The sequence below is a fragment of the Pinus tabuliformis genome, chromosome 8 (genome assembly GCF_031772625.1).
Source record: "Pinus tabuliformis cultivar Carrire ecotype Pingquan chromosome 8, CPIR1, whole genome shotgun sequence".
In the NCBI taxonomy this organism is placed as follows: Eukaryota; Viridiplantae; Streptophyta; class Pinopsida; order Pinales; family Pinaceae; genus Pinus; species Pinus tabuliformis.
This window is the reverse complement of record NC_142294.1, coordinates 1,833,489,484-1,833,633,662: the sequence shown is the minus strand read 5'-3', so window position 1 is coordinate 1,833,633,662 and position 144,179 is coordinate 1,833,489,484. Positions and strand designations below refer to the sequence as shown.

The 144,179-nt window shown below is 38.5% G+C and overlaps 2 protein-coding genes across 3 annotated transcripts; both read left to right on the top strand.

Moving 5' to 3' along the window:
• Positions 1-62,488: 62,488 nt before the first annotated feature.
• On the top strand, positions 62,489-64,045 carry LOC149243602 (uncharacterized). 2 transcript variants are annotated; one of them, XM_089367836.1, is made up of 3 exons: positions 62,489-62,713; positions 62,802-62,846; positions 63,724-64,045. In XM_089367836.1, exons 1-3 carry the CDS (start codon positions 62,514-62,516, stop codon positions 63,785-63,787), a joined length of 309 nt encoding a protein of 102 aa, XP_089223962.1. In that variant the 5' UTR covers positions 62,489-62,513; the 3' UTR covers positions 63,788-64,045. The 2 variants fall into 2 exon arrangements, with proteins under 2 accessions (XP_089223962.1, XP_089223963.1); XM_089367837.1 differs by lacking the exon at positions 63,724-64,045 and adding an exon at positions 62,937-62,966.
• Positions 64,046-64,065: 20 nt separating this feature from the next.
• LOC149243601 (putative pectinesterase 68) lies at positions 64,066-65,642 on the top strand. The gene is made up of 2 exons (XM_089367838.1): positions 64,066-64,344; positions 65,469-65,642. Exons 1-2 carry the CDS (start codon positions 64,136-64,138, stop codon positions 65,560-65,562), a joined length of 303 nt encoding a protein of 100 aa, XP_089223964.1. The 5' UTR covers positions 64,066-64,135; the 3' UTR covers positions 65,563-65,642.
• The last annotated feature ends 78,537 nt before the right edge of the window (positions 65,643-144,179 follow it).

The following is a 144,179-nucleotide window of genomic DNA, read 5'->3' as shown; positions in this document are numbered from 1 at the left end:
GGTTTTTTGGCACCTAAGGCGGCATTTAAAGTATTTTCTCTCTAGATTGGCTTCTATCCAAGTGGCGAAGGAAGGCAAACGGTCACCCAAGCCATTTGTCATGTTTGTAACGCTGCACCTGTAGCTGATGGTTGGCTCTTCATCTCCATTTTGTAATGATTCGAGTAACTCCCCAACCCTTGGGCATTCTATCTCTTCATGGCACATTCTATATATTGTATGCAAGCTATTTGCAAAGGGTTGGTTGGCTTGTAACTTCTGGGAGACTGTGGGAAAGAAACTCTATTTCTTCACTGTATATTTTTGACAAAGAATTAATGAAAGGCAGCAACTCTGTTTCATGAGATTCATGTGGTTGTGAGTGTAGCAAATGTGTCTCTTATGTTTTCATATGTATTTCGTTATGTTTCATAATTCAATTCATGTTCATTTCTAGTGAAAATTTCTGAGTGAGATAAGGTAGAATTCAATTTTATTTCTCTGCCTGTGGGAAAATTTCATGTTCGGTGTTCTTCTTCTGTTGAAAAGGATTCATGTTCCTATGCCCTTTTCACTCTCCTAAAACATCTCTCCATTCCGCGTTATTTCAAACTAAATTGCTACACTTTCCGCTTGCCTTGCCTCACGAAGTAATCTGTGCCTTTGTATTAAATTCCCTGTTCTTTGCTGACCGTTGGTCCCATACCATCCCAGAAGCTCAGTCATTTATAAAAATTGTTTCTTGTATCCATATTCACTTACTAGCCTAAGTTCAATATTCCACTATAAGTCATCTCAGACCATTTTTGCTTATTTATTCACTGAGCGTGACTCGAAGAGAGCCCTCTCCTGCTCTGGTAGGGCTAGCTACCAGACTGAGCATGGTTTGTGGTTACCCTGAATTTTGCCTTCCTTTAGCCTAGGGCAGATTTAGGTGCTAACATATATGTTATACGTCCCTTTTTTTTGTTAACCTGCGTGTATATGCTACTTGGACAAAGTGAACCTGTGTATACCTCTCTTTCTTCATTCTTTGGAGTCTGATTTGTAATCCTTTGCTGTTAACCTGCTGTACTGTGAACTGTTATCTGAGTGAGTTGCCATCAAGGACAACACCTGTATCATAATGCCAACAATCTCCCCCTTTGGACTTCATGGCAACAACAACACCAAGACACTCTCCCCCTTTGACATCAAGGGAAAAGGGCGGACCAAGATATTCTCCCCTTTTGATATACATTATGTTGTCCATGCTACCCCTGAGTACATGCTGAATTCTCTGATTGAGCTCCCCCTTTGTGCATGTTGAGATGCATTAGACCGTCCATGCTCCCCCTAAGCATATGTAGATTCTGGAAAAATATTTTTCAAAAGAATAACATGTCTCTATAACTCAACTAAGTGAGTATGATCTTCCTATCACCAATGACTCATACATACATCAATCTCCCAACCAAGTGGGGATACACCAATTTTGACTCATCCACCCAACCAAGTAGGGATATACCAAATGTTTGTACATGACTAAAATAGAAATTATTACATCATCCTTCCCATGCATAGTGGGGTTACAAATTAGGTCTTTTCTTGACCTTTACATCAAATGTTATACATGGAATTTATAAAAAAAATCAACAATCTAAACAAGACCATGATAGTCGTCAGCAACTATCATACACCATATAAGATCTACACCATCAGCATCTGTCAGCAACATCAAGATCAATAACATGTGTGTGTAAAGAATCATCAAAAACAACTATGTGGATCAAGCAATCTAAGCATCTTCAAGTACCAAGATCTTCTAACATAATGCCAACAATGCATTATTAGAAGCATATGCTCCCCCTGAACTTGTGTCAACTGTTCATTGCCAGATTTGATCATTGCAAATATCAGTGAGAGTCATCAAGGCATCATCGTTAATAAGATATACATACCCTTTTTAATACCTTACGAGAACCAACACATTTCCACATATCATCAGCAGATTGTAAGCATCATCAAACAGAACAGGTAAGTGACTGAACCATATCAGACTCCCTTTCCTGAGTCTGTCCCACTGCTTTTTCTTCAGAACACCATATACGCGACTGTGTAGCTTCTAACTTGCATATATACGTGAATTCTCTTCATAATATTTGCGTATGAAAATTGGAATACTGAAGTTTTACACTTTCAGCTTCACCTGGGTCTGTTATGTTTGTAAACTAAGTTACATCTTTCTGACAACAATTCTGTCTTCTTCAATACATGGATTGTGATGATGTATGCTCCTATTGGTATGGTGTTCGAAATTTTCTCTTGCATTCCTTTACTTTATGTCCAAACTTGTTACACGCATAGCATCTTACATGTTTCATATTCCTTCTATTGCAATCAATAGCTTTGTGACCAAACATATTGCAAGCAAAACAATATCCCTTAAAGTACCTGGAACCTGATGATCTTTTTGTGTGATGGTCATGAACCATTCTACTTCTGCATCTGGATACAACATGTCCAAAATTATGACATATAAAAATTCAACATTATTCATCGAAGGAAATAACTGATTATCACTTCCACAGATAGGAGTAAAAGGTTTTCTTTAAATAATTTCTTTCCTTGGTTGTTGGTGGGGTTGACTTTTTATCTCCTTGTTGAGCATTTCAGATTTTTCATTGGAGTTCCTTACCTCATCTTTTGAGCTAGATTCACCTTCATGAAAACCAAGATAATCTTTATAATGGGCGAACGTTGAACTTTGATGATTTCATCTAACATTTCTGATCGTTTAGCAAATCTAAGATTTAGAGTCTTTGTCTTTTCAAGTTCTTTTCTTAGACTTACTACTTCACATTCTAATACTTCATTGTGTTTGTCTTTTTCAGTGAGTTGATGTGTCACTGTGCTTATGACTGTATCCTTTTCTACCAAACTGATTTTAAGTTGACTGATTTCTTTAAGGAAATATTCCTTTTCTAAGGCATTATTTTCATATGCCATGAGTGGTTTAATTTCTTGATCATCTTCATCACTATTGGACAAGCCATCACTATCATCATGAGTATAATAACTTCTATTACCTTCTGCAAACATCTTTCCTTTGACATGAGGGAATCTAGCAGTGTAATGACCAACTCTACCACAAGAAAATAATTTGAAAGGTAGCTTACCTTTGAACCTTCCAAAACCCCGTTGAAGCTTCTTGACAAAATTTACCTCATCTTCTTCTTCTGAAATGTATCCTGATTCACTGTGTTTTTCTTTTTCTTTTCCATTTGCTGATGCTTTAAGTGTGGCTTCTCTCATATTTGATGGACCTCCTTTTCTCATTTCAAAAGCAGTTAGGATTCCGTGAAGTTGCGTCACAGTGATATTCTGAAGATCTTGTTTTTCTTCTATGGCAGACACTTTTGACTCAAATTTAGCAGACAAAGATCTCAAAATTTTCTCAACTAGAGTGGCTTCCTTTATCTCTTCACCTAGATTCTTCATACAATTAACCACCTCATCTATACGTAAGAAGTAACTAGATATACTATCATCACTATGCGTTTTAAGAGTTTCATATTGAATTCTGAGAGTTTGAAGCTTAGCAGATTTTACCTGAGAGTCTCCTTCATAGCTCTGAATGATTTTGTCCCATATATCTTTGGCTTATTTGAGTTGCATGGCTTTGAAAAACTCTGATTGTGACAAACTTCCCAATAAAATAGTGACAGCTTTGGCATTGGTTTCATATTGCTTTCTACGTGCCGTGTCTATAGGAATTGCTGTTGGAAACTTATATCCTCCTTCCACAATTTCCCAGACATCTGTTCCAAGATATTGTAGATAGGTTGTGGTTCTTATTTTCCAATAAATAAAGTTGCTCCCATCGAAGATTGGCACTCTGATGGATCCCATGATTTCGTGATTATTCATCTTGATGGATCTTCCTTCAAGCAATCAAGCTTCTTCTGAAGGACATGCTCTGATACCAATCGTTGGAAATAATACTGAGAGTGGGGGTGAATTAGTATTAGTCAAATCAATAATCATTTTGCTTTCATACTCAAATTTATATACACTACTTTAATGAAGGTAACTCACGTGTACACGCAACTGTATTTAAGGCAACCAGTGTATATCCAACAAACTTATGATTAAGTTAATTCATCATATGTTGATATTTAATCAGTGCATCATTACTTCATTAACCATATAAACAGTAATCATGTTCAGTAGTACCAGAACAAGCCATCACACATAAGAAATACACATGAACACTAAGATTTAAGGTGGAAACCTAATGCGGGACAAAAACCAACTGCTGCTGTCTTCTTTTAATATAAGAAAAACCTGTTTACAATCTTGTACTGGTGGAGACTCATATCAGTACGCAGGCACCCACCTGCAGAAGGTTACAACCTTCTCTCATTATCTAGCTTCTTTTGGAAAGGAGCTACAACCCCCTAGCTCTTGTACTAGCTGATATGTTTACTAGTATGTAGGCGCCGACCTACAGAAGGCTATGACCTTCTTTCTTCCTCCAGGGACCACGTTTCATAAATTTTCAGACTGGATACTCCTGGAACACAACACCACAATCTGAAGGCCATGTTTCATCCAATTTTCATACTGGGCCCATCAACAAAATTGAAGCTCAAAATCATTTACCACTGCAATACAATTATCAAATACATCTGCATCAACCAATCACTGAAACTCAATCATAAATCTCTGAATCACTCACAACTGAATCACTGAAATCCCATCGTCATTGAAGCAATTCACAATCAATCAATCTGAACATTCAGAATACTGTCATCAAAACACAGTCACCAGAACACAGAGCAGAACCCAAAACTTTGCAACAACATCCAAATCCAACCGCAACTTCAAATATCATATTTCATAATGTATACGCTACTTAGATGTGTCGAACTAGTGTGTATACTTGCTTTTGTCAAAGCGAACCAGTGTACATATTTGCAAATATTAACTCATAACTTTGCAGCTATTCTAGACTTCAGTCATACCCAGATCATAACATTTACAGAATAAAACATGCATCAGTATTCAGATCTAGACTATACATGATCAAACCACATAATGATAATTCATTTCAAGCCTTAAGATCCCAATCCATGATTAGATCTTATCCCTCATCAACTGCTAAGGTTCATCCTTAGTTCAGATCAAGAAAAGCACCATAAGCCCTTAACCTACATACTTCATAAGATATTCAACCTGCACACCTGGCCTAATGATATTCTCCTCCTTATATACTCTTAGGCCTTTCTCAATACCTTGGACAAAAACTACTTAGGACTAATACCTTGGACCAAATACCTAGGGTCAATACCTTCGACCAAATAACTCGGACCAAATACCTTGGACCAATACCTTGGATCAAAATACCTTAGAGCAAATACCTCGGACCAAAAACTTGGTTTTCCAACATGTACACACTTTTCCTCCTATGAAAGTGTGTGTATACGTTATACGCCCCTTTTGTTTTGTTAACCTGTGTGTATATGCTACTTGGACAAAGTGAACCTGCGTATACCTCTCTTTCTTCATTGTTTGGAGTCTGATTTGTAATCCTTTGCTGTTAACCTGCTGTACTGTGAACTGTTATCTGAGTGAGTTGCCATCAAGGACAACACCTGTATCATAATGCCAACAATCTCCCCCTTTGGACTTGATGGCAACAACAACACCAAGACACTCTCCCCCTTTGACATAAAGGGAAAAGGGCAGACCAAGATATTCTCCCCTTTTGATATACATTATGCTGTCCATGCTCCCCTTGAGTACATGCTGAATTCTCTGATTGAGCTCCCCCTTTGTGCATGCTGAGATGCACTAGACCGTCCATGCTCCCCCTGAGCATATGCAGATTCTAGAATAATATTTTTCAAAAGAATAACATGACTCTATAACTCAACTAAGTGAGTATGATCTTCCTATCACCAATGACTCATACATACATCAATCTCCCAACCAAGTGGGTATACACCAATTTTGACTCATCCACCCAACCAAGTAGGGATATACCAAATGTTTATACATGACTAAAATAGAAATGATTACATCATCCTTCCCATGCATAGTGGGGTTACAAATTAGGTCTTTTCTTGACCTTTACATCAAATGTTATACATGGCATTTATAAAAAGGACCAACAATCTAAACAAGACCATGATAGTCATCAGCAACTATCATACACCATATAAGATCTACACCATCAGCGTCTGTCAGCAGCATCAAGATCAACAACATGTGTGTGTAAAGAATCATCAAAAACAACTATGTGGATCAAGAAATATAAGCATCTTCAAGTACCAAGATCTTCTAACATAATGCCAACAATGCATTATTGGAAGCATATGCTCCCCCTGAACCTGTGTCAACTGTACATTGTCAGATTTGATCATTGCAAATATCAGTGAGAGTCATCAAGGCATCATCATTAATAAGATATACATCAACTTTTTAACACCTTATGAGAACCAACACATTTCCACATATCATCAACAGATAGTAACCATCATCAAACAAAATAGATAAGTGATTGAATCATATCAGACTCCTTTTCCTGAGTTTGTCCCACTGCTTTTTCTTCAGAACACCATATACGCGACTGTGTAGCTTCTAACTTGCATATATACGTGACTTCTCTTCATAATAGCTGCGTATGAAAATTGGAATACTAAAGTTTTGCACTTTCAGCTTCCCTTGGGTCTATTATGTCTGTAAACTGAGTTACATCTTTCTGACAACAATTCTGTCTTCTTCAATACCTTGGATTGTGATGATGTATGCTCCTTTTGGTATGATGTTCGAAAGTTTCTCCTGCATTCCTTTACTTTATGTCCAAACTTCTTACACGCATAGCATCTTACATGTTTCATATTCCTTCTATTGCAATCAATAGTTTTGTGACCAAACATATTGCAAGCAAAACAATATCCCGTAAAGTACCTCGAACCTGATGATCTTTTTGTGTGACGGTCATGAACCATTCTACTTTTGCATCTAGCTACAACATGTCCAAAATTATGACATATAAAACATTCAACATTATTCATCGAAGGAAATAACCGACTATCACTTCCACAGATAGGAGTAAAAGGTTTTCTTTGAAGAATTTCTTTCCTTGGTTGTTGGTGGGGTTGACTTTTTATCTCCTTGTTGAGCATTTTAGATTTTTCATTGGAGTTCCTTACCTCATCTTGTGAGCTATTCACCTTCATGAAAACCAAGATCAGTCTTTATAATGGGCAAACGCTGAACTTTGATGATTTCATCTAACATTTTTGATCCTTTAGCAAATCTAAGATTTAGAGTCTTTGTCTTTTCAAGTTCTTTTCTTAGACTTACTACTTCACATTCTAATACTTCATTGTGTTTGTCTTTTTCAGTGAGTTGATGTGTCACTGTGCTTATGACAGTATCCTTTTCTACCAAACTGATTTTAAGTTGACTGATTTCTTTAAGGAAATCTTCCTTTTCTAAGGCATTATTTTCATATGCCATGAGTGGTTTAATTTCTTGATCATCTTCATCACTATTGGACAAGCCATCACTATCATCATGAGTATAATAACTTCTATTACCTTCTTCAAACATCTTTCATTTGACATGAGGGAATCTAGCAGTGTAATGACCAACTCTACCACAAGAAAAACATTTGAAAGGTAGCTTACCTTTGAACCTTCCAGAACCCCATTGAAGCTTCTTGAAAAAATTTACCTCATCATCTTCTTCTTAAATGTATCCTTATTCATTGTGTTTTTCTTTTTATTTTCCCTTTGCTGATGCTTTAAATGTGGCTTCTCTCATATTTGATGGACCTGCTTTTCTCATTTCAAAAGCAGTTAGGATTTCGTGAAGTTGTGTCAAAGTGATATTCTGAAGATCTTGTTTTTCTTATATGGCAGACACTTTTGACTCAAATTTAGCAGACAAAGATCTCAAAATTTTCTCAACTAGAGTGGCTTCCTTTATCTCTTCACCTAGATTCTTCATACAATTAACCACCTCATCTATACGTAAGAAGTAACTAGATATACTCTCATCACTATGCATTTTAAGAGTTTCATATTGAATTCTGAGAGTTTGAAGCTTAGCACATTTTACCTGAGAGTCTCCTTCATAGCTCTAAAAGATTTTGTCCCATATCTCTTTGGCGGATTTGAGTTGCATGACTTTCACAAACTTTGATTGTGACAAACTTCCCAATAAAATAGTGACAGCTTTGGCATTGGTTTCATATTGCTTTTTACCTGCCGTGTCTATAGGAATTGCTGTTGGAAAGTTATATCCTCCTTCCACAATTTCCCAGACATCTGTTCCAAGATATTGTAGATAGGTTGTGGTTCTTATTTTCCAATAAATAAAGTTGCTCCCATCGAAGATTGGCGGTCTGATGGATCCCATTATTTCGTGATTATTCATCTTGATGGATCTTCCTTCAAGCAATCAAGCTTCTTCTGAAGGACATGCTCTGATACCAATTGTTAGAAATAATACTGAGAGTGGGGGTGAATTAGTATTAGTCAAATCAATAATCATTTTCCTTTCATACTCAAATTTATATACACTACTTTAATGAAGGTAACTTGCGTGTACATGCAACTGTATTTAAGGCAACCAGTGTATATCCAACAAACTTATGATTCAGTTAATTCATCATATGTTGATCTTTAATCAGTGCATCAGTACTTCATTAACCATATAAACAGTAATCATGTTCAGTAATACCAGAACAAGCCATCACACATAAGAAATACACATGAACACCAAGATTTAAGGTGGAAACCCAATGCGGGACAAAAACCACCTGTTGTTGTCTTCTTTTAATATAATAAAAACCTGTTTACATTCTTGTACTGGTGCAGACTCATACCAGTACGCAGGCACCCACCTGCAGAAGGTTACAACCTTCTCTCATTATCTAGCTTCTTTTGGAAGGGAGCTACAACTCCCTAGCTCTTGTACTAGCCGATATGTTTACTAGTATGTAGGCGCTAACCTACAGAAGGCTATGACCTTCTTTCTTCCTCCAGGGACCACGTTTCATAAATTTTCAGACTGGATACTCCTGGAACACAACACCACAATCTAAAGGCCATGTTTCATCCAATTTTCATACTGGGCCCGTCAACAACATTGAATCTCAAAATCAATTACCACTACAATACAATTATCAAATACATCTGCATCAACCAATCACTGAAACTCAATCATCAATCTTTGAATCACCCACAACTGAATCACTGAAAGCCCATCATCACTGAAGCAACTCACAATCAATCAATATGAACATTCAGAATATTGCCATCAAAACACAGTCACCAGAAAACAGAGCAGAACCCAGAACTCTGCAACAATAGCCAAATCCAATTGCAACTTAAAATATCATATTTCATAATGTATACGCTACTTAGATGTGTCGAACCAGTGTGTATACGCGCTTTTATCAAAGCCAACCAGCGTACATATCTGCAAATATTAACTCATAACTTTGCAACTATTCCAGACTTCAGTCATACCCAGATCATAACATTTACAGAATAAAACATGCATCAATATTCAGATATAGAATATACATGATCAAACCTCATAATGATAATTCATTTCAAGCCTTAAGATCCCTATCCATGATTAGATCTTATCCCTCATCAACCGCTAAGGTTCATCCTTAGTTCAGATCAAGCAAAGCACCATAAGCCCATAACCTGCATACTTCATAAGATATTCAACTTGCACACCTGGTTTAATGATCTTCTCCTCCTTATATACTCTTAGGCCTTTCTCAATACCTTGGACCAAAAATACTTAGGACTAATACCTTGGACCAAATACCTAGGGTCAATACCTTGGATCAAAATACCTTAGAGCAAATACCACGGACCAAAAACTTGGTTTTCCAACATGTACGCACTTTTCCTCCTGTGAAAGTGCGTGTATACGTTATACGCTCCTTTTGTTTTGTTAACCTGCGTGTATACGCTACTTGGACAAAGTGAACCTGCGTATACCTCTCTTTCTTCATTCTTTGGAGTCTGATTTGTAATCCTTTGCTGTTAACCTGCTGTACTGTGAACTGTTATCTGAGTGAGTTTCCATTAAGGACAACACCTGTATCATAATGCCAACAATCTCCCCCTTTGGACTTGATGGCAACAACAACACCAAGACACTCTCCCCCTTTGAAATCAAGGGAAAAGGGCGGACCAAGATATTCTCCCCTTTTGCTATACATTATGCTGTCCATGCTCCCCCTGAGTACATGCTAAATTCTCTGATTGAGCTCCCCCTTTGTGCATGCTAAGATGCGCTAGACCGTCCATGCTCCCCCTGAGCATATGCAGATTCTAGAAAAATATTTTTCAAAAGAATAGCATGACTCTATAACTCAACTAAGTGAGTATGATCTTCCTATCACCAATGACTCATACATACATCAATCTCCCAACCAAGTGGGGATACACCAATTTTGACTCATCCACCCAACCAAGTAGGGATATACAAATGTTTATACATGATTGAAATAGAAATTATTACATCATCCTTCCCATGCATAGTGGGGTTACAAATTAGGTCTTTTCTTGACATTTACATCAAATATTATACATGGCATTTATAAAAAGGACCAACAATCTAAACAAGACTATGATAGTCATCAACAAATATCATACACCATATAATATCTACACCATCAGCGTCTGTCAGCAGCATCAAGATCAACAACATGTGTGTGTAAAGAATCATAGAAAACAACTATGTGGATCAAGAAATATAAGCATCTTCAAGTACCAAGATCTTCTAACATAATGCCAACAATGCATTATTAGAAGCATATGCTCCCCCTGAACCTGGGTCAACTATTCATTGTCAGATTTGATCATTGCAAATATCAGTGAGAGTCATCAAGGCATCATCATTAATAAGATATACATCAAGTTTTTAACACCTTACGAGAACCAACACATTTCCACATATCATCAGCAGATTGTAAGCATCATCAAATAGAACAGATAAGTGACTGAACCATATTAGACTCCTTTTCTTGAGTTTGTCCCACTACTTTTTCTTCAGAACACCATATACGCGACTGTGTAGCTTCTAACTTGCATATATACGTGACTTCTCTTCATAATAGCTGCGTATGAAAATTGGAATACTGAAGTTTTACACTTTCAGCTTCCCCTGGGTCTGTTATGTTTGTAAAATGAGTTACATCTTTCTGACAACAATTCCGTCTTCTTCAATACCTTGGATTGTGATGATGTATGCTCCTTTTGGTATGGTGTTCAAAATTTTCTCCTGCATTCCTTTACTTTATGTCCAAACTTGTTACACGCATAGCATCTTACATGTTTCATATTCCTTCTATTTTAATCAATAGCTTTGTGACCAAACATATTGCAAGCAAAACAATATCCCTTAAAGTACTTGGAACCTGATGATCTTTTTGTGTGACGGTCATGAACCATTCTACTTCTGCATTTAGCTACAACATGTCCAAAATTATGACATATAAAACATTCAACATTATTCATCGAAGGAAATAACCGACTATCACTTCCACAGATAGGAGTAAAAGGTTTTCTTTGAATAATTTCTTTCCTTGGTTGTTGGTGGGGTTGACTTTTTATCTCCTTGTTTGAGCATTTCAGATTTTTCATTGGAGTTCCTTACCTCATCTTGTGAGATAGATTCACCTTCATGAAAACCAAGATCAGTCTTTATAATGGGCGAACGCTGAACTTTGATGATTTCATCTAACATTTCTGATCGTTTAGCAAATCTAAGATTTAGAGTCTTTGTATTTTCAAGTTCTTTTCTTAGACTTACTACTTCACATTCTAATACTTCATTGTGTTTGTCTTTTTCAGTGAGTTGATGTTTCACTGTGCTTATGACTGTATCCTTTTCTACCAAACTGATTTTAAGTTGATTGATTTCTTTAAGGAAATCTTCCTTTTCTAAGGCATTATTTTCATATGCCATGTGTGGTTTAATTTCTTGATCATCTTCATCACTATTGGACAAGCCATCACTATCATCATGAGTATAATATCTTCTATTACCTTCTGCAAACATCCTTCCTTTGACATGAGGGAATCTAGCAGTGTAATGAGCAACTCTACCACAAGAAAAGAATTTGAAAGGTAGCTTACCTTTGAACCTTCCAAAACCCCGTTGAAGCTTCTTGACAAAATTTACCTCATCTTCTTCTTCTGAAATGTATCTTGATTCACTATGTTTTTCTTTTTCTTTTCCCTTTGCTGATGCTTTAAATGCAGCTTCTCTCATATTTGATGGACCTCCTTTTCTCATTTCAAAAGCAGTTAGGATTCTGTGAAGTTGCGTCACAGTGATATTATGAATATCTTGTTTTTCTTCTATGGCAGACACTTTTGACTCAAATTTAGCAGACAAAGATCTCAAAATTTTCTCAACTAGAGTGACTTCCTTTATCTCTTCACCTAGATTCTTCATACAATTAGCCACCTCATCTATACGTAAGAAGTAACTAGATATACTCTCATCACTATGCATTTTAAGAGTTTCATATTGAATTCTGAGAGTTTGAAGCTTAGCAGATTTTACCTGAGAGTCTCCTTCGTAGCTTTGAACGATTTTGTCCCATATCTCTTTGGCTGATTTGAGTTGCATGGCTTTGAAAAACTCTGATTGTGACAAAACTTCCCAATAAAATAGTGACAACGTTGGCATTGGTTTCATATTGCTTTTTACGTGCCGTGTCTGTAGGAATTGCTGTTGGAAACTTATATCCTCCTTCCACAATTTCCCAAACATCTATTCCAAGATATTGTAGATAGGTTGTGGTTCTTATTTTCCAATAAATAAAGTTGCTCCCATCGAAGATTGGCAGTCTAATGGATCCCATGATTTCGTGATTATTCATCTTGATGGATCTTCCTTCAAGAAATCAAGCTTCTTCTGAAGGACATGCCCTGATACCAATTGTTGGAAATAATACTGAGAGTGGGGGTGAATTAGTATTAGTCAAATAATAATAATTTTTCTTTCATACTCAAATTTATATACACTACTTTAATGAAGGTAACTCGCGTGTACACGCAATTGTATCTAAGGCAACCAGTGTATATCCAACAAACTTATGATTCAGTTAATTCATCATATGTTGATATTTAATCAGTGCATTAGTACTTCATTAACCACATAAACAGTAATCATGTTCAGTAATACCAGAACAAGCCATCACACATAAGAAATACACATGAACACTAAGATTTAAGGTGGAAACCCAATGCAGGACAAAAACCACCTGCTGCTGTCTTCTTTTAATATAAGAAAAACCTGTTTACAATCTTGTATTGGTGCAGACTCATATCAGTACGTAGGCACCCACCTGCAGAAGGTTACAACCTTCTCTCATTATCTAGCTTCTTCTGGAAGGGAGCTACAACCCCCTAGCTCTTGTACTAGCTGATATGTTTACTAGTATGTAGGTGCTGAACTACAGAAGGCTACGACCTTCTTTCTTCCTCCAGGGACCACGTTTCATAAATTTTCAGACTGGATACTCCTGGAACACAACACCACAATCTGAAGGCCATGTTTCATCCAATTTTCATACTGGACCCATCAACAACATTGAAGCTCAAAATCAATTACCACTGCAATACAATTATCAAATACATCTGCATCAACCAATCATTGAAACTCAATCATCAATCTCTGAATCACCCACAAATGAATCACTAAAAGCCCATTGTCACTGAAGCAACTCACAATCAATCAATATGAACATTCAGAATACTGTCATCAAAACACAGTCACCAAAACACAGAGCAGAACCCAGAACTCTGCAACAAAAGCCAAATTGAATTGCAACTTCAAATATCATATTTCATAATGTATACGCTACTTAGATGTGTTGAACCAGTGTGTATACGCGCTTTTATCAAAGCCAACCAGCGTACAGATCTGCAAATATTAACTCATAACTTTGCAACTATTCCAAACTTCAGTCATACCCAGATCATAACATTTACAGAATAAAACATGCGTCAGTATTCAAATCTAGACTATACATGATCAAAGCACATAATGATAATTCATTTCAAGCCTTAAGATCCTAATCCATGATTAGATCTTATCCCTCATCAACCGCTGGGGTTCATCCTTAGTTCAGATCAAGCAAAGCACCATAAGCCCATAACCTACATACTTCATAAGATATTCAACTTGCACACTTGGCCTAATGATGTTCTCCTCCTTATATACTCTTAAGCCTTTTTCAATACCTTGGTTCAAAACTACTTAGGACCAATACCTTGGACCAAATACCTAGGGTCAATACCTTGGACCAAATAGCTCGGACCAAATACCTTGGACCAATACCTTGGATCAAAATACCATGGACCAAATACCTCGGACCAAAAAATTTGTTTTCCAACATGTACGCGCTTTTCCTCCTGTGAAAGTGCATGTATACGTTATACACCCTTTTGTTGTGTTAACCCGCGTGTATATGCTACTTGGACAAAGTGAACCTGCGTATACCTCTCTTTCTTCATTCTTTGGAGTTTGATCTATAATCCTTTGTTGTTAACCTGTTGTACTGTGCATTGTTATCTGAGTGAGTTGCCATCAATGATAACACCTATATCATAATGCCAACAAGGTTTCTAAGGATCAGTTGGTAACTTTTTGTCAGTTGAGTTTTGGAGCTCTCTCATTATTCTCTCTCTCTCTCTCTCTCTCTCTCACTCTTGGACACAAAGTTTTCTTGGAGCAATAAAGCAAAAGGAGGCAAGAGGAAGCAAAGATCAAGCAGGGAAAGGCAAGATCAAGCATCTACAACAAGATTCATTGCAAGTATTGATTTTCATGTGTATTTTCCTTGCTAGATTTGGCATGCAGGGTATTGCATGTGGTTATTTTCTATCATGGCATGGGTTTTTCTAGGTGCAGCAACGTTTTCAGCCTAGCTTTGCAATTTTCGGATAACCATGGTGTGAAGGGGTTCTCGTGTTTTAGTTGAGCTGGACTGTGGATCATGGTAAAGCCATTGTCCTAGTGATCCCTGAGCTAGACTATGGGTTGCGGTAAATCCATGATTGTGTTGCCTCGGTGGGCCTAGGAATCCTTGCTCGTGAATGACAGGATATACGGTAAATCCTAGAGGTGGTTTGCTCTCTATTGGGCCTAGTAATCCTGAGTTTTGGACATGCGGTCAAGTTTGGAGAGTGGATCTCAGTTTAGGGCCTAGTGATTCAGGTTTTGATTGTGGTAAAGCTCGAGAGACTAGGAGACATGAAAATTCCTCACTATGTAGGTGGATAAATATAATGGCATCCATGCTTGTTTGTCCTAGTGATTGGGTAGAGATCACGATAAATCTTGTTATGATGTGTTCACTGCGTTGGCTTAGTGATCTGGGATGAATTATGATAAAGCCTGGTTTCTATTGATGAGGGTGAGGTGGTTTAGCCTTGGTATGCCCTGGTTGGTTATTTTTGTTTGAGTCCCACATTCATGCTTGGAATATGGCACGAGGGTGAATGGATGAAGAGAGATTTGGCTCAGCCATTCTATGGTCGGGTGGAACATGGAAGTCCCATTTTGAGTTTGGTTTTTGCATCATTAATGAAAGGTTATTTCTCCTTGTATTTCAATGAGCATTTTGATGGATTATTTGTGGTTTATATGGCTGTAATTTCATGAGTATTTCTGTTGTTATTATGATGGTTATTTGTGTGTTTTATGACAAAAACTATGTATGGATCTTAACATGTTTTAACTTGTAAATGAATGGATAACGTATCTATGGCCTAATAGATGATAATGCAGTAAATGACATGATGGAACAATGGTTCATAGCAATTCTCAGATAAGTATGAGATCCCTACACTTAATTCTGTTGTTTACACCTTTAGGTTACATGTTGCATTAGGGGAATTTTGAGGTCTGAAATGGGTCTCCTAAGGAAATTATAAAAGAATAGTGGAAATAATAAAATAAGTTTAGATTACATCATCAAATTTTAGAGGGAAAAATTAAAAAACTATTTTTTCAACTTATATCGTTATGGGTTTACTGAAATCTCAAGTGGAAACACTTGTTGGATGAAGAATTTTATTCCTCATCCAAGGAGTACCCATGTTGCATACTCTCGATGGATCTTTTGTTGTCATGCTAAGATCCCTGCAATCACATTCTTTCATGTATTTCTCACTTTTCGTGTAGTAGGGTCCATTGAAAGTATGCAACATGGGTACTCCTTGGATGAGGAATTAAATTTTGCATCGAATGAGTACTCCCCTCAAAATTTTAGTAAAACCTTAAGGAGATAAGTTTAAAATATGAGTTGAGAAAGTAGTTTTATTATTTTATTATTATTTTTTTTAGTTTTTTACTCCAAAAATGGTGAATCATCCCCCATGGTTGACATCATCATTTTTAATCCTATTGGTTCTTATAAAGTTTATTTTGGTTTACTTTTTTCTCAGGAGGCCCATTTTAGACCTCAAAATTCCCCTAATGATGAAATGTTTGATGAAATGCCTGGCATGGCTAGTAGGGTTCTCATTAAGGTCTTGTTAACTTATTACTTTTGCATCATTGTTTCCCTATTCTTTAATTGATCTTAAGCTATCATTCCATTATGGGAAGTGACCTGGGCTTTGGGCCTACAAAAGTGGCTCAAATCCCAGGGTCGCTGGCATAGCATTGACAAATTTAGTCTCTAATCGTTGGCAGGAAAGCTAGTGAGAGCGACTTTGGGTTTCTGGACGCTCTCTTGCCTATAGTATGAGAGCGATTGAGGCTTAAAGATGTCTAGAATATTAGTGGGACCCAGGAATGGGAGGTATGAGTGGCTAACATGTCTCTTGAGGTAGGTTGGTTGATGTGTTCTGTCGATTCCACTTCCTTAAGGCCACATATGAGGTCGAATCCAATCATAGTAGCCTCTCGTTGCATGTTTACCCTGGTTGGATGGTTACTTGGGTAGATGTGTGAGGAGAGTGTTATAGAGTGGTATCAAAGCAAGGTTCACCCCTGAGACTAGATGGGCAGTGTGTGTTGGTCATGCATGCATGTAATTTTCATGTGTGTCTCTTACATTTGCATTCCATGTGCTTGTTACATTTGCTTGATGATTGATTATGGTTTAAGTAAGGTTGTGATGGAGAATTTGATGTTGAGTTTATGGAATGCATCGTCATGAGTATATGACTTGTTACATATTGTTACATGTCACTTACATGTTGATTTTATGTCACCTACTTACATCCTTGTATGTTAGGCTAGATTATTATAGGTTTGATTACATGTATCAAAGTTGTAGGTTGATTACAATAATTTATCGCTTATGCTCGATGACATGCGTCTATGTGTATGTGTAGTTGATTTGGCATTGCTTATGCATGTTGATGGTTGCATGTGGCAATGTGTACAATGGAGTAATAGTTGTTGTCATGCATGAGGTCATAACATGCATTGTTAATATGGCCTTGCATTGATGACTGGACCCTAGCTAGAATGATGTTTATGCGCTGATGGACTTACTTGTTATATGTCTATATGCTATTATGATTATGTTATACATGCATCACACTGATTTGATGATCTTGCAAATGAGGTATGCTCCCCAAATTATACTAAGGTACATTGACTTATTGTGATTTGGTTTATCTAACATATTATACATTGCAGGAAAGAGACCAAATGGCTAGCAAGGTGGTAGACTACATAGAATCTCCATATGAATCAGATGGGTAGTGTGGTGTGGGGAACTCTTATGATTTGGTAGACACATTGAGAAGATTGAAGGAAGAGATAAGGAGTTGTAAAGTAGATAATGACTGGATCATACAAGCACAAGAGAAACAAGCAGAGGTTAATGCTATACTCCTTCAGAGTTTGTCAGACTTGCAGCGACAAGGGACACTTCGGATCAGCCATGGACATGAGGATAGAAATAATGGGGCATATGGTAGTAGGTCTCCTGGTAGACACAGGTCGGATAGATCTGACACAGTGAGAGATGGCAGGTTCTTGGACACTCTGGATAGGAGGGGTGATGAACACATGTACTATTCTAGTTCTCGTTCTGATAGACATCATGATCATCATAGCTATCATCCTTACAAGAGGAATAATAGGAGATACTTGCCAGATGATTTTAAGAAAGAGAAGACACATAATTTTGATGGAGATGCGAAGAAGCTAGAATATGCAGAGGCTTGGATACTTGGGATGAACAAATTCTTTGAGTTGCATGAGTACACAGATAACATGAAGGATATAGTAGCGATCTTCAGCTTGAAAGGTAAAGAAGACAATTGGTGGGAAGATGTTAAGCAGGTCAGAGACATCAGAACATATGATTTGAGTTGGTGGTAGTTCAAGAGGCTTTTCAGGAAGAAGTACTTGTCAGAAAGGTACAATGACAGTAAGGCCAAAGAATTCTATGAGCTAAAGATGGGAGCAATGACAGATGAAGAATACACGACCAATTTTCTGGAGCTATTGAGGTATGTATTGTATCTTACTGATGAGAAGGCTAAAGTTCAACGATTTGTCAGTGGTTTTCCATTAGCATTTAGATATCAGATTGAGTATGATGAGCCTCAGTAACTTGAGGAAGTTATTGGGAAACTGAAGCATTACTATGAACAATTAAAGCGTAAGAATTAATATTAGCAAGGATGGAAGGGAAAAGAAAAAGGTAAAGGTAAATGTCATCCTAAGAGGACAAGGCCTAAACATGCATATGAGAAAGACAATGTGGCAAAGAAAACTTTAAGAGATATTGTCCACAGAATCAAGGTGGTAGGACTAAGATATATGGCGCACAGGAGGCTCAAACTATTGGGAATGTTGGTCAGAGCATTCCTCGTATCTATGCAACAATGCACAACAGACAGGAATAACACTAGGCATCTATCGTGGAGATGGATGGTAAGATTTGTGATCAAGTTATTTCTATTTTTATTGACCTAGATATAATTATAACTATGTTAGTCCCGAATTGGTGGATAAGTGTGGTTTGAGTAAGGAATTGCATGAAAAATCTTGGTTAGTGTAGTTGGATATAGGTACAAAAAGCGAGTTCATCATTGGGTAAGAGCTTGTGCATTTGATTTGAATGGTATGCCTATTGCAACACATCTAAATGTATTATCGTTGGGATCATACAATATGTTGTTGGGAATGGATTGGTTGTATCTTCATAGAACCAAAGTAGATTGTTATGACAAAGCCATTGAGTGTGTTGATGGCAATGGGGAAACAAGAGTCTTACGAGGTAAGAAGAAAGCCACATTAGTTATGATGGTGAATGTTATGCAAGCAAAGCACAATTGCAGGAAAGGGTGTGTGTTATTTGTAGTGCACATTTCTAGTGACAAGGGAAATGAAGTTGAGGATGTAGATGTTTTGAGAAGGTACCCAACTCTACAATAGTTCAAGGAAGTATTTCCTGAGGATATTTCAGGGTTTCCACCTCACAGGGAGGTAGTCTTTTCTACTGAGTTAGTGCCAGGGGCAGCTCCAACATCAAAATCACCTTATAGGATGAGCACACCTGAGTTGGTTGAGTTGAAGTTGTAGTTGAAGGAAATTTTGGACAAGGGATACATTAGGCCAAGTGTATCACCTTAGGGCGAATCGGTCTTGTTTGTGAAGAATAAAGATGGAACTCTCAGATTATGCATTGACTAAGTGAATAAAGTGACCATCAAGAATAGGTATCCGTTACCGAGGATTGATGACTTATTCGATTAGCTGAAGGGAACAATGGGTTCTCAAAGATCAATATGAGATCTGGATACCATTAGGTACACATCAAAGAGGATGACTTTTACAAGACAACTTTCTAGACCAGGTATGGGCATTATGAGTTGGTTATTGTTCCATTTGGCTTAACTAATTCTCCAACTACATTTATGTGCTTGATGAATAGTGTGTTTAGTCCGTATTTGGATAATTTTGTTATTATGTTCATTGATTATATATTTTTATATTCTAAAAATGAGGAAGAGCATGCCGAACATTTAGCAGCAGTGTTGAGGTTGTTGAGAGAGCATCAGTTGTATGCTAAGCTCAGCAAATGTAGCTTCTTTAAGATTAAGGTACATCACTTGGGACACGTAGTCTCCAAGGAGGGAATTGCAGTAGATCTAAAGAAGATAAGAGCCATCATGGAGTGGGTAGCTCCTAAGAGTGTGGATGAGGTGAAATACTTCATGGGTTTGGAAAGCTATTATCGGAGGTTCATTAGGAACTTCTCGCAGATTTCTTATCCTATTACATCATTGTAGAGGAAAGGTAAGAAGTTCAAATGGACATAGGAGTGTGAGGCTAGTTTTGAGCAGCTTAACTAGTTGTTAACACATGCACCAACACTACAGATTGCAAATTTGGACAGGGAGTTTGTAGTATGTACAAATGCTTGCAATAGAGGGCTTGGTGGAGTTCTTATGCATGATGGATAGGTGGTATGCTATGAGTCACGAAAACTAAACGAGCATGACCAGAACTACCTGACACATGATATTGAGTTAGTAGCCATCATACATGCATTAAAGATATGGAGACACTATCTTCTTGGTAGGGGGTTTGTACTTATGAGTGATCATATTGGGTTGAGATGTTTGTTGACCAACCGAATCTAAATGCCAGGCAGGCTAGATGGTTGTCCACGATTAGTGAGTTTGTTTTCGAGATCAAATACATAAAAGATAAGGAGATTAGGGTGGCAGATTCTCTCAGCAGGCGAGTGTGCGTAAATCACTTGGAAGCTATGAGCTCCTATGGGACTGATCTATAGGATAGGATCTTGCAGACAGGTCAATAGGATGTCAGGTATATGGAGATTGTGCACAGGTTGTAGCAAGGTAGTGGTACAGGTACTAGTGGTAGTACAAGTACATGTACAGGTGCAAGTACATATATAGGGAGTGGTACAAGTAAGGTGGTAGTGCAGTTACAGGTGCAGGTGCACAAGGTATGGATTATTGTCTTACATCAAACGGATTGGTCAGATTCAGAGATAGGATATATGTGCTAGATAGTAGTGAGCTTAAGAAGGTGATCTTGAGAGAGTTTCATGCAAAACTTATTCAAGTCACCCAAGTTATCAGAAGACACTAAAAATAGTGAAGAGATATTATTATTGGACGAATTTGAAGAGGGATGTAGCAAAGTTTGTGGCTATATGTTTTGATTGTCAGTGAGTGAAGGTAGAGTGAAAACATCTAGGTGGAATGCTACAGTGGATCACGATTCCAGAGTGGAAATGGAAGGTCATTTGCATGGACTTCATTACAGGGTTTCCGAAGATGGTGAGACAACATGATTCCATCATGGTTGTGTGGATAGGTTGACAAAGGTTGCACACTTCATTCCAGTGAAATCTACATTCTTAGCTAGCGATGTGGCACATGTATTCATTATATATGTGGTTAGATTGCATGGTGTCCCAAAGAAGATTGTGTTAGACATGGATGTGAAGTTCACTTCCAAGTTTTGGAAGGAGTTATTTGCAGGTTTAGGCATAGAGTTGGCCTTCATCACAACTTATCATCCGCAGACAGATGGAAAAATAGAAAGGGTCAACCTGATATTGGAGGACATGTTGAGGATGTATGTGATGCATCAACAACGTAAGTGAGAAGAGGATCTCCCATCGGTAGAGTTCACATACAACAATGGTTATCAAGAATCATTGAGGATGAGTCCTTTTGAGGCACTATATGGGTGGAGTTGCAATACTCCGATCAGTTGGAGTGATCTGGTTAGCAGGGCGTTTATTGGACCAGAGATGTTGGCAGAAATGGAACATGAAAATTAGGTGATCAAGAAAAATCTAAAGGAAACACATGATAGCCATAAAAGTTATGTAGATCGGAACAGGTTATTCAAGTAGTTCTAGGTTGGGGAACATGTGTACTTGCACATCAAACCAAAGAAGAACTCCTTGTGGATTGGATCATGTGCCAAGCTGGCACCATGGTTTTGTGGACCCTTCAGTATCATTGAGAGGATTGGTCTAGTAACCTATCGACTTGCATTGCCTCTGACAGTGAAAGTCCATGATGTTTTCCATGTATCATTGCTTAAGAAGTATGTTAAGGATGTTGATCATGTGATTGACTGGTCTGTATTGCAGGTGGAACCAGATGGATAATTCCAGTAGGAGCCTCAGTGTATATTGCAGAAAAGGTGCTCATGCTCTGAAACCAAGCAATCGAGCAAGTTAAACTGTAGTGGAAGCAGTTTGGGCCCGATGAAGTTATATGGGAGATGGCGGATCAGATGTGAGCTATGTATCCTTCCTTGTTTGCCAATTGAGGCAAAGTAGTTTTGACTTGGTGTTTTGGTGCGATTTTGGTATATGCTTTGGTCTATGTTTTGGTATATGTTTTGGTGATGGCTATATGTACATATGTATATAGATGTAAATATCACCTTGAGCTAAGTTATAAAGCTCCAATAAGCAGTATGGGTGTCATGTCATTAGGACGTCATGTTATTGTATTGTTATGATGTTGGTTTTCTTTTCAGTAAGGTGATAATTGTAAATACTACATCGAGCTACATTATAAAGGTCCATGGGAAATATGTTTGCTTTTCAGTGGTTTTGCTGAGATCTTGGTGTGGTATAACACCGAGGACAATGTTCCCCAGGGGGGGGGGGGTTCTTTAACAACCCTAGTGAAAATTCCATGTAATAAAATTTAATAAAGGCAAAAATAATAACCACGGCTGATGGGACAGTTATTCCAAGCTAAATATTGGGCAAGACATCCTAGGGGGTGTTCCTTTGGTTGTTTATGGCTAAAGAAATTGGAAAAGGAAATGGCTAAGGCTTTGGAAAGGCCAAATGATATTTTTGGCACATTTATTCATGAAAATAATGTAAATTAGGAGAAAAGGGAGGTGAAAGGTCACATGTTGCATGTGAGGAGGAAATCGAAGGAAAATAATGGAAAATGAAGAAAATAGAGGCCTCATTCATAAAAAGGATTCTGAGGATCAGTTGGTAAATTTTTGTCAATTAAGTTTTGGAGCTCTCTCATTATTATCTCTCTCTCTCTCACTCTTGGACACTTAGAGTTTTGTTGGAGCAATTTTGGCATTGGAGCAAGAAAGGAAAAGAAGGAAAGAGGAAGCAAAGATCAAGTAGGGAAAGGCAGGATCCGGCAACTACAACATGATTCATTGCAGATATTGATTTGCATGTGTATTTGTCTTGCTATATTTGGCATGCCTAGTATTGCATGTGGTTCTTTTCTATCATGTCATGGGTTTTTCCATGTGTAACATTGTTTTCAACATACCCTTGCCATTCATGGATAACCATGGTGTGATAGGGTTCTCATGTTTTAGTTGTGGTGGATTATCAGATGGATTCGAAGCTGAGTGGGGTGGATCTCCAAATTATAGAGCACATGGCCTAGTGGGCCTTGAACCAGATTGTGGATCACGGTAAAGCCACTGGCCTAGTGACCCCTGAGCTAGGCTGTGGGTTGTGGTAAAGCTAGGATTGTGTTGCCTTGGTGGGCCTAAGAATCCTTGCCTATGAATGGCAGGATATACAATAAAGCCAAGAGGTGCTTTGGTCTCTGTTGGGCCTAGTAATCCTGGGTTTGGGATATGTGGTAAAGCCTAGAGAGTGGGTCTCGGTTTAGGGCCTAGCGATCCGGGTTTGGATTGCGGTAAAGCTTGAGAGACTAGGAGACAAGAAAATTCCTCACGCTATAAGTGGAGAAATCTGGTGGCATCGATGTTTGTTTGGCCTAGTGGTCAAGTGGAGATCATGATAAATCCTGTTATGATATGTTCATTGTGTTGGCTTAGTGATCTGGGATGGATTACGATAAAGCTTGGTTTCTATTGATGAGGGTGAGGTGGTTTAGCCTCAGTATGCCCTGGTTGGTTCTTTTGGTTTGAGTCCCACATTCATGCTTGGAATATGGCATGAGGGTGAATGGATGAAGAGAGATTTGGGTCAGCCATTCTATGGTCGGGGGAACGTGGAAGTCCTGTCCTGGGTTTGGTTTTTTCATCATTAATGAAAGGTTATTTTTCCTTGTATTTCTATGAGCATTTTGATGGATTATATCTGGTTTATATGGATGTACTTTCATGAGTATTTCTGTTGTTATTATGCTGGTTATATGTGTATTTTATGACAAAAACTAAGTATGTCTCTCTGCATGTTTGTTCTTGTAGATGAATGGATAGCATATATATGTCCTAATAGATGATAATGCAACAAATGACATGAGGGAACAATGGTTCATAGCGATTCTCAGATAAGTATGAGATCCCTACACTTAATTCTGTTGTTAACACCTGTAGGTTACATGTTAATGATATGTTTGAAGAAATGCCTGGGATGGCTAGTAGGGTTCTGATTAAGGTCTTGTTGAATTTATTTATTTTTCATCATTTTTTCCCTATTTTTTGACTGATATTAAGCTATCATTCCATTCTGGGTAGTGCCCTGGCTCTGGGCCTGAAAATTGGCTCAAATCCTAGGGTCATTGGCATAACACTGACAAATTTAGTCTCTGGTCATTGGTAGGCAAGCCTGTGAGAGCGACTTTGGGTTTCTGGACTATCTCTTTCCTATAGCATGAGAGTGAATGAGGCTTAAAGATGTCTAGAACATCAGTGGGACCCAGGGACAAGAGGTCTGAGTGGCTAACATGTCTCCTGAGGTTTCGGTTGCTGATGTGGATAGGTTGGTTGATGTGTTCCATCGATTCCACTTGCTTAAGACCACATAAGAGGTCGAATCCAATCATAGTAGCCTCTCATCACATGTTTACCTCGGTTGGCTAGTTACTTGGGTAGATGTGTGAGGAGCATGTTACATTCGCGACTTTCAAGTTCTTAATCTCGTACATTCCAATTTGCATATGAAGAGTTGGCCAAGGCGCTTTCTTCTTCCTATGCAAAGCTGCTGACAACCCCATGGAAAGATGATATGGCACTTATTGCATGACAATCTTGTCGGTGGCATACCTTGGAAAAACATGCAGCAAATTCTCTCCGTCGAACACTCTAAGGAAGGTGCCACTTGGTGTGGAAAACCAATCTTTGATCTCTGCTATTGCCTACATTTCTCCTCATGACATGCAAGGCAGTTCTTCTTCAAAGATGAGCTTGTAAAGAGGGACGATGAAATGGTTAGTTAGCTATTCCATTACTCCTTGATGAATGCAATCCAAAAGAAACTTGCAATAGATATGCATGACATTTTCTCATGGTCTCCATGTCCAATTCATTCCAAGAAACTACTATTGTGCACATATTGCATCTAGTAAATATGCAAACATATAAAGTCTTTCTTGCTCACCCTTGGGAGGACTCTGAGCCTATGCTACATAGGCTCTCAAATATCGAGCCAACATATTTGACTAGTTGAGTGAATCCCTTCATTCACAACCTGGTTCAATAAGACTTCCCATCCTTCAGGAAAGGTCTCTGTGCTCTGCTGACCATGGAACCTGCAAGCTATGATAACCAAGAGCTGGTAGGCCTTCCTAAGATAATTTGTCTTGTGTGAATGGGTGGGTGTTTGTCGAAACTTTGATGGAACTTTCACTCAACCTTTGACAATATCTCTTGTGTCCACATAACTATTGGTGGCATAAAAATGTGAGTCCATGAGCTTCAATGGCTTGGGAAAGTGATACATGTGCTGATAATATTCTACCAGAAAGGTATCAAGCTTTTGTGCGCTGATATTTATCAATGTCATGGTCTTCTAATCAATGTGTGAAACAATCTAGTTGATGACATCTACACATGGGAAGGTTGTATATCTGCATGCAAACCTGTGTAGTCCCGACTTTTGGATATTGAGATATACGTACCCATCCTCTAGATCTGCCTCAAGGTTCTTTGCTAAAAGAGTTTCATTAACTTGCTTCCATGTCAGTGTTGATCCCTTTTCTATAAAAAGTTGAGTGTTCGCATAAGTGTACTGGTGTTTTCTCAACTACTTCCCTAGTACTAATTTCAGTGGTCTCTTTTGAAGCAAATCTTTTTGGTGCCATGGTAACAATGATTGTTGGAGAGAAGCGCTCAACAACTGTGGTACCCGTGGGACAAAAATGACACTCATGGCAAGCAAACATTAGCCTTTTGATAATCTAACATCAAAGCATGATCAAGCAGCAAACTGAACAACTAATGAGAGGGATTGCATAATTTTCATCAACAAGAAAGGGGGACTGACTATGAGAACTACACATTATGTCATCCTACAATTCAAGGATGTAGCCTGAGGCATGAGACTGTGCAATACACAGTTAAGCTTGGACAGAGACTGCGGTGGCCAAGGTGACATGCTGATCCCTGGAAATGTGAATGGCATTTGGGGTAGCCTGTACAATTCATTGCATAGTTCTAGAGGCCAAGCTCTCGACTTGAGCCTTAGGATTGCGCAGTGCCCAACTGGGTAAGGCAAAATTTGGCGAAGGAAAGTGCAAAACTACCTGGTGGAAGTGTGGAAACTAATAGAACTAAGTGATGATGTGAGCTTGGGTTCATATCTTACCAAGTATGAATAAATAAATTTAGACCAAGTGTATAAAATGAACAAACATAAGGAAAGTCAAGTATGTGAGGAGAGTCGCTGCAATGACGACCATCGGTGCAAAAACAAGGAAACTGATGTGACACTTGTAAAAGGAAAATGATAAATTTGACCAATACTTCTACAAGCTAAAATAAGTGGAAACACCAACAATTATGAAGAGAAATAAGGAAAAAAACACTCACACAAGCGAAACAACAAAAAATGATAGAATAAGCGACAAAAGATGATAAAAGCGGTACTCACCCGGAAAAGAGACGACGACCATACCGAAGGTTCCTTGATCTCCTCGGGAATTCTAGAGCTCCAAGATCAAATGTGCAAATGATCTCTAGAGGTGTCGATTAAATGGATTTGAGCGAATTAGGGTTTATGACATGCATGACTAAAATCAAAGAAAAAATGACACTTGGTGAAAGTTTATAAGAATAGGGAGTCTGCCTCCTTTGGGATACTAATAATGGATCCCTATTTTTAGGGATGGTTTTTTAATTTTTAGGTTTTTTTCTTTTTCGGGGAAACTTTCCATGCATGCTGCTGGGAAAGATTGCACAATTCTGGGGAACTGGGCAACTTTACAGCTTAGTGCACTATGCAGTTTCTGAGCTCAATGAGGGATTGCATAGTTTATGGACTTAGTGATGGGATGTCTTCCATTATTGCATAGTTTCTGAGATCAATAATGATAGCCATCCTGAACTACACAATTCCAATAATCAAGGTTGCTTGCCCTCAAGGATTGCACAGTTTTTGGAGGCAAGCCCATAACTGTTGTAAGACCAAGTTGGGAGATTAGCTTGTGACTTAGAAAGATTAGTTAAGTGTGAATACAAGCAAACACAAGCACACACTAAAAGATAAGTCCTAATCGAAGCATGAATACTTGGAAACAAAGCAAGATAATCCCCCGTGGATAGGAAGGAAGGCTCCAAAATCAAAGCATAGGCAAAATTTTGGAGGGTGGTTGTAGCCGCTACAACACTAGCGACACATTGGTAGAACTATAACTATCTGTATGGATCTTTTCCCATGCAAAGAAGGTCTAACTCTTCCAGAATTATTGTTTAGTTCATTGATTGTCACAACTTCTTCACTTAGTTTGAGTTAAAGATATAGTCCCTATCATTCACTTCATCGACAACACACATACCAATCCAAGTCAGACTGAGTTGTTTCGACAGAGTCACTTCAAGAACACAAACATTGCTCCATTGCTAGCGTGTATAAAATCCCGTAGATTCACAAGCTCATGCAATGTACTAAAGCACAGGACAAGAATCTACTTCTAGTTTGAACCAGCAGAAGACAATAGATCGATGAAAACAATATGAACGAGAAGAAGACAAATCAATGGCACATAGCACAAGATGTATCTGGGGAAAGTCACTACTCAAAACCTTGCTATTTGTATTGAATATATAAAAAATACGAGTGAAGATACAAAGCTTGTTCTAACTAGAACAATTTTGCACAAGTATGCTCAACTCTTTTAGCTCACAAGATAGCTCTTGGCCAACACTTTGCCAATTCTGCAGCTATCTAAGCCCTTAATCTATTGCGTGATTTGAAGGATGAATAGCTGGTATTTAAAGGGAATTCATGCTTCCAAAACTACGCAACCCAAACATAGGATCAATCTCTGATGCATGCATGATATTTACACTCCAGTAAATAATACAACTGATACTACATTGTCCCTACACTCTTGTCTCAATTGGGTCTTTCTCATAATCGACATGCATGAGTTTCTGATGAGGGAATCTTCAGTTAAATAGAGTGAAACTTGTGGATGCACTAGTGCACCAACTCACTGTTAACTCTCTATTAGTTCCTCAAACAGTTTGGAGCTAATTTAACTAAACTTAACTCCGTAAACTGAGTGATCTAATTTCCAACTCAATTTAAACTCATACTAGACCCCTACAACTTAGGGAGAACATACACATGACTTCAGAAAGACTTCAAACTCGAAATTCCTAAGCTAATTAAGTTAATTAATCTTAATTAACTATTTACAATTTGCTATGAGAATAGAATTCAATTTTAATTCTCAGTTTAATTCAAGGACAAATTAAATTGGAATTTCTTGTTGCCATTTCTCAACACTCCCTTCTTAGAAAATTATATATTACAGAGTAATGGAACACATAAAATATTGCAGAAATATAAACATAGAAAACACATAAAACAAGGGAGACACAGATATACGTGGTTCATCCAATTTGCGCTACATCCATGAAGAAACAACCATTCCTTCCTTTTATATTATCTAGCAAACTGAAGAGATACAACCTACAACAGATCGCTGTAATTCCCTCTTCGCTCTCACACAATCTCCTCTCTCTTTCTCACTCAGAATACAAATCCACATGGACGCAATACAATTCTCTCATATATAGCGAGGGGTTTCCTTCTAGGGAAAAAACCCTAAATTAAACATAACTTCTATCGTTAGATCCCCGCCTAATGAACAACCCAAATTGACTATGAAATTACAACATTTTACAAGGCAATTTTACATCTATTTTTAGCTTCAGGGGCGCTACCCCTGATCCCTTGCCAGGGGGTGGGGGGGCTCCCAAAGATCGTGCCCCCCCGGACCCCCCTTGCAGCGTACATTTTACCGGCGGCATTGCTGCCACATTACGAACTGGGGTCCAATGTGGCGATACCTCTAAATAAAGAAGATAATCAGGCTCCACACCCAAAAATCTTCCACTTGGAGACTAATTATAGCAACTCCACCATTGCTTCATTTGCTCGACAATGACTCCACTTTGGACCTAGATGTTTCTCATATTCTTCATCATAACTTAAGACCAATTGAAACTGAGCAGAATCTCAGTTTCTCCCTGGTTACAACTTTTGTTAACATATCTGCAGGATTCTGGCTAGTGTGTATCTTTTCCAGCTTCAACTGTCCATCTTCCAATGCTGACTGTATGAAATGGTACTTGAACTGAATATGTTTAGTCTTGGAATGAAATGCAGAGTTCTTTGCAAGATGTATGGCACTCAGGTTGTCACTGTATAACCTGCCCAACTCCTGATTCTTACCAAATTCTTCAAGAAACATTTGTAACCAAATCATTTCTTTACTAGCCTCTGTAGCAACAACATACTCTGCTTTCGTTGTTAAGAGTGCAACAACACTTTGCAGTTTTGAGACCCAACTGACAACTGTTCCACCTACAGTAAACACATACCCTATGGTGCTCCTCATGTTATCTCTATCACCTGCCATATCTGCATCAACATATCCCTGTAGAGCAATGTTTGAACCACCAAAGCATAATTCTTGACTTGTGGTACCTCTCAAATACCTGAGAATCCACTTCACTTCCATCCAATGTTCTTTTCCTGGATTGTCCATGTACTTGTTTACAACTCGCACTGCATGTGCAATATCAGGCCTTGTGCAGACCATTGCATACATTAAGCTTCCAATTGCTGATGCATATGGAACTTTAGACATATAATCCATTTCTTCCTAAGTCTTGGGACACATTTCCTTAGTTTGAAATGGCTAGCCAAAGGTATTCTAACTGGTTTTGCATTCTGCATATTAAATCTTTTCAACACCTTTTCCATGTACTCACTCTGAGATAATGTTAATTTTCGATTCTTCCTGTCTCTAGTTATTCTCATACCAAGGATTTGTTTTGCAGCACACAAATCCTTCATTGCAAATGAGTTCGCCAGTTTTCTTTTGAGCACATTTATTTCCTAATTCTTAGAACCTATGACAAGCATGTCATCTACATACAATAACAATATAATATAGCTGCCATCATTTTTCCTTTTGAGATAAACACAATGATCAGAGGGACAGCTAGTATAACCTTGTTCAGACATAAACCTGTCAAATTTTAGATACCACTGCCTTGGAGCCTATTTTAAGCCATACAAGCTCTTCTTCAACCTGCACACTAGTTTCTCCTTCCCTTTTACCTCTTATCCTTATGGCTGCTGCATATATATCTCTTCTTCCAAATCCCCATGGAGAAAGGTTGTCTTTACATCTAACTGCTCAAGATGCAAATATTCAGCTGCTACTAGACTTAAAATAGTTTTGATTGAAGTCATTTTAACAATAGGAGAAAATATCTCATTAAAGTCTATACCCTTTTTCTGTGCAAACCCCTTCACTACAAGTCTATCTTTATACCTTTTTCTACCTCCATCTTCTTCCTTCAACTTGTAAACCCATTTATTCTGTAATGTTGTTTTACCTACACGCAACTTGACTAAGTCCCAAGTCTCATTATGTGCTAAGGAGTCCATCTCTTCTTTCATGGCTTGCTCCCACTTCTTCCTAGTTTCTATCTGCACTACTTCTTCATAACATTCTGGTTCACCAGAATCATTCAAAAATGCATAATATAATGAAGGAGAGTATCATTCAGGGGGTCTACATATCATGGTAGATCTTTTAACACCACTTTCAAGTGTTTGAGGTGCTTGTTTCTGTTGTGGTTGTTGTTGTTGTTCAGGCTGTTGATCATAATGATTTTCAGGCACCTTCATTTTTTTGTGATCTCATCAAGCATTGTGTATTCTCTGTTTTCTTTTTCCTGTTTCTTTTCCTGCATCTGATCCTTATACAAAACCTTTTCATGGAATATGAAATCTCTACTCCTAATGATTTTGTGTTTTTCATAATCATAAAGGTGATAACCAAAATCATTAACACCATATCCAATAAAGGTTCATTTCTTTGATTTTGCCTCAAGCTTTGTTCTATTTTCTTTATTAATGTGGACAAAGGCTTCACAACCAAAAGTATTTAAAAATGAGCAGTTTACCTTTTTACCTATCCATGCCTCCTTTGGAATACCACCATACAAGGAACTTGAAGGCCCTCTATTTATTAGATAAACATCAGTATCTACAACATCTGCCCAAAATTGTAAAGGCAATCTTGCATTGCAATCTCATGCACCTTGCACTCTCCATGATTGTCCTGTTCATCCTTTCTGACACACCATGTTCTTGTGCTATTCCTGGAACTGTCTTCTCTCTGCGAATTCCATTCTCTGAACAGTACCTATCAAACTCTTTGCTGCAATATTCACCTCCATTGTCTGATCTGAGACACTTCAACCATTTTCCTGTATCATTTTCAACCAAAGCTTTCCATTTCTTGAAAGTATCAAATACAACAGATTTATTTCAAATACAATAAATCTAGGTTTTTCTGGTTGTATCATCAATAAAAGTAACATAATAACGAGATCCACCGAGAGATGATACTTGAGCAGGTCCCCATACATCTGTATGCAGAAGCTCTAATTTTTCTCTCTTCTTTTCTTTCCCAACTCTGAGGAATCTGACTCTCTTCTATTTTCCATAAACACAATTCTCATAGAATTTTAAATCAACATGCTTCAAACCTGGCAACAAATTTCTTGAGTGAAGAATCTACATCCCCTTCTCACTCATGTGCCTAAGCTTATGATGCCACAATGCCGTATCTTCTCCTGTAGAGGTTAAAGCATGAAAAAAATTAGAAATACCATTGCATAAATACAATGTACCAACCTTTTCTCCTTTTTCTATTATCAGAGTTCCTTTAGTGATCTTCTAGGTTTTATCTGTAAAAGTAGTCACACAGCCTTCACCTCCCAACTACCCTATTGAAATAAGTTTTTTCTTCAGATTTGGAACATGCCTTACCTCATTCAATAGACATTGATTTCCATTCTACTATTTTATGAAAACTGTACTCGTTCCAATGATTTTACAGGGTTTATCATCACCCAATCGAACCTGTCCAAAATCTCCTTGAACATAATCATGAAAATGTTTCCTATCAGGTGTGGCATGGAATGAGGCCCTTGAATCTACCACCCAGGCATCAATAATATTTTATAATGAAAGAATCAAAGCATCTTGCAACACATCACTTGTCACATTCACTTCGTGATTGTTTTCTTGCTGCACGTCTCCTTCTTTTCCCTTCCAAGACTTGCAGTATTTCTTTAGGTATCCTTTCTTCCCGCATTTCCAGCACACTATCCCCAATATGGACTTGGATTTTCCTTTCCTTGACTTACTGTGATATCCTGGGCCCTTTCCTCTTTCCATTTTTCTTCCTCTAGTCTTTGCAGTCAAAGCATTACCTGATGTCTTACCAGAGCTTTTCCGTCGCATTTCCTCGCTAAGGATTGACCCGACAATATCATAAAACTTTAAAGTACTAGATCCAGTGACAGAGTTACTAATGGCCATAACTAAACCATTCCAAAGCCTTAAATTCATCATCAAAAGTAACCCCTACAAAACTTAATTGATTGATAACTGTATTAAATTCATTTAAATGATTAGCAACAGATCCACCTTCTGATATCTTCATATTAAATAAATGCTTCATAAGAAATACCTTATTTGAGGCCGAGGGTTTTTCATATAGTTTAGCCAATGCCGACATTAAACCCTCTTTTTTCATTTCCTTTGAAATATTAAAGGTTACCGATGCCACTAGACACAACCGTATTGTTCCAAGTGCCGTTCTGTCAAGAATATCCCATTCTATTTCTGTCATACCTGTCGACTTCTTTGTCTTTCCACTCAATGATAGGTACAAATATTTCTGATAAAGATAATCTTCCATCTGCATCTTCCACAGCTGGTAGTTTTGGCCATTAAATTTTTCGACCCTAAACCTACCATCTTCCGCCATTGCTCCCACTCGAACCAGGAACCCTTCTCTCTCACGAGTTTATCAAAGAAATAGATCTTCGGCTTTGATACTAGTTGTTAGAAAATTATATATTACAAAGAAATGGAACACATAAAATATTGCAGAAATATAAACACATAAAAGGCATAAAACAAGAGAGACACAGATATACGTGGTTCACCCAATTTGGGCTACATCCATGGAGAAATAGCCAGTCCTTCCTTTTATATTATCCAACAAATTGAAGAGATACAACCTACACCAGATCCGCTATAATTCCCTCTTCGCTCTCACACAATCTTCTCTCTCTTTCTCACTCAGAATATAGATCTACATAGACACAATACAATTCCCTCATATATAGCTAGGGGTTGCCTTATAGGGCAAAAAACCATAAATTAAACATAACTTCTACCATCAGATCTCTGCCTAATGAATGGCCCAGATTGACTATGAAATTACAACATTTTACAAGGCAATTTTATATCTATTTTAAGCTTTGGGGGTGCTACCCCCAATCCCCCGCCCGGGGGGGGCTTCCAAAGATCGCAGCTACCCCCCCTGGACCCCCCTTGTAGCGTACATTTTACGGGTGGCATTGCTGCCATATTACGAACTAGGGTCCAATGTGGCAAAACATTTAAATAAAGAAGATAATCATGCTCCACACCCAACATCCCTCTCAATAAGAAATGGATTATTAGCTACCCTGATCCTGTCTCTGTGAAACTCAAATTTACCTCTTGACAATCCCTTTGTCAAAATGTCAGCATCGTGTTCCTCCGTGGAAATGTACTTTAACAACATAATCTGCCTCAAAACAAAATCTCTGAGATGATGATATCAGATATCAATATGCTTGGACCGATCATGAAAAACTAGATTTTCAGAGAGTTTGATACAACTTTGATTATCACAGTAAATCACAATTGGATCCGTTTGCTGACCAAACAAACCAACTAGAATATTACTCATCCAGATGGCCTCACATGCTTCCTGATTCACAACCATGTACTCTGCCTCTACCAAATTGAGTGCAACCAATCTCTGTTTCCTGTTGTACCAAGAAACTGCCGCTGACCCAATACTGAAGATCCCTCCTGATGTGATTTTCCGGTCAGATAGATTCCCTGCCTAATTTGCATCAGTCAAGCCTTGAAGATTCACTCCCTCTGTCTGTCTGTACCATAATCCATATTGAGAAGTGCCCCTGAGGTATCTCAACACATGCTTTGTCGCCTTCCAGTACAACTTGGTAGGCATAACCATCGCTTGACTAAGCTTGTTAACTGCATAGCACATATCTGGTCGTGTGTTCACCAAGTACATGAGTGAACCCACAAGATGCTTGTAAACAGTAGCTTCCACTAGCTCCCCTGAAGTAGCATCCTCCTTCCTCCAATTACCTACTAGTGGAGTCTCCATGGGTTTGCTGCTCTCTATGTGGAATATCCTGAGTATCGCATTGGAATACTTTCCCTGAGACACAAAAAACTCCCCATCTCCTTGCCATAACTCCATGCCAAGAAAGTAATGGATGAGCCCTATGTCCTTCATCTCAAACTCTCTTGCAAGGTTCTCCTTGCAAGACTTGATCAGCTGATCATCACCTGTCAGTATGAGATCATCAACATAAAGTACAATGATCAATACTTTACCTTCCACCACTATGTGGTATAGGTTTGCATCTTCTTCACTCTTCATGAAGCCCAACCTGGTAAGGTAGCTATCTATCCTAGTGTACCAAGCAGGGGGTGCATGCTTCAGCCCATACAATGCTCTCTTGAGCCGAGACACATGTGACTCACGGTCAAAGGACTCAAAACGTTCAGGTTGCTCTATGTACAAGTACCTTGCAACAAGAGCAAAGATCTAATCATATTCAATCCCCTCTACTCATGAAAAGCCATTGGCCACAAATATAGCCTTATGCTTCTCCACACTACCATCTCCAACTTGCTTTACCTTGTAAAGCCAACGGGATCTCACGACTGACTTGTCCTTCGGTCTCGCGACCACATCCCAAATATTGTGACGAAGTATGTGTTTATTTTGGGTATCATCGGATATGATCTAGCCATGACAATTGGTGGAGGTGCTAAAGCACATGAGATCTCCAAGACCCAGAAATGGTTTGAGCAAATTCTACCCAGTTAAGGAGATATTAAAATAATTAATATTTTTAATGGAGTTCCTAGTCTAAACATAGGAAAAAATATTTATGGGTATTAATATAAAACTGGGTTAGAAGGTTCTAAAGGACATGAATCAAGCCAAATCTAATCTTAGCCATTGATTAGAGATGTAATCTTGACCATTGAAGGACCAACAGGAAAAGTATAAGAGGAGGCTTGAGGGTCAGTTGGATAACACACCAGAGTGATCAATCATTCGATTTACTAGAGTGGGGTTGCTAAGTAAAGTCAAATCAATGATTAGCAGTGAGTACTAGATAGAGAGGCAAAGATAGTGCTGAGAGACCAGCACAGAGGCAGAGAGGCAGATGCAGAAGCGAAAGCAGGCCACGCAGAGCCCAGTAGAGACATCACAGAGGCCAAAGGGCCTTCATCATCCATGTAGAGGGCAACAAGAGTGACACGAAGGGCTCTAGAGGCTGTGCAGTGTCTTAGAGAGCTGATGCGAAGGGTTCTGAGGCTAACATAGAGGCTAGGAGGGCCAACGCAGTGCTTCAATGTTTCCGGAGAGGGTTTTGTGGGGCAGGTTTTCTGAATACCTACTTCCGAATAGAGAGGTATTACTACTAGTTGTTTTTCTCTGTCAGGTGAGCCAGTTTGGCACCTAGTTTTACTTAACGATATATTGCATAATAATAATCCCTCAGAACTGATGCACTGGTTTTCTAGAATTGGGTTTTTCTGGGGACGAGCTGTCCAAAAATAATGTGTCACTTGTGTGTTTGTTTTCTTTTAGCTGTTGATCTGTAGATGGTTGAGACTGTATTGTGTTTATTTTGTTATTTATATGTTTTAAATAACTTTTTCATAATTAACAAGTAGAAGAAATAAACAAGAAGAATACAGATTAAATTTCTAATGGATAGACTTAGAAATTTCAATAGTATGGAGTCATACTCCTCCACCATGGCATCAACCCAGACTAGCTATTGCACTGCTTGCTTAAAGGAAGATGGCTCTGTCACAACACATTCGTCCATAAGAGCCATTCATTCAATGTACCTCTTAGGTGACCTCCTCTGCCTGCGCTGAGAACTGGGTGCTCCCACATTCTTTCGTGCATAATCTAACAATCTGTCAGCCTCTCTAGTGCACTTTCTTCCCTCTTTGGAAGACTTTGCCTGAGTGGATGTCTCCACTCCCGGATCCTCTGCATGTGGTTTCTCCACATCAATCTGAAGCTCCTCAACCTTAGGAGCTAAAAGCTCCTCACTCGTATGTAGCTCAAGCTCCCTCTCAAGGGAAACTCACATGGCCTTCTCCTCATCGAATCTGACATCCTGACAAACCATTGTCATCCTACTGGTTGGAAAGAACACCCGATAGTTGTGAGGTGTATTATTATACCCCACAAATATCCCCAACTATGCTGTAGGCTCAAGCTTCTTCCATGCATCTTTGGTCACATGGCAATATACCGATGACCCAAAGATATTGAAGTGACCAACATTTGGCCTCTTATCAGAATAAGCCTCCTCTGGTGTCTTCATCTCAAGTATCTGATGTGGGCTACGGTTTTGAACATAAACCGTTGTGTTGCATGCCTCAACCTGCAAGTGTAATGATAGGCCCTGATCATGTAACATCACCTTTGCTGCCCTTACTATGCTTCTATTCTTTCTCTTGGCCACCCCATTCTGTTGAGGGTTATGGGGTGCCGTCAACTCATGTTTAATCCCTTCCGCTGCATAGAAGTTCTTAAACTCATTTGAGACATACTCACCATCATTATCACTCCATAGAGCTTTAACCTTCTTTCCCGACTCTTTCTCCACCAATTCTTTAAACTCACACAACTTTTTAAAAGTTTCATCCTTTTTTCTCTGCATGAAAAATATTCAACATTTACGAGAAAAGTCATAAAAAAATATAACATAATACCTATGTTTGGTCGTGGATGTTGTCGCAAATGGTACACACACATCTGAATGGACTTTCTCTAGAATAGCCTCTACTCGACTATCTCTGTCGTGAAAGGAAGACTTGGCGTATTTTCCCAACGTACACCCCTTGCATGTATCAACTTGCTCAAGCGTACCTTTGGGAAGACCAGTAGAGATTTGCTGCAATATCTTCAAAGCCCCATGATGCAAGTGGCCCAATTGCCTGTGCCACAACTTGCCACTGTCTCAGATTTGCACCCTTTCTTCTTTTGTGCTCAAATAAGCACACTCATCTACCTCTAGCTTATAGAGATTCTTCACTCAAATCCGTATCTTCTTTACTTGACCCGTGGCCATGTGTCGAAGAAATGCCTTTCCTTTCAAGAAGATCACATCATAGCCTCTATCCCCAAGCATGGTAATAGATACCAAGTTATTCTTCAGCCCAGGCACATACATTGCTATGAAACCAACTCACAAAAAGATAGGAAAGATAGATCAACGCCTTAGAATTCAACCTCTTCGAGGGGGCAACCTCCTTTACATTACACAAATGAATGATTCTTTGATGATTCAAACGACAAAACCTCCTTTCTATATATAGGAGTCTAAGGAGTCACAATATAACCCAGCCGACCTAACAATAATAATATAAAGGCACAAAAATAACAATAGAGGGATTCTATGGGGCATAGTAATAACAATATGGGGGAAATAGGGGCACCACAATATTAATAAGGGATACAACTACAATAGTAATGGGGTAATCACTAGTATTATAGGGACCTAACATGCCCCTCTCCTTCAAAAAAGTGTTGTCCTCAATGCTTGAGTAGTTTTGGATGCTTCTGTATAAAATTCTCAGCCTCCCATGTGGAATCTTCAGTGGATAAGTTCATCCACTTGATAAGATACTCGGAAATTGATCGATTTTGTAGCTGTCGAGTTCCTGTTTCTGTGATTGCTTCCGGTTCCAATATAATTTTTCCTTCCTTGTCAAGTTCTGGCAATATTGTTTGAACTAGGAGCTTGTCGCCTATAACCTTCTTTAAACATGAAACATGGAAAACTGGGTGCACTCGAGAAGCTGTAGGAAGCTCCAATTTGTATGCCATAGTACCAATCTTTTGCAACACCTTGTATGTACCATAATACTTTGGTGATAATTTATTATCCTTCTTAGCTTGCTTGAGGGACATTTGTTTATATGATTGTAGCCGTAGGAATACCCAATCATCTACATCAAAACTTCTTTCGCTGCGATGTTGATTTGCCTGTTGTTTCATTCTATTCTGCGCCAACACGAGGTTATCCTTTAAGAGTTGGAGGACTTGTTGTTGATGCTCGATGTGATGTTCCACTGCTTGAAACTTAGAATTTTCTCTTAAATATGATGTGATGGATGGTGGCTAATATCCATAAAGTGCCATAAATGGGGTCATTTTTGTTGCTGTATGGAAGGAAGTGTTATACCACCATTCAGCCAGAGGCAACCATTTGACCCATTGTGTCTGTTTATCAGATACAAAGCAACGAAGATATCCTTCCAAACATTTGTTTACTATCTCAGTTTCCCCATCAGATTGAGGATGATAAGATGAGTTATGAGCTAACTGAGTATCGAGACAAGAAAATAATTCTGTCCAAAAATTTCCAGTGAAAATGGGATCTCTGTCACTTACAATAATCTTTGGGTTTCCATGTAGCTTTTGAATTGTTTCCATAAATGCAGTAGAAACTGTACTGGCTTTAAATGGATGTGATAATGCACAAAAGTGTGCATACTTGGTAAGTTTGTCAACTTCCACCATGATGACACTCTTTCCCTCAGACTTGGGTAAACCTGTGATAAAATCCATTGAAACCTCCTCCCAACGTTGGCTTGGAATGGATAAAGGTTGTAATAGACCCGGGGTCTTAATTGTTTCAACTTTATTTTGTTGGCAAACCAAACATTCCGCCACAAACTTTTGAATATCCGATTTAAGGCTATCCCAAAAAAATTCCTTCTTAACCCTGTGGTAAGTTTTTAAAAATCCTGAGTGCCCTCCTAAGGGAGAAGTGTGCAATTCCATAAGAATCTTTTGTTTGAGTTGGCAATTCTTACAGAGGTATAAGTGATCTTTATACCATAATGAATCATTTTGCCAGCTAAATGTATCAGATGTACTGGAATCTTGTTGTAACTTTCGAATAAGTGCCCACACTTCTTCATCATTCTTCCATTCCTCCCTTGCTTCGTTTATCCAATCTGGTTGGATAATAGAAATGGAGCACAACAATGCTTCCACATCCTCATCCTTTCTTGAGAGTGCATATGCTACCACATTTTGCTTCCCTTTTTTGTAGATGATTTCAAAGTAATAACCCAACATCTTTGTGACCCACTTTTGTTGCTCTTCATAGGATAATCTTTGTTCTAAAAAGTATTTAAGGCTATCATGATCCGTTTTTACCTTGAAGTGTCTTCCCATTAGGTATGGTTGCCATTTATTAAATGCATGTAGTATTGCCAACATTTCTTTCTCATAAATAGCTTTGTGTAAAAACTTTCCCTTGATTGGATGACTTTCAAAATCAATGGGTCTTTCATCTTGCATTAAAATAGCACCAATTCCATTTCCTGAAGCATCACATTCCACAATAAAGGTTTTTGTGAAGTCTGGTGTAGCTAAGATTGGTGCTTGGAACATTGCCTCTTTAAAATGTCCGAAGGCCTTTGTTGCTTTTGGAGTCCATGAAAATGCATCTTTCTTCAATAATGTTGTTAGAGGTGCTGTTATTCTCCCATAATTCTTAACAAACTTGTGATAATACCTTGTCAACCCGAGAAATCCTCGCAGATTCTTTATGGATGTGGGGATTTTCCCATTCCTTAATGGCTTTAATTTTGCTAGGGTCTAACTTAACTCCTTCATGAGATACAATATGACCCAGATATTCCACCTCTTGTACTCCAAAGAAACATTTGATCTTTTTGCATATAATTGTTTCTCCTCCAATAGTTGTAGCACCCTGTCAACATGTTAAACATGATCCTTCCAAGACTTGCTGTAGATTAGCATATCATCAAAAAGTACTAACACAAATTTTCTAAGGAAGGGTTTGAAAATGGAATTCATCAAACCTTGAAATGTAGAAGGTGCATTGGTAAGGCCAAAAAGCATGACCAAAAATTCATAATGACCCTCATGAGTTCTAAATGCTATTTTCAGAATGTCTTCAGTCTTCATTTTGATTTGATGATATCCTGAACGAAGATCCAACTTGGTGAAGTAAATTGATCCATGCAATTGATCCAGTAATTCATCAATGACAGGAATGGGAAACTTATCTTTAATAGTGAGCTTGTTGAGCTCCCTATAATCCGAACACATGCACCATGATCCATCCCTCTTGTGCACCAATGCTACTGGAGTAGAGAAAAAACTTTGACTAGGTTGAATTATACCAGCCTCTAGTATTCCTGCAACCATATGTTCAATTTCACTCTTTTGGGCATAGGGATATCTGTACGGGCTGATGTTTGGAGGAACACTTCCTAGAATCAGATGAATAACATGATCATGATCACGAATAGGTGGGAGACCTTTGGGAGTCTCAAATACCTTGGAATGATTGTCCAAGACTTTTTTGAGATTTGGAGAAATAGATGATTTCGATGTGGAAACATCTAGTGAACATAATTGTGCAATTACACCTCTTTGTTCCTTTTTTAGAAGCTTTGTCATACCGTTAGAGCTGATTATCTTTCCCAGTTTCCCTGCAATACCCCTTAATTCAACTTCCTTTCCTTCTGCAAAAAATTTCATGAAAAGTATTGAAAATTAAAAGCTATTGTACCCAAGGATTGTAGCCATTGGACTCCTAGTACAACATCAGCACCTCCCATTGGAATGGAAAGCATTGGGCTAGTCAATACATATTCTCCCATGGATAGCTTGATATTATGGCACTTTCCAGAGAAATTTATCGTTCCTCCATTTGCAACCTTCACTTGACACTTTGGTGCTGGTTATAGGAAGCAATTCAATTCTTTTGCTATCTTACAATGAATAAAATTGTGGGTACTTCCTGAATCAATCAACACTATTACCTTTTTCTTCTTGATTTGTCCTTCTATCTTGATGGTTTGAGGAGTGGTAATTCTAGCCAATGCATTACAAGATATGGTCGGATTCATTTATTATTTATCTAAGCTTTGTTCCTAGAGTATATCCTCTTCTTTTGACCTTTCTTGCTCCTTTTTTTCTTCCTCTTCACAATCTATGTAAAATAATTTCTTCTCAGCACACTTATGACCTTTAGTGTATTTGCTATCACAATTGTAACAAAGCCCTTTTGCTCTTTTTTCTTCCAATTGTTGTGGTGTCAACCTTATAGGTTGTGGAAGGCTATGGGCAACAACACTTCCATCTTTATAGTTGTGAGTGGTATGCTTCCTGGTTGCCATAATTTTGCTTTCCATTTTTCTTGCTAACCTGAATGCCTTCTCTAATGAATCAGGTCCCCAAAGGCGAACATCATGTTGGATATTATCCTTTAAAGTCCCTATGAACACATCAATCCTATGCTCCTCTGGAATATTTTTTACCATTATGTTCAATTTTTGGAACTCCTCAATGTGCTTCATTATTGAACCCTTTTGTTTGAGACTTATCTATTGGCTAAAAAAAGTGTTTCTTTTCGTATCCTCATAATGTGCTGTCAATTCTTCCGTAAAAATTGCCAAGTGATAATTTGTTTACAAGAGAAAAGCCATTGATACCATACAAACTGATTTGGTTCCAAATATAAAGTTGCAATATGTACCTTTTGTGTGTTTTGCACATTATTGAGATCGAAAAATTGCTCCATCTGTAATATCCATGTTGCAGGATCCTTGCCATCAAACTTCCTCATATCGATTTTTGGAATATGATGGGTCTTCGATCCAACATTAGAGTATATGAAATCATGATTAACATTTCTTTTGTTCTCATCATGAGTTTCCTTTACTACCCTTTCACCATTAGTAAGTATTTCTTGTAGAAAATTTGTCAAATATGTCTTCAAATCTACCATGCCTGTCTTCAAATCTATCTTCAAATTGTCCATCTTAGCTTCCACGTCATTCATCTTAGCTTCTACATCTTTCTTTAAACCATCCATCTTAGATTCTGTTACTTTTTGTGCGAGTGACATTTTTTTCACTTGGTCTCGTAATTTTGATATATCATGTTGCATTTAGTCCTCTTCTTCATAAGTCATGCTAGAGCTTTCGGGTTGCTTACTAGGTGTTTGCATTTTCTTTCCTCGGGGAATCAGTTACTAATAATAATTCTCTACTATGCCCTTTGAATTCCTTCAAAATAATTTTTCAAACCAAGCTTAAGAAAAAATTTAAAAAAATCTACACACGCTTTTTCACTTTGTAGGAGCTCGATATTGCCTCTGATGTATCTCTGTAATTTCAGATCATCCAGTTCTAAAATTGTGACTTGCAGTAGCGCTCTATGTCCTCTTTCCAATGCCACTAGTCTGATAGAATTTAGATTCTCCAAGGAAGAGTTATGCACAATCTTCCAAGATGATCTGATTATATACCTTTTCAGAAGAGCGAACTTGCAGGAAGTGCCACGTGTAACCTTTTCGACCTTAGGATTTGAAAATTATACATAGGAAACTAAAGTCCGCCCTCTTTCTATAACTTCTGACAAAATTTCAATCTGATGCTAAAAAAAAAAGATATGACTATTTTCCCCAGGTCACCTGTTTGGAATGTAATTCGGGAGTTTGCAAAAATGACAACTTCCTCAGATCATATCTCCGCAAATATAGCGCGAATAGCTCTGAAATTTGGACTTGCGATTCAAAACGATTTCGGCCCAAATGGGTTTTTTTTAGCGTCTGAAACGTTGCAGAAAAAAGTTATAGCGCAAATTCCACGATGACCTATTTGGAGCAATGAACCCTAGAATTCAAAGCTTTGATACCAAATGTTATGAAACCAACTCACAAAAAGATCGAAAAGATAGATCAACGCCTTAGAATTTAGCCTCTTTAAGGGGGCAACCTCCTTTACATTACACAAATGAATGATTCTTTTTTTATGATTCAAATGAAAAAACCTCCTTTCTATATATAGGAGTCTAAGGAGTCACAATATAACCCAGCTGACCTAACAATAATAATAATATAAAGGCACAAAAATAACAATAGAGGGATTCTATGGGGCACAATAATAACAATATGGGGACAATAAGGGCACAACAATATTAATAAGGGATACAACTACAATAGTAATAGGGTAATCACTAGTATACAAAAAGATAGAAAAGATAGATCAACGCCTTAGAATTCAGCCTCTTCAAGGGGGCAACCTCCTTTACATTACACAAATGAATGATTCTTTTCTTCTTGATTTGTCCTTCTATCTTGATGGTTTGAGGAGTGGTAATTCCAGCCAATGCATTACAAGATATGGTCGGATTCATTTCTTCTTTATCTAGGCTTTGTTCCTGGAGTATATCCTCTTCTTTTGACCTTTCTTGCTCCTTTTCTTCTTCCTCTTCACAATCTATGTAGAATAATTTCTTCTCAGCACACTTATGACCTTTAGTGTATTTGCTATCACAACTATAACAAAGCCCTTTTACTCTTTTTTCTTCCAATTGTTGTGGTGTCAACCTTATAGGTTGTGGTGCAAGAAAAGATGGTGGTAGATAAGAAGATGAATTCTCAAATTCTCCCACCTCAACCTATGGAATTGGAGTTGTTTTATGAGAAGAGGATGAAGGGTCACTTGGGAAAACAACCTCATCCATCGCAAATTTAGAAGCTCCAATATCGAGGTATGTTGGGAGAGGTTTGAAAGATTCGAGCTTGTGCGGATTATTCGAAATTTGAACAAGACATAGGAATATGTCAACCAAGAAATACCAATCAATATCGTCTTCTAGAAATTCAAAGAAAAAATTAACAAAATGATCGTGAGAATCTTGGATGGATTCATCAGGTGATTTTCACAAATTTAGATTTTGCTTGCACAGAGTTTTACGATCATACATATCAAAGGCACAAAACAAGTCTATGACAAGGTGCTCGAAAGAGTGTATGGAGTCATTAGGCAATGTGTTACACCGTTTTCATACACGCCCTTCGAATGTGAGAATGAATAACCTACAACCAACATCCTCACAATGGATATTGTGCTTTGTGTAGAATTTAAGAAAATGGGTGGTGTAATCAATTAAGGTTGTTTCACCCTCGCCATTGAATTTCAAATTTGAAAAGTCATCAATAATTTTCACCGACACTTTCATATTTGTGTGTCTAGAAAAACATGTCGGGATTATGACTTGGGGAGAAGTCATTAAAAGAGTGCAGAAATTCAAAACAAACTTCAAGGGCTCATCTTGTCATCTAGCCCTTCTTCTAGCGCCAAAAATGTTGATGGTGCTAGACTTTCCAACATTCAGGGGATCTCCTTGACATGAAGTCCCAACTACACCTCACACCATTTGGAGTAGGAGTCCCAACACTAGGTGGTAATGTTATCCATTGACTGTGAAAACATGCAGTGAAGTACGGTAACTTTGGTGAGAGCAAGTGTGTGACCCTACAGAAAGTCAAGTGCGATGCATGAAGGTTCCAACACATGAAAGGAAAAGGAAGTGCACCCCTTGGAAGCCTGTAATGGTACACAACTTGAAAGAAACATACAAGCATAATGACATCACAAGATAATATGCGGAATAATCCACAAGTTAAGATGACAAATTAATACAACAACACACATTCAAAAAGATTTATTTAAATGCAAACGAAATAGTTCATAAGCATAAGAGTAAGTTATAAAACTACATTACAAATACAACAAGAATAGTCCTACTATATTTACAACATATGCATGAAAGCGTGTCGGTTATGAGTTTTATTATAAGTGAAATTTCCGTTCATACATAAACCATTGATGGACCACTAACCCCAATAGTGGAAAATTAAAGTCAAGAACACTTGCTCCTCTAAATAAATATACTCGCTCTACATTATGGAGAAGCCAAGGCTCTCACAAAACTCCAAAGCTCCTTCTGAGCCTAAGCCTAGCTAAAATCTTGGCTCCCAAAATCCCTTTACATGAGTTAAGAGGTCCTATTTATAACAAGGGGGTGGATGATCTTTCAACTACCCTTTGTGACCTTTGGACAACCCTCACGAGTCTTCAACTTCTTTCAAATGAATCTTTACATTACATCATGACTCTTCATATTCCAATATTGAGACTTGGAATTTCACTTACAAAATAATTACAAGTAATATTACAATTTACACTCGTACCCATATAAGACAAAATAGGGTAGAGTCAACTTGACAACCTAACAAGACAAAACACTATGGTGCTTGAGTTTCGGAGAAATCTAGCTAGCAACTTCCACTTGATGCTTTGTGGTAACATATTGGTGCCAAGCTTGGTACTGTGCAGTTACATCCCAAAACTACGTGATGGTGTCTGGATGGAAGTGGACTCTAGCCTCCATGGTGTTTAGGTACAATGACTTGGAACCAATTTCAACTTCCTTTTGAAGCATGAGAAACATTGTTCTAATTTGGACAGGACCACCGATGTAATTCTGCATGTTTTATCTATTCAACTCCAAATCTTCCTTGGTGGAAATCTGTCTCAGTTGCTCCAAGTACTCTTCGATCTCCTGTCGGACTTGGTTCCTGGGTTTGGATTTGGTGAGTGAGCCAATTGATGGGATCTTGTGTGTTTTCACCAAGACATCCAAACTACTGAATAACCATACATATGAGGCCTGAATGTTACCAATAAATGAGGTGAGATGCTTGTTGTTCTGAATCAACATTCGAACTCTCGCTCTCTCCAACTCTTCTTGTGGCTTCATTTTCTTCCCCAAGTCAAGCGGTGCTCCTTTGTATCACATCATCCATTCTTACACATAAGTAATGAAATCTTGCATGTTCTTGAGAGTTTTAACAAAATCTTTGCTCTCCTGCTGTAGGCCATGCAAACGGAAAGCTGCTTTACGTATGGTCACAAACTCCTCATAGAGGTTCCACATGGTTTGTCCAAGTGTTGATACTTTAGAAAGTATCCTTGCTCTCATCTCCTCCAAGTAGATCTATGTGGAAACTATGTTTTATGCTACTGCGCAGAGTTGTTATGCCTCGTTCCTAGCAGCCTGCAAGTTCGTGCCAATTGTTTGATTTTCTATAGTCAAATACTAAATGTTTGATCTTGTTGCACTTGCAAAGGCCAAGTTGGCTTTGACAATGGCATTTGGATTCTTCCTGGTGTCTGCGAGTATCACCCTTTCTATAGTAAATACAGGTGATGCACGATCATCTGGAAAATGTTTTCTCTGTGCTTGTACATCCTTTTTTGGAACTCATTAAATGACATATTATACACATCCATTACCAGATCATCATCAAGAGGAACAACATCCCCTTCCTCACTTGGAGCTGACTTAGCTGCTAGAGGTGGTGGAGACTGAACAGTGACCTGTGGCACACTCTACATTAGTTCGACATCTTCATTCTACGACTCCTATTTCATCTCCATGTCTGTAACTTAAACCAAGTGCTTAATTTTATAAGCAAGCTCCCGATCCTACATCTATTCACCCTCCTCCTCAGCTGCTGACTAGTTTTGTCCCTGCTCTTCAACCTGTGTTGGCATTGTTTCTCCTACTATTGCACCTTACCTTTCTTCTTCTTCCTTCTAGTTTTACTTCTTTTCTTGTTCTTTCCTCCTCAGCCCCCGTTCCTCCTTTAGTTCCTATTCTACTTGCTTCAATCTCAGTTCTTCTTCCTACAAGCTTTTCTTTTCACTCTTTCTTCACTCTGTAAACTTCACTATCTCCTTTCCCTTAGTATTCGTGACTTTCAAGTTCTTAATCTCATATAATCCAATTTGCATAGGAAGAGCTGGCCAAGGTGATTTATTCTTCCTATGCAAATTTTTTGACAACCTTTTGGTGAGATGATATAACATTTCTTGCATGAAAAGCTTGTCAGTGGCATACCTTGGAAAATCTGCGATCTCTTCTATTGCCTCCATTTTGCCCTGTGACATGCAAGGTGGTTCTTCTTCAAATATGAGCTTGAAAAGCGGGATGATGAAAAGTTCAGTTAGCTATTCCATTACTCCTTGATGTCTACAATCCAAAAGAAGCTTGCAATAGATATGCACGACCATTTCTCATGGTCTCCATGTCCAGTTCATGCTAGGAAATTGATGTTGTGCACATAGTACATCCAATAAATATGCAGAGATATAAACCTTGCTTTCTCACCCTTGGGAGGACCCCGGGCCTATGCTACATGGGCTCTCAATTGTCGAGCCAACAAATCTAACTAGTTGAATGACTTCCCCTCATTCACATCTTGGTTCAGTAAGATTGCACACCCTTCAAGAAAGGTCTCCATGCTCTGTTTACCATGTATCCTACAAGCTAAGATAATCAGGAGCTGGTAGGTCTTCCTTAGAGACTTTGTATTATATGAATGGGTGGGTGTCTATTGAAACTTCGATGGCTCTTTCACCCAACCTTTAACAATATCTCTTGTGTTCACATAACTATTGGTGGCATAGAAAAATGAGTCAATGAGCTTCATTGGCTCGGGAAAGTGATATATGCATTGACAATATTCTACCAAAAAGGTAGCAAGCTTATGTATGCTGGAATTTCTTAATGTCATGGTATTATCATAAATGTGTGAAACAATCTAGCTAATGACATCTACACATGGGAATGCTAGATATTTGCATGCAAACCTGGGTAGTCCTAACTGCCAGATACTGAGATAATCATGCCACTCCTCTAGATCCGCCTCAAGGCTCCTTGCTGAGAGAGCTTGATTAACTTGCTGCCATGTTAGTGTTGGCTCCTTTTCTATAAACAGTTGAGTGTCCACATACACTGGAAATTTCAATGTTGTTTTCTCAACTGCTTCCCCATTATTGCTTTCAGTGGTCTCTTTTGAAGAAACTCCCTTTGGTGCCATCATAACAGTGACTGTTGGAGAGAAGCGCTCAACAAATATGGTACCTATGGGAGAAAAAGGACACTCATGGCAAGAAAACATTAGCCTTTTGCAAATATAACTTCAAAGCATGATCAAGCAGAAAACTAAGCAATTGATGAGAGGGATTGCACAGTTTTCATCAACAAGCAAGGGAGAATGACTGTGGGAACTACGTACTGCACAGTCCTAATAGTCAAGGATGTAGCCTGAGGCTTAAGACTGTGTAGTGCTTAGTTTAGCCTAGGCAGAGACTGGGAGATACTACACATTACGCAGTCTTAGTGGCCAAGGTGACAGGTTGAGCCTTGGAATTGCGCAATGCGCAGTTGGGCCAACCTGTACTACACACTACGTAGTTCCAGGGGCCAAGCTCTTGGCTTGAGCCTTAGGATTGTGCAGTGTCCAACTGGGCAAGGTAAAATTTGGCTAAGAAAAGTGCATATTTGCTCGATGGAAGTGTGGAAAACGAGCAGAACTAAGTGATGATGTGAGACTGGGTGCATATATGAATAAGTATAAATAAATCAATGTAGATCAAGTGCATAAATTGAACAAACAGAAGGAAAATCAAGTATGTGAGGAGAGTCATTGCAATGATGACCATCAGTGCAAAAACAAGCAAACTGATGCGACACTTGTGAAAGAAAACGACAACTTACAACAACACTTCTACAAGCTAAAATAAGTTGAAACACCAAAAAATATGAAGAGAAATAAGTAAAACAACACTCACACAAGCGAAATGACAAAAAGTGACAAAAAAAGTGGTAAAAGACGATAAAATCAAAACTCCCCAGAAAAGCGACGATGACCACATCGAAGGTTCCTTTATCTCCTTGGGAATGCTAGAGTTCCAAGATCAAATGTGAAAAGGAGCTTTAGAGGCGTTGATTAAATATATTTAAGTGAATTAGGGTTTATGATGTGCATGCCTAAAATCAAGGAAAAAACGACAGTTGGCATAAGTTTCTAGAAATAACAAGTGTACCTCCTTCAGGATAATAATAATGGATACCTATTTTTAGGGATGCTTTTTGATTTTTATCTTTTTGATTTTAATTTTTTGTTGTTTTAGGGAAATTTTCCATACATGCTGTCGACAAAAATTGTGCAATTATGGGGAACTAGGAAACCTTTTGGCTCAGTGCACTGCGTAGTTTCTGAGCTCAAGGCTGACTACCAACCTGAACTACGTAATTCCAATCATCAAGGCTTCTTTCCCTCAAGGATTGCATAGTTTCTGGAGTTAAGCCCATAACTACTATAAGACCAAGTCGGGAGATTATCTTGTGTCTTAGAAAAATCAGTTAAGTGTTGAAACAAGTAAACACAAGCACATATGAAAATATATGTCTCAATCAAAGAATGAATACCTGAAAACAAAGCAAGATAAGCTCCTATGGATAGGAAAGAAGGCTACAAAATCAAAACATAGACAAAATTTTTGAGGGTGGTTGTAGCCACTACAACACCTTCATTTTCCATGATGGTAAGCCCTCAATCACACCTAAAGCACATGGATGGATTATGGACCTCTAGACACAAATGCGAAAGATAAGGGTAGAATCAGAGTCTCCAAAAGCCAACCCAGACTCTATGGTAGAGGTTGCATTTATAGGGTAAATACGATGGTTTTATATTTACCATTCTAGGTATTAGATCCACATTAAAGGGAGTTAATTTCTAGGAGATAAGAGATAGGACCTTAATGGTAGGAGTTTGAGATTTGATCCAACAGTGAATAGTTAAAAACACTTCCAAAGCTTCTAGAGAGAGAAACTTTGAAATTAATTTTTATTTTTCCTCATTTCCAATTGTTCATTGCACTTTTGGTAAGATCGACCTATGATGACTAGCACAAGTTCCATGTGTGAAGCCTGCACCATCGTAGTTTTTCAAGAGAGTAAGTGCGATGAGGTCTTAAATGAAGGTTTTCAACCAATTTAATCCAAGATTCTTATAACTTATGGAAAAAAATGCTTTTGGATTTGTATGGGATTGATGAAAAGTGTAAATAGATGATGATAGATCTGAGTTTAGGGCCATTCATTTGAATGCGAAAAAATGACCTATAATAGCTCACATGTGCACCTATTTTGAGGATAATAGACCTAGAAAAGGACTTCCTTGTCTATTCAAAGGATTGTAAGGAAGGGATATGTGGAGTCTCGGTGCAAGAAGGACATGTAGACTGTTATGAATCAAGGAAACAAAATGAGCATGAGAAGATCCATGTCACTCATGACTTGGACCTAGAAACAATCGTGCACACACTAAATATGTGGAGGAACTACTTGCTTGGGAGAAAGTATGTGCTGATGTCAAATCATGGTGGGTTGATATACTTGTTTGATCAACCCAAATTAAATGCAAGACAAGCTAGATGGTTGGCCCTGGTTAGTGAGTTTGATTTTGAGATCAGACATATTAAGGACAAGGAAAACATAGTAGTATATGCACTTAGTAGAAGTCTACAAGTGACTCACTTGGAAGCCATGAGCACTTATGAAATTGACATCAAAGAAAGGATCAAAGAGGGAATGATAAATGATGAGAATTTCCAGTATATGAATGAATGCTTCCATCAAGAACCTGAGGGAATAATGAACAAGAATTCAATCTCATTGACGATGATATGTTATTGTTCAAATGTAGATGTTATGTGTCTTGTGTAATCGACTTGAAGAAGCTCATAATGGATGCATTTCATAAGAAAATTTATTTAGCTCATCCTAGTTATCAGAAAATGATAACAACCATAAAGAAAACATATTATTGGTTGGGAATGAAGAAGGAGATTGCTAAATACATTACTAGGTTCCTGAAATGCCAACAAGTCAAAGTAGAATGTTGGCACCCAACATGGTTGTTGCAATCAATCCCAATATCTAAGTGGAAATGGGAAGTTCTATTTATGGACTTCATTACATGATTGTTGAAGACACTCAAACGGCATGATGCCATTATGGTGGCAGCGGACAAGTTGAGAAAGGAATCCCACTTTGTAGCTATCAATTCCACCCACAAAACCATTGACATAGTTCATTTTTCATGAAAGAAATATTTATATTACATGGAATATCCAAGAAGATAATTTCATATTGGGATGTCTAGTTCACATCAAATTTTTAGAAGGCATTATTTGCTGGCTTTGGGACTCATTTAACTTTGAGTACAACGTACCATCCTTAGAAATAAGCTAAAAAAGAAAGGGTAAATAAATTTTAGAGGACATGCTGAGGACGTATGTCATGCATCAACCAAAGAAGTGGGAATAATTCCTACCATTAGTTGAGTTTGCATATAACAATGGGTATAAATGGTAATTGAAGATGAGCTCTTTTAAAGCATTACATGACAAAAAATGTAAGACTCCCATTAGCTGGGATGACCTAGTGAGCAAGTTGGTTCTTGGAAATGACATGCTAAAGAAAATGGGGCAAGAAGTGCTCAATATGAGGAAGACATTAAAGGTTTCCTATGATAGGAAAACGAATTATGCAGATCAACAAATAATGCACATAGAATTCCAAGTGGGAGAGCATCCATATCTCTACATCAGACCAAGGAAGAGCTCACCGAAAGTGGGCCTTGTGCTAATTTAGCACCCAGGTTTTGTGGACAGTTTCAGATTTTTGAAAGAGTGAGGCTAGTGGCTTATATAATATCCTTACCACCTACCATGAAAGCACATAATGTATTTCATGTTTCTTTTCTGAACAAGTATGTGCGTGACACTAATTTTTTCATTGATTGGTATGTGATACAAGTTGAATTTGAGGGAGAATTCCAACCAGAACCACTGTGCATCCCAGATTGGAGGCATACTACACTCCAAAATCAAGTAATAGAGAAATTCAAAGCGCAATGGAAGAAATTTGGACTAGATGAAACAACATGGGAGATGGCATGTGTCAAATGAGGGTACTCTACCCATTTTTATTTAATGTATAAATGGATGGAAGCTATAAATATAAAGCTCAATATATATATATATTTTTTTTATTTTTATTTTTTATTTTTTTTATAGGACACTGAGGATGTTGTTCCCTTAAGGGGGAGACATCTATAACAATGCTTTTTCTTCACCCCAAAATTTGTAAACATAACTGTGTGTCACTAGAAGGAGATTCATGACTAGATATAACAAAACCTACAAACACTTGAGAATTAAATTGTATTATAATTGGTGGCTAACTGGAGGAGGAAACCATATATCTAAAGCTTGGGGGGAGGACTTGTTGTGTGCCATGAGAAATCCCATAACCAACCACATTAAATTCCCAACACCACTTAATGACCACCAAACCATCGATGCTGATAAAAATTGAAGAGATGGTATTGGGTGTATGAGAAAAATACCGCCCCATATGCGTCCCCCTCATGGATCAAGGATGAGGAACTAGGGCATTGGGAATAAATACAAGAGTCAATGGGGAAGGCAGTAGAAGAAGGGATTGGAAGAAGAACATTGAGGCAGTTGTAAAATAAATTGGTTGTAGGAGAAAAGCAGAGCAGAGAGTAAAAACATTGGCCTAGAAAATAGAGGTCATGCAACTGAAATGAATTTATGATGAAAGAAGAATGTGATTGGAGGTAGATAATTCCCTAGATATTAAGTATGGAGCATACAAAGTAGTGTTGAAATTGTGAATGATCCTTGTGATCAAAGATTTGGGGGGTTATCTCTTGTATTGTTGTGTTTAAGGCCACTAGATTGTGTGTATAAGCTTATGTGGTTAGTGGGAGCCTTAGTTGATGACATAATCATTGTGGTGTTTGATGTGTAACTATTAAACCACTTGGATAGGGCAATATGAGCCATTATGGTTCTTGTTTAAGAGATGTTAAACCACCTGTACAATGGAATATAGACCCCTATGGTGCCTACTATGAAAAGTCAACTGTTAAACCACTTGAATAAAGGATTCAATCTCCTGGATTGAGAAATAGCCCATCTAGACCTTAGGTGAAGCCTCGTGATCAAACTCATAGAAGTGAGTAACTGTGGTGCTTACTTCCAGAGATAATTTGTTAATCCATTAGAAAGTGAACTCCATCTCATGGGTGTCTACCAAGCTTTAGTGTGAATTTCCCTTAGCAAGCATCCCGTCAAACTTTGAATTCATCTCAGGGGTGGTCAACTACAAGAAAGTTGTGGTGTACCAGGCCTGTGGTTGCTTGGAGAGTGGAAGTCCCTCCTTTAATTGCTAGGAATCTTAACATAATTAGATAAGTTTAATACAACTTTCTGTTGAGCTATGGAATGTAATGTTCTATGTATGCACATGTTTGGTATGGACTCATGAATATACATGAATGTTAATGACTTCCTGATTGGTATAGGCCTTTATTATGCTCAGACTCATTATGTTGTTGTATATGCTAAGAAATTGATAAATGACTGGCTAATGTTGATTTAGGTTGTGATTGTGATAAATATGTTGAAATGTGTATAATGTTTTACCCTATATTATTTGATAGTAATGGGTATGAAGTAATGGTTATATAGTTGTAGCTCTCGTTACGCAAATAGGTGAGTTGGTGTGACCTGTTAGGAATCCAGGAAAATCTCCTAGGTTGTAGCTCGGAGATGCCTGGTAACATATAATCTTCAATATGGTTCTAGGAACTTATTGGGATGGGTGATGGTTTGGTTCAAGCCAGGTAACCACTTCTACTTTGTTTTCACTCCAGACATGCATGAACACCCTCAGACTACAAGGCTTTAGACCACCAATGCTCAAAAATTTGGGAATTAGGTGAATAGATGAAGAATACTAACCACACCAGCAGATACATATAGAATGTAAGATGGCTAGCTGCAACTAGTAAAGAAACTTGCAAATCTAATCTATCAATGTAGAGATAAGATGACAGTTATCTTGCATTAGATATAGAAGAAACCTGAGTGACCTACTCACTGATACATTCAATTGTCTAATCCAGAGATAATGACAGTTATCTAGCATTAGACGTAGAAGAAATCACGAATACCACCGTTCAGGCACAAGCTTAGAACAGAGGAGAAACGGGCATTGAGCAATTAAAAACAAAAGAAGCTTGCATTGCTGAAAATGAAGATGAGACGTTGCAAGTTACAGAATATCTACAGTCTCCAGAAGTTGAACCGAAACACAATTACCAACCTTGATTACATCTTTCTTCCGGCTATTTATAATCTATTATTACAATGGCCCTTAGCCGTTTAGGGATGGAGGGGTCTTAATTGACCACCAACTACCATTAAATGTCTGATAGCGTCTTTGAACATAGTTGCTTTCTCCACTACGAAAACCTGATCAGTGTTAGTACTGTGTTGTCCTGCCAGCTGGTCAGATTAATTATAGCAGTGGAGCTCCATGACTATTTAATTCGGTTGCTAAGTCGTGCTATGTCCTTTCTTCCTTCGGCCATACTCTCTGTTAATTCAGTTTCATGGTCAAACTGTCACCAGACTGACAGAGTTGACCATCTTCTTCTTTGTGTAACAAACAAGACGTGGGGTATGGAGTGCATGGGCAGATGGATGATCGGGAGTGATTGTGAATGATGGCCATCGGATCGAGGGAGACGTACGGTGGAGATCATGTGTAGGGAATTTGACGTCATGGTTGGAGCGGGACATGTCCAGACCGTTAGATCTCAGGTGGACAAATCAGATGGTTATCGAGGGGTGGAGATGCGCGGATGGTAACACGTGGGGTGGTTTACTTAAGTGGAAACAAATTTTATCAGGCGGGCATCGGATGGTAAGCGGAAAATGTCAGAAATCGCTCGATGCCATTCAATGGATGACATGTAGCGGCAGGGAAAGAGAAAAACTGCCCTCATCAGGTGGGTACTTTTCGCGCTTGTTGTCCGTGCGATATGGGCGCTGACCATTAGATCTGGCGGGGTTGATCTGACATTGGAGAACGATCAGGAATGATGAATTGATCGGGAGGAATATGGGCCGTAGGATCAGCAGGAAAAGATCAATGGAAGAGGGAGGTGGAATTACGAGGCACCCTCGGGAGCTGTGCTGACGACGCGTATGGCGAATGGGTAAGGTTTTATGGGGGTTTTTGGCTAATTCACTTGGGGCTAAGGTTAAATAGGGTTTTGTCGGGGTATGAAGGTTAATTTAGGAAATGGGATGGGTAGAGTGTGAGCAGGGTAAAAGAAGAAGGGGAATGATGGCCCATGTGGGACCCCTTTAAGAACAACGAAGCAAACCGAGCCTTTCCTCCATCATTCAAAAAATTCAGCACTGCATCTCAGGGCTAACATGACCCCTATTGGCTAATGGGTCAATTAAATGACTTGATTATGTGTAAGAAACATGTAATAGGGGCCACATAGTTAGATTACAGAGTTAGACACTTGGGCTAGTGTGGTAGAGTGGTATTAGTCTAGGAGTGGTCATCTTCCCTTTCTTTTTCATGTAATTTCCTTGTAGCTTAGTAATGGTTCCTCCATTATCGAGCCAAGGATTTAATTGTTGTGGAATATTGAGTTAAGGATATTGGCCACCACCCATCGCTAGTGCCTTGTTCCTACACACTTTGAAAGTGAGTGAATGACGAGGGACTGATTGATCTTGTTGTGGTTTTGGTTTGTAGAACCGTATTGCTAAGAGTTTGCCCACTGTCGAGACCCTTTTTAGCATTGTAAAATTTGAACCTGGTGCACTGATGATCGGTTTGATGATCTAACCTTGGCTCTAGCATGGAATCCTATCAATGACCACTACTCACTATTGAGTCCCTTGAAAATTGTTAAGCTTTGCAAATGGTCGTCGAGTGCTAGATCAATGGTTGAGAGAGAAAGCAGGCTTTCCCTCATGTTTGATGTTTAACAAGATGGTGGGGCCTGCTGTTGAGTTAGTGCTAATACACTCTTCCTCAATTAAGAGCTGAGATTAACTATACCCCCTCCCCCTTCCCAAGTATGAAATTTTTGTTGGTCAAGCATCATGTTTTTAGCGGTGTTGTCGAAGAGATAGGCAACGAGTATGTTTTGAACTAGCCATCAAGTTAAGGATTTATGCCATCGTTAATATTATAATCACATCCATATTTTTTCATGGATGAGGCCTTGTTGTTGGTCACTTCAAGTGTTTGGTTGTCTTTTGGTCATATTATTATTTATTTGCAAGTAGATCTAGTTCTATTTATTTTTGGTTCCTTTTTGGGTAGTCATAGTGTTGTGGTGTCAATGATATAGTGGTGGTGGTTTTTGGGGGTTGAGTTTGAATATATTAGGGAAGAAAAATAATGAAGATACAATTCATACCTATTTGAACTTGCTTGTTTTGTTTCAAATCACCCACACTAGTGCATTTGTGAGCTCATTCTATGTTTCTTTTTGGTCACGTGGCCTAATTTATATTTAGTTGATTAATACTTTTGGTATGATTGTTGGTTGTTTGAAATTTAGTTTGGTTATGGTGCTTTGTAGAGGTTGGGATGAGTCCTAGTTCTATGGAGGCATTGATATGTTGGAGGTTCCTTACAAGGGCCAAAAATGCAAATATTTTAGCTAAATTCTTGTGAGGGAAATATTGTTTCAATGTCATTGTATTAGAGTGCTTAGATAAACATTGACTAGCAAGTTTTGCAAAGTGGAGTTAGGGTTTTTGGAAAAATGTTTTGGTGGCAACCAACCTCATTTTTTCAGCCTTAGATGTGGGAGCAAGCTTGCATATAACACTACACATTTTTCCATTTCTATTAGTCTAGGATTTATGGTGCATTCAATTATCATCTAACTTATTTGGAATTCAATTTTCATTGAATTTTCCAAGGTCCTTTTGGTCTTGCTATTAGTTCTCTACAAGTATGTCTAGTTCTAATATGTTTATGGTGCTTTGTGTATATTAGATTGAGCTCTATTATTATGGTGGTACTAATATGTTGGTTATGGTTTACCAATTTTGTAAATTTCAAAATTGCCAAGTGAGAAGAAGGATGAAGATTCATTGAATGCCAAATTGAAATTGGCTATTTATTTCAATGTCATTTTTGGTCATGTGGTTCGGTTGGAATTTAGCCCATTTATCACTAGATTTAGTGTTATTTTTGGTTTGGTTGTTGGTTGTTTACAATTGGTATGAACAACATGGCTGATTCTTGTTGCTATGATGGAACTCATATCTTGGTGATGGTTTGGGGAGTTGCAAGTTTGAAGCTTTGAGATAAGAAAAATGACGAAGATTTGGTGCATATCTATTTGAACTTTTCAATATATATGTGTTGGAATTTTTTTTTTTTCTAAGTTTTAGGTTTAACGTCTAGATGGAAAAATATTCTTTGCATGAATAAAATTGATTATTATACACACTTCTTATCATGAAATGTCTACTCAAATTCTCTAGGAGTTTTAACCTCCATTCAATATCTATAGAATAAATTATATCAACATTCATCAATGTTTTTGGGATTACTTGTAAATGCACCATCATGATTCATTCTCCAAGGATCACATTCTCAATGACTTGAATATAGTTTTATTAAAGGAAGTGTGGTTTTGATGGCCCAAATGACTAAGGATCATCTTGTTTTTATGTTTAAGGCTAACCTTGATTTTAGTAAATTTTAGGGTAAAAAAAACATGTTCTATTAAGAAAAACTCTTATACAATTGATTGTTAGAAAAAGTAATTATGTTTCTTTCAAAATAGATTTCCCTTCCTAAGTATTTAGAGTAAATATAGTTACAACTTGTAAAAAATGAAGAATAAGTGTTAAATAAGGATGTATCTAGCATTAGTTCCATACAGTAAGAGTGGTGACCTTGTTAGAATACGTAACTATTATTTTTGTATTATATGTGTGTATGATCATATATTTAATTATTGTTGAGTTTATTGGTCATTATTGGTAGACTTATAGGCTTTATAGAAGGAGTATGGTTCTATTACTTAGGAGATTGTTTTGGCCTAGTTGGTTGAGAGATTCTCTCCAACTAGTTAGATTTCTAGATTGGAATGTGGTTGAGATATTTTATCAACTAGATGATTATGTCAAAAATAGTTTATATTTATTGAGATATAATTTTTATATATTTATATCTATACCATTATATTATGGAATAGAGCGCTCAATACAATTTGTATGAATAATAATCCCCTCTAAACATGGTATTAGAGCCAAGTTGGAAGTAACTCCCTCACGGCTGAACCCCAGATTATGAAAAAGAAGAGAGTTGATAATTTGGGTGTTATGGTTTTGTGTATCAACGAATTGACCATAATGGATGAGAGGTGGGATTTCAATATTTTGCGAGTCTTAGAAAAGTTTGTCTAGTCACAGGAGTCTTCAACATTTTTGTCATTGCACTACTATGCCACATATTAGGCCACCTTATGGAGAAGAGATTCAACCTTCATACTAAAGTTGAAGGTTAAAAATATGAGAGAATAATATTTGATATTGATTTTCCATCACAATTCTAGATCTCCTGATCATTCATCACAATTCTTTAGTGTTGTGTTAAATATGGTTTTGGTAACTTTTGGGGTAAGAAGATCAATTACAACAAATCATTGGAATTATCTGTGATCCAATATTTTATATGCTAGAAATTTGTTTCTTGTAGTATTGAATTTGTCACATCGAGAGTGGAATGGATGGATTTGTGTTGTTGTAGAGTCCTCCATGGAAAAAAGAGAATAAAATTAGTGTGGCATTATCAGAATTGTTGTTTGCTGCTGTAAGGTGAATACATGCCATGCAACTGAAAGAAGGTGTTGCAAAGGGAAGTTTACAATCATATTTGTACTAGAGGTGGAGAAGATTGGATCAAAATATTCACAAGAAGGAGACTTGCATGACTCCACTAATGGTGATTGTGGGAATATTCAATCATGGTAAAGTAGAATGTGTCTTTGAATTTATTCGGAGTTTGGTAATAAAAACATGTTGAGCTGGATCAACTCAATATGGAAATGGAATTTGTCAGAATTGATTCCAATTACTTGTTTAGAAAGACATAAATGTGATATTCATAAATGTTTTAGAAACGAGTAGTCTAAATAGGCCACAATTTTGCTTGGAAAATAATAGGAATTCCAACATGATTTTGAGAAAATCCAACATAATTTTTTGAAAATTCGAATTACAACTGTTAATCTTTATGATTTTGGGTGCCCAGGGGTTCTTGATGGCACTAAATCCATTTCCTCCATCAAAAAATTGATTTAAACACTCCCAAAGTTAAATTTCTTGAATATTTTTTTTCCAAATTTAGGTGAGAAATTCACCGTCCATGCGAAGTTGTGGCCTTGTTACACAATGCCTATTAGAAATATAAGTATTTATATTGAGTTTAGCTAACTCAATGTATATATTTTGTTAGAATTAGCTACTTTAACAAGTCAAAGGTGAATCGAAGACAACAATTGAACCGGGAAAAGTGAAAGAACAATGAATACAATCCATGATGAATGATAATGTTGAAGTGAAAGTAAGTAAAGAGGATGTGAGACATAAGTGGATCATGGACCAACTACAAAGGGTTTAAAAGAATGTACAGAAAATAGAAGAAAAAGGCAATATTTATGTCTTGTATTATTATCTCTTGCTAATATATTTAACGCTGCATATTTTTGTGATGTAAAAATCATTCTTGAGTCTGCTTAGTAAATTTTTTGTAGCCAAAAATGAGTTATAGCTACAAGTTTTTCTCCATGAATTGTTTTTCAAGTCATGCATTGCAATTCCTAATTCATAGGTGTCGATAAAGTAACACTGAGATGAATACATCTTTTATCTAGATTACTCCCCTAGATAAATAACGAGTATAGTCGATGACACTCATGTATATTGATAGATGGAAGTACGTCCATAGGATGGTCAACTTATCAACATTCATGGTGGATTGATATTAGGCCCTATAGTACAATACATTCCTTATTGATTTGAGGTATCAATGATACTTTAGTTTTTAGTTGGTATGTCATAATAGTTATTCAAAACAAGGGAGTAGCATGTAAGCACATTACATTGTTATTGCTTGTGAAACTATGATTGGTTGAAAATTGAGTTTTTGGAGTAGAATGATGAGTTTGTAGTAGAGACGACAGAGAGGTCCTCGATACAACAAATATATATTTGTTTTATTTGGTCCAAGGTAAGTAGATGATAGTAGTCGTGGAAAAGACGACAAAGATAGTGCTTATGGATGCATGAGGGCAACAATAAGTATTAGTTTTGGCAACAATGAAGGTTGAATCTCATGACCATGTTGTAGTGTGAGTCACAAATTATAATTGTAGCAAGTCTATATCCCATGTTTTATTTTGATGTATTGTTCCTTAAAATGTTTGATGTATATGGTATCTCCATGAGTTGGAGTGTTTATGTACCTGTATCTATGTAATATGAAAAGGGTATATCATTGTAAGATCTAAAGAGGCATGCATATCCCTTTATCATATGTCCTTGATAATGACTTAATTGATTACCTATTTTAGTTCAGTAACCTATGTTATGGATTTCTTTAAAACTTTGAAGAGTGGGCCATGTGTTGGCTCAATACACTTGAGTGGACCATATATTGGCTATAGACTATGAGAGGTGAAGTTTTACATTTAGTGGATTTCATCAATAGGTTGAAAGAATCATGTACATAGAGAGACATCCTAGCGAGCCAACGGTTGTAGTAGTTAGATGGCCATGAATTTTGATGGATGTTATTTCTTTATATGGACATCAATAGTTTGATAATGTCTACATGATCGATGTATGAGATGAAAGTGCGAGGTTGGTCTAGAGATCAAATTTGCTGAATAAGAGGATATTCAGTGGAGTGTGTGCTACATATGAAGATTAAGACACATGGTCATTAAGGGAGAGTGTTAGAATATGTAACTACTAATTGCATTATATGTGTGTATGATCATATATTTAATCATTGTTTAGGCCTAGTTGGTTGAGAGATTATCTCCAACTAGTTAGCTTTCTACATTGGAGTGTAGTTGAGACATTCTCTCAAATATGTGATTGTTTTCAAGATAATTTATTTATCTTTAAGAAACATTTTATATATTTATATTTATACCATTATATTTTAAAATAGAACTCTCATTACAATTTGTGCACATTATTTTTTCTCTCACCTCCTAACAACATAAACACTAAAAGATACCAGAAAGATAGATATTTATTTATAGTCGTAGGAAGATAGACTTTATCCCATTTAAACAATAAAAATAAGACACCCATATTTTCCCTACTATAAACCATTGGACCATTCATTTTCGTGTTAAGAAATTGGACCATTCATTTTTGTGTTAAGAAATCAGATGATTAGTATAAGTAATATTAATTTGTAAAAGATCGTGCTAAAAAATTAGATGATCGGTATAATACAATTATAAGTATAAGTAATATTAATTGGTAAAAGGCCCCTCCCTTTATAGTTATAACGTCTGAACTAAATCAACTTAACATACCCCATTTTTTCTAAAATTGAAATTTATCCTAAAAATTCATATTTTTGTTTTGATATTTCTTTCATTTCACTTTAGAAAATAATGGATAACATACCCAATTCAATTACATTGATAATATTTTTCTTGTTTTACAAACCTAACCTAATAAATGATTTTAATTGTTATTATACCTGCCGAAGTAGGTATATAGCGATCGATATCGCTTTGACTATGTTTGACTTTTTAAATATCAACCGCTATTCAATACTTTAACCAAAGTTTTACGCAAAAAAGTGAATTTTTAAAATCATTTAAATATTTTTCGATGGTTTTCATTGGCCATTCAGCTTTGGGGTCTTATTGCCGACGTCGAACTTGCTTTTAAGCGAAGTTTGGCCTTTATCCAAAGTTTTTGGAGTATCATATAAAAAACATTTCGTCAAACAAAAATTTTATCCAAAGTTTTGTTACGCAGGTCTTATTGCAGGGTTTCGTTTTCATATGTAATCGTCCCTTTTAACATATGCTAAGTTGCTAAGTTGCAGGGTTTTGTTTTCATCTTGGGAATCTTCAATGAAAACTATACGACGATCCTAGCCTTACATTTGGAGAACCCTAAATCTAACACCTGTCACTCATTAGGGTTGGCTTGGTAACTCATTTCACGGAATAAGCTCCAGATGGCTAACATGCTATCCTTCTTAATAATGTAGGTGGCTCTTAACACCATGAAATGTGCGGCCATTAGTTCAGTTGAAGGTGTACCCAGGTTTGCAGGCTCACCCCCTCATCCGGAGAAGAATCAAGTCTGGAAAGGGGTTCCTTACGGTTTTTACTTTCGCAACAGGGGTTTCACTTGTCTCAATTTCACCTGCAATCTCCAGGACTGCATGGTCGGAGCAATGTCCACCACTTGCGAAGTGCTAAGGTGAGGGTTTGTAATTATTATGAAATTGTTACTATATTCTTTACTGCATAGTGAACCAACTCACAAACTGCAACGATGTTGACTACAGTCATCCCTCCTTGGGTGTGAGCCACGGTCCCTCTTGCAACAACAGGTAAGCATCGACTCTTAAACGCTCTTGTCCAATTTGGTCCTTCTATTGCATTGTTCATTAATTTTAACCCATCTCCCTTGTTTGCTGCAGGTAAGGGTTACCACGCTCAAATTCTGGGTACATTGAGGGCTATGTCCTCGTTTCTGTCTAACACATAACTTATTTTCCCAGGTTCTTTTCTTGCTCTGCTCCATCACCAAAATAGTCTGAACGAAATCTTAAGTTATATGGTCATGGCTACTTTCCACCAGCGTTTTCTTAGTTTTTGTTTAAGTAATATAGTTTTGTCGGATGGTATCTATGCATCCCACCAGTTGTAGTCTTACGAACCATTCAATGGTCTGAGGATTTTCTTTTCTTTTTTGTTTAACTTACACAGGACTGTAATTTTGTTTTGTTTTGTTAATTTCTCTTAGTTTTTTTCTTCTTTTTTAATTTATAGGGGTTCGGCATAATATTACGACTCCAGTTTGTATCTAAACGTAGACCCACAACGAGTTAATTAACTAAATGCAATTTTGTTTTCTATGGTTCGCTTATTTAAATAATTTGGTGGTTATCTGATAGTGTTGTTTCCCTCTCTCAATATTTTGTTATGTTGTAATTTAGTTCGGATTCTTTCCACATTACTCTCCAGGGTTGTATTCAAGTTTAGATATGTAGAATCCATATCAGAACTGTCACCATGGCTGACCTCACGGTTGGCCGGGGGACTTAATCTGGTGTGTTGTTTTTCAGATGAAAAATTGCATACTATTCTATCAGTTTGATTGTTTCTCGTTGGGAAATGATTATGTAATTTTCTTCATGCATAGATGTTATGTTATGTGGTATCTATATGTATATGCATTGAACCAGATATTTTCCATTCTTACAGGTACTTTGTGTTTATTTGCAATTCAAATACCGTGTTCAGAATTTCACCGTTCACACTAAAATAAGGTGCAATTTACTGTTTCCATAGGGTGAACATGGAACTGGAAAATAGGCAAACAGGAAAGACCAAAGGCATTAGAGTGTACGGGTTGATTCCTGCAACAAAGCCATACATTACATTTCAAGGTGCAGGAAAGGAATTCACGATAATTGAATGGCACAACAGAGCTAGAGACCTGGACCCAACGGGGCAGCAGCTGCGTACATACCACAGCGCTTCTGTCACAGTGCTGGCTAACAATTTTTCTGCCAGGAATATTAGTTTCAAGGTGCAGAAATGGTTAATGGTGAATTCTAATAATTGTTATAACAACTTAATTTGATTGTAGATTTCATATAAAAATAATGCTTAAATGGTGCTGTCAATGTCAATGCAGAACACAGCTCCAACACCCATGCCTGGAATGGAAGGATGGCAAGCAGTTGCATTCAGAATATCTGGGGACAAGGCCTATTTCCTGGGGTGTGGATTTTATGGTGCGCAGGATACACTGTGTGACGACGAAGGCCGCCATTATTTCAAGGAGTGTTACATTGAAGGATCCATAGATCCATGTACAAGGTCAGAACATGATAAACTAGCACAGAGACCCATCTAAACCATCTCCGGACCTGGTTGCGAGACAAAAGTCCACCAGGTTCATACACTCTAGGTGAATATCAGACATGGTTTTAGATGGGTCTGTGTTGTCTAGTATAGAATCATTGCATTTAATAGATCTACTGCATTGTTGTCAAAGAAATTGATTAGAAACATATTAGCTGAGAACAAAATTTTATAGAAATAGAAATTGGTTTTTATCAAGTTTTAAGGATTAGGTCAATTTATTTAACCACAAATTAGCATTCAATCCATAAATAGTGTAGTGAATTTTATTTTTCCCGATAAATAGTGAACCACATCTACGATGGCATGGCCAAATTTCCAGCTACCATATCCTTAACCTTGAGCAACCATCCATAGTAATTTCTTCAATGAAGTTAGCGCAATGTTGTGTAACGAAGCCATTAGTCTGCAGCCGAACAAGCTCGTCAATCCAATGTCTAGTATTCTCGCCTAGAAAAATCAATTTAGTGCATAATAGCTACGTTAAAGAAATTAAGGACTTACATCATAGCTGAATAAGATGAAACGAAAAACGAATAGAGCTGCCAAGCCAGACACTTTTCCCGTTGGAAAGTTAAAGGGCAAGTGATCCAATATATAGAACCGGCCCCTCGATCTGGTCCATAGCATGCATTTTCAACTCGTCTGATTATGCCATGGTGAACATGCCTATGCCTAGCGCCACACCGAGAATTAATCTGGTTGTTTCTTTTTGAAATACAAAAGCCTTCACGTGCATGGATTACATTTTGCAACAAGATGCATTCGATGAATTATTGTTTTCTGTCTATTACACAATGTGGTTGATATAGTTCGAGAGAAAACAAAATGTCAGAGAAAATATTGTTCCGATTGTATTTAAATTTTGCATGCCATATATGTTTGTTAAAAAGGGAAATGGTACAGATTAAATATTGTTCCAATCGTTGTTGTATTTTACACGATATATAAATTTGTTCAGCTTTATCCGAAAAAAAAAAGGTTAACTAAAAATTGAAATAGTTGGATTTAACACAATATATAGATTTGTTAAGCTTTAACTGATAATGAAGACCTTTATTAATGTCTTGTGCGAACAGGTGGGCAGACGGGCACACGCAGTGGTTGTGTGTTTTGCATGTTGCTGGATGTCTGGGTGTCTCGCAATGGCGGGCTGAATGCTTCAGTTCATAGAGAGAGCCCTGTTGTGGAAACAATTTCGCCTCTTGACTAGGTAGATACAGTTACGCTTCTCGTTGGATTTATTGACTGGACTAATGAAGTTCCAGTCTAAGAAGCAGCCGAGCCGAAGACTAGCAATGTATGGTCAAACTGGAAACTAATACTTGGTTAGTCATGTGTCCTATGCTTCTTTTGAACTTGGTCAATCGACTTCACTTATTATTTCAATACAAGTTAATATACAAGCTATTTTCGGCAGGTATACCGTGTGCAACGCGAACTTGTTTTATTTTAATGTTGGGTTGAGTATTTCGACATTGTAATCTAGTAAAGTCCAGGAAACTTTGTCTTACATGCTCTTGGTTAATTCTAAGTTAGTGAATTTGATCTTTTAAGAACATAACTATCTTTTGATTAGCTTTGTAATAGTGAGAATTTTATTAATTTGATCTTTTAAGAACATAACTATCTTTTGATTAGCTTTGTAATAGTGAGAATTTTATTAATGATGTTCATTAATTAAAAGCTAGTGATTTTGATCCTTTAAAAAAATAGCGATCTTTTAATTAGCTTTGTAATATTGAAAATAGAGTTTTGATTTCTCTTTTAATTTAGTTCCAAGGCTTAGGTGCTATTGTTTTTATTTATTTGCACATATATGCTTGTTGTCTCTAATGTATTATGTTAATAACAATTTACTTGCATGCTATTAAAATGATCATCTTATTGTTCAACAAATGATTTGTATAACTTTTTATTGATTTATAATATTTAAAAATACTATAAATATTTATTTCAGTTAAACATTACGTTATTCATCCTAAATTATTTATATATATATATATATATATTCAAGTTAGTTATTTTAATCGTTTAAGAATTTAGGTTATCACTTTGTAATTTTAGTTCAAAAACTTCTTTTATACATTGAATTAATATTACATCAAAACTCTATGGTTTGTTAAATTCCATCGGAAATCTATTAAGGATACTTATATTGATTTTTAAGGACTAAACATTAATTAAAGCTTGATATATTTTTTTTAATAACCATTGATTTATTTTTTACAAATTTTAATATCGTTTCAACTCTGTACTTGACTAAGTTTTTTATATCACAATTTTATATACCAAATAGTGTGTTTTGATTTCAATGAAGATAGATGCAAAGTTTCAACTCTATTGTATTGTATTTATACTTGTAGATATATTTAGTTGAATGGTATTGCTGATCACTGATCATGCTCACGTGTGTGCTATTCAAATAATGAATTTGATGTTCAATAAATTATTAGCAAATAGTATATTCTCATTATGATAATTTTTCAAATGTATTTGAATATTTTATTTTTCATACTAACTTAATTTTTATTATGATATTTCATGAAATTACTAGTTTACTAAATGTGTTGGGTCACTCATTTTATATACCAAATAAGATTTAGTTTCTATTTTAACATAACTGCAAAGCTCATTGTTATTCAATTAATATATTACATTTACTTGAATGATGATTTTAGTAACCTACTACCATAATTATAGTGATGATCTTAATGTTCAATAAATGCTTGGAAAAGTCTAATGGTTGATTATGCTATCTTTCCAAAAGTATTTGGTTAGGGTGATCTTCAAACAAAAAAAATGTTTCTTTATGATATTCCTTGCTATTAATTTAAAAAAGGGTTGGGAGTATACATAACTCAAGTCTATTTCTCTCTCACACATGTTACAAACCAAAAAATTAGTGTGAGTGCTTAGTTTGTTAAACATTAGATTGGGTTGAGAGGGGAGTTCGCATTTTTATGTTATTCTTGAATTATTTGGACATTAATATCTAGTTTTGTTTTATATTTTATTTATTTATTAATTAAATATTTAATATTATTAATATATTCATATTAAATAGTTGTTTTTTATACATCCAATTCATTATACGTATCTTTATTTAATTGTATCGTTCCTAAAGAATTATGAAAACCTTATTATCTTAGCTTTTTTAGAGCATTTGATTATTTTAGAATTATTGCATATACAAATATTTGTTATAATATTTTATTTATTTATTTTTGGAACATTGGAAGTATACTAAAAAAATCTACATATTTTTTATTTTTATTTTTATTTTTTAACTTTAACAAATGAATTGAATGCTTATTTTCCTTAAATTTTGAGTTGAATGGAAGGTTTTTATTGTTGTAGTGTTGGGTGTGTGTTATATTCTTTCCACAACTAGAACTAGGCGCGAAGCTAGGGGGTTAGTAGCTCCCCTCTACGATGTTTGGGGCAACGCCCCAGGAGATCTTTTTGTGGACCCTATATTAGGTGGGCAGGCCTACCTATGGTTTTGTGCATTGATTTCACACATGGTTTTGGGCATGCTAGTCTTCTACCCATGATTTTGGGCATGATAGTTTTCTACCCATGGTTTTGGGCATGATGGTTTTCTGCCCATGGTTTTGGGCATGATGATTTTCTGCCCATGGTATTTTGTAGATCCGGTTAAGGGAACGACAGTTATGTTCTAATCCAAGGTCAATGGATGCTTTGAGATGTATATATATGCATTGTAACATTGAAAGGAACATAATGGAAAATCAATCTAGTAGTCTTGATTTTGGGATCTAGGGGAAAATATCTGTGTATAATTGTTTTATGTTTTATGATCTCGCCATTGTTTATTTTCTGTTTTTATAATTTGTATGCAGGCAATTTTTGTACAGGGTTAAAACCTACATTTGGTATCAGAGCTGTTTCGGCTTCAAGGGGACGTCTTTGCTACTGAGGGTTTTGCTTGGGCCTGCGGTAGAACCTGTTCAGTGGGAGATTTGCGGGATCAATTCTTGCAGTAAAATAATATGGCGAGCAGTGAAAAGATAAAGATCGAGAAATTTAATGGTCAGAGTTTTGAGTTGTGGAAACTCAAGATGGAGGATCTGCTGGTGGATAAAGATTAGTGGATTGCAGTAGATCCAGGTACTAAACCAACGAAAATGTCCGATGAAGACTGGAAGAAGTTGGATCAGAAATCAAAGAGCACAATACAATTGTGTGTCTCAGATTCAGTATTGCTGAATGTATTAGGGGAAGCTTCGGTGAAGGCTTTGTGGGTGAAGTTAGGGACTTTGTACCAATCTAGGTCTCTAGTGAATAAACTATTCCTACGGAAAAAGTTTTATAATCCAAGGATGAAGGATGGAGACTTGGTGACAGAGCATCTACACGCCTTTAATATTGTGGTAAGCTAGTTGTTATCCATTGATATTAAAATATCGGATGAAGATAAGTGCATCAGTTTGTTGTGTTCTCTACCAGATTTGTGGGATAGTCTGGTTATTGCAATAGGTAGCAATACAACTACCTTCCAGTTTGATGAAATAGTCTCATCCTTGTTGTCAGAGGAGAAGAGACAGAAAAATATGGAGGGCTAGAATGGTGATGCTTTGTTTATATGAGGACAATCCCAACACAGAAACAAAAATAAGTCCTCGAGTGGGAGATCTAAATCTCTAGGAAAACTTGTAAAGGTGTGATGGAAATGCGAAAAGGAAGGGAACTTCAAAAAGGACTGTAGATCTAAAGCTCCAGATAAAGGAAAGGGATCTGATGATGCTCCTTCTGCAGAGGTGAAAGCCATCTCAGATGAAGGTGGGGATGTGTACTTGTCTTCTTCGTCAAATACACATGTAGATCACGAGGCATGGTTGATTGACTCAGGTACATCCTTTCACTTCACTCCCCACATGGAGTGGTTCTATGAGTATGAGAAATATGATGGTGGTGATGTCTTCTTAGGGGATGAAAGGAAGGCTAGAATCATTGAATGCGGAAAAGTCAAGCTGAAGTTGCAAGGTGGAAGGACTAGAACACTTCCGGGTGTTCTACATATTCCCGCATTGGCTAGAAATCTAATTTATGTAAGCAAGATGGATGATGTAGGTGTAAAAACAATGTTCATTAAAGATACTTGTAGATGGTTCGGGGAGCACTGATATTGATGTGGGGAGTTCGGATTGAAACTCTGTACAATCTTCTAGGTAGTACTGTTATTGATGGGTGCAACATTTCTGTGGTTCCTAAAAGTGGAGTAGAAAATATAGTGGTCTCTGGAGAAGGGCCTTCGAATAATTCATGGTAATGGTATGGTAGAAGGTATGTTTAATTTCTCTCTGGATTTCGATTTTTGTGAAAATTGTGTATATGGGAAGTAGAATCAAGTGAGTTTCCCCTCTGGTGCTTAGAGGGTGAAAGGGATATTAGATCTTGTGCACAATGATGTGTTTGGACCTGTGTTAGTTCCATCACTGGGTAAGTTTGTGTACTATGTATCATTTATAGATGACTTCTCAAGGAATACATGGATATATTTCCTTAGGATGAAATTTGAAGTCTTTGACAGGTTTAAGGAATTTAAGGATCTAGTGGAAAACCAAACAAAGAAGTAGATAAACGAGATAATGGTGGAGAGTTCTGTAAGAAGGAATTTGAAGAGTTATGTAAGAAGTGTGGTATAGCATGACAGAAGACTACTCCATACACACCTCAAAAAAATAGAGTTGAAAAAAGAATGAACATGACGTTGATGGAAAAGGCAAGAAGCATGATCAGTGGTGTTGGGTTAAGAAAAGAATTATGGGCAGAGGCAGTGGAGACTACATGTTACGTGGTCAACATATCACCTTCATCAACATTGGAGGATAAGAATCCACAAGAGGTATGGACTGGTAAGACACCATCTCTTTCACATCTGAGGGTATTTGGTTGTGATAAATATGTACATGTTCCAAAGGAGAAAAGAACCAAGTTGGATAGTAAATCTGAAAGGTGCATCTTTATTAGGTATAAGGATGGTTTAAAAGGTTATAAGCTTTGGAACCCAGAAACAAGGAAGGTTGTGTACATCCACGATGTGGTGTTTAGAGAGGTGAAAGATGTTATTAAACATGAAGTCCTATCAAAGGAACCTAAGAAGATAGAGTTTGATCTAAAGGAGGAAGGATCAAACTCCACAACAAAAGAGGAATTAGAAGATGAAGAGCCACAAACTCTAACTGTGAGAAGATTAGTTCGAGAAAGAAGGCAGCCATAAAGGTATAGTCCATTTGCTTTCTGTTCAAATTTTTCTTTATCTATTACTGATAATGATCCCAGAAATGTTAGGGAGGAAGTAGATCCAGAGGATGGAAAACTCTAGAAAGAGGCCATGGTTGATGAAATGGCATCTTTGGACAAAAATGAGGCTTGGGATATGGTGGAGTTTCTGGCTAGAAGGAAACCCATTGGAAGCAAATGGGTGTTTAATAAGAAGATGAATGCAGAAGGCAAGGTGGAGAAATAAAAAGCTCAGTTCGTAGCAAAAGGTTATTCCCAGGTGCCAAGAATTGAATTTGGTGATATTTTTTCTCTTGTTGCCAAGGTAGCTTCTATTAGATTACTTTTATATGTTGTTGCAGCCTTTGATTTTGAGGTAGAACAGATGGATGTGAAGACAACATTTTTTCACGGGGATCTGGAAGAAGAGATATACATGAAGCAACCTGAATACTTTGTGGTGAAGGGTAAGAAAAAACTGGTATGCAAGTTAAAAAAGTCTCTGTATGGGTTAAAACAGTCACCAAGGATGTGGTATGAAAAATTTGATACATTTATATGGGGACTTGGCTTCGCTAGAAGAAAATAAGATTGCTATGTGTATTTTAAATTAATTAGTGACATTGTTATTTATTTGGTTTTGTATGTGGATGATATGTTGCTGATTGGAAATAACACAGAAATTATCCAGGATTTGAAGACACAATTGTCCTCCAAATTTGACATGAAGGATCTAGGTGATACAAACTATATTTTGGGCATGGAAATTAAATGACACCGAGCAAAAAGGAAGCTCTGGTTAAACTAGAGGAAGTATGTCGAGACAATACTGCATAGGTTTAATATGCAAGATAGTAAACGGATGAAGGTTCCTATTCATGTAGGTGTAAAGTTTGTTGAAGAATCTAGGGCATCTAGTTTATAGTGAGATTCTTTTGAAAATGATAACTATTTGTGAAGCACTTTTTCTTTTCTTATTACCATAATCTTATCTTATTTTTATTAGTGTGTGTTTTCTTACTTCATCAAACAATTACCAAAATAAAAGAGACAAGAACACAAGATGTTGGCTCTTAGCCAGGGAAAAACCTCTTTCACCTAGAGAGGAAAACCATTCTTCAAATTTCTCTTATTAAAGCTTTGATTCAAAAACTTCAAACCCTAGACACTTGACTTCAGTATGCTTTCAATACCTTGTCACTGATCTTCTTGGTCACCTTATGTTGATCTTCTTTTTTGCACTACTTTGCACTAGGACTAGGAAAACTCGGTCCCTAGTATAATAAACCTTTACAATAGGCTTCTTTCCAGCCTTCCTTAGTTTTAAGCTCAAGCTTCTAGATATTAATTTTTTGGTCCCTTTTTGTACACACTTGATGCACCATGTCAAGTTCTCCTTCTCACTGTGGAAACCTTCCTTCACAATGTGTATATTTTCGGTCTCTTATAGGAATATCTGAGATCAAGATAAAGACTAATATTTTCTCTCTTTATCACACTTCACAGTCCCTTCTTGCTATATGGTCCTTCCTTTTTGTAATTCCTTTCAACACTAGATAGCAGACTCTTTACTGTTCTTTCCTGAAGTGAAATTTGTCCTATTTCAGAGATGGGAGGTAGTTACAGACCCAAAATATAACGCCCTTATTACTGCGTTATACTTCTTTTGTTCTTTGCTGAATTGACTCTTCCTAATGAACCATAACACTGACTTTTCTTCTCACTTTTATCTCAGAGCTTGATCGAATTTGATCTCTCCAAATGAGGTTGTAGTTCATCCTTTATATAGGGACTGTCTCCCTCTTTTAGGGCGACTTGACTTCTTTGGGTAGGCCAACTTCATCAAGGGGTATGTTTAATCATATTTGAGCCAACTTTTATGGAGCTTCTTGACAAGGTCTTGGATCATACAGACACTTCATATACATGACTCTAAAATATATTTATGACTAGATGAAAAATCCTAAAGACATCAAGAAGAAGTCTTTGACCTATAAAAACTTCTTGCTCATGAAACCCATGAGGCAAGATTTACAAAATACAATTTGTTATCTTTGTCTCTTCATTACATAATTACTTAGTCAATATGAAGACCAAACCTAGTTACACTTTCTTCAACGCTCCCTCTTAACCAAGGAGGTATTCATAAGTCATTTCAAGGTATTTACACATTTTCATTATGAAGAATTCACCTAAGAGAAATCAGATTGGGAATCCATCTGTTCTAGCATCATAGTAACCAACATTATTTCCACATCAATGCCTTGAATAAAAACTCTATCTCTCATTAGATCATAGAATAATGTTGGCGAGACCAAAGATTATAGACAACTTCATCATTGTCTTTCAAGGTATATACCCACCTGGGTGTTCACCGAGTATGACCTTTTAGGACTATTCTTACCTTGGGTTCCCAACCCTCAAAGAATATCAGTCCCCTTGCTTACTCTTATCTTGGATGCCCTACACATCCTCAAAGAGCATCAAATTCTAGATTATTACCCAATCCTCCATTGTTTCTTCCCAAGTGAAGACAAGAATGTTGTGTCTATCTCTCCCTCTAAACTAGGGAATATATTTCCATTCCTGTGAAGGAATGTACCCAAGATCACTCTGACCAAGGACTTGCCTAAGCTCCCTCTTAATCAGGGACTTATTAGAGCTCCCTCTCAATTATGGACTCTCCTTTTCATTAGCAACTTCTTCTTTGTGGGTCCTTCAACTGCTTGATCACATTATTTTCTTGATGTATTTGAACTTCTTCCTTGTAGGGCATCAACCATCGATCACTTTCCTTCTTAGTTCATCATGTCATTACTTTATTCATGGAAAGTGGCCTTGTTGATACATATCTAGAACCTTTGTCATATGGATACTTCTTCCCGATCATGTTTATTTTAGGAATTTACATCCACTACATGAATGCTGGTTGTACTTGCACTTACAACCCTTGTTCCAGTAGCCCTCCATGAACCTATCCATATATTATTCAAGAAATCAAAGCATAAAATTAAATCAAATAGTACCTTACGAGATGGATTTCCATCATGACATCTTGTTGACTTGAATTATAAGCATCCTAAATTTTCACATCTCCAAGGCCTTTCCAAGTGTCAAGTGTCCTTTAATATTTTTCTTCCTTTGTCATAATTATTGTGCCTTCTTTCCGGAGATGCCTTCAACAAATCTGTTGGACGTTGATTCCTAGTGTCCATGGTGTCCTTTTATCCTGATCTCTTTTCCCATATGATTTTTTATATAATTTTCTTAGTCAACCACCTCATACTCCATACAAGGAGCTTTCTCATGATGACCTTTATTAGTGATTGGACCATGCCTTTGAGAATTTTCTTAAATGAAAGAGATCTACCCTATCCTTGACCATGCTACCAGAGAAATTCTCCATGCTCATTGATATAAATGATGACATGAATTTAACTGAAAACATAGATGCATACATACCTCATCTTAGTTCTTTCCTTGATCATTTCATCTTCCTTTGATAACTTCCTAAATTGAGATTACCTCAATCTCCTTTACTTTGCTACATCTTTCCTTGCCTACATATCATCCTTTCTTGAATCCCCATGAGTGGAATTCTTATTGAGACATCTGATTTTCCTTAAAGTCATGAATCCTCTATTGAAGATTTCATCGGAGGATCCTTGTAGTCCTCATCCTGCAAATGCTCATTTCTGCTGATGATAGTGTTCAAGGATCCTCATCCTGCAAATTCTCATTTCTGCTGATGATAATGGCTTTCTAAGACGATTCTTATTGATCATGATCATTCCTTTATGCCTTGATGAGGTTATCCAATGGATACACCCTTACTACATGAATATATTTATCTGAGCTATCTCTATATAATTCTCCTATATTCCTAAAGATTCCATTTTCATAATGTAGAAATTCCCACTGTAGATCACCTGATAATGCAATATACTAAAGAAAAATACAAGATCTACTTCTACAACCAATTTAGCGGAAGCTTAATCAAACATGAGTAACATTAATAAGAACACATATAACTGATAAGAAGGAATCAATCACACATAACACAGAATATATGACCCTGGGAAAGTTTCAACCTAAAACCCTAACTCTGTATTATCATACAAGTGGAAATATAACCAATATTACAAAAAGAATCAACTCAAAAGCTATCCTTTTCTCTCTGCAATACCTCTATTGCTCATAGATAGTCAAAGGCCTCTATCTAACCTCTAGTTTGCCCTCCAAGCCTCCTATTTCTTTGCACAATTTTGATTGGGGTCCAGTGCAACCACTTGTGTGAATTGGCCTCTTCACACACTCACTGACCTCTGATCCAACTATGCAGTCCTGAAGGAGATAAATCCTCATCATGGATGAGCTTCCTTTATAGGAAAAATATTCATCCAACTGATAGTACAGTGTCCCTTATCTAATCTCAACTGGGTCTTTGTCTGAACTGACATGCATGAGTTATTTATGAGAGAATATTCAATTATCTGAAGAACAACAATTATATGCTAGCATGCATTAACTAACTAAACTTACTTAATTTAAACAAACTGTTTAAATCAAATATAACTGGACTTGACTCAGTTAATTGCCAACTAATTACTACTCAATATAGAACTCATCCTTATCTCTTTAACTGATGGATAAATTCCTCAATTATTAGATAAATTGTTGCATGTCCTCACATAGACTGCATGTTTGATTTTTCACAACTAATTAACTCATGGTGAATTAATTAATTTATTTTGAAACAGCTGTTAAGTTCAAATTCGAATTTTACTTCCTATTTCTAGTCCAAGGATTGACTAAAATAGGAATCCATCCTGAACTACTAAAAATAAAAATTCTATTTTTAGCACTTCCATTTTTCATTCCATGTTGCTCAATCTAGAACTGATACCCAAACTGCTATTTATAGCAGTGTTATTTTTAACACTTCTATTTTTAGCATTTCTTGTTGCTATTTTCAACAATCCCTCTCAACAAGAAAAGCTTCAACTCAAACCCGATCCTGCACCTCTGGAATTTTCTGCATGCAACACTTCTACCAAGTGTGGTTGCTCCAGCAACTCTCGGTCAAAAAACTTCCCACTGATCTCTCTGTTGGGCTAGAAACATCCTTTGATGTTGAAGCTCTACCTACCGCTGACAAGTGCTTCCTCTATGATCTCTGAGCTGCTGTAACACCCCATGCATCTCGCACCATTGCACACCTCTCTATGCCATCCTGCACTAGTGCAACACTCCTGTGCCTCTCGCATTGTTGCAGCTTGCTAGCTCTACACAGTCAAGGGACTCCTGCACTGTAGCTCTCTCTGCCACTCCATCTGCATCTATCTCTACCCAATCAGTTAGTCCTACTACTCCTCATCAAGGCTCCTATAGCAAAATTGAATCAAAGAGGTTGGGTACCTCAAGGATCCTGCCTCTATTCCAGCCCTCTTGGGATGATCACTCCACATCGCCCCACCTCCTACCTGGAGGTATGGATGCATGTGATCCCTCTACCCACCTGGCTCAAAATTTCCCCCTACTGGAGGTCTCTACATGAGTAGATGTCTCTACTCGATCTCCTCTCAGCTTCTCTGGTTGTGGCTGCTCCACAACCTCCTGAAGTTGCTTCACCAATTGTGGCTCCTCCATAATTGTCTGAGACTTCTTCTGGTGCTGCATGGTGAAAGGTAATTTACGCTCTCTCTCAACCACCAAGTGTCTAACCTTTGCCTTACTCCTCAAGGCTTTGCATGCATCTTGTACCTCAAGTGCATACAGGTTCTTGGCTAGCACACCAATCTGTTTCATATTTCTCGCCATCATGAAATTTTCTAGAAAAAGCGCTGATTTTAAATCAATGATATCTCCCTCATCCGAACTCTGATTCTGCCGATTTTTTTTTGAATTTGGGTCTTTTTCCACAAGGAATCCAAATCTGCTATTTGTTTCTGAAAATTTTGTACACAAATATTCATATCTGCTCTGCAAACTCTCGGCCTAAAACTCAAAAATTTGAAATCTCCTCTCAGTATACTGTTCTCTCCTTTGATCACCTTTGCTCTGATATCATGTAGAAATTCCCATTGTAGATCACCTGATAATGCAATATACTAAAGCAAAATACAAGATCTATTTCTACAACCAATTTAGCGGAAGCTTAATCGAACATGAGCAACATCAATAAGAACACATATAACTGGTAAGAAGGAATCAATCACACATAACACAAAAGATATAAACCAGGGAAAGCCTCAGCCTAAAACCCCAACTCTGTATTATCATTCAAGTGGAAATATAACTAGTATTACAAAAAGAATAAGCTCAAAAGCTGTCCTGCTCTCTCTACAATACCTCTGTTGCTCATAGACAGTTAAAGGCCTCTATCTAACCTCTGGTCTACCCTCCAAGCCTCCTATTTCTTTGCGCAATTTTGATTGGGGTCTAGTGAAACCACTTGTGTGAATTGGCCTCTTCACACACTCACTAACCTCTGATCCAACTACGCAGTCCTGTAGGAGATAAATCCTCATCATGGATAAGCTTCCTTTATAGGAAAAATATTCATCCAACTGATAGTACAGTGTCCCTTCTCTGATCTCAATTGGGTCTCTGTCTGAACTGACATGCATGAGTTATTCATGAGAGAATATTCAGTTATCTGAAGAACAAAAGTTATATGCTAGCAAGCATTAACTAACTGAACTTACTTAATTTAAACAAATTGTTTAAATAAAATATAAATGGACTTGACTCAGTTAACTGAGCCAACTAATTACTACTCAATATAGAACTCATCCTTATCTTTTTAACTGATGGATAAATTCATCAATTAATAGATAAATTGTTGCATGTCCTCACATGGAATTCATGTTTGATTTTTCACAACTAATTAACTCATGGTGAATTAATTAATTTATTTTCAAACAACTGTTAAGTTCAAATTCGAATTTTACTTCCTATTTCTAGTCCAAGGACTGATTAAAATAGGAATCCATCCGGAACTGCTAAAAGTAGCAATTCTATTTTTAGCACTTCCATTTTTCATTCCATGTTGCTCAATCCAGCACTGATACCCAAACTGCTATTTATAACAGTGCTATTTTTAGCATTTCTTGTTGCTATTTTCAACACATAAATCATGCATTCTATCCTACTACTACATATTCCCATGATACCAAAAACTTTAAAGAAGACTTATGTGAAGAATTTGATCTTAGTCATAATAGAGATTTAGAGGGTCCTCCTTCTTCTGCTTCTTATCTTCTTATTTCACTTCTTGGGTAATGTGGGATTCTTCTTGTTTCCTCTTATTGTTGTCCTTCTTGAACTTAGGACAATCCCTCTTATAGTGTCCATACTCTTGGCAGCGAAAGCATTGGAATTTGGACATATCTCTCTTACCCTTTCTCTGTGGATCAAACTTGCCAAATTCCCCTTTTCTCTTGGCAATCACAGCAAATGCCTGCTCCTTTGATCCCACATCATCTTTGGATTTGATTATAGTCTCTTCAATTTTGCATAGAGACCAAAGTTAATTTAATGGGGTAGCTTCCTTCTTGGCATATATATATATATACTTGATGTGAAGTTGCCCCATTCCTCAAGTAATGCATTGAGCACCACAATTTTCATCTCTCTGTCTGACATAACTTCTCCTAGTTCTTGCAGCTAGCCTCTCATCTTAGAGACCTTCATGAAGTAGGGAGATATTCCTTCTTCATTGGATATCTTCATCTTATATAATTAATTATGCAACAATATCACTACTCCAACTGTACTAACTGAGAATAGCTCCACTATCTTATCATAGATTTCTTTAGATGTTTGAAGTTTGGAAACGTAAGGAATGAGAGGGTCCTTCATGGATTTTATCAGAATCCTTTGAGCCCTTATCTCATCCTTATTATACTTTGTTAGGGCTTGAGTTTGTTCCTTAGACGGAACAATGGCACTCCCTTTGATGTAGTCTAGAAGTTCATTCTCTTTGAGAAGTAGACCAGTCCTCTTTTTCAATGCAAGGAAATTAGTAGTCCCAACCAATTTGTTGCTTTCCTTGCAAAAAGACATTTTTATATTTTCAGAAGAGGACATAAAAATACTTACTTGAGAGGGTTGGTGAAGAAGAGATCTTCTTGTTTCCTTGATGAATGAAGTCTCAACTTCTTGGATCTTGGAGTTCTTTAAGATGCTTCCTTCAAGGTCTCTTGTGATAGATTTGATTGTTGGTGAAAACTTCTCAATTTGTAGATTCAGAGATCTTTAATGATGGGCCTAGATCTAAGTACCTTCCTTTGAATATGATGAATATTTGATGTAAACCATTCTTGGATGAAACTTATTGTAGAAACCTTTAGACGTAAGGCTTTCTTCTTTCTTTGTTCCCAGGCTGGTAGTCCTTATTGATGGATCTAGGAGAGGAGATGGTAATCCTCCTTGTCTTTGAAGGATCTAGAACCCCTGCTTGTAGATCTGATGTTTCAACCTTTGTGTGCCATTGTTTATTTATCTTAATGCTTCAATCTTCTATGTGCTCTTGAGATGCCCTTCCTTGATGTGTCACCTTAGCTCCAATACCATGTTGACGAATCTAGGGCATCTGGGTTATAGTGAGATTCTTCTGACAATGATAAATATTTGTGAAGCACTTTTTCTTTTCTTATTAGCATAATATTATCTTATTGTTATTTGTGCGTGTTTTATTACTTCATCAAAGAATTACCAAAAGAAAGGAGACAAGAACACAAGGTGTTGGCTCTCAGCCAAGGCAAAACCTCTCTCTTATTGAAGCTTCAATTGACAAATTCCAAACCCTAGACCTTTGACTTCAATATGACTTCAAGACCTTGTCATTGCTCTTCTTAGTCACCTTATGTTGATATTATTTTCTACATTGCTTTTCACTAGGACTAGGGAAACTCGGTCCCTATTCTAATATCCCTTTAAAATAGGCTTCTTTCCAGCCTTCCTTAGTTTTAAGCTCAACCTTCTAGAGATTCCTTTTTTCGGTCCCTTTTTGTACACACTCAATGCACCATGTCAAGTTCTCCTTCTCACTGTGGAAAAATTCCTTCACACTATGTATATCTTCGGTCTCTTCTAGAAATATCTGAGATCAAGACAGAGACTAATATTGTCTCTCTTTCTCACACTTCACAGTCCTTTAGTTCTTGTTGTATGGTACTTCCTTTTCGTAATTCCTTTTAGCACTAGATATTAGACTCTTTACTTTTCTTTCCTAAAGTGAACTTCAACCTATTTCAAATATGTGAGGTAGTTACAGACCCAAAACACAACGCCCTTATTATTGTGCTATACTTATTTTGTTCTTCATTGAATTTCCTCTTCCTAATGCACCAGAACGATGACTTTTCTTTGCACTTTTATCTTAGAGCTTGACCGAATCTGATCTCTCCAAATGAGGTTGTAGTTCCCCCTTTATATAGGGACTGTCTCCCTCTTTTAGGTTGACTTGATTTCCGTGGGTAGGCCAACTTCATCAAGGGGTATTTTTAATCATATTTGAGCAAACTTTTATGGAGCTTCTTGACAAGGTCTTGGAGCATACAAACACTCCATATATATGAATCTAAAATATATTTATGACTAGATGAAAAACCTAAAGACATCAAGAAGATGTCTTTGACCTACAAAAAATTCTTGCTCATGAAACCCATGAGGCAAGCTTTATAAAATACATTTTATTATCTTTGTCTCTTCATTACATAATTAGTTAGTCAATATGAAGACCGAACCTAGTGACACTTTCTTCAACGCTCCCTCTTAACTAGGGAGGTATTCATAAGTCATTTCAAGGTGTTTGGACATTTTCAATCTGAGGAATTCACGTAAGAGAAATGAGATTGACAATCCATATGTTCTAGCATCATCATAATCAACATTGTTTCCAAAGCAAGGCCTTCACTGACAACTCTATCTCTCATTAGATCATAGCACAATGTTGGTGAGACAATTGATTATATACACCTTCATCATTGTCTCTCAAGGTACATACCCACTTGGGTGATAACTGAGTATGACCTTCTAGGACTATTCTTATCTTGGGTTCCCAGCCCTCAAAGAATATCGATCCCCTTTCCTACTCTTATCTTGGATGCCCTACACATCCTCAAAGAGCATCAAATGCCAGATGATTATCCAATCCTCCATTCTTTATTCCAAGTGAAGATAAGAATGTTGTGTCTATCTCTCCCTCTCAACTAGGGAATATATTTCCATTCCTGTGAATGAATGTACCCAAGCTCCCTCTAACCAGGGACTTGCCCAAGCTCTCTCTTAATTAGGGACTTGTTAGAGCTCCCTCTCAATTAGGGACTCTCCTTTTCATCAGCAACTTCTTCTTTGTGGGTCCTTCAACTTCTTGATCACATTCTTTTCTTGACGTCATGAAATTCATTTGAGCTTCTTCCTTGTAGGGCACCAACCATCGATCACTTTCCTTCTTAGTTCGTCATGTCATTCCTTTATTCATGGAAAGTGGACTTCTTGATACATATATGGAACCTCTGTCATATGGTTACTTCTTCCTCATCATGTTTCTTTCAGGAATTTCCATCCACCACATGAACGTTGGTTGTACTTCCACTTAAAACCCTTGTTCCAGTAGCCCTTCATGAACCTATCCAGATATTATTAAAGAAATAAAAGCATAACATTCAATCAAATAGTACCTTATGAGATGGCTTTCCATCATGACATCTTGTTGACTTGAATTATCAACATCTTGCATTTTCGCATCTCCAAGGCATTTCCAAGTGTCAAGGGTCCTTTGATATTTTTCTTCTTTTGTCATAAATCTCGTGCCTTCTTCTGGGAGATGGCTTCAACAAATCTGTCAGATATTGATTTCTGGTGTCCATGGTGTCCTTTTATCGTGATATCTTTTCCCATATGATTCTTTATAGATTTTTTTTAGTCAACCACCTCATACTCACTATGAGGACTTTTCTCATGATGACCTTTATCAGTGAGTGGACCATGTCTTCAAGCATTGTCTTCAATGAAAGAGATCTACCCTGTCCTTGACCATGCTACCAGAGCAATTCTCCATGCTCATTGATAGAAATTATGACAGGAATTTAACTAAAAACATAGATGCATACATACCTCATATTAGTTCTTTCCTTGATCATTTCATCTTCCTTTGATAGCTTCCTAGATTGAGATTACCTTAATTTCATTTGCTTTGCTACACCTTTCCTTGCCTACATATCATCCTTTCTTGAATCCCAATGAGTGGAATTATTATTGATACATATGCTTTTCCTTAAAGTCATGAATCCTCTATTGAAGATTTCATCGGAGGATCATTGTAGTCCTCATCCTTCAAATGCTCCTTTCTGCTAATGATAGTGGCCTTTTGTTGTAGCGGCTACAACCACCCTCCAAAAATTTTCCTTATCTTCATTTTGGAGCCTCCCTACCAACCATCCCACAAACATGTATTGCACTGTTAAGTACATGATCTTCATTAGTTTTCTAGCAGCTTGCCAACCTATGCATGATTGTTTGTTTCAATCCCCTCACAGGCTGCCACTCTGGACTTGGTCCAGCTACTGGCTAAGAAGATACCTTAGAAAATTGTGCAATTTCTAGAGGAGAACCAACCTTCCCTCAAGAAATTGCACAAATCTGACTGGTAGCCTGATGGGCTCAGAAATTGCTCAATCTTGTCAAACAACCTTCCCTTGGAAAATTGCGCAATCTGGCCCATCAGTGCAGCACAACCCAGAAATTGCGTAATTCTGGGTAGTAGTTAGTTGCTTCTCCTAGAAATTGTGTAATCCCTCTAGACAACGAGCTGAGCTTCCTCCTAGAAATTACACAAAAATCCCTCTCAGTCAAGCAGGCTGTTGCATGTGCAGTCGGGTTGACCGATTCCACCTGGGACCGAGAAAACTTGACTTGCATGCATGGGGTGCTTTTTCTCGAAATACCAAAAAGCAACATGCAAAAAAGAATCCCTAGATTTTAGGGAGCTATTTTTAGCAGCAGGAGGTTACATGCAAATATTGTTTTAGAAACTCTCCTACAAGTGTCACTTTTTCCTAGATTTGTGGCATGCACGTCATGAGCCTCAAACTCATTTATTCGATACTTCAGAGCTCATTCTTCACATTGATCTTGGAGCTCTGATATCCCACAACACATCTAGGAGTCTTTGGCACATCCAACTCAACTATTTCTAGGTAAGTCAGCTTAACTTGTCTTTTGCAACATTTTTGTCGCTTTTGTGTTTTGGCTTGTGTGAGTGCTATCTGCTTGATTTCTATGAACGCTTGATGTTGTTTGCATGCATGTTAGCCGCTACAAGCATCGTTTCAATTTTCATTTACATCTCACTATTGTCGCATGCATGACACTATTTTGCATGAACCGTCGCTGATTCAGCGACACGTTTCACACACATGCATGTTATTTCGGTTGTAAATCTTACATTCACTGTTTGCATGTCTGATCATTCACCTCTGCTTACACTCAGTTTTGCCATAAATTCACATCTTCATTTGCTTTCAGTTGCCCATAGAAGGGTTTGGGAAACCTTGGCCCGGACTATACCTCACTCGGACAACATTGCGCAAATCTGAGAAGGAAGGCTCTACCTTCCTCCTAGAAAATGCACTAGTCAATACCCTCCAGTATTTCTTTGCACAATTCTAAGAGGCAATGATTACTGGCCCAGAAAATTGTGCAATGTAGTCCCCGGGCCTACATCACTTGCCAGTTGAAATTGTGCATTGTGCAATCTCATCACCCAACAGGCCAGTCTAGATTGTGCATTGTGCAATTCCAATAGTAAACCATCCTCCTGACAGTCCAGACTACCTTTTTCGCAGTTATGGCAGATAGTCTCCCAACCTCCCAGTGAAAATTGTGCAATCCTTGCCAACAATTCCCCAGGTATGTTGCATGTCATCTGTCAAGTTTGCTTGGTTTTTCTAACTGACATATTTCTTGCCATGCATGTCGCCATGTCTCTAGATATAGCAGGTGTTCGTCCATCTCTCAGCAAATCAGGATCAATGGCCTCTAAGAGAGTAGGGTCAAAGGAGACCAACAAAAGTGCAACTGCAGCAACAATTGAGCAAGTGTCTATGAGTTTGTCGATTTACGAAGACACCAAGCTGGTCGTAGACAAAGACATCAAGCGGGAATGGCAAGAGGTCAATGATGCATTCTCAGGCACATTTGGGAAAGATATCGAAGACTGTCAAGCCTATGTGAACATTCACAATTCCGATTTGTATCGGATTGCATGTAGGTATCTCGTGTTCCCATGCATGGACATGATACATTGGATCATCTCGCACACTGATCCTGAGATGATGACATTGAGAAGTGTCAGTGAGACAGAGATTGTTACCTTCAGGGCACAAGATTATCAACATATGTACTACTTGCCGAAGCCAATGATCACCATGGACACATCCTTCAACATACCCAGTAGCAATGTCAATTCTAGGGATGTCTTGAAGAACTGGGTTAAGGAGCCAGTCAAATTAAAGATGACACCTAACCAGATTTACAAGACAAAGATACTGCAGAAGTATCAATACTTGGTAATCTTTGCATGTCGCTTGTATGACCAAGAGAGCAGCGAGACCTTCCCGTAGAGTTAGGTGATCGTGTTGAACCAACTAGCTAGTGAAGGCAAAGCATGTAACTGGTTTGACATGTTGGCTCACAGGATGAAGGAATAGGTAACAAGAGCTTGGCAGTCGCCCAAAGGTCAACAAGAAGAAATATACATGTCCATCTACATCTTGGATGCAATCTGTGCCCAGCAGGAGTTCCCGGGCATGAAGTGAGCATGGACATCAGCGGAAACTCTGTCAATACTTACTGTAAACTATTTTCCTAATGTAGATTCAGAGGGGTTATCACACAACTGTCAGATCATTTTGTCACCCCGATGTATAAAATGATATTTGAGAAGGATCCACCTTGCGTGTTGAAGGAAAAAATGGAGGCACTGATTAACATAGCGGATTGGTATGCCTCACCATTCAACACCTTCATACGAATGTACAATGCGAAGAAGCCTCCACATGTTTTGCCAAAGTTTACGATGGACAAGCTTGTCATGCAAGAACTATCATACCACATCTCGGCAGGACTATTAGATAGGCTTCACTGGAAGGAGAAGGCACCTTGGCCCACTCTTCCATTGCGGATTAGGTTATATGAGATACAGAACCTCAAGCATGCGGATGCCAAAATAGAGGAGATCAAGAAATATCCTTTTGACACCTGAAGCTATAACCTGTATGACCCACATTGTTTGTGAAGGATCACTGCACAAGAGTATAGTTTCTGTGGATATACGGAACATGTCATTGGGTGGAGGAAGACCCATGGAGATATTGGTATAGCTTCTCCAGGCCCAATGAACTGGTCGACATTGCTGTGGAATGGTTAGTGAAGCAGCATCCAGGAGAGCACCAGCAACAGAGGTAAACATATTGACGCATGACAAAGGAAAGAGATAGATTGTCGACAACGTAGAGGCAGAACAAATATGCAAGTTCAGAGTAGACCCACTTGTGTAGAGAGCAGCTTTGTCAATAGAGGTGAAGAGGCAACAATGTGACAGGAGGACTGCGCAAAGTTAGAGAGAAAAATAGAGGATGGAGGAAACAATGAAGGAGTTTCATGAGTTGAAGGAGCAACTCCGTAAGGAACAGGAGCTGCGAAAACAAGAGAAGGAAGTGTAACAAGGACATGTAAAACAAGGGGTGCAACATATACATACAGATGAAACTACGCCTATACAGTTAGTATACTCATCTGAACATCTGGCACAAAGAAGACAGGGTGAGCAGTTGTAGGAGTAGGGCTTCGCTCAAGAGATCGAACAAGCACTTGAGTAGATGGATACAGATATGGAGTAGCAAGAGTTAGAGAAAGACATCGGCCTCATGCCTTACCATCAAGAGGTCGACCCACCAACTTCACCAGATCCAGAAGTAGAGCAAGTCCCAAGCGACCAAGCAGATACTGAGATCCTTCGAGACAATCCGAAAGGAGAGATGCACAACATATCATTTGATGAGTTGTAGCAAAGAGTTGTGCAATCACGCAGAGTGTCTACTTCAAATGAAAGCACATCTCCTGCACAGTTTGAAGAATGAGTGATCGTTTTTGACGTGCACAAGAATCCAACAACATTGGTTGATGCTACGAGAGCATATGCTAAAGCCACTAGCTTGAGTGTTCGCTTCTCGATAGCTGAGAACGAGTTAATGGCTAAGGACTTACAGATGGCCAAGCAGGGAGGAGAATTGGTTACAGCATACGCCCGAGCAGAGTTGAAGAAGGCGATGCTGGATGAAGTATCATCCCTTGAGACAGTCATGTGGGTGTTGTATTCCAAGTTTGGTACCGTGCATAAGGTAGTTGTCCATCTCAACGGTTGGAAACAACGATGTGATAAGAGAGCACGTACCTTGTCAAACTTGCATGATGTTGTCGATTACATGAAAACATGGACAATGAGATATAAGGGAGCCTCATTACACTTGCCCAAGATGATGAAGCCTAGAGTGGTCGAGCTAAAGGCACGCATCCGGAGTGAGATCTGGAACTATGAAGAACTCCTGCAGCTCATAACTAGTTTTTAGGCTTCCCATGCACAGGTATTCAGAAGTATGGATGTTGTTGTGCACGCACATGTGATCCCATCTATTGGGACACTCATTGAGGCAAAGACAAAGGCACAAGTCCAACTGGAGCTTGACTCATAATTTGACGAGTTGATGCGCATAGCCACTAGCACAGACTTGGTGATCAGTGCAGACACCATGCATCAGTATGTTACTGGTCCGGCCACACTCAAGACAATGATGCACATGTTATTAGATGAGCTAGATAGAGGAGCGAGAGTAGTGTACCCCGATGAAAAGGAGGCAAGAGTTCATTTGCAGAAAGATGTCACTACAGAGTACACGGACACCATTGTGGACTACCAGGCTTAGCATGAGTTTGCCACCGTCGACCATCATGAGGATGTCGAAGAGCTTGTCTTCCCACAGTTGTCCGAGTCATAGTGATATCTTGCATGGCTTTATCAAGCCTATTTTGTCTCACATGGGTACATGTACATATTGTATGTAACGTCTTATCAAGTGGAAGTTCAAGTGTTGATAGTTGAATGTAACAGTCATAGAGTAGTTGAAGAGTCTTGAGGGTAGATGAACGGTCACAAAGGGGAACTTCAAGGGTCACCCCACCTATTTACGGTACTAGACCCGCCAACATGTTAGGGGATCTCCATGGTAAGAAGTCCCAATTAGACCTTAGACCGTTTGGTGTAGGAGTCCATCAGTGGGTCGTATGGTATTGCCTTGACCACGGTTTCACACAGATGCAATTAAGATGTCCCTATTGGTAGCAAGGCTGTGACAACTCCGGCAAGTCAAGGAAGGTTCATGAATGGTTCTAACACAAGGAAGGTGGGGGGAGTGCACCCCTTTGAAACTTGTTATAACATGCGCCTTGGAAGGGAACACATGAGAGAAGATGCATCTCAAACTAGAAAGCAAGTTAGCAAGCAATCCAAAGTGATGCTTAAACCAACAACACATTTCAGTAAGATTCATACATACTTATACAAAATAGTCCATACGTGCATGTGTGTCCATGTACTCTAAGGTGACATATTTTTGGAAAGGAACTCTTACCTCCATAGCATCCTGGTACACTGCTCGAGCTCCTCTATCCAACTCGTCTGATAACATGCACATCATTGTCTTGAGTGTGACCGGACCAACAACATACTTTTGCATGGTGTCTGCAATGATCACCAAGTCTGGGCTGGTGGCTATGCACACTAACTCGTCAAATTACGAGTCAAGCTCCAATCGGACCTGTGCCTTTGTCTTCTCCTGGGTGAGTGTCCCAATAGATGGGATTGCATGTGCGTGCACAAAAACATCCATACTCCTAAATACTCGTGCATGGGAAGCCTATAAACTAGTGATGAGCTGTGGGAGATCTTCATAGTTCCAGATCTGACTCCGGATGCATGCCTTCAGCTCGACCACTCTAGGCTTCATCATCTTAGGCAAGTGTAGCAAGGTTCCCTTGTATCTCATCATCCATGTTTTCATGTAATTAACAACAACATGCACGTTCGACAAGACACATGCTCTCTTAGCACATCGCTGCAGCCAACCATTGAGATCGACAACTACCTTATGCACGGTACCAAACTTGGAATACAACGCCCACATGACTGTGTCAAGGGTCAATATTTCATCCAATATTGCCTTCTTCAACTCTGCTCAGGTAGATGTTGTAAAAAATTATCCTCCCTGCTTGGCCGTTTGTAATTCCTTAGCCATTTTCTCGTTCTCAGCTATCATGAAGTGAACATTCGAGCTAGTAGCTTTGGGATATGCTCTAGTTGCATCGACCAATGTTGCTGGATGTTTGTGCATGTCAGAAACGATCACTCATTCTTGAAACTACGTAGATGTGTGATCTTCCAGATTCGACACTCTGCGAGACTGCACAACTCTATGTTGGGACTCATAAAATGAGATGTTGTTGATTTCTCCATTCAAATTGTCTCAAAGGATCTTAGTGTTTCCTTGGTCGCTTGGGACTTGCTCCACTTCTGGATCCGTTGAAGCTGATTGGTCGACCTCTTGGTGGTGAGGCATGAGGTCGATGTATTTCTCTAACTCCTTTTGCTCCATGTTCGTATCCATTTGCTCAATTGCTTGTTCAATCTATTGAGCAAAGTCCTGCTCCTGCGATGGCTCACCATGTCTGCCTAATGCTAGCTATTTGGATGAGCCAACTACCTATACGGGTGTAGTTTCATCTGTCTGTACATGTTGCGCCCCCTATTATACCTATTCCTGTTGCACTTCCTTTTCTTGTCTGTGCAACTCTTGTTCCTTCCAGAGTTGCTTCTTCAACTCATGCAACTCCTTCTTTGTTTCCTCCATTCTCCATTTTCTCTCTGCCTTTACGCGTTCCTCTTGTCGTGCTATTACCTCTTCGCCTCTATTGGCAAAGCTGCTTTTTGCACAAGTGGGTCTTCTCGGAACTTGCAGCTTTGTTCCTCCTCCATGCTCTCGACAATCTTCCTCTTACCCTTATCGTGCTATTGTATATTCACCTCTGTTGTTGCTGTTGGTGGTGCTCTTCGGGATGCTGCTTCCCGCTGCTTCGCTAACCATTCCACAGTGATGCCGACCATTTCATTGGGCCTAGAGAAGCTATAAAAATATCTCCATGGGTCCTCCTCCACCCAATGACATGCCCTGTGGATCCACTGAATCTGTACCCTCATGCAATGATCTTTTACAAGACAATGTCGGTCATACAAATTGTAGCTTCAGGCGTCGAATGGATATTTCTTTATCTCCTCTTCTTTGACATTTGCATGCTTGAAATTTTGTATCTCGTATAACCCGATCCACAATGGAAGAGAAAGCTAAGGTGCCTGCTTATTTCGGTGCAACCTAGCTGTCAATCCTACCGGGATGTGGAATGATACTTTCTGCATGATGAGCTTGTCCAAGGAAAACTTCGGTAAAACATGCAGAGGCTTCTCCACGCTGTACATCCGTATGAAGGTTCCAGATGGTGAGGCATATCAATCTGCTATATCAATTAGCGCCTCCATTGATTCCTTTGACATGCAAGGTGGATCCTGTTCAAATATCATCTTGTACATCAGGGTGATAAAATGATTGGATAACTGTGTGATAACTCTGAAGCTGCATTCAAACAACATCTTACAATAAGTGTTCACAGAGGTCTCCACCAATGTCCATGCCCACTTCAAGCCCAGGAACTCCTAATGGATTGCATCCAAGATGTAAGAGGACATGTAGATTTCTGCTTGCTGACCTTTGGGCAGTTGTCGAGCTCTTGTTACCTGTTCCTTCAATTGGTGAGGAAACATGTCGGACTAGTTGCATGCTTTTCCTTCTCTGGCCAGTTGGTCCAACGCGATCACCAAACTCCGCGAGAGGGTTTCCATGCTTTCTTGGCCATACAAGTGACATGGAAGATGACCAATTATTGATATGCCTTCCGCAGTATCTTTTTCTTATAGACTTGGTTGGGTGTCATCCTGAACTTGGCCGACTCCTTCACTGAGTTCTTCAAGATATCTCTGGAGTTGGCATTACTGTTGGGTATACTAAAGGGTGTCTCCATGGTGATCACTGGCTTCAACATATGGTACATTTGTTCATAATCCTGTGCCCTGAAGGTAGAAATCTCCGTCTCGCTGACACTGCTCAATGTCATTGTCTCGGGATCAGTGTGCGAGATGATCCAATGTATCATGTACGTGCATGGGAACACAGGATACCTGCATGCAATCCGGTATAATTAGGACTTGTGTATGTTCACATAGACTTGGCAGTCTTCGAGATCTGCCCCAAATGTTCTTACAAATGCATCATTGAACTCTTTCCATTTCAGCTTGATGTCCTTATCTACAATCAACTTGGTGTCTTCATAGATCAAGAAACTTGTAGACACTCGCTCAAATGCTGCTCCAATTGCACTTTTGTTAGTGTCCTTTGATCATGCTCTCTTGGAGGCCATTGATCTTGAACTACCAAGAGACAGACAAAAACCTGCTAGATCTGGAGACATAGCGACATGCATGGCAATAAATCTGTCAGCTAAAACCAAAGAAAACTTTAGGAATGACATGCAACATACCTGGGGATTGACTGGCAAGGATTGCACAATTTTTATTGGGAGGCTGGGAGACTAGCTGCCATAATTGCGCAGAAGGCAGTCCAGGCTGTTGGGAGGATGGTTAGCTACTGGAATTGGGCAATGCACAATCCAGACTAGCCTGCTGGCTACTGGAATTGCGCAATGCGCAATTTCTACTGGCAATGGTTGCAGGCCCAGTGACTGCATTGCACAATTCTTTGGTCCAAGAGTCACTGCCTCTCAGAATTGTGCAATGCAAGATTGGATGAGAGTCACTGGGTAGAAATGCACATTTTCTAAGAGGAAGGTAGAGCCTTCCCTCTCAGGATTGTGTAATGTTGTCTTGGTGAGGCAGAGTCTAGGCCAAGGTTGCCCAGACCCGTCGACGGTTAACTGAAAGCAAATGTGAATGTGAATGCATGTTGACACTGAGTGTAAGTAGGAGTGAATGACCGTGCATGAAAACAGTGAATGAAAGATTAAGAAAATGAAACAACATGCATGTGTGTAAAGCGAGTCGCTAAATCAGCGACTGTTCGTTCAAAACAGTGTCATGCACGTGACAACAGTGAGATGCTAACGAAAACTGAAACAGTGCTAGTACAAGCTAATATGCATGCAAATGATAGCAAGCATTCACAGAAATCAAGCAAAAAACACTCACACAAGCCAAAACACAAAAAGTGACAGAAATGCTGTAAAAGACAAGTTAAGAGGACTTACCCATAAATAACTGAGTTGGATGTGTCGAAGACTCCTGGTTGTGCGGTGGGATGTCAGAGCTCCAAGTTTGATGTGAATAAGTAATCTAAAAATGGGGCTCTTAGGCTTCTTGTCTTACTTACAAGAACCTCTCCCACTTCCAGAGCTTTAAATTTTCCCAAGTCTTAATGATTAACCAATGCGGAATTAAGAAATGCTTGAAAATATAGGTGTATTCTTGTATTTGTTTTTACTGTTGAGTGCTTATGTTCATTTGCTTATGCTGATGTGAAACACAAATAACAGTGAATAAAGCAACAATTCAACAAACCCATAAGACAACCATATAATATGGAGTTCACCTTGATATCTTGGGCTATGTCTCCTTGAGCTCTAATAACTCGATTAGACTCTCTAGGATTATGGCTTCAATTCTTTTACAAGTGCTATACTTAACTCCATTGGTTTACAGCTGAACCAATGGGCTTAGAATGCCATCTTACCCCTGGCTGTCCTTGTTCTGTAAATAGGTCTAGGCTTCTATGGACTTGACTCCTTCAGTCAGTGCTCTGAGCTTCTCAAGCTTCTAGCTTCTCTGACTCCCTCAGAATTCTACATTTGTCTCTGTAACTCCTTCTCCTTTCTTTGACACACCTCAGACAACCAGCCAAAACTTGATCATTCGATCTCCTTTTGTGCTGCAACTTCACTGCAACCTTGTGGCACTTTAGAAGTCTATTAGAGCTCTCTGGCTCTGTGGCTCTGCCTCTAACCTCTGGTGGCTCTGCCTATTACAATGAGCTCAATTTGAGTCTCACACAATAGATATAATCCGTAGGACTGTACTTGGATCCCCCAAGTCTCTCTGGAGTACATAGACTCTCTGGAGTACTCTCTCTATCTTTGTCTTAACCCTGGCTCACTTGCTGCCTTTGCTTCTTCAGGTCAGCTCGACTCTGGTTTCTCTGCTTCTGCTTACTGCTTCTTAGGCTGCCCCCCCAACCTCTCTGTCGGTCTGTGGCTTTTAAGCCAATCTGCTTTCTCACTGTTCATTTCCGCTTCTCAGATTTCTGGTTCCCTGCCTCCATCCGTTCGAATCCCTTCTTTCGGCGGTTACAGTAACTGCATAACACCTTATAGGGAGGTGGCCACCCATTCCTTTAATGGATGAGCATGTCAGGTTCATCGAAAACACTCGATCGTTTGAAATGGCCGTTATTTCTGTTTACTCCAAGAATGCCCGCGAAACACGAATCTCTACCAACTCATCGTCCACGTCAAACTTTAGAATCATGCACAGTCTTCTTTATAACTTCAACAAATCCAGTCATCCATCAGGTCGCATCTCCACCATTGATCTAGACCCTCCAGATCCTATGGTCATCACACATATCAGGCAGATAACTTGCTCGACGTTTACTCGTCCGATGTGAGCAATTTTCTCTCTCTTCCGTCGGACGTGTGTCGCTCGCTATGTGGCATCAGGTGGGACTTAATCTAAATTGCTTACCACTCGAAGCCCTTCTGATATCCTGCTGGTTTTAGTGGAATCCCACCTCAGACAAACCTGAAACACTTTCCACTACGTTTCCTGATTTTTCGGGTCCAGGTGCATGTGGCTCTCCTTCTTTGAGGGGTTTGCCCTACGATATGCAATTAGCAACTTTGAGGGGTTTGTTGCTAATCACATATCAGATTCCTCCCCCGTTGACTCAAACCATCGCTGACTTTGCTAATTCACGACAGCGTGTGTTACCATGGTCTGCCACTCTACGTGCTTGATCGATGGCCCTCGTTGACCCGTGTTGATCGCAGTTAGCAACTGTCATGAGGATTCCTTTGATAAGCTTGATCTTTACAAGATTTTTAATCTTGATCATAAATTATAGAGAGTTCATGAAGACTTAGAGAGTTTCAGGATCCATTTTGGATCAATAAGTGAGTTCTGAAGCATCAAATAAATAAGTTTGAGGCTCATGACATGCATGCCACAAATCTAGGAAAAAGGGACACTTGGAGGAAAGATTCTAAAACGATCTTTGCATGTAACCTCTAGCTGCTAAAAATAGCTCCCTAAAATATAGGGATGCTTTTTTCATGTTTCTTTTGCTATTTCAGGAAAAAGCAACCGATGCATGCAAGTCAAGTTTTCTCAGTTCCGGGTGGAATCGGTCAACCCAATGGAAAATGCAACAACCTGCTTGACTGAGGGGAAACTTTGCGCATTTCTGGGAGGGAGCTGGGCTGGCTGCCCAGAAGAATTGCGCAATTTTTGGGCTGAGTAGTCCTGTTGGGACAGATCGCACAATTTTTCTAGGGAAGGTTGACAGGCATAATTGAGCAATTCTGGAGCCCAGTAGGCTGCCAGACAGGATTGCGCAACTTCTAGAGGGAAGGATAGTTCTCCTCTAGAATTGCATAATTTATTGAGGGATCTGCTCAGCCTACAACTGGACCAAGTCCAAAGAAACAACGTGTGAGGGGGATGTAACAAGATATCATGCAAAGGCTAGCAATCTGTTAGAAAATCACTGAAGCTTGTGTACTTGACAGTGCAAGGCATGTTGCTGAGGATGGTTGGTAGGGAGGCTCCAGAACGAAGCTAAGGCAAAATTTTGGAGGGTGGTTGTAGCCACTACAACACTTGGCAACACACTAGTAGAAATAAAACTCTCTGAATGAACCTTGTTTGTGAAAAGTAAGTCCAACGCCTCCGAAAGTATTGTTCAGTTCTTAGTTCGTCTTGGTTTCCACACTTGCTTGATTGTAAGATGTAGCATATGCCAAGATCTTGGTAGGTTGACACACATTCCAAGCCAAGCCAACACATTTGTTTCAATTGGGGTTTAGGGGTATATTGGTGCACAAGCAGTATAGTTGTCAGAGTCTTAGTTTCATCTTTGGTGTTGCTTCGCTACTAGCAGGCCTAGACAGTACCTCGACGGAGTCACGTAGGAACACAAGCATCGCTCAGCTACCAGCGAGCCTGGTTAGTACCCTGACATAGTTACTTGTGTCACCTCCCTGTGTAGGAAGCCTTTCTCTTCTTTCGCCTTATTCATTTTCCATTTTGAAAATTTTCACTTTTCATTTTTTTTTCATAACTGTGCATAACACTTATTCATTTTAGAGATGGAAGAGGGATCTCGACTTATTGAGAGCAGAAGAGGTTGTTCCTTCAGAGAAGTATTTTATATGTATACCTCTGACATGTTGTTAAGGTTTTCCCCCTCACCTTACTCTTTGACTGATATGCCAAGGGTTAACCCAAAAAAAACCGACTAGAGTAGGTGACACTAGTTAGCACACAAGCGTTGTGTTTTCACCAAGGTTCACTTCAAACAATACGTATTTTCCATCGACGTACCACAAACTTAAGATAACAAGTTTTTTTACATAAGAGAGTGGACAACAGATAACCAAATGTTGATAGATGTACAAGTCCTCTTGTACTTTAGCCAGCTTGTTTCAAGAGTCATGCACGGTTTCATGTGAAACTAACCCATGAGCGTAAAACAAGTAAAAAAATAGAAATCAAAGCGAAAGTAGAAGTAAATGAGAAAGAAAAGCAAGTAAGAAAATAAGCAAGAAAACAAAAAAATATGCGAGGTAAGTAAGAAAACAAGCCTGCAAGCAAACTACCAAAAGAAAATACTACTCCTACTCCTACTCCTAATCTAACGTTGCATGGGCCCAATCACGTGAACTGATACTTCCAATGCTGTCACCGATGCATTGGTTGACACATGCTGGTGAAGGCATGGTCTGTGAGCAACCCGGTTGCGTGAACCAGCAAAAAATAAAGATATAAAAATGAAGACAAACACACTCTGTGTTTCAGTGTGTCCACAAAACATAAGTGAGTGCAAGTACATGAAATGCAGTCTGTGGAATTGTCATGGTACTATGCGACACTACATGCAGCTGTTAAGCATATGCATACTCTTGACTGTGACATGCAGGCAAACGAAAGAAACAAAGACAACTTGTGTCGTGCACATGTGCTTGCAATGTAAGATTCCTCCAGTGCATGAGCGATGGGATCGTGTAGTTCGAGTGGAGGAAGTATGATCTGTGTGTGAGATTGATCTTCAATTCATACAAATGAGTGATGAGGAGCCTTGGGTGTTTCAACAATTTCCTGATTGGAATTGAAACCATCCTCAAGACAGCGAGGGCCTAACATAACCATCACCTCGGGCTGAAGTGCCTCGACAGTTTGGGGGGTTTCAAATTCATTGACAGATCGATTATCATAAACTAGTGGCTTCGAAAAATCAACTGCGATAGAATCATCATTGCGATCAAATACGGGAGCAAATAGATCATGACAGCTACGATCAACAAAATCAATGATTTCATCGACATCCTCATGATCTGATGAATCAAACAAAGGGGTAGATGAGAAGCAGACAAATTCACCCTCTGTGTTTCCAGAAAAAGCAGATGAAAAGTCAAGTGGATTTTCAATGAATAATTTATCCTCTCCATTGTCGGATGATGGGCTGACATCTGGTGTGTCCTGCAAGTGATCAACAATGGGTGCATCTGTAGATGGAGATACTCATGCGAAATCACAGATGATAGGTTCACCAAAGAGGTCAGGGAAGAACAGAGGAGGCTTGGACATAAAGGAGTCATCTTTTGCCGAGTGTTGATGCTTAAGCTCCCAGTCATATTCTTCATGAATGGAAGCGCATGTTAGTTGTGCAACACCAACTCTGTCGATGGCTTAATCCTCATTCACAATGGGTGTAGAGTTTGGAATGGAAGAACGCAAGATAGTATCATCCGGAGGATCATCTGAATATGAAGACAGAGGTTGTGGTACAAAATGCATTTGAAAACTCAATGGACTCACAACCAAATCTGCGCGAAAATTAAGTGAACTGATGTTGGGAAGATGTGACCATTGAATAGATGTGTGTGCCTATTCTCCCGCATCACTTTGCAGTGGTGGAGCTGTTTGATGAGGGGACAACGGACAATCACTTGTGATAGTGACTGTGTCCTTCTATGATTGCGCAACTCCATCACTGAAGTATACTGAGTGAGGTTTGGGCTCAAACTTCTTCTTGTGATGGATTGATTTGTTAAGGCAATACTTGAATATATCCCAAAGATAAGGAAATTTCATCTCGATTTTCGGAGCTTGAAAATTCAAATCATGGAAGCGCTACCAAAAATCCATAGGCGATTCATGCAAAGCCTTCTGTTGTTGTAGCAATTTTTGGTCAAGATGTTCTAGATCAAATTGATGGAAAGTATCTTCAATGAGATTACAAAAATTATCAAGTGAGTGCATGCTGTCAAACAGTAGGCTGCAACACCATCATCATGGGGATTCGCGAAGTGCATGTGCAAGCAACAGGCTGGCCTGTTCGTTAGAACATCCATCTTCCTCGTCAAGCATGGAAAGGAAGTCATGTAAGAACACAGGCTAGGCCACTTCGCCTTCACCATCATACATGAATTCAGACAAGAGATCAAAAAACTCCCTCATGATGTGGAGAGGTTCGACATGTGAAAGACATCGTGGAGGGATGAGTGTAACAACATCCATGATAGATGTGCAAAGGTTCAAAATAGGATGAGAGGACACAACTTGTCATCTAGCCCTCCTAGCACCATAAATGTTGATGGTGCTAGACTCGCCAACATGTCAGGGGATCTCCCTGGTAAGAAGTACCAATTAGACCTTAGACCATTTGGTGTAGGAGTCCCAGTAGTGGGTCATAGGGTATCGCCTTGACCGTGGTTTTGCATAGAGGCAAGTAAGATGTCCCTATTGGTAGTAAGGGTGTGACAACTGCGGCAAGTCAAGGAAGGTGCATGAACGGTTCTAACACACAGAAGGTGGGGTGAGTGCGCCCCTTGGAAACCTGTTATAGCACGTGGCTTGGAAGGGAACATACAAGCGAAGATGCATCAAAAACTGGAAAGCAAGTTAGCAAGAAATCCAAAGTGATGGTTAAACCAACAACACATTTTAGTGAGATTCATACATACTTATACAGAATAGTCAATACATGCATGCATAAGAAAACAAATACACATATCGTTTAGAGTAAACAAGATAGTTGGAATACAATACGACATATGCAAGAAACGTGTTGGCTCTGTTATATTAAGAAGTGTAAGTTCCAATCATACAATACATCCATGTCCAACCACTAGTTTCGATAGCGAAACATTACAGTCACAACCGCTTTCTCCTCCAAAGAGATATACTAGCTCTGCACAGTGGAGAAGCCAAGGCTTGTTAAAATACTATCCAAGCTCTCTCTAAGATACTCCTATCGAAAGCTTGGCTGACCAAAAGCCTCTACAATGAGTTATGATGGAATATATATAGCAAAGGGTGGGGTGGCCCTTGACATTCCCCTTTGTGACAGTTCATCTACCCTCATGACTCTTCATCTACTCTATGACTGTTACATCCAACTATCGACAATTCAACTTACACTTGACAAGACATTACATATGATCTGCACATTTACCCATGTGAGACAAAATAGGCTTGAGAAAGCCATGCAAGACATCGCTATGACTCAAAAAACTGTGAGAAGACCAACTCCTTGACATCCTCATGGTGGTCGACATTAGCGAACTGATGCCAAGCTTTGTAGTATGCGATGGTGTCCGTGTACTCTAAGGTGACATCTTTTTGGAAATGAACTCTTGCCTCCATAGCATCCGGGTACACTGCTCGAGCTCCTCTGTCCAACTCATCTGATAACATGCACATCATTGTCTTGAGTGCGGCCAGACCAACAACATACTTGTGCATGGTGTCTGCACTGATCACCAAGTTTGGGCTAGTAGCTATGCGCATCAACTTGTCAAAGTACGAGTCAAGCTCCAGTCAAAACTGTACCTTTGTATTCGCCTGGGTGAGTGTCCCAATAGATGGGATTGCATGTGCACACACAACAACATCCATACTCCTAAATACCTGTGCATGGGAAGCTTGTAGACTAGTGATGAGCCACGGGAAATCTTCATAGTTCCGAATCTGACTTCGGATGCGTGCCTTCAGCTCGACCGCTCTAGGATTCCTCATCTAAGAAAAGTGTAGCAAGGCTCCCTTGTATCTCATCACCAATGTTTGCATGTAATCAACAATAACATGCACATTTGACAAGATACATGCTCTATTGAGATGGAAAATTGCCTTATGCACAGTACAAAACTTGGAATACAATGCCCCCATGACTGTGTCAAGGGACAATACTTCATCCATTATTTCATTCTTCAAATCTGCTCGGGTGGATGTTGTAACCAATTCTCCTCCTTGCTTGGTCATATGTAATTCCTTAGCCATTCGCTTGTTCTCAACTATCAGCTAGCGAACACTTGACCTAGTGGCTTTGACATATGATCTAGTAGCGTCGGCCAATTCTACTGGATGTTTGCACAGGTGAGACACAATCACTCGTTCCTAAAACTGCACAGGAGATGTGTGATATTCTAGAGTCGACACTCTGCGAGACTGCACAACTCTATGTTGGGATCGAATGAGATGTTGTGCATTTCTCCCTCTGGATTGTCTCCAAGGATTCTCCCTTGGTCACTCGGGACTTGCTCCGCTTATGGATCTGGTGAAGTTGGTGGGTCGACCTCTTGGTGGTGAGGCATGAGGTTAGTGTCTTTCTCTAACTCCTATTTCTCCATGTCCATATCCATCTACTCAAGTGCTTGTTCAATCTCTTGAGAAAAGTATTGCTCCTGCGATGGCTCACCCCATCTACCTAATGCCAACTGTTCAGATGAATCGACTACTTGTACGGTTGTAATTTCATCTGTCTGTACATGTTGCACCCCCTGTTGTACCTATTCCTGCTACACTTCCTTCTCCTATCTGCACAACTCCTGTTCCTTTCAGAGTTGCTCCTTCAACTCATGCAACTCCTTCTTTGTTTCCTCCACTCTCCATTTTTCTCTCTGCCTTTGCACGTTCCTCTTGTCATGCTATTGCCTCTTTGCCTCTATTGCCAAAGATGCTTTCTACACAAGTGGGTCTTCTCGGAACTTGTAGCTTTGTTCCTCCTCCATGCTGTCGATAATCTTCCTCTTTCCCTTGTCATGCACTGATATGTTCACCTTTGCTGCTGCTGCTGGTGGTGCTCTCTGGGATGCTACTTCCTGCTGCTTCGCTAACCATTCCACAAAAATGCCGACAAGTTCACTGGGCCTGGAGAAGCTATAACAATATCTCCATGGGTCCTCCTTCGCCCAATGTCATGCCCCGTGGATCCACTGAAACTGTTCTCTCGTGCAGTGATTTTTTAAAAGACAATGCAGGTCATACAGATTGTAGCTTTGGGCGTCAAATGGATATTTCTTAATCTCCTATGCTTCGACATCTGCATGCTTGAAATTCCATATCTCATATAACCTGATCCACAATGGAAGAGTAGGCCAAGGTGGCTTCTTCTTCCGGTGCAGCCTAGTTGTCAATCCTGTTGAGATGTGGAATGATACTTCTTGCATGACGAGCTTGTCCAAGGAAAACTTCGACAAAACATTTAGAGGCTTCTCCATGTTGTACATCCATATGAAGGTGCCTTATGGTGAGGCATGCCAATCTGCTATATCAATCAGTGCCTCCATTACTGCCTTCGGCATGCAGGGTGGATCCTGTTCAAATATCATCTTGTACATCGGGGTGACAAAATGATCAGATAGTTGTGTGATAACTCCTCTGAAGCTGCATTTAGACAATTTCTTACAGTAAGTGTTCATAGAGGTCTCCATCGATGTCCATCCCCACTTCAAGCCCAGGAACCCTTGATGAGCACAGATTGCATCCAAGATGTAAGAGGACATATAGATTTCTGCTTGTTGACCTTTGGGTGGATGTCAAGCTCTTGTTACCTGTTCCTTCAGCTGGTGAGGCAACATGTCAGACCAGTTGCATGATTTGCCTTCTTTGGTCAGTTGGTCCAATGCGATCACCCAAATCTGCAAGAAGGTTTCCGTGCTTTCTCGGCCATACAAGTGACATGAAAAGATGACCAAGTATTGATACGCCTTTTGCAATATCTTCATCATGTAGACCTGGTTGGGTGTCATCCTGAATTTGGCCAGCTCCTTCACCAAGTTCTTCAAGATATCTCTGGAGTTGGTATTGCTACTGGGTATGATGAAGGGTGTCTCCCTGGTGATCACTGGCTTCGACATATGGTACATCTGTTCATAATCCTATGCCTTGAAGGTAGAAATATAGTAGCATTGGCCAATGCTGCTGGATGTTTGCACATGTCAGACACAATCACTCATTCCTGAAACTGCGCAGGAGATGTGTGATCTTCCTAAGTCGACACTCTACATAACTGCACAACTCTATGTTGGGACTTATCAAATGAGATGTTGTGCATTTCTCCCTTCGGATTGTCTCAAAGGATCTCAGTGTCTCCTTGGTCACTTGGGACTTGCTTCGCTTCTGGATCCGTTGATGCTGGTTGGTCGACCTCTTAGTGGTGAGGCATGAGGTTGATGTCTAACTCCTATTGCTCCATGTCCATATCCATCTGCTCAAGTGCTTGTTCAATCACTTGAGCAAAGTCTTGCTCTTGCGATGGCTCACCCTGTTTGCCTGATGCTAGCTGTTCGGATGAGTCGACTACCAGTACGAGCACAATTTCATCTATCTATACATGTTGTGCCCCATATTGTACCTATTCTTGCCGCACTTCCTTCTCCTATTTGCATAGCTCCTGTTCCTGGTGGTGTTGCTCCTTCAACTCATGAAACTCCTTCTCTGTTTCCTCCATTCTCCATTTTTCTCTCTACCTTTGCGCGTTCCTCTGGTCGCGCTGTTACCTCTCCACCTCTATTTCCAAAGCTGCTTTCTGCACAAGTGGGTATACTCACAACTTGTAGCTTTGTTCCTCCTCCATGCTCTTGACAATCTTCCTCTTGCCCTTGTCGTGCTATTGTATGTTCACCTTTGCTGCTGCTACTGGTGGTGCTCTCCTAGATGCTGCTTCCCCCTGCTTCACTAACCATTCCACAGTGATGCTAAATGGTTCATTGGGCCTAGAGAAGCTATAACAATATCTCCATGGGTCCTCCTCCACCCAATGACATGCCCTGTGGATCCACTGAATCTGTACTCTTGTGCAATGATATTTTACAAGACAATGCAGGTCATACGGATTGTAGCTTCGGGCTTCGAATGGGTATTTCTTGATCCCCTCTTCTTCGACATCTACATGCTTGAAATTCCGTATCTCGTATAACCCGATCCCCAATGGAAGAGGAGGACAAGGTGCCTTCTTCTTTCGGTGCAGCTTAGCTGTAAATCCTGCCTAGATGTGGAATGATACTTCCTGCATGACAAGGTTGTCCAAGAAAAACTTCAGCAAAACATGCAGAGGCTTCTCTGCACTGTACATCCATATGAAGGTTCCAGATAGTGAGGCATACCAATCTGATATATCAATCAGTGCCTCCATTGCTTCCTTCGACATGCAAGGTGGATCCTGTTCAAATATTATCTTGTACATCAGGGTGACAAAATGGTCAGATAACTGTGTGATAACTCCTCTGAAGCTGCATTCAGACAACATATTACAATATGTGTTCATAGAGGTCTCTTTCGATGTCCATTCCCACTTCAAACTCGAGAACTCCTGACGGGCACAGATTGCATCCAAGATGTAAGTGGACATGTAGATTCCTGCTTGCTGACCTTTGGGCGGCTGTCGAGCTCTTGTTACCTATTCCTTCAGCTAGTGAGGAAACATGTCTAATCAGTTGCATGATTTTCCTTCTCTAGCTAGTTGGTCCAACGCGATCACCCAAATCTGCGGGAGGGTTTCCGTGATTTCTTGGCAATACAAGTGACATGAAAGATGACCAAGTATTGATATGCCTTCCGCAATATCTTTATCTTGTAGACCTAGTTGGGTGTCATCCTGAATTTGGTTGGCTCCTTTGGTGAGCCCCAGTATTGCAGCAATAATGCTGCAACTCCTGGGACTCCCTTCTTTAATTTTATCAACCCGGTAGTTCGTAACAAACTTGGAAGCGACGGTGTTATATGCACAAGTACTAGCTCTTGCCGCAGCTGTCACTTGGTCAGCTGGCACAAGTCCGCTATGAGCTTAAGCCAACTTCTATGAGCTCTCAAAAGAAGCTTTTTAACTGATGGATGAAAGCTAACTCAAAGGAGGCTAATCTACTTGCAGAAAGAAACTGAAAGCGGAAAGGAAATGCAAACCCTAGCAAACCCTAATTTTACCAGCTAGCCCTACTAATGCGAAAAAGAGGATGCAAGCTACTGAAAGAGATTCCATTGACTTCTAGGAAGGTAAAATGCATGTGTCTAAGTTATCACTATCTGAAGAAAACATCTTTTTGTATTTTTGAATAAGTTGTCAGTTTCATCATGCATATGCTTTCACTGTTCTTTGACTGTGCAGGGGTGGATCAAGGAGGAGAAATGCTTGGAAGAGGTCAGGAAGGTTCAGAGAGGGTCTAAGGAGTCCCTAACACCCTTCCATAGAGTTTCACAAAGTTTGGCTATCAACCTCATTCATGAGCTTCTACAAGAAGTCTGCAGGGGTTCTACAAGATTTTCAGGAATTTCTACAGGATGTTCAGAAATTTCTACAGGATGTTTTAAAATTGGATTTTGGAGGATGGGTGAGTGAGGTAAGATGCATGAATGGATATGGAGGTAGGATAGGAGTCTGAAGTGGCCCAGGGACTGGTGGATGGAGTGGTGAGAAGGTGTAGATAGCTAAGTTGGCTCAAAGAAGGCTTAAACAATGATGTACAAAAACTAGGGTTATGTGAGCAAATGTGGCAAACGTGAGGTAAGGATTCTAAGTAGAGGGTGGAGTGGATGGTGCTAATGGAGAATAAGCAGATGAAGGAGTGGTATAGGTGCTCTACAAGTCGTTTTTCCAATCTGAACCAACAAAGACTTGTAAATTCAAAGACCTAGTTTCGTTGACCTAATTTGCTAGCTGTCAGTAAAGAGAATGAACAGAAGTGTGACATGAAATGAAACCATGTATTTTAACTCATGCAACTAATAAAATGAAAGTTTGAACTTGTAACCAACTTCTACACATGAATATCAAACACTAGTGATTGCATGGCAAAGAAAAATCAGTGTTTTTGTGGGCAGCAAAGTCATCCTAGTCACAGCTCCTGATCCCACTGAGGGAGAGGTGAAACCACAGATGTTTGTTGGCCCTTTTCTTGAAGCTTTTTATGTTAACAACCTATCAACTAAATCTGAGCATGAAAAGCTATTTTACTCATCAAAAACAACCTAAATAATAAAACAAGGTTTAAATCTAAATAACAGATTTTATTCTAAGAATGCAGCAAAGACACATGAAAGTAAACAAAGGAGGTACTGGGCACTTGAGATGGGCCCAACCCCAAGAGCTACAGCCTCCTAAGAGAGATTTATAGCTGGTGAAAAGCTGGATTCATCTTTATTGATCAAAAGAAATGCTACATTCCAAAAACTGTCCATAAGGAGAACTTGAAAATGTGCTGAAAGCAAAGCTAATCTACTGCCTAAAAATCGAACTACAAAATGACTACAAAATGAATACAAAATGACTATAAAGTGACTAATTGAAATGAGGCCCTAAGCCCTCTTATTTATACAAATTGAGGACCCCAATAGTCCTCCTAAACTTTAGGGACTCGGCTGCCCAAAACTTGCAGTTAACAACAGTCCTACTTGACTTGCTTGGCTGCCCTTGTGTTAATTGATTTGGTGGCCCTTGAACTCCGAGCTGATGGTGGATAATTCGAGGTAAGGGCCCATAAATGAAGGGGACACCTTCCTACAAATCCTCTCCACGAATTTGGCTACCAAGTGCTCATTTCAACCCTTGATTTTGTCTCCAAATTGACAAAAAAGGCTACACAAAGCACACATTAGACTTGTTGGCAAAATGACTAACCCAATTCACTCTATTAGCATAAATATAATAAAAAACATGCAATAAAATAATGACAATGGTGGATTAAGTCGAATTAGGAGGTTGAATGAGCCCAAATAATTATCCATTTTTGGGGCTCATCATCCTTCACCGAGTTCTTCAAGATATCTCTGGAATTGGCATTGCTATTGGGTATGTTGAAGGGTGTATCCATGGTGATCACTGGCTTCGACATATGGTACATCTATTCATAATCTTGTGCCCTGAAGGTAGAGATCTCTGTTTCGCTGACACTGCTCACTGTTATCTTCTCGGGATCAGTGTGTGAGACGATCCAATGTATCATGTACGCGCATGGGAGCACGGGATACCTGCATGCAATTCTGTACAAGCTGGACTTGTGGATGTTCACATAGACTTGGAGGTCTTCGAGATCTTCCCCAAATGTGCCTACAAATGCATCATTGACCTCTTTCCATTTCATCTTGATGTCCTTGTCTACAATCAACTTGGTGTCTTCATAGATTGGGAAACTTGTAGACACTCGCTCAAATGATGCTCCAGTTGCACTTTTGTCAGTGTCCTTTGATCCTGATCCCTTAGAGGCCATTGGTCCTAAATTGTTGAGCGGCGGACAAACACCTACTAGATCTAGAGACATAGTGACATGCATGGTAAGAAATCTGCTAACTAAAACCAAAGAAAACTTGAGGAACGACATGCAAGATACCTGGTGTTTGACTGGAAAGGATTGTGCAATTTTTCTTGGGAGGCCAGGAGACTGGCCACCAAAACTGCACAAAAGGTAGTCTAGGCTACTGGGAGGCTAGTTGGCTATTGGAATTGGCAATGCACAATCCAGACTGGCCTGCTGGATGTTGGAATTGTGTAACGTACAATTTCTACGGGAAATGGTTGCAGGACTAGTGACTGCATTGCGCAATTTTCTGGGCCAATAGCCACTGCCTCTCAGAATTGCACAATGCAAGACTGGAGGACAACCACTGGGTAGAAATGTGCATTTTCTGAGAGGAAGGCAGAGCCTTCCCTCTCAGGATTGCGTAATGTTGTCTTGGTGAGGTAGAGTCACCGAATTAATGAGCGTTCATGCAAAATAGTGTCATGCATGTGACAACAATGAGATGCTAATGAAAATTGAAATTATGCTAGTACAAGATAATATGCACGCAAACAATGGAAAACGTTCACAAAAATCAAGAAAACAACTTACATATGCCAAAACACAAAAGGTGATAGAAATGCTACAAAAGGAAAGTTAAGAGGACTTACCCATAAATAGTTGAGATGGATGTGTCGAAGACTCCTGCTTCTGCTGTGGGATGTCAGAGCTCCAAGATCGATGTGAATAAGTGAGCTTTAAAGCATCGAATAAATAAGTTTGAGGCTCATGACGTGCATGCCACAAATCTAGGAAAAAGCGTCACTTCGAGGAAAGATTCTAAAATGATCTTTGCATGTAACCTCTAGCTGCTAAAAATAGCTCCCTAAAATCTAAGGATGCCTTTTCGATGTTTCTTTTTGCTATTTTAGGAAAAAGCAGCCCATGCATGCAAGTCAAGTTTTCTCGGTCCTGGGTGGAAATGGTCAACCCAATGGCACATGCAACAACTTGCTTGACTGAGGGGAAAATTTGCACATTTCTGGGAGGGAGCTGGGCTGGCTGCCCAAAAGAATTGCACAATTTCTAGGCTGAGCAGTCTTGTTGGGACAGATTGTGTAGTTTTTCCAAGGAAGGTTGACTGGTAAAATTGTGCAATTATAGAGCCCAGCAGACTTCCAGATAGGATTGGGCAATTTATGGAGGGAAGGCTAGTTCCCCTCCAGAATTGTGCAATTTCTTGAGTGAGCTACTCAACCTGCAGTTGGACCAATTCCGAAGAAACAACCTATGAGGGGGATGCAACAAGCTATCAAAGGCTGGCAATCTGCTAGAAAACCACTGAATCTTGTGTACTTGACAATGCAAGACATGCTGCTGAGGATGATTGGTAGGGGGGCTCCAAAATGAAGCTAAGGCAAAATTTTGGAGGGTGGTTGTAGCGCTACAACACCACCCTTTACTCCATATAGTCCCTCATAACTCATTGTAGAGTATTTTGGTCAACTAATCTTCCGATATGAGTATCTTAGATAAAGCTTGGAGAGTATTGTAATGAGCCTTGGCTTCTCCACAATGCAAAGCTAGTATATCTCTTTGGAGGAGCAGACGACAATGACTGTAACGTTTCGCTATCGGGACAAGTGGTTGGTCATTGTTGTACTTTATGATTGGAACTTTCACTTCTTAATATAATAGAGCCAGAACGTTTCATGCATATGTTGTTATTTTATTTCAACTAACTTGTTTACTCTAATGATATATGTATCTGTTTGTTTACGCGTGCATGTATGGAATTTTTCTGTATAAGTATGTATGAATCTTACTGAAATGTGTTGTTGGTTTAACCATCACTTTGGATTGTCAACTTACTTTCTTTCTAGTTTGTGATGCATCCTTGCTTATGTGTTCCCTTCTTAGTAACGTGCTTTTATAGGTTTCCAAGGGGTGCACTCACATCACCCTCCATGTTTTAGAACCGTTCATGCACCTTCCTTGACTTGCTGCATATGTCACACCCTTGCTACCAACAAGGATATATTACTTGCCTCTACACGCAACCGTGGTCAAGGCGATATTGTATGACCCACTGTTGGGACTCCTACACTAAACAGTCTGAGGTCTAGTTGGGACTTCTTTCTGGGGATATCCTCTGGCATGTTGGCAGGTCCAACACCATCAACATTTCTAGCGCTAGAAGGAGGGCCAAATGACAAGTTGTGTCCTTTCATCCTGTTTTTAACCTTTTCATATCTATCATGGATTCTATTACACTCATCCCTCCATGATGTCTTTCACATGCTGAACCTCTCAACATCACGAGGGAGTTTTTTGATCTCTTGTCTGAATTCACATATGATGGTGAAGGCGAAGTATCCTGGCTTGAGTACTTAGAAGAATTCTATGTATTCCTTGAGAATGAAGACAAGTTCTATGCAGAAGAGGTAAACCTGTTGCTTTCAGACACACTTCGTGAATCTCCACAACGATGTTTCTGGAGTCTGCCTCATGGAAGTGTGCAATCACTTGATCAGTTCTGAGATCTCATTGAATCTACTTTCCATCATTTTGATCCAGAACCTCTTGAAAAAAAACTGTTACAACAACGAAAGACCCCTCATGAATCACTGATAAAATTTTGGGACCACTTCCGTCTATTGTAGTTTCAAGCTTCGAAAAGTCATATGAAATTCTAGTATCTCATGGACAAATTTGAGTATTGTCTTACCAAATATGTTAATCCTAAAAAAAAGTTCAAGCCTAATCCCCACTTAGCATATTTCGGTGATGGAGTTGTGCAATCATAGACAGACACGATCACTATCACAAGTGACTATCGACCGTCCCCTCATAAAATAGCTACACCACTGCAGAATGATGTGGGAGAAGAGTTACACACATCTGTTCAACTGTCACATCCTCCCAACATCACTTCTCTCAATTTTCGCGCAGATTTGGTTGTGAAGCCCATGGGTTGTCACATGTCTATTTTACCTCAACCTTCGTCTTCATGTTTCGCTGATACTATGAATTTCACTGTCTTGTGTTCTTCCATTCTAGACTCTACACTTGTTGTGAATGAGGATTAAGCTATCGACGGAGTTGGTGTTGCGCAACCAACTTGCGTTGTCATTCATGAAGAGTATTACTGGGAGATTGAGCATCAACTCTCGAAGAAGGATGGCTCCCTTCTAACAGGGCCTCCTCTGTTATTTCATGATACATTTGGTGATTCTGCCATCCATGATTTCACATGTGTATCTCTGTCTATGGATGCACCCATTGTTGATCATTCGCAGAACACACCGGATGTTAGTCCATCATCTAACAATGAAGAGGATAAATTATTCATTGAAAATCCACTTGATTTTGCATCTGCTCTTTCCTAAAACACAAAGGGTGAATTTTTATGCTTCTCATCTACCCCTTTGTTTGATTCATTAGATCATGAGGATGTCGATGAAATCATTGATTTTGCTGATTGTAGTTGTCGTGATCTATTTACTTCTGTATTCGATCATGATGATGACTATATTGCAGTTTATTTTTCCAAGCCACCTGTTTATGATGATCTATATGTCGACAAATTTGAAACCCCACAGCCTGTCGAGTCACTTCAGCCCGAGCTGAGGGTTATGTCAAGGCCTCGCTGTCCTGAGGTTGGTTTCACTTCTGATTAGGAAATTGTTGAAACACCCGAGGCTTCTCATCACTCATCTATATGCATTGAAGATCAATCTCACACAAAGAGTATGTTTCCTCCACTCGAACTACACGATCCCATTGCTCATGCATTAGAGGAATCATACATAACAAGCACATGTGCATGATGCAATTTGTCTTTGTTTCTTTCATTTGCTTGCATGTCACGCTGCACGCAGTGTCGCAAAACACCATGATAAGTCCACAGATTGCATGTAATGCACTTGCACTCACTCCTGTTCTGTGGACACATTTAAACTTGGAGTGTGTTTGTTTTCATTTTTATATCTTTCATGTTTTCTGGTTCGCACAATGTGTTGTTCACGAACCATGCCTTCACCAACATGGATGGACCAATGCGCGGTGGCTGCATTGGAAATATCACTTCACGTGAATAGACCCATGTATCGTTATCTTAGGAGTAGGAGTAGTGTTTGCTTTTAGTTTGTTTTCTTGCATGTATGTTTGCTTCTTACCTTGCATGTTTGCTTATTTGCTTTGATTATGCATGTACTTCTTCTTTTTCACTTTGTTTGTTGTTTGTCTGCTTGTTTGCGCTCGTAGGTTAGTTTCGCATGAAACTATGTGCGACTCTTGAAACAAGTTGGGTAAAGTACAAGAGGACTTGTGCAGTTATCAATACTTGGTTATTTGTTGTCCTGGCTCTGTATGACGAACTTGTTATCTTCAGTCCATGATATGATAATGGAAAATACGTGTTGTTCAAAGTAAAGCTTGGTGAAAACACAATGCTTGCGCGCTAACTATTGTCACCTACTCTAGTTGGTCATTTTTGGGTTAACCCTTGTCAGCTCAGTCAAGTAGAGTAAGGTGAGGGGGAAAACCTTAACAAGCACGTCAAAGGTATATATAAACTACTTCTTTGAAGGAAAATCCTCTTCTACTTTCAATAAGTCAGGATCCCTCTTCCGCCTCTGAAATGAATAAGTGCTATGCACAGTTGTGAAAATGAAGAATGAAAAAATAAAAAGTGAAGAATCTCAAAAAACGATGAAAATGAATAAGGGGAAAGAAGAGAAAGGATTCTTGTGCAGAGAGGTGATGCAGGTAACTCTGCCATTGAACTGACTAGGCTCGCTAGCAGTATAGTGATGCTTGTGTTCCTGCGTGACTTTGTTGGGGTACTATCTAGGCCTGGTGGTAGCGGAGCAACACCAAAGATGAAACTAAAACTCTGATGACCATAAAGCTTGTGCACCAATATACCCCTCATCCCCAATCGAAACAACTGTGTTGACTTAGCTTGGAATGTCTGTCAATCGACCAAGAGCTTGGTAGATGCGACATCTTATAATCAAGCAAGTGTGGGAACCAAGATGAATAGAGAACTGAACAATACATCCGGAAGTGTTAGAATTGATTTTCGCGAACAAGGTCCATTTAGAGAGCTAGAGTTCTACCACTGTGTCGCCAAGTGTTGCAATGGCTACAACCACCCTCCAAAATTTTTCCTTAGCTTTTCTTTGGATCCTCTGTACCAACCATCCAACAACATGTCTTGCACTATCAAGTACATGAGCTTCATTGGTTTTCTAACAGCTTGCTAGCTTGTGCATGATTGTTTGTTTCACTCCCCTCACATGATGCCACTCCGGACTTGGTCTAGTTGCAGCTGAGAAACTCCCTCAGAAAATTGCGCAATATCTGGAGGGGAACCAACCTTCCTTGTATAAATTGCGCAAATTTGACTAGCAGCCTGCTGGGTTCAGAAATTGCACAATCCTATCAAACAACCTTCCCCTAGAAAATTGAGCAATCTAGCCTAGCAGTGCAACTCAACCTAGAAATTTTGGGTAGCAGTCAGCTGCTCCTCCCAGAAATTGCGCAATCCCTCTGGACAACCAACCCAACTTCCCCCCAGAAATTGTGAAAAAATCCCTCTTAGTCAAGTAGGCTGTTACATGTGTAGTTGGGTTGACTGGTTCCATCGGGACTAAGAAAAATTGAATTGCATGCATGGGGTGTTTTTTCCTAAAATAGAAAAAAGCAACATGCAAAAAACATCCCTAGATTTTAGGGAGCTATTTTTAGCAGTTAGAGGTTACATGAAAAGGTTGTTTTAGAAACTTTCCTCCAAGTGTCGCTTTTTCCTATATTTGTGGCATGCACGTCATGAGCCTCAAACTTATTTATTCGACACTTCAGAGCTCATTCTTCACATTGATCTTGGAGCTCTAACATCCCACAACACATCCAGGAGTCTTCGGCACATCCAACTCAACTATTTCTGGGTAAGTGTTCTTAACTTGTCTTTTGAAACATTTCTATCGCTTTTTGTGTTTTGGCTTGTGTGAGTGCTGTCTGATTGATTTGTGTGAACACTCATTGTTGTTTGCATGCATGTTATCCTGCACAAGCACCATTTCAGTTTTTGTTTGCATCCCACTGCTATCTCATGCATGGAACTGTTTTGCATGAACGGTTGTCGATTCGGCGACTCGTTTCACACACATGCATGTTGTTCCACTTATGAATCTTTCATTCACTATTTGCATGCATGATCATTCACCTCTACTTACACTCAGTTTCTCCATACATTCACATCTTCATTTGCTTTTAGTTTCCCATAGGCGGGTCTGGGAAACCTTAGTCCGGACTCTGCCTCACTTGGACAAAATTGCGTAATTATGAGAAGGAAGGCCCTGCCTTCCTCTCATAAAAATGCACAATTTTGGCTAGTTGCTACCCCCCAGTATTTATTTCTGCAATTTTGGAGGCAGTGACTATTGGCCCAAAAAATTGCACAATGTAGTCCCTGGGCCTGCATCACTTGCCAGCTAAAATTGTGCAATGCGTAATCTCAGCACCCAACAGGACAATCTGGATTGTGCATTGCGCAATTCTAGTAGTAAACTAGCCTCCCGATAGTTTGGACTGCCTTTTCCACAGTTTAGGTAGTTAGTCTCCTGGCCTCCCAATGAAAATTGTGCAGTCCTTGCCAGCAGTTCCCGGGGTATGTTGCATGTCATCCCTCAAGTTTGCTTGGTTTTTTAACTGAAATATTTCTTTCCATGTCTTCAGATATAATAGGTGTTCGTCTGTCTCTCAACAGTTCAGGATCAATGGCCTCCAAGAGAGCAGGGTCATAGGACACCGACATAAGCACAATTGGAGCAACAATTGAGTGAGTGTCTATGAGTTTGCTGATTTACGAAGACACCAAGCTGATCGTAGAAAAACACATCAAGATGAAATGGAAAGAGGTCAATGATGCATTCTCATGCACATTTGCGGAAGATCTCGAAGATCGCCAAGTCTATGTGAACATTCACAAGTCAGACTTGTACCAGATTGCATGCAGGTATCCTACGTTCCCATGTGCGGACATGATAAATTAGATCATCTCACACACTGATCTCGAGACGATGACATGGAGAAGTGTCAGTGGGATAGAGATTTCTACCTTCACAGCACGCGATTATTAGTATATGTCTTAAAGAACTGGGTGAAGGAGCCAGCGAAATTCAGGATGACACCCAACTAGATTTACAAGACGAAGATACTGTGGAAGGCATGTCAATACTTGGTCATCTTTGCATGTTGCTTGTATGGCTAAGAGAGCATCGAGACCTTCCTGTAGAGTTGAATGATCACATTGGACCAACTGGCCAGGGAAGGTAAAGCATGCAACTGGTCTGACATGTTGGTTCACAGGCTAAAGGAACATGTAAGAGGAGCTTGATAGCTGCCCAAAGACCAATAAACAGAAATCTATGGTTCCACCTACATCTTGGATGAAATCTGTTCCCATCAAGAGTTCCTAGGCATGAAGTGGGCATGGACATCAGCGGAAACCTTTGTTAATACTTATTGTAAACTATTTTCCGAATGCAACTTCAGAGGGGTTATCACACAACTGTCAGATCATTTTGTCACCATGGTGTATAAGATGATATTTGAGCATGATCCACCTTGCACGTCGAATGCAAAAATGGAGGCATTGATCAACATAGTGGATTGGTATGCCTCACTGTCCGACACCTTCATACAGATGTATAACGCGGAGAAGCCTTCACATGTTTTGCCAAAGTTTCGATGGACAAGCTCATCATGCAAGAAGTGTCATACCACATATTAGCAAGACTGTCATCTAGGCTGGACTAGAAGAAGAAGGCACCTTGGACCACTCTTCCATTGCGTATTGGGTTGTATGAGATACAGAACCTCAATCATGTGACCGATGCCAAAACAAAGGAGATCAAGAAATATCCTTTCGACACTGGAAGCTATAACTCGTATGACCCGCATTGTTTGGTGAAGGATCACTGCGTGAGCGTACATTTTTTGTGGATCCATGGGGCATGTCATTGGGTATAGGAAGACCCATGGAGATATTTTTACAGCTTATCCAGGCCCAATGAACCGGTTGTTATTGCTATGGAATGGTTAGCGAAGCAACATCCAGGAGATCACCAGGAGCAGCAGTAGCAGAGGTAAACATACTGGCGCGTGGCAAAGGAAAGAGAAAGATTGTCGACAACGCAGAGGAAGAACAAAGGTGAAAGTTCATAGTAGACCCACTTGTGAAAAAAGCAACTTTGGCAATAGAGGTGAAGAGGCAACAATGCGATAAGAGGACCGCGCAAAGGCAGAGAGAAAAACAGAGGATGGAGGAAATAGTGAAGGAGTTGCATGAGTTGAAGGAGCAACTCTGGAAGGAAGAGGAGCTACGCAAACAGGAGAAGGAAGCGCATAAAGGACAAGTACATCAGGGGGTGAAACATGTAGAGACAGATGAAACTGCGCTCGTAGGGGTAGTAGACTCATCCGAATAGCTGGCACAAAGCAGACAGGGTGAGCAGTCACAGGAGCAGGACTTCAATCAAGAGGTCGAACAAGCACTTGAGCAGATGGATAAAGATATGGAGCAACAAGAGTTAGAGCAAGATATCGACCTCATGCCTTACCATCAAGAGGTCGACCCACTAGCTTCACCGAATCCGGAAACAGAGCAAGTCCCAAGCGACCAAGGTGATCCAGGTGGATATTGGTGGCCACCTGCCAAGTCCACCTGGACCCCCACCATTGTCTTTCTCAGCATTTTCAGTTTCCTTAATTGTAGCACAACTTACTATTTTTAGCAGTTTTTCGGGTCCTGAACTTCCGGAGCCATTTTGAGGCCCTAAACGACGTTTTTTGGGGAATCCGGGGGCAACATGCGTCCATGGAATGGATTGATGTTGCCCGTTCCAACAATGATAGTACTCGGATAGATCTTTCTAACGAGCTATTGTATGCGTCAAACGAAGATCATATGCCAAAGTTACGACCCCGGGAAGTTGATGTACCAATTTACCCCAAACGGGGCCCACAGTTTGGCGTTTCATCTCCTAGGGTTAGGTTTTGGAATGTTAAGGGTTTTTTCATTGTTTCTCAACAATAAATAGGCCTTCGAGCCTCATTGTAACACAGTTTAGAGGCATGTAGCCATCACATCTCTTCTTAGAGATAAGCTACCATCGCCCTAGCTGGTTTATTTCCATTTCTGGTTGTAAGCATATTTCAGTATTTTCCATTAATGAAATGAAGTATTATTTCCGCTGCATCTTTGTGTATATGGTTATCTCTGTAATTGGTTGCGTTCCTGTTTAAATCCGGATCAGTGGTATCAGAGGGGTCTGCTTTTTCTCTGTTTTTCTTTGCATGTCCCCAACAAGGTCGGGATATAAGGAGTTAAGGCTTGAACTGGTTGAACCTTTGCAAGACCAGCCTCGCAAATCCCGACGGCCTCCCATGGCGGACGAGAAGAAAGACGAGGGGGCAGGAGATCCCATCAAAATCTTGCTCGAAGAAGCCCTCGAGCGACAACGGAACGCGATGATGGACAGCTTTGCCCAGATCCTTCAGCGGCTACCCAGAAGCAACACATCGGCTTCCAGCAGCTACTCTGGAAACGCCACACCCTTTAAGGTACAAGTTAATTTTGAAATCCCCATATTCGAGGGTCAGATAGACGCAGATGCCGTAGATAAATGGTTAAATCTGCTAGAGGGTTATTTTTCTGTTCATGAATTTTCGAGTCAGGAAAAGATTGTTTTTGCTCTCCTCAAAGCAGCCCCCCACGTCAAGGACTGGTGGGAAACCTACTGCGAGCAGAAGGATGAAAGTACTGGCTCACTATTTTCAGCTGCACCCACACGGGATTCGTTCCGGGATGCCGTCAAGGAGCAGTACTACCCTGTTGGAAGCTATGAGGATGAATACATAAAGTGGACCACGCTACGGCAGGGAAGGGACCAAGATGTGCCGGAGTTCACCAATCTTTTCCATACCCTTCGCACAAAGTTGGGTATCAAGGATTCGGAGCAACATTTGATACTCAAATACCGTGGCTGCCTGCACAAGTACATCCAGGAAGAAATACAATTCCTAAACATCCCCTCGCTCGGCGCAGCATACCGATATGCCGTCAAGGTCGAGCAGAAGTTTAAACAAAAGAAGCGATACTTTGGATCTGCGAATCCAAATAAGGGGAAAGGTGCCCCGAAACCACAAAACAAAGGACAAAGCCAAGGCGGGACAACCCAAGACAACTAGCCGAAGCTGCAAGCAAAGAACAGCGCCGCGAAGCCGAGAAAGGACACTGGAAAATGGTGCGAGTTCCATAAGAGCTCCACTCACAAGACAAGTGAGTGTCGGGCCAAGCAGTCACTGGTGGCTAAGCTAAAGGTTTCAGAATCAGATGCATGTTCCGACTCTGAGTCAGAACCCGATAAGGGGTATGAAAAAGGGAAGCAGATCATTGATGCGGATCCCAGCGCCATTGTTGCTACCGCAAAGATCCAGAAAAATGAACCCGAAGATCCAGAGGAGGAGGAGCGTCTCTTCCACTCTCAGATGTGGGTAAAGGGCTCCCCGATACAGTTCATTGTTGATAGCGGGATTCAAAAGAACCTCATTTCGGCAGAGGTCATGAAGCGGTTGGGCTTACCGACCACAGCACATCCACAACCATACACCATTGGGTGGCTTCACCAAGGACGAGATCTTCGCGTGAGCCAGCAGTGTCGCCTTCCATACAACATCAAGCCCTTCACGGATGAGGTATTGTGTGACATTGCTCCCCTTGAAGTTTGTGATGTATTACTAGGACAACCATACTTGTGGAAGCGACATGCTGTGTATGAATCAAGGCCCCGTGCTGTTATTATTACATTGGGAAATAAGTTGTTCAGGATACCAGAGGTAGCACCACCTGCCGCCGTCTCTTTGATTACTGCAAAACAATGCAGTAAGATCATTTCCAAAACCAGGAAATTTGTTTTCCTGATGATACGCCCTCAAGGAAAGAAGAAGACAGTGGCCGCGGCCTCCAGACGGGGTCCCTCTGCACGACAACTACAGATGGACAAGATTGTGGAGGAGTACGAGGACATCTTCACCTCCCCGGCAGGGGTTCCCCTGCACTATCAAGTCAAGCACTCCATCGATCTGACCCCAGGTGCGCCGCTACCCAATGGACCAATTTATCGGCGCTCCGTTCTGGAGAACAATGAAATCAAGAGGCAGATTCAGGAGCTCCTGCAGAAATGTCACATCCGTCCGAGTTCATCACCGTGTGGGAGCCCGATCGTGTTGGTACAGAAGAAGGATGGGACGTGGAGACTCTGTATTGACTATCGGGCGCTGAACAAGATCACTGTCCGTAATAGGTACCCGATCCCGCGGATTGATGACCTCCTAGACCAACTAAAGGGGGCAAAATATTTTAGCAAGATCGATTTGAAGTCAGGATATCACCAGGTACCAATCGAACCCTCTGATGTGTGGAAGACTGCCTTCAAATCCAAGGAGGGCCTCTTCGAATGGTTGGTCATGCCTTTCGGATTGACGAATGCTCCTGCAACCTTTATGAGGCTAATGGATGACATCTTGCGGCCATTCACCAACACCTTTGTAGTAGTATACTTGGATGACATTCTGATCTTCAGCAAGAGTTGGGAAGAGCACCTCCACCACATCCGATAGGTTCTCCAAACACTGCGGCAACACAAGCTATGTGCCAATTTGGAGAAATGCACTTTTGGCATGACCCAGGTTCAGTATCTGGGATACATCATTGATGAACAGGGGGTGCATGTCGATCCAGCCAAGATCCAATTCATTCGGGATTGGCCCTCTCCAACCACTCTAACAGAGCTCCGCAGCTTTCTAGGTATCGCCAACTTCTACCGCAGGTTTGTGTTGGGGTTTTCCCATATTTCTTGGCCCTTGAGTCAGGTCACCAAGGGAGGGGCGAAAGAAAAATTCTTTTGGTCTGAATCTCAACAGAAGGCATTCATGGAGTTGAAGGATTGCCTCTGCACGGCACCAGTGCTCGCGTTACCAGATTTACAACAACCATTTGAGGTCGAGACAGATGCCTCTGACTATGCTATTGGGGCAGTTCTTACTCAACATGGACATCCAGTGGCATATCACAGTGAAACACTTTCAGACACAGTCCGGAAGTACCCCACTTATGATAAAGAGATGTATTCCATTATACAGGCCTGCCGACAATGGAAGCATTACATTTTGGGGAAAGAAACGGTCATCCACACAGACCACCGACCCCTGCAGTTCATACAGACCCAAGGGAAATTGTAGAATGATCGCCATCAGAAGTGGTCTACATACCTGCAACAGTTCCACTTGAATATCAAGTATAAGAAGGGCAGCACCAATAATGTTGCAGATTGCCTCAGTCGACCACCGATCATGGCGTTAACCACCGTGCTCAACTCTTGTGGGCACGAGACTTCTGATTGGCCACTTCTCTACAAAAGCGACCTAGAATTCGGCCACACATACCAGACACTCTTGGAGGGTCGGCGTGTTGCAGATTTTCACCTCCAGGATGCCCTATTATGCCACCTCGGTCACCTTTGTGTTCCTTCAAGCAAGCGTGCCAAGATGATTTGGGAAGCACACTACAGTCGGGCTGCTGGGCATTTCGGGGTCGAGAAAACAGTGGCAGTACTGCAAAATTATTTCTATTGGCTAAATCTTCGACAGGATGTTGGGAAGTACATCAGATCATGTACTGCCTGTGCCATTGCCAAACCGACCATTAAGAAGCACGACCTCTATACCCCGTTGCCTACCCCTAGTCGACCTTGGGAATCCATCTCCATGGATTACATGTCAAGCCTTCCTTCCACTAAGCATGGAAATGACTGTGTTTTTGTGGTCGTCGACAGGTTCTCGAAGATGGCCATTATGGTGGCCTGCAAGAAGAATATCACAGCAGAAGCCATTGCTAAACTCTTCTTTGAACGAGTGTGGGTGCACTTTGGGATCCCACAGTCTATCATCTTAGATCGGGACAGTCGGTTTCTCAGCGCATTTTGGTCCAGTCTTTGGTCAATGCTGGACACCAAACTCACGAAGTCCACAACCTTCCATCCTCAAACTGATGGCCAGACAGAGGTTGTCAATAGGATGATTGTGCACATTCTGCGCATGTATAACTCAAAGCATCCACGCACATGGGACGAGAGCCTCCCCTATGTTCAACACAGCTACAACCGAGCTCTTCACAGCTCCACTGGCCATAGCCCTTTTCAGGTGGGTTTGGGATTCCAGCCACTATGCCCCATTGATGTGGCCATGCCACTTGCAGCTACTCACATGAATTCAGCTCATGTCCAGTCCGAAACAGATAAGGCCACCAGCTTCATTGAGCGCATCCAACATATTTGCCAGTAGGTCCATGACATTCTTGAGAAATCAAATGCCAAGTACAAGCAGCGACATGATCAACATCGGGTGCCACACAAGTTTCAGGTTGGCGACAAAGTCTGGTTGCATTTGTAAAAGGAACGCCTTACTGGAGCCTATCGGAAATTGAGACCACTCCGATATGGTCCTTACACCATTACTAAGGCTATGGGAGACAATGCATTTGAGCTCAGCATTCCCCCATTCCTTGGCCTGCACCCAGTGTTCAATGTGGACTGCCTTCGGCCATACTTTCCACCATTGCTAGACACATCCAACATTACAGAACAGCTCAAACCCACAGAATTAAATCCAGATTGCATGGAACAAGCTGCAACTGATCGGATCATGGACACACAGATCAAGAACACTTGCCAACAGACTATCCAACTGTATCGAGTTGTCAAAGCCGGCCAACTCCTTCAGCAGGGCAAGTGGCTCACCAGGGAACAGGTTCAGCAAAAGTTTCCTCATCTCATGGAGGAGCTCCACGCAATGGGGACCATTGCTTCCTAAGGGGGGAGGAATGATCCAGGTGGATATTGGTGGCCACCTGCCAAGTCCACCTGGACCCCCACCATTGTCTTTCTCAGCATTTTCAGTTTCCTTAATTGTAGCACAACTTACTATTTTTAGCAGTTTTTGGGGTCCTGAACTTCCGGAGCCGTTTTGAGGCCCTAAACGACGTTTTTTGGGGAATCCGGGGGCAACATGCGTCCATGGAATGGACTGATGTTGCCTGTTCCAACAATGATAGTACTCGGATAGATCTTTCTAACGAGCTATTGTACGCATCAAACGGAGATCATATGCCAAAGTTACGACCCCGGGAAGTTGATGTACCAATTTACCCCAAACGGGGCCCACAGTTTGGTGTTTCATCTCCTAGGGTTAGGTTTTGGAATGTTAAGGGTTTTTCATTGTTTCTCAACAATAAATAGGCCTTCGAGCCTCATTGTAACACAGTTCAGAGGCATGTAGCCATCACATCTCTTCTCAGAGATAAGCTACCATCGCCCTAGCTGGTTTATTTCCATTTCTGGTTGTAAGCATATTTCAGTATTTTCCATTAATGAAATGAAGTATTATTTCCGCTGCATCTTTGTGTATATGGTTATCTCTGTAATTGGTTGCGTTCCTGTTTAAATCCGGATCACAAGGAGATAATGAGATCCTTGGAGATAATTCAAAAGGAGAGATGCACAACATATCATTCGACGAGTTGCATCATAGGGTTGTGCAATCACGCAGAGTGTCTACTCTAGATGACAACATATCTCCTGCTCAGTTTGAATAATTAGTGATCATGTTTGACGTGCACAAGCATCTAACAGCATTGGCTGATGCTACGAGAGCATATGTCGAAGCCAATAGATCAAGTGTTCGCTTCTTGATAGCTGAGAATGAGCGAATGGCTAAGGAGTTACAGACAACCAAACAGGGAGGCGAATTGGTTACAATATCCACCTAAGTAGAGTTGAAGAAGGCAATACTGGATGAAGTATCATCCCTTGAGATAGTCATGCGGGCATTGTATTCCAAGTTTGGTATCATGCATAAGGTCGTTTTCCATCTCAACGGTTGGCGGCAGTGATGTGCTAAGAGAGCACGTATCTTGTCAAACTTGAATGATGCTATCGATTACATGAAAACATGGACAATGAGATAAAAGGGAGCCCCGTTAAACTTGCCCAAGATGATGAAGCCCAAAGCGGTCGAGCTGAAGGCATGCATCTGGAGTTAGATACGGAACTATGAAGATCTTCCGCAACTCATCACTAGTTTGCATGCTTCCCATGCATAGGTATTTAGGAGTATGGATGTTGTAGTGTGCACACATGTGATCCCATCTATTGGGGCACTCATTGAGGCAAAGACAAAGGCACAAGTCCAACTGGAGCTTCCTCGTACTTTGACGAGTTGATGCGCATAGCCACCAACGCAGACTTGGTGAGCAGTGCAGACACCATGCATCAGTATGTTGTTGGTTCGGCTACACTCAAGACAATGATGTGCATGTTATTAGATGAGTTGGACAGAGGAGCGAGCGCAGTGTACTCAGATGCAACAGAGGCAAGAGTTTGTTTCAAGAAAGGTATCACCACAGAGTACACGAAAACCATCGCGGACTACCAAGCTTGGCATTAGTTCCCCACCATCGACCATCATGAGGGTGTCGAAGAGCTAGTCTTCCCACAGTTGTCCAATTCATAGTGATATCTTTCATGGCTTGCTCAAGCCTATTTTGTCTCACATGGGTACATGTGCAGATTGTATGTAACGTCTTGTCAAGTGGAAGTTCAAGTGTCGATAGTTGAATGTACTCAGATGCAACAGAGGCAAGAGTTTTTTTCAAGAAAGATATCACCACAGAGTACACGAACACCATCACGGACTACCGAGCTTGGCATTAGTTCCCAACCATCAACCATCATGAGGGTGTCGAAGAGCTAGTCTTCCCATAGTTGTCCAATTCATAGTGATGTCTTGCATGGCTTGCTCAAGCCTATTTTGTCTCACATGGGTACATGTGCAGATTGTATGTAACGTCTTGTCAAGTGGAAGTTCAAGTGTCGATAGTTGAATGTAATAGTCATAGAGTGGTTGAAGAGTCATGAGGGTAGATGAACGGTCACAAAGGGGAATGTCAAGGGTCACCCCACCCTTTGCTATATATAGTCCCTCATAACTCATTGTAGAGGCTTTTGGTCAACCAAGATTCCGATAGGAGTATCATAGAGAAAGCTTGGAGAGTATTGTAACGAAGCTTGGCTTCTCCACAGTGTAGAGCTAGTATATCTCTATGGAGGAGCAGGCAGCAGTGACTGTAATGTTCCGCTATTAGGAATAGTGGTTGGTCATGGTTGTACTATATGATTGGAACTTTCACTTCTTAATATAACATAGCCAAAACATTTCATGAATATGTTGTTATTGTATTTTAGCTAACTTGTTTACTCTAATGCTATATGTATCTGTTTGTTTATGCATGCATGTATGGAATATTTATTTATAAGTATGTATGAATCTTACTAATATGTGCTATTGGTTTAAACATCACTTTGGATTGTCAGCTTACTTTCTTTCCTATTTGTGATGCATATTTGCTCGTGTGTTCCCTTTCTAGCCACGTGCTTTCACAGGTTTCCAAGGTGCGCACTCACATCACCCTCCATATGTTAGAACCATTCATGCACCTTTCTTGACTTGTTGCATATGTCACACACTTGCTACCAACATGGATATCTTACTTTCCTCTACATGAAACCGCAGTCAAGGCGATACCATATGACCCACTTCTGGGACTCCTACAACAAATAGTCTGAGGTCTAGTCGGGACTTCTTACCGGGGAGATCCCCTGACATGTTGGTAGGTCCATCACCGTCAACACCTTCTAAGATGATTCTTCTTGATCACGATCATTCCTTTATGCCTTGATGAGGTTATCCAATGGCTACAACCTTCCTACATGAATATCTTTATCTGAGCTATCTTTACATAATGCTCCTATATTCCTGAATATGCCATTCTCATAAATCATGCATTCTATACTACTGATACAATTCCTATGATACCCAAAACTTTAAAGAAGACTTATGTGAAGAAGTTGATCTCAATCATAGTAAAGATTAAGAGGGTCCTCCTTCTTCTATTTCTTATCTTCTTCTTTCACTTATTTGGTAATGTGGGCTTCTTCTATTTTCCTCTTATTTTTGTCCTTCTTGAACTTAGGGCAATCCCTCTTATAGTGTCCATACTCTTGGCAGCCAAAGCATTGGACTTTGGACATATATCTCTTACCCTTTCTCTGTGGATCAAACTTGCCAAATTCCCCTTTTCTCTTGGCAATAGCAGCAAATGCCTGCTCCTTTGATCCCACATCATCTTTGGATTTGATTATAGTCTCTTCGATTTTGCATAGAGACGAAACTTAATTTAATGGGGTAGCTTCCTTCTTGGCATATATATATACTTGATGTGAATTTTCCCCATTCCTCAGGTAATGCATTGAGCACCACAATTTTAATCTCTCTGTTTGACATAACTTCTCCTAGTTCATGCAGTTGGTCTCTCATCTCAAAGACCTTCATGAAGTAGGGAGCTATTCCTTCTTCCTTGGATATCTTCATCTTATATAATTAATTACGCAATGATATCACTTCTCCAACTGTATTAACTGAGAATAACTCCACCAACTTATCATAGATTTATTTAAATGTTTGAGTTTGGAAACATAAGGAATGAGAGGGTCCTTGATGGATTCTCTCATAATCCTTTGAATCCTTATCTCATCCTTATTATACTTTTCTAGGGCTTGCGTTTGTTCCTTAGCAGGAACAATGACACTCCCTTTCATGTAGTTTAGAATTTCATTCTCTTTCAGACGTAGATCAATCCTCTTTTTCCATGCAAGGAAATTAGCAGTCCCAATCAATTTGTTGCTTTCCTTGCAAAAGACATTTTTATATTTTCAGAAGAGGAAATAAAAATACTTACTTGAGAGTGTTGGTGATGAAGATATCTTGCTTCTTCCTTGATGAATGAAATCTCAACTTTTGGGATCTTGGAGTTCTTCAAGATGCTTCCTTCAAGGTGCCTTGTGCTATATTTGATTGTTGTTGAAAACTTCTCAATGTGTAGATCTGGAGATCTTTAATGATGGGTCTGGATTTGAGTACCTTCCTTTGAAGATGATGAGTCTTTGATGTAAACCTTTCTTGGATGAACCTTCTTGTAGAAGCCTTTAGATGGAAGGCTTTCTTATTTCTTTGTTTCCAGGCTGGTAGTCCTTTTTGATGGATCTAGGAGAGGATATGGTAATCCTCCTTGTCTTTTATGGATCTGGAACCCTTGCTTATATATACGATGTTTCAACCTTTGTGTGCCATTGCTTCTTTATCTTAATGCTTCAAACTTCTATGTGATTTTGAGATGCCCTTCCTTGATGTGTCAACTTCGCTCTGATACCATGTTGAAGAATCTAGGGCATCTGGCTTGTAATGAGATTCTTATGACAATGATAACTATTTTTGAAGCACTTTTTCTTTTCTTATTAGCACAATCTTCTCTTATTGTTATTAGTGTGTTTTTTCTTAATTCATCAAATAATTACCAAAATAAAAGAGACAAGAACACAAGATGTTGGCTCTCAGCCAGGGAAAAACCTCTCTCACCTAGAGAGGAAAACCCTGATGAAAATTTATCTTATTGAAGATTTTATTGACAAATTCCAAAACCTAGACCCTTGAGTTCAATATTATTTCAAGACCTTGTCACTACTCTTCTTAGTCACCTTATGTTGATTTTCTTTTCTGCACTGCTTTGCACCATGACTAGGGAAACTCTGTCCCTAGTCTAATAGCCCTTTACAATAGGCTTCTTTCCAAACTTCCTTAGTTTTAATCTCAACCTTCTAGAGATTCCTTTTTTGGTCCCTTTTTGTACACACTTGATGCACGGTGTCAAGTTCTCCTTCTCACTTTGGAAACTTTCCTTCACACTTGTATGTTTTCGGTCTCTTCTAGGCATATCTGAGATCAAGACAAAGACTAATATTGTCTCTCTTTCTCAAACTTCACAGTCCCTTACTTATTGCTGTATGCTCCTTCCTTTTTGTAATTCCTTTCAACACTAGATAACAGACCCTTTACTATTCTTTCTTGAAGTGAACTTCAACCTATTTTAGAGATGCGAGGTAGTTAGAGACCCAAAACACAATTCCCTTATTACTACACTATTTTTTTTATTCGTTGAATTGCCTCTTCCTAATGCACCAGAACACTGAATTTTCTTCACACTTTTATCTTAGAGCTTGATTGAATTTGATATCTGCAAATGAGGCCACAATTCCTCCTTTATATAGGGACTATCTCCCTCTTTTAGGCCGACTTCGTCAAGGGGCATGTTTAATCATATTTGAGCAGACTTTTATGGAGCTTCTTGACAAGGTCTTTGAGCATACAAACACTTCATATACATGACTCTAAAATATATTTATGACTAGATGACAAATCCTAAAGGCATCAAGAAGAAGTCTTTGACCTATAAAAACTTCTTGCTCATGAAACCCATGAGGCAAGCTTTACAAAATACATTTTATTATCTTTGTCTCTTCATTACATAATTACTTAGTCAATGAAGACCAAACCTAGTTACACTTTCTTCAACACTCCCTCTTAACTAGGGAGGTATTCATAAGTCATTTCAAGGTGTTTGGACATTTTCAATCTGAAGAATTCACATAAGAGAAATCAGATTGGCAATTCATTTGTTCTAGCATCATAGTAACCAACATTGTTTCCACAACAAGACCTTGAATGACAACTTTATCTCTCATTAGATCATAACACAATGTTGGCAAGACAAATGATTATATACATCTTCATAATTGTCTCTCAAGGTACATACCCACCCGGGTGTTCACTGAGTATGACCTTCTAGGACTATTCTTGTCTTGGGTTCCCATCCATCAAAGAATATCGGTCCCCTTGCCTACTCTTATCTTGGATTCCCTACACATCCTCAAAGAGCATAAGATGACAGATGATTACCCAATCCTCCATTCTTTCTTCCCAAGTGAAGACAAGAATGTTGTGTCTATCTCTCCCTCTCAACTAGGGAAGATATTCCCATCCTGTGAAGGGATGCACCCAAGATCCCTCTAACCAGGGACTTGCCTAAGCTCCATCTTAATCAGTGACTTATCAGAGCTCCCTCTCAATTAGGGACTCTCATTTTCATCAACAACTTCTTCTTTGTGTGTCCTTCAATTGCTTGATCACATTCTTTTCTTGATGTCATGAAATTCATCTGAGCTTCTTCCTTGTAGGGCATCAACCATTGATCACTTTCCTTATTAGTTCGTCATGTCATTCCTTTCTTCATGGAAAGTGGCCTTCTCTATACATATCTGGAACCTATGTCATATGGATACTTCTTCCTCATCATGTTTCTTTTAGGAATTTCCATCCACCACATGAATGCTGGTTGTACTTGCACTTACAACCCTTGTTCCAGTATCCCTACATGAACCTATCCAAATATTATTCAAGAAACCAAAGCATAACATTAAATCAAATAGTATCTTAAGAGATGGCTTTTCATCATGACATCTTGTTGACTTGAATTATGAACATCTTGCATTTTCACATCTCCAAGGCCTTTCCAAGTGTCAAGGGTCCTTTGATATTTTTCTTCCTTTTTTCAGAATTCTCATGCCTTCTTCTGAGAGATGCCTTCAACAAATCTGTTAGATGTTGATTCCTGGTGTCCATGGTGTCCTTTTTGTAGAAAATCTGTTGTGTATTTTAACCCAAACTATCAATTTGCGGAAGCTTAAAGATCGAGCTGAACAATATAACTAGAAGAAGAAGAATCAATGCACAATACACATGAAAATACTTTGGAGAAAGATTCAGCTAAAAAACCCACTATCTGTATTATCATACAAGGTGGAAATACATAGGAATTATATAAAGCCTTAGCTCTCACAGCTAGCTAGCTCTCAGTACAATCCTCACAGATGCTCATAGGAAATCTTGGCTGCTATCCAGCCTTCCTCTCTGCCCTCCAATCTCCTATTTCCTTGTGCTATTCCTCTGGGATGATTGTCGTTCAACCAAGTGGAAAACCTCTTCTACCCAGTGTATGATCACCTGATCTCACACACTGTTAGAACTGTGGAATCCTCAAGTAATGATTCCTTCTGCATGCATGAGTTTTCTTTATAAGAAAACACATGCAACTGATAGTACACTGTCCTTGACATTTAACTTAATTGGATCTTTCTCAGAATAGACATGCATGAGTTTCTGATGAGGGAATATTTACTTAACTGGAGTACACTAATTGAGTGCATGCATGCATCAACTAACTATTAACTCTCTATTAGTTCCTCAAACAGTTTGGAACTAATTTAACTAGACTTAACTCAATAAACTAAGTTAACTAAATACAACTCAAATATAACTCAATCTTATCTCCTTAATTAAAGGCTTATCTCCTTAATTTAAGGGATAACTCTTGAATGACTTCAAAAAGACTTCTAACTTGAATTTCTCCAACTAATTAAGTCAAAATAAATTAATTAATTATTTCCAAGTAGCTGTTAAGACTAAATTCGATTTTAATTCACAATTTAATTCAAGGACAAATTAAATTGGAATATTCTTGTTGCCACATTTCAACACTTTTATCCTGATCTATTTTCCCATATTCTTCTTTATAGATTATTCTTAGTCAACCACCTCATACTCCATATGATGACCTTTCTCATGATAACCTTTATCAGTGAATGGACTATGCCTTGAGAATTTTCTTCAATGAAAGAGATCTACCCTATCCTTGACCATGCTACTATAGAAATTATCCATGCACATCGATACAAATGATGACATGACTTTAACTGAAAACATAGATGCATACATACCTCATCTTAGTTCTTTACTTGATCATTTCATCTTCCTTTCATAGCTTCCTAGATTGAGATTACCCCAATCTCCTTTGCTTTGATACATATTTCCTTGCCTATAGATCATCCTTTCTTGAATCCCCATGAGTAGAATTATTATTGAGATGTGGGGTGCTTATACCAGAGGGAAGGAAGGCATGTAATGAGTACCTCCAGAGGGAGCGAGCTGGATCAAGTGGTAGCGGTCTCGGGCCTTGAAATATTGATCGACCATTTCGTCCAGGCAAAGAGGGGCTCGTACTAACTCCAAAGGCAGGGGCTCCTGCGGACTCCTTATCGTGAGCTTCACGAAATAAATAGAAGTATGAAATGAATTTAACCTTTTTTATTGTGCATATTGATCAGTAAGCTAGACCCATACTGCGCGTTGTCTCTATAACTGATTTATTTCAGGTAATACTAAGTATTAAGGCTTCATCGGCCAGTGCTGCTAGATCATCTGCTTTTCTTTCAAGTCATGAATCCTCTATTGAAAATTTCACCGGAGGATTCTTGTAGTCCTCATCCTGCAAATGCTCCTTTCTGCTGATGATAGTGGCCTTCTAAGATGATTCTTCTTGATCATGATCATTCCTTTATGCCTTGATGAAGTTATCTAATGGCTACAATCTTCCTACATGAATATATTTATCTGAGCTATCTCTACATAGTTCTCCTATATTCCCAAAGATGTCATTCTCATAAATCATGCATTCTATCCTACTGCTACATATTCCTACGATACCCAAAACTTTAAAGAAGACTTATGTGAAGAAGTTGATCTCAATCATAGTAGAGATTCAGAGGGTCCTTCTTCTTCTACTTCTTATCTTCTTCTTTCACTTCTTGGGTAATGTGGGCTTCTTCTTGTTTCCTCTTATTGTTTTCCTTCTTGAACTTAGGACAATCCCTCTAATAGTGTCCATAGTCTTGGTAGCCAAAGCATTGCACTTTGGACATATCTCTCTTACCCTTTCTCTGTGGACCAAACTTGCCAAATTTCCCTTTTCTCTTGGTCATAGAAGAAAATGCTTACTCCTTTGATCCCACATCATCTTTGGCTTTGAGTCTAGTCTCTTCCATTTTGCATAGAGACCAAAGTTCATTTAACGGGGTAGCTTCCTTATTGGCATATATACTTGATGTGAAGTTGCCCAATTCCTTTGGTAATGCATTGAGCACCACAATTGTCATCTCTCTGTCTGACATAACTTCTCCTAGTTCTTGAAGCTGGTTTCTCATCTCAGAGACCTTCATGAAGTAGGGATTTATTCCTTCATCATTGGATATATTCATCTTATATAATTAATTACGCAATGATATAACTTCTCCAACTGTACTAACTGAGAATAGATCCACCAGCTTATCATAGATTTCTTTAGATGTTTGAAGTTTGGAAACATAAGGAATGAGAGGGTCCTTGATGGATTCTCTCAGAATCCTTTGAGCCCTTATCTCATCCTTATTATACTTTGCTAGGGCTTGAGTTTGTTCCTTAGCAGGAATAGTGACACTCCATTTGTAGTCCAAAAGTTCATTCTCTTTGAGAAGTAGACCAGTCCTCTTTTTCCATGCAAGGAAATTAGCAGTCCCAACCAATTTGTTTCTTTCCTTGCAAAAATATATTTTTATATTTTCAGAAGAGATCATAAAAATAATTACTTGAGAGTGTTGGTGATGAAGAGATCTTTCTTATTTCTTGATGAATGAATTCTCAAATTATTGGATCTTGGATTTCTTGAAGATGATTCCTTTAAGGTGCCTTGTGATAGATTGGCTTGTTGGTGAAAACTTCTTAATGTATAGATTTGGAGATCTTTAATGATGGGCCTAGATCTAAGTAACTTCCTTTGAAGATGATGAGTCTTTGATGTAAACCCTTCTTGGATGAACCTTCTTGTAGAGCCTTTAGATGGAAGGCTTTCTTCTTTCTTTGTTCTTAGGCTGGTAGTCATTCTTGATGAATTTAGGAGAGGAGATGGTAATCCTCCTTGTCTTTGATGGATCTGGAACCCTTGCTTGTAGATTTGATGTTTCAAACTTTGTGTGCCCTTACTTCTTGATATTAATGCTTCAATCTTTTATGTGCTCTTGAGATTCCCTTCCTTAACGTGTCACCTTAGCTCCAATACCATGTTGAAGAATCTAGGGCATTTGGGTTATAGTGAGATTCATATGACAATGATAACTATTTGTGAAGCACTTTTTTTTTTCTTATTAGCACAATCTTCTCTTATTGTTATTAGTGTGTGTTTTCTTAATTCATCAAACAATTACCAAAATAAAAGAGACAAGAACACAATATTTTGGCTCTCAGCCAGGGAAAAACCTCTCCCACCTAGAGAGGAAAACCCTTCTGCAAATTTCTCTTATTTAAGTTTTGATTGAAAATTCCAAACCCTAGACACTTGACTTCAGTATGCTTTCAAGACCTTGTCACTTCTCTTCTTAGTCACCTTATGTTGATATTGTTTTCTACACTACTTTGCACCAATACTAGGGAAACTCGGTCCCTAGTCTAATAGCCCTTTACAATAGGCTTCTTTCCAACCTTCCTTAGCTGTAAGCTCAACCTTCTAGAGATTCCTTTTTCAGTCCCTTTTTGTACACACTTGATGCACCGTGTCAAGTTCTCCTTCTCACTATGGAAAACTTCCTTCGCACTGTGTATATTTTTTGTCTTTTCTAGGAATATCTGAGATCAAGACAGAGACTAATATTGTCTCTCTTTCTCACACTTTGCAGTTCCTTACTTCTTGCTGTATGGTCCTTCCTTTTCGTAATTACTTTCAACACTAGACAACAGACTCTTTATTGTTCTTTCCTGAAGTGAACTTCAACCTATTTCATAGATGCGAGGTAGTTACAGACCCAAAATATAACGACCATATTACTGCGTTATACTTCTTTTGTTCTTTGCTGAATTGCATCTTCCTAATGCACAAGAACGCTGACTTTTCTTCGCAATTTTATCTCAGAGCTTGACCAAATCTGATCTCTCCAAATGAGGCTGCAATTCCTCCTTTGTATAGGGACTATCTCCCTCTTTTAGGCCGACTTTCCTTCTGTGGGTAGGCTGACTTCATCAAGGGGTATGTTTAATCATATTTGACTCGACTTTTATGGAGCTTCTTGACAAGGTCTTGGAGCATACAAACACTTCATATACATGACTCTAAAATATATTTATGACTAGATGACAAATCCTAAAATCAAGAAGAAGTCTTTGGCCTATAAAAACTTCTTTCTCATGAAACCCATGAGGAAAGATTTACAAAATTCATTTTATTATCTTTGTCTCTTCATTACATACGCAAGTGTAGTCAAGTGTAATCGATAGCCTGATGTGTGCAATGATATGTACTAGACCAAACATTGAACATGCAGTGGGAGTATTGAGAAGGTTTATGTCAAAACTAGGGAAGGAGCATTGGACAATAGTGAAACGAGTTTTTAGGTATTTGCGTGGAACTAGTGATTATGGCCCATGCTACTAAGGAAGACCGAGATTGGACATATGTGGATTTGTTGATGCAGACTGGGTTGGAGATCTGGATCAGAGAAGATATACAAGTGGATATGTGTTTAACCTTTTTGGAGGTGCAATCAGTTGGATGAGTAAGAGACAGTCTATAGTGACACTTTTTACTATAGAGGCAGAATAGATGGCAGCCACTCATGCAAGCAAGAAAGTAGTTTGGTTGCAGATATTGTGTTCAAGTATGGGGTTAGTACAATAAGCTATAACGATAGACTGTGATAGCCAAAGTGCAATTTTTTGGCAAAGAACCCTGCTTATAATTCAAAGACAAAGCACACTGATGTTCAATATCTCTTTGTAAGGGATATGGTTAAGGACAAAAATGTGTTGCTGGTAAAGGTGGACACTTTGAAGAATACTGTAGATGCATTGACAAAGTTTGTGAGCATTGAGAAGTTCTCTTTGTGTATAGAAACAATGGGCGTTGCAGGGCTAGACCAATGAATAAGCTCTCGTGTGTAATGAAAAAACAAGTAGGAGAATGTTGGGTGCATGTTATATTCTTTTCACGACTAGCCCCAAGCGCGAAGCTGGGGGGTTAGAGGGAGGGTGGCAACCCCTTGTGTTAAGGGGTTTGAGGGGGGTGTACAGGGCAACACCCTGATAAATTTTTTTTGGACACTATATTAGGTGGGCGGACCTACCTATGGTTTTGTGCATAGATTTCGCACATGGTTTTGGGCATGATGGTTTTCTGCCCATGATCTTTTGTAGATCCAATCAAGGGAACTACATTAATATTCTAATCCAGGGTTTATGGATGCTTCGACATGTATATATATGTATTGTAACATTGAAAGGAATATAATGAAAAATCAATCTGGTAGTCCTTGTTTTGGGATCTAGGGGAAAATTTCTATGTATAATTGTTTTATGTTTTATGCTCTTGCCATTGTTTATTTTCTATTTTTAGAATTCGTATGCAGGTAATTTTTGTATAGGGTTAAAACCTACATGTAGGTTATTGTTGAACTACTTGGACAATGCAATCTAGTTTTGTCTTATATCTTATTAGTTGAGGACAAAATATTTAGTTCAATTTTTTAAAATGTTAGTTTGCATGTCATTTTGTATGTAATCTTCATTTAAGTATTTGCTCTATGCATTCAACTAATATTACTTCATTGAAAATTTAATTGGGAGTTTGCCTATATTGATAAGAATTTCATTGAAAATGAATTATTTATTAAATATTGATTAAAATTTAATCTTATATAACCCTTCAATAAATTGGCAATTGATTTATTTTAAATATAAAACATTATCTCAATAAATTTGTTGAGACACATTTTATATTGCTTAAAAGTATTTTGATACATCAAAACTCTCAATTTTTTTTTCTTTCCTAAAATTTTGCATGAACCAAAAACCTCTTTAATATAAGAATTTTTTTTACTTTGCAGTTTATTGCATACAAAGGTAATTTCCAAGAAATATATTTTTTCACATCAAATCTTTTTTCCATGTAGTAATTTTGCATTTTGCATTGAACATCTGTTCTATAAACCCACCCATTGTCTCAATTTTTTTTATACACAACCAACTGTGTACATCTAACCATTTTTTTTCTTAAATGGATTACACATTAAAATTGAAATCTACAAAACCGTCTCACTATATACATTTTGCAACTTCAGAAGCAATGCTTAGTTTTATGAAATATGTTTATTAACATTTTTTCACTATATACATTTTGCAACTTCAGAAGCAATGCTTAGTTTTATGAAATATGTTTATTAACATTTTTTTCTTTTTTTTTTCATCCGTCATATTTATTGTTGATTTTTTCACATGTTCTCCCACATTACATATTGAGGAATTCAACCTTACCTGTTATCTACAACAAAAAGAGTTTATTGGAACCAGAATTTCGTGGAAGGCAAAGGTTCTTATTGCTTAATTAATGACTAACTCACATCAACTTCCGTGTGAAACAGGACGGTGGAAAAGGCCTAAAGAACCCTAATGAAGCTTGGGAAGAAGGGGTGTGTACCTTTTGCACGTCTGGGGCTATAAAATTCAAAAAACATTCCATTTTGGAATGTGATGCATGGCCTAAAAAACCCTAAAGAAGCTTGGGAAGAATGGGTGTGTACATTTTGCACGTCTGGGGCTATGGAATCCGAAAAACATTTCATTTTGGAATGTGATGCGTTTAAGGACATCAGAGAAAGTTAGGAGAACATGTTAGCATCAGTTACTTGGCATTGTCATTGTCTTTTTAGTGAGGGGATTGTTGGAAGGTTGGGCCAACTCATCGGAAAAGGTTTGAATCACAAAAAGCTAAAAACAGGGAACTAATGGTCTTAAAAAGCTAAAAACAAGGAACTAATGATATTTATGTTATTTTTTCTCTGTTAAATGGAAACATCGCAACACAGAACCTACCTCACTATGAAATCTAGTAGTCTAATTAATACAGAAGTTAATCTAATTAAGAGATAAAATGGTTTTTTTTTCGGCATTTTTCTTAGTTAAATTTATTTAAAATCTTTGCTTGAAATTGAACTTGTCAAGGTTTATTCTTAAATTTAAGTTGTTTAATTTGTAAATGTTAAGATTTATTCTCAAGTTTAATTGGCAATTATCAATTTTTTTTTCCTACTATTGCTGAATCAATTTATATATTTTAAAAAACAAAAAGTCACAATTTTACTAATTTATACATTTTAAAACATATTTAGAAAAACAGAAAACCAAAATTTTACTAGAAATTGTATTCGCCAACTTTGAGTAGGTTACCTACCTGCAACATTCATGTTGTTTTTTCTTTCGACCTTTTTTTGAATCAAGATTTTAAGAATCATAAATTCAAATTGTTTAATTAATTTTTTTTAGGAATCAAAAATTTAATTTAAGTTGTTAATCGACATTCTGTACTCTTTAGGGCCCTAAATTTATTTATATATTTAAAAACACATTTTAAATAAAAAATATCACTATCGCATTCAAAATCATATCATCAAATATAAATATCTCCAACTGTCTCCTTCCATATTAACACGAATTAAATTAAGCATAATAAATGCCATAAGCTTATGAACTGCTTGTAAGATTTATATTTGTATCGAAGTAGCAATCTTGTTGAGCTGACATACTCATTCTACAATGCAATATGATGTGTAACTCTGTCCGTCGGTCATCAAAATTGCAAATTCCCTGTCTTTCCATATTAACATGAATTAAATTAAGCATAATGAATGCCATAACCTTATGAACTGATTGTAAAATTTTTATTTGTTTCCAAGTTGCAATTTTGTTGAGCCTAGAGGCTCATTCTACAGCCCAATATGAATATGATGTGTAACTCCGTTAGTCCTTCCATATTAACATGAATTAAATTAAGCATAATGAATTCCATAAGCTTATAAACTACCTGTAAAATTTTTATTTGTTTCCAAATAACAATTTTGTTGAACGAAGAGACTTATTCTACAAATCAATATGATAGGTAATTCTATCCGTCCGTCATCAAAATTACAACATCCCTTTCCTTCCATATTAACATGAATTAAATTATGCCATAAGCTTATGCGGCATAGCTTCTTGCTACCTGGAAAAATGGATGACATAAATGGAGCTTCCTTCTATTTCAACAACCAGAAACAAAACACAGGAAGACACCTGTAATTTCTGGTCTGCTACCAACTCCACAACCAATACCCATAAGCTTATGCGGCATAGCTTCTTGCTACCTGGAAAAATGGATGACATAAATGGAGCTTCCTGCTATTTCAACAACCAGAAACAAAACACAGGAAGCTACCTGTAATTTCTGGTCTGCTACCAACTCCACAACCAGTACCCACATGCAATTTCTGGACACAGTTGGACCTCAGATTACTCATGGCCGTCCTTCATGTTGCAGAGACTCTCACAAATCGTTTGTACATTTGCCTACCGTTACCTCAGATTACTCATGGCCGTCCTTCATGTTGCAGAGACTTTCACATATCGTTTGTACATTTGCCTACCGTTATGCAACATCCTTCGTCTCCATGGCATGTGTGCTTCCACTGCTACCAACCCCACAACAAATGCTGCAACCGAAACTCAAAGATGAGTTGAAAAGAATGCAGTGTGTTTTGGGCCTTTCGTAAGGGTTGGTTGACATTTATGTAGGAATTCATTGAGATTCAGCGGTTGCTGTGACAGGTTATGACAGTCACCAACTTGGCTCTTCTTTCCCAGACATGTAGGTGCAGTCGTGGCGGCCCACAACTGATAACCACTGGCTGTGGAATATCCGTAGCCTTTTTGATTGTGTTAAATACTTCATATGTTAAAACGTGGTAACCAGTAATGTTATTTCCGAACTTTCAAAACATGGCTAGGGTCGATTTCAGGACGGGTTTAATTAAATATATGATTTTCACTTTTCTTGGTCTTGAAATTGGAATTGTTTATTTAGATCGGAAGTGTTTATTTTGTATTTTTTTTGGTTATAGCTAACTTAATGTTTTCATATTTAGTATATTTGTCTATTCAATTTTGCTTTTTACAGTGTAGTGGTTTGTTTTTATTAAATAATTTGTTTTGACTAAAATATTTTTCAATTTATTTGAGTAATATTGATAATTCAATTTTTGTTATTTTATTATTATTATTTAAATTTATTTATTTGTAAAGTGATTGGTTGAGATTTATTTAGTAACTTCTATTTCTACTAATTACTGATTTTATGTTTTTAGTTTTATTTATTTTTTATTCAACTTTCTATTTTTTTCATTTTTTTTACTATTTCCATTTTCATAAATTCTAGTTTTTTCTCTATTTTTTCCAATTTAAAGTGATTTATTATTATATTGATGATGATGGTGGTTAACGTCTGCTGAGACCAATTAAAAACATATAATTAATTATAAGTTTAATTTAATTTTATTTTATTTTATGAAAAACATGGTATAATAATATTAATACTATTTTAGAAAAAAATAAAATTTTCTAATATTACTTTATGCATCTGTGATTTTGTTTTTTTCTATCTTAAAAAAAACTCATCAAATCTTTTTTATATGAAAAAAATATTAAATTAAATTATGATATGAACTATATAAATGACTTGTTTTCTCTTTAAAATTAAATTTAAGTTTTAATATTTTATAAGGGTTTTCTTTATAATTAAATTTAAGTTTTAACATATTTTTTTAAAGGGTGGTTCCCCTGAAAATCTAGCTCGATCAACCCGAAGGGATCTAGCTGCTACATCCACGGGAAAATCTAGCCGCAACATCCATGTGAAAATCCGAGCAACCTGAAGGGATCTAGCTGCTACATCCATGTGAAAATCCAGGTGGATGGTGAAAATCTAGCTGCTACATCCACCGGAAAGTGAAAATCCAGGTGGATGGTGAAAATCTAGCTGCTACATCCACCGGAAAATCTAGCCGCAACATCCATGTGAAAATCCGAGCAACCCGAAGGGATCGAGCCGCTACATCCATGTGAAAATCCAGGTGGATGGTGAAAATCCAGGTAGCAACATCCATGTGAAAATCCAGGTGGATGGTGGATGGTGAAAATCCAGGTAAAATCCGAGCAACCCGAAGGGATCGAGCCGCTACATCCATGTGAAAATCCAGGTGGATGGTGAAAATCCAGGTAGCACATCCAGGTAGCGGGAAAATCTAGCAGCTACATCCACTTGAAAATCCAGGTACTAGCAAGGCCTAACCCCAAGGGGTTGAGGAGATTTGACCCTATGACCTCTTGATAAGAAAGATACTTAGCAACAGGAACTCGACCAACTAAGCTATCCCTTGGGCTTTTTTTAACAATATTATATAAGATAAATATAAATTTTTTAAGTGTAACACAAATCTTTTCTTTTTAACCCAAATATTATATATTCTTATTATCACTTTTTATATTTTATCAAGTCAATATAACCAAATTACAACATGAATAATGTACATATAAATTTCTACTCTATTATTACATAATAACGTATTTGGTAAAATAAACATGAATAATAACATACCTATTTATAAAAACAATAAATTTAAATTATATATATATATATATTAATAAAAGTTAAGTTTCACTAATGTATTTTCAAACCATAAGCATATAAATTAGGTTTTCTTCCCTTTGTTCATACATACAAAATTTTTATTTGAGATAAATACAAATTTTAAATTTTACTTCACATGCTTCTTTATATGCCCGATTATATATCAACATTTTCTCTAACACTGATATTCTTCTTTTAAACATGTGGATTCCTTTCACAAAAAAAAAGACATACATATATACCAATATAGATCCACCTTTTCTCTAACATTGATATTCTTCTTTTAAACATCTGGATTCCTTTCACACGAAAAAAGACATACATACATAGCAGTATAGATCCATCTTAAACACACGAAAAAAGACATACATATATACCAGATCCATCTTAAACACACTAAAAAAGACATACATAACACACAAAAAAAGACATACATACATACTAATATAGATCCATCTTAAACACGGGATCAAATCTCTTGAGGTCAAGAACACTTGTAATTTTTCACTGTTTATGTTGCATTTTTGAATGTATAAAATGGATCAAAATTTACTTGGGCATAAAATAGGGAAATATTTAAAATATAATTTTTTTTTTCAATTATTGCTTTATATAATGTATATATAGTTTTTTTTTAACTATTTTATTTCTTTATAAAGTTAATATAATATTATGTTCTTTCATATGAACATCTAAATATTTTATTTATGGTTGAGAGTGAAAGTGGAATATTTTTACCACTTCTCCTTAGTATGGATAGTAAGAATGAGATTATTGATGTTTTATTATACTTTTAATTAAACAAACAAAACAATTATATTCATTTTTGTTTTTTTATTATGTTTTATTTATGGTTACATAATATGTTTTATTTATGGTTGAGTGAAATATTTTTACTACTTCTCCTTAGTTTGGCCACTAATAGTGATAGTAAGATTATTGATGTTTACAATACTGTTAACTAAACAAGTCAAACACATATATTCATTTTGTTATATATATATATTTGAAAAGTGACACTTTTCAACTCCAAGTTGACAGGGACATACTTACACATCTCTCTCAAGTTGGGATGTAGAATGAGCCTTTTAACTCAATAAATTTATTTTCTATTTTCTATTAGATGCTAAAGCCACCTAATCAAATCAAACTTGTACTACAAGGTATTGCATTATATTAAATGTATTACCTATAATTAAACTAAGCTGTAGGGATTAGCTACTATGTAGCACTTGTTATAAGTTTGGGTGTGTTTAATGGTTAAAAGTATGTGTTTATTTTTTCTTATTGTAAATTTGAGTGCATTTAATGGTTAAGAGTATGTGTTTCTTTATACGAGGTGATAAAACCACATTAGTGAAATCCATAATAATTATAATACGTTACTTGTATTATATATATATATAATTATTATTGTCGAAAATTTTTGTTTTTTTTCTTAATTAAAGTTTGAAATTTTGAGTGTTTAAATATAAAAAAAATTGCCCAAAAAAGTTAGATCCCTGGGACCAAATTCAAATTTCATAAGAGCTTTTGTGGATCCATGTGACCTAATGTAGATTAGAGTTCATTTCTATCTTTCAATTTAAAGTCAATTATATGTAATTTAATGTAAATTACATTTCCCCTCATTTCAAGAATGATCATTAAGGTAAATTGAGGTGGAGAGGTCAACATTCCTTTCAACAACCAAAACGGAACCCAAATGACCTACATAGACATACACATAAGACACACATGTATATGTTTATCTTTCTATCTCTCACTCACACATACACACTCTCACACTCATAGATATGAATGATTAATATATCATATAAATTTATCATATGTATGTGTGTTTGTATATGTGAGAAAGACACACACGTATATCTATCTCTAATTAGAAATATAAATACATATATACACATATTTTTTGAAAATAAACATTCGTAATTTCATTATTAAAAAATAAATTAGATTCCATAGATATTGAGTAGCATAACTTGTTTTTTATATAGGAAATGATATTCTTTCTTTAAATGTAGAAACAAAATAGGGTTTCCTTAGTTGGTGCTGCTACTCCTATGTTTAGAGAAGTTGAGAATAACATCTATAGTGTGTAGATCCTCAACTTGATCTCATGAGTAAAATTTTGTGCAATTTAAGTTGTGGATCTTTGGTTTCTAGAGCTAGTTGATGTTATGTTTGTAGCAGATCCATCTGCATTTGTGGAATTTCTTGGTAGAAATTGAAATTTTCCTCTCTGCCTACGAATTGTTGATGAGCTCATGATCGACTTGGATGTAGGGATATCTGGGAATGAGGTTGTCATCACTATGGGGATGAAACCATAGATTCGTTCTTGAGATGTTTGATTCAGAAGGGGTTGTTCCCCTTTTTCTGGATGAAGTTGTGGCCTTCCAAGCCCTCATAGCTTCACTCTCCGAAAAACCCAGATACAAGGACTCATAAGACAAATTTGTGAAAAAGGCAAAGACTATCCCATTAGTGGCCCTTCCATCAGTGTTTTGAAGAACTACCTTAGAATTTTCAGATCAGGCTTTGGTGGGGAAGTTCATAGGAATGTGGCCATCCTCAAGATCCATGGAGTTATGGTTGGAGAAAACTTGGCAGCCATTGATAGGAAATATTGGAACATATGCATGTGGGAATGGGTTTTTTACCTTCCTATTTGAATTTAAGGAAGATAAAGATACAATTTTTCAGAATGGACCATATTTTTTTGGGGCCAGAGGTATATCTATACTAATGGTCACTAGAATTTGATCCAGATAAAGACATACCAAATGTAGTTCCTATTTGCGTCAAGCTTCCTCGGCTTTTGATTTCATGCTGAAGTGATGATTATTTGCGTGCAATCGGAAATGGGTTGGGGAAATATTTGGACAGTCTTGAACCTAGAGGACTTCAATTTGCATCTACACAAATTTGTGTTGAATTAGATCTAGAGAAAGGGTTTCCTTGTGAAATAAATCTCATAGAGGTAGAATGGACTCATTGTCAGACCATTGACTACGAGCAATTACCCTTCAAATGCAGACATTGCTATGAATATGGCCATTTAGTAAGAGATTGCAAGAGGTTACATGGTAGAAGAGGGGCGAACTTAACAACAAGTCAATAAGAACAATGGAAAACACAAAAAAGGGGCAAGAATAAAGGAAAATCAGTAGCAACCAAACCCTACTCCACACTCGGCAAAAACACGACCTCGACCTCAGAAAATCCTTTTGAGGTCTTGTAGACTCAAGAAAAAAATGGCAAGAAAGGGGCTCCAAAATAAGAAGTCATGAACCTTGAAACATAAGAAGGGGAAATAAAAAATCTAGAGAAACAAGTAGAAATGGAGACTCTACAATCATAACAAGATCATATTAGAAGCACTATAGAACAATAAGTGAAAAGAGGTTCAAGAATAGGAAGATGTACCAAAAGAAGAGAAGGATGAAACCCATGCAAAATAACCTATAAAAGAAACGAATTCAAAGGCAATGGAGCAACCCCAATTAGAGAAAGGCACCAATAAATTATTGACTAGATAGGCAAAAAAAATGATGAATAGGGGAGAGGAAAAAAGTAGTCAAGAACTGAGAAGTTCCAAAAGAGGATAGGGGAGATACTCTAAGAAGAAAATTTGAGAAACAGAAGCAAAATTAAACAAAAAATGGGAAATCAATCTCAAATTGATAATTTCTTCCAATTATTGCACTACAAACCCCTTTGGTAAATAATAAAAATAATGAAAATGGAATGTAAATGCATTTTGATCTTGGGAGTGTTCTAGAAAATATTTTGGTGGAATGAGAATGAAATTTTGTATCATGGGATAATTGTTCAACACTAGATTGAGGATCTGTGCTCGCTCCAAAAAGGATTATTGGTAATTATGAAGAAATATACCAGTTCTAGGCCAAACCCAAACTTTCTTTTTTAATAAAATCCTTATAACCATTTCTTTGAAAAAAAAAATATAGAAACACAAATCCAATGAACCCAACCCAACCAAACAAATATTTAGAAAATTTATTCCATATACCTTTCCTTCATGTAAAATATTATCTTAAACATATTTTTTTTCCAATATAAATACAAACATATCCAAAATAAACACATAAATCTCACGTCCTTTCAAAGTCTATATAGATAATACTTGTAATCACCACTCAAAAGTAAAAGCACCTATAAACAAATACTATGAAAACAAATAAAAAATAAGAGCATAAAGATAATTAGAATAGAACCAAAATAGTAAAGAGTATATATCTATATATAGTGGTATGTGTGTTATATTCTTTTCATAATTATCCTTGCACGTTATTTTATGCTTTTTGGGTAGTTTTTTGCATTTGTTTTTGATGGTTTTTAGTATACAGTTTTAGTTTTAGTGGTTTTGTGGCACATGGTGGTCCAATCTATGGATTTGTAAGTCTATTCAAGAAACTATGGCTTTATTCTAATCCATCGTAAATGGATTAGTGTTTTTGAATGTCACGATATATAAGTGTTGTGTTGTAATATTGTAAAGAAGGAATATACTGTAAAATATTTTTGGTTTTCTTAGTTTGCGTTTACAAGGTAAAATCTCTATGTTAATGTGTGTGTGCATGGTTACATATTTTCCATTTTTATTAAGAATATGTCTCTAGCAATACTAAGAGATTTAAAAATTACATCTGGTATTAGACCAATTTTGGTTTCAAGGGGATACCTTTTGTGGCTAAGGGGTTTGGCTTGGGTTTGTGGGAGATTTGTGGAATTAATTCTTGTGGTGAAAGGAAATGATGACCAATTAAAAAATAGAGATTGAGAAATTTAATGGATGGAGTTTTGAGCTATGGAAGCTCAAAATGGAAGATCTGTTTGTGGACAAAAAGCAATGGATTTCTTTGGATTTGGGTATTACACCAATAAGGATGTCAATAAAATACAAGACCATGCTGGATCAAAAGACAAAGAACACAATTAGGTTGTGTCTCTCATATTCAATATTACTTAATATTTTATGAGAGGCTATAATGGAGGTATTATGGAACAAGTTAGGGGATTTATATCAATCTAAGTCCTTGGTGAAAAAATTGTTCCTATGGAAGAAACTGTATAACTTGAGGATACAAGATGGAGACTTAGTGACATAGCATATGAATACTTTCAATACCGTGGTAAATCAACTATTATCTATTGATATTAAGATTCTAGATGAATATACTATATCGATTTTTTGGGTTCTTCACCAAACTTGTGGGATATTATAGTTGTTACCAAATATAATAATGCAACTACTTTAAGTTTCGAAGAAATAGTACCATCCTTGTTATCAAAAGAAATGATGTGGAAACATGGAAAGTTAGAGTGCAAATATCTCGTTTTCAGGGGTGCCAGGTTGGGACACGATTTATTGGTATAGGCAGTGGACATTGTGTTAATTGATAAATAGATCTCCCTCATTAGCATTGGATGAAAAGACTCCACATGAGGCATAGAATCATAAGAAACCCTCTCCTAAACACATCAATATATTTGGTTGTTGATTAGGTCTACAATTGTCTTTCTTTGTCATATGTTATTCCATTCTTTTACCCATGCTTTAAGATTTCCCTGTTATTCTCCATTTTTACGCCATTTTGCTATGTTAAAACACTACATTCATGCAAAATGGATAGTTTTTGATAGAAAATTAACAATATTATATGTTATGTAGTTTGGATTTGACAATTTGTCAATTGTAGTTTTTGAGATGCCAATTTGTTTTGATTGTTAAGAAGATGTTGTAGAAATTTTCATTAATAATAATTGTTGCATATTTTTTCATTAATAATGTAGCCTTTAAGCAAGATTAGCGGTTTCTACTGAATTTTATATAGATATATGATTAAAGAAGAAACATACACGTTGTTGAATGATTTCTCATCAACACAATTATCAATGTAAAATTTGTAATTATTTACTTTTATTGAACTTAAACTATTGATTATTTTTCCATGTTAGTCATAATGAGCATCGTTTATTAACATGCCATCATTACACCTTTAACCACCTAGCTTGAATATAAAGTGTGCATACAAAAATTAATGCAACCGTTGGAGTAATTACAATCATGTAAATAACTTTTCTTTTTGGAAGTGGTGAAGCTATTATCTTTCCTACATGTAAGGAAAGAACAATTGGGAATCAATTTTGGTAGTTACGTTTCTAGAATTACGGAAATGCGTGAGCAAGGAAATTAGTTTTGTATAAGATATAAAAATATGAACCCAAGAAGGTTCATTTTATAAATTATATTTAGTGGTTACACTTTTTAACTCTGCATATCTTTAACATCCATGCATACTTGTATTGCACAACACTTTCTCTTTCACACACTCTTACTTCAGCATGGCCATACATTCTTGTCTCTACACACTTCTTGCATATACCTCTATTGCCCATAACACTTTTCTCCACACATATTACTTTACATAATTGCTTTTTCTCAGTTGTGCTTGCACATTCCGTTGGATGAACTCATAATGCATTGTTTAAAATTGCCAATGGCCGCAGACTAACAGGAGCCATGTGATAGGGATTTCCGTCATTTAACATAAATGTTCATGTCCTACAATAAGACTACATGTAAGTATTTACACCTTAGCAGTAAGAGAGTGGGGTGTGGTTAACGAGAAACGAGAGATAGGAAAGTTTTACGATACAAAACATAAATATGAAGATAGGAATTGTGTATGTTAGTTGTTGGATTTTTTCCCGTCATGGCACGCGATTTATGTAAAGGCACACTTTTAAAGGTTAAGGTCAAAAGACAAACTTTATATGTGCACATGTCACATGTCTTTGTTCCACCAATTTTAGACTTGGAATTTTTTTTACATGCATGACACCTTATAAATTATATTTAGTGCTTACATTGTTTAACTCTGCACATCCCTAACCTCTACGCATCCTTCTCCTAGACAAAACTTCCTCTTCCGCACACATACTCACTACTACATGACCACATGCATTCTTGCCTCCACACACTTTTTGCGTACACCTCCATTTCCACAACACTTTTTCTCCACATGTACTACTCTACACAATTACTTTTTTGCAAATTTCCTTGCACATTCCATGAGATGAACTCATAATGCATCATTTAAAATTGACGATGGCTGCAGACTAGCATGAACCATGAGACGAGGATTTCTAGGTCATTTAACAAAAATTTCACATCCCATCGTGGGACTTCATGTAAGGATTTACGCCTTAACAGTAAAAGAGTGGGGTGCGGTTAATAGGAAGTGAGAGACAAGAAAGTCTTACGATACAAAATAGAAATATGAAGATGGGAATTGTGTATGTTTTTTTTTTTTAACATAAATGAGTAGATTTTAAAATCTACGCTTGAATGCAACAGTTACATAGAAAATGAGTTATAATATGTTCTCCTTATTGTAAGCCCCATTGACTAACTTCCACTAAGTGCAATTTAAAAAAACAAATTAAGAGACCGTCCTCCTCCCAAAAAGAGAAGGGAGGGAAAATTTCCAAAACTAAGACTTCTAATTTTTAATCATGTTGCTTCATGAGAGAAGGAATAGGTTATCACAAATTTCTTACACAAGAAAATACATAAAGAGAAAATTTCTGTAAATTGTTAGGGGATGGCCCACTACTCAGCCCGCAGGGTTTTGGACCAAAGTTATTTCTACTATGATCTCTCTTGCTTCTTGTTACCAGTGGGAAGGAGTGTTGCTTTTTAAGCACACCTAAATATGAAAGGGGGATGAGGAGGACTTCTTCTTGTCCACCTTACCAACTTCTTCATCTTTTAATGCAGGAGAGCCCTTTGGGGAAAAGTTTCCCACTGTAGTAGTTTTCCTTGGAGGGTCTTGATTTGAATCTTCTTCATTAATCGAATCAGGAGGGGCCTTTGGGATAGGTTTATTTGGTGTTTGGGCCTCCAAATTATCACATTATTTCTCTGAATTTTCACCACCTTTTCCACAGAAGCATTCAAGACTTCAAAGTTATTCTTGGAAAGGAGCTGATGCTTAGATTCAACCTTACGTGTCCGTTATTTTTTACTTCTTTTCATCTTATGTTTTCCTTTAATGAGAATGAATCCTTGCACACTTTCTCTTTTCTCGATTTTGAGAGGTTCACGAAGCTCAAGCTTTTGGACAACTTT

Coding starts and splice junctions, on each gene's coding strand:
- LOC149243601 (XM_089367838.1), top strand. CDS start 64,136: ATGGTGCTGTCAATGTCAATGCAGAACACAGCTCCAACACCCATGCCT. Junction 64,345..65,468: donor TCCATAGATCCATGTACAAG/GTCAGAACATGA, acceptor TTGTGCGAACAG/GTGGGCAGACGGGCACACGC.
- LOC149243602 (XM_089367836.1), top strand. CDS start 62,514: ATGAAATGTGCGGCCATTAGTTCAGTTGAAGGTGTACCCAGGTTTGCA. Junction 62,714..62,801: donor ACCACTTGCGAAGTGCTAAG/GTGAGGGTTTGT, acceptor TGTTGACTACAG/TCATCCCTCCTTGGGTGTGA. Junction 62,847..63,723: donor GGTCCCTCTTGCAACAACAG/GTAAGCATCGAC, acceptor CCATTCTTACAG/GTACTTTGTGTTTATTTGCA.